The 127,231-nt window shown below is 52.2% G+C and overlaps 5 protein-coding genes across 13 annotated transcripts in view; 3 read left to right on the forward strand and 2 right to left on the reverse strand.

Annotated features, from left to right (window-relative positions):
- Positions 1–3,654, reverse strand: part of BUD23 (BUD23 rRNA methyltransferase and ribosome maturation factor) — a 14,636-nt gene extending 10,982 nt beyond the window's left edge. Inside the window, exons 1-5 of one of the 4 annotated variants that reach the window (XM_031665490.1) lie at positions 3,527–3,654; positions 3,390–3,427; positions 536–631; positions 367–449; positions 171–267 (exon numbers count right to left, since the gene is read on the reverse strand). In XM_031665490.1, the coding sequence (XP_031521350.1) occupies positions 171–267; positions 367–449; positions 536–631; positions 3,390–3,427; positions 3,527–3,574 (362 nt within the window). In that variant the 5' untranslated portion in view covers positions 3,575–3,654. Of the gene's footprint in view, positions 1–170; positions 268–366; positions 450–535; positions 632–3,199; positions 3,428–3,526 lie in introns of all 4 variants that reach the window. The other 3 variants (XM_031665491.1, XM_031665489.1, XM_031665488.1) reach the window with 3 other exon arrangements.
- A 59-nt stretch (positions 3,655–3,713) lies between these two features.
- On the forward strand, positions 3,714–4,921 carry DNAJC30 (DnaJ heat shock protein family (Hsp40) member C30). The gene has a single exon (XM_009202837.4). It carries the CDS (start codon positions 3,771–3,773, stop codon positions 4,449–4,451), a length of 681 nt encoding a protein of 226 aa, XP_009201101.1. The 5' UTR covers positions 3,714–3,770; the 3' UTR covers positions 4,452–4,921.
- A 9,451-nt stretch (positions 4,922–14,372) lies between these two features.
- VPS37D (VPS37D subunit of ESCRT-I) lies at positions 14,373–18,633 on the reverse strand. The gene is made up of 4 exons (XM_003895877.4): positions 18,379–18,633; positions 16,900–17,071; positions 16,395–16,477; positions 14,373–15,478 (listed from the first exon to the last, which is right to left on the reverse strand). Exons 1-4 carry the CDS (start codon positions 18,514–18,516, stop codon positions 15,116–15,118), a joined length of 756 nt encoding a protein of 251 aa, XP_003895926.1. The 5' UTR covers positions 18,517–18,633; the 3' UTR covers positions 14,373–15,115.
- Positions 18,634–39,589: 20,956 nt separating this feature from the next.
- MLXIPL (MLX interacting protein like) lies at positions 39,590–93,867 on the forward strand. 4 transcript variants are annotated; one of them, XM_021935740.2, is made up of 17 exons: positions 61,393–61,731; positions 69,429–69,535; positions 79,198–79,280; positions 79,449–79,538; positions 79,848–79,892; positions 80,752–80,953; positions 81,096–81,176; positions 87,236–87,405; positions 89,661–90,192; positions 90,447–90,514; positions 90,590–90,740; positions 90,901–91,016; positions 91,109–91,228; positions 91,411–91,538; positions 91,619–91,742; positions 92,669–92,798; positions 93,090–93,867. In XM_021935740.2, exons 1-17 carry the CDS (start codon positions 61,439–61,441, stop codon positions 93,206–93,208), a joined length of 2,559 nt encoding a protein of 852 aa, XP_021791432.2. In that variant the 5' UTR covers positions 61,393–61,438; the 3' UTR covers positions 93,209–93,867. The 4 variants fall into 4 exon arrangements, with proteins under 4 accessions (XP_021791434.2, XP_021791432.2, XP_021791431.2 ...); XM_021935741.2 differs by having other exon boundaries at positions 61,401–61,731; positions 90,593–90,740; XM_021935742.2 differs by lacking the exon at positions 61,393–61,731 and adding an exon at positions 39,590–39,798 and having other exon boundaries at positions 90,447–90,740.
- Positions 93,868–106,779: 12,912 nt separating this feature from the next.
- On the forward strand, positions 106,780–117,886 carry TBL2 (transducin beta like 2). 3 transcript variants are annotated; one of them, XM_009202835.2, is made up of 7 exons: positions 106,780–107,124; positions 110,561–110,691; positions 110,952–111,136; positions 111,603–111,754; positions 112,103–112,229; positions 114,046–114,198; positions 114,419–117,886. In XM_009202835.2, the coding sequence occupies exons 1-7, from the start codon at positions 106,998–107,000 to the stop codon at positions 114,882–114,884; spliced, it is 1,341 nt and encodes a 446-aa protein (XP_009201099.1). In that variant the 5' UTR covers positions 106,780–106,997; the 3' UTR covers positions 114,885–117,886. The 3 variants fall into 3 exon arrangements, with proteins under 3 accessions (XP_009201099.1, XP_031521353.1, XP_031521352.1); XM_031665493.1 differs by having other exon boundaries at positions 106,926–107,124; positions 110,952–111,113; XM_031665492.1 differs by lacking the exon at positions 106,780–107,124 and adding an exon at positions 107,151–107,543.
- The last annotated feature ends 9,345 nt before the right edge of the window (positions 117,887–127,231 follow it).

Below are 127,231 nucleotides of genomic sequence, written 5' to 3' on the forward strand. Positions count from 1 at the left end.
GCATGGGCCTGTAGTCCCAGCTACTCAGGAGGCTGAGGTGGGCAGATCACCTGAACCCAGGAGGTGGAGGCTGCAGTGTAAGCCGTAATCACAGACACTGCACTAGAGCCTAAATGACAGACTGAGACCCTGTCTCTAAATAAATAAAAGCAGGAAGTGAAAACCCTCACCTGATGCAACCGTCAAATGTGCCCGGCTTGAATGGGATGCCCTGGCCCATATCCCCCAGCAGTAGGTCTCCCTCTATCTCTCGGTCCACGGCCTCATCTACGTTAGAGAAAAGGCAATCAGAGAAAGAGACAATACCTGTGGCTTCTCCACACCCATCAGGGTAATCCACCCTGGTGCCAGACAGGACATACTTACCCAGCATGGCAGGGCTGATATCCAGGCCCACCCAATAGTGCCCTTCATCTGAGAGATAACTTCCACTCAGCCCAGTGCCACAGCTGGAAGACACGATCACAGACTCACGGTCAGTTTGCAAAAGTACTTCACCACCTTAGACATTCTGAACCAGGCCCCAGAATCTCACCCAATATCCAGCAGGTAACAGGGCTTATTCTCTGGCAGATAAAGAAGCTCCAGTGCTCGCCCAGCCATCCTGGTCTGGATATCAATCATCCGTGAGCTGGGAAGGCAGAAACACAAGTGGACATGGTAAAGGAGTTCTGGGTGAATACCTCCCCCAGACCAAATTTAAAAAAAAAAGCCAAGTTAAAAAAAAAAAGGATCGGCCGGGCGCGGTGGCTCACGCCTGTAATCCCAGCACTTTGGGAGGCCGAGGCGGGCGGATCACAAAGTCAGGAGATCGAGACCACAGTGAAACCCCGTCTCTACTAAAAATACAAAAAATTAGCCGGGCGCGGTGGTGGGCGCCTGTAGTCACAGCTACTCAGGAGGCTGAGGCAGGAGAATGGCGTGAACCCGGGAGGCGGAGCTTGCAGTGAGCCGAGATCGCGCCACTGCACTCCAGCCTGGGCGACAGCGCGAGACTCCGTCTCAACAAAAAAAAAAAAAAAAAAGGATCAATCATCCCAAGGTACTCTTTTCTGACCCCTTCTAAGTTGGGATCAACAAATTCAACTATTTAAAAGTGACCCCCAAATTCCATCTAATTCAGGACCATGTTATTTTGTGGTAACAAATTATCACTGTACCAGCTGCCAAGCAGATGTGTAAAAAGCAAATCACTTTCTTAATAATAAACAACCATTGGGATCTGCAACTCTATTAGGCTGGGCTGCTCTAGCATTTGTTGAAAACATTTTCTGCAAGAATTATCCTCCATAGTTTCTCTCATCTAGAAGGATCAATAATGCACAAAAACCTACAGAAGCACAGTCCATGAGAAACACAACATGAGCCACGTATGGCCTCCCAATAGCCAAAAAAAAACTGGTGAAAGAAACTGGAGTCATATTTTTAACCCCATACATTTGATAACGTATTTTCTTTAACCCAATATGTTCAAAGTACCACTTCAACATATAATCGACATAAAAAGTCAGCAGTAAGGACCGGGCGTGGTGGCTCACGCCTATAATCCCAGTACTTTGGCAGGTCAAGGCGGACGGATCCCGTGAGCAATTTACCAGATCCTTGGGCAACGCAGCAAAACCCCCTCTACACAAAAAAATTACACAAACTAGCCGGGCGTGAAGTGGTGCGCCTGTAGTTCCCAACTACCCGGGAGGCGAGGTTGCAGCCACTGCAGCACTTCAGCCTGGGCGACAGAATGAGACCCTGTCTCACACACACACAAAAGTATCAAGCTATTTCAGCCAGCGTGGTGACGAGTGCCTCTAGTTCCGGCTACTGGGGAGGATGGCCTGAGGCTGCAGTCGGCAGGGATCATACCATGGTACTCCTGCCTGGGCAACAGACAGACCCTGTCCGTAAAAAAAGAAACGGTATCCAATAGCTATTTATTGATTGACTGAGTCAGGGTCTCACTCTGTCGCCAAGGCTGGAGTACAGTGGTGCGATTGCAGCTCACTGCAACCTCTACCTCTCAGGTTCAAGAGATACTCCTGCCTCAGCCTCCCATAGGCTGGCTAATTTTTGTATTTTCAGTAGAGACGGGATTTCACCACGTTGGCCAGGTTGGTCTCGGAATTCCCTACCTCAGGTCATCCATCCGCCTCGGCCTCCCAAAGGGCTGGGATTACTGGCGTGAGACCCCACGCCCAGCCAATAGCCATTTACTTAAATAGGGCTAGTCTCTCAGTGAAAAAGCATGGAAAAATCACAAAATACCTTTTTTTTTTTTTTTTTTTGAGACAAAGTCTTTCTCTGTCGCCCAGGCTGGAGTGCAGTGCCGTGATGCCGGCTCACTGCAACCTCCCCGTCCCGGTTTCGAGCGAATTCTCCTGCCTCAGCCTCTCGACTAGCTGGGATTACAGAAGTCCGCCATCGCGCCCGACTAATTTTGTGTTTTTAGTAGAGCTGGGGTTTCGCCATGTTGGCCAGGCTGGTCTCGAACTCCTGACCTCAGGTGATCCGCCCGCCTCGGCCTCCCAAAGTGTTGGGATTACAGGCGTGAGCCACTGCGCCCGCCTCCGCCCCCATCTCTTTTTTTTTCTTTTTTTTTTTTTAAAGACGAGGTGCGGTGGCTCACGCCTGCAATCCCAACAGTTCAGGAGACAAAGGCGGGAGGATCACTTGAGCCCTGGGATTGGACCACGTTGGGCAACACGGCGAGACCCCGTCGCTACAAAAAATTAAAAAAATACGCCACCGCGCGCGCCTGTGGTCCCAGCTACTGGAGAGGCCGAGGGGAGCCACCACGCCCGCCTAATTTTTTTATTTCTGGGGAGAGACGGGGGCTCGCGACGTTGCCCAGGCTGGTCTCGAACTCTCAAGCTCAAGCGATCCTCCCACCTCAGCCTCCCAAAGCGCTGGGACTGCTGAGATTACAGGCGTGAGCCATCCCCACCTGGCCACAACTCTGTAGTTCGTACAAACCACCCTCTATGAAATTCAGACAATAACACACCAACGGCTGTCGCGAACATTTATTGGCAAACAAGGCGCCACGATAAGCATCCTACGGACACCAATTACTTCCTTCCCCCGACCAAGACTGACCCCTCGCCCGTACCCACCGCCCAGCGCCTCTTTTACCACATGCTTACGACAAGTTGTCACACTCGACTTTAAAAACCACCCACGGAAAAGCGAGGGCGATCACCCCTACCTCACCGCTGAGATACCGAGGCCCAGAGAGATCGGCAAAGTTGATTTACCAGAAACAGAAAAGGCACCCACCCGGGTCCTTCCCTCCCCGCACCCCCAAATTCCACGAGCTTTCCGGGCAACGCCAGCAACCGGGACAACTTGCCGCTTCCCGACCCCCGGACACCGCGCAGTACTCGGGCTCCCCTCACTTGCGAACGTATTTCCGGGCTTCTTTCTCATCATAAAACTGCAAAAAAAAAGAAAAAGAAATGGCAGGTAGTGGAGAAATTCAGACGCGGCGGCCGTAGAAGTAGGAAGAGGGGTGTCCGCGGGCCCCGGAACTTACCAGCTCCGGTGGTCCACCGTGCTCCGGACGCCGGCCGCGAGACGCCATACTCACGCCTCAGCAGCACGCCTGCGAGTGGCGGTTTCCGGAACCCGGTTTTTATGTCATCAGCCCGGCGACCGCTTGGTAATACGCATGCTCCACCCCTCCTCGCCCGCCCCCCTTACATGATTGGCTACAGAGCGACCAACCGGCGCCTCTCATTGGCCAGTTTCTCTTGCACCGCCCGCCTAATCAATTTAAGATGGCAGCCATGCGCACGGGATGGTGGTCGCGGCTGTTACCGTGGAGGTTGCTGCAAGCCCGTGGCTTTCCACTAAATTCTACACCCGGCCTGGGCCTGGGAGCGAGGACTTATTCTCAGGGCGACTGCTCGTACTCGCGCACGGCGCTCTATGATCTGCTCGGCGTCCCCTCCACAGCCACGCAGGCCCAAATCAAGGCGGCTTACTACCGTCAGTGCTTTCTCTACCACCCGGACCGCAACTCTGGGAGCGCGGAGGCTGCCGAGCGCTTCACGCGCATCTCCCAGGCCTACGTGGTGCTGGGCAGTGCCACCCTCCGTCGTAAGTATGATCGCGGCCTCCTCAGCGACGAGGACCTGCGCGGACCCGGCGTCCGGCCCTCCAGGACGCCCGCACCCGACCCCGGCTCGCCGCGTCCCCCGCCGCCCACTTCTCGGACCTACTACGGTTCTCGGGCCGCCCCCGGCGCCAACGGCACGATGTTCAACTTTGACGCCTTCTACCAGGCCCACTACGGGGAACAACTGGAGCGGGAACGGCGCCTGAGGGCCCGGCGGGAGGCCCTTCGCAAAAGGCAGGAGAATGCGTCCCTGAAAGGCCTCCGCTGGGAGGAGACCCGAGACGTGGCTGCCATTTTCCTCGTCTTCTCAATCTTCATCATCATCGGCTTTTATATTTAATCGGAGAGAGGAGGGAAGGGGAGTGTCCCCAGCCAACCCCCCAAAAACGGCCTTTTTTCCTGCCTCTGAACCCTTGGCCATTGATAGTCTAACCTCTGCTGAGATCCGAAGGAACTGTACTCCCCCTGCCCTCCCCGACCCGCCCAGCTTAGCCGATGACCTGCACATCCCTCCACTATGGTCCAGAAAAGGAGGTCTCTCGACGTTTAAGAAAAAGGCCCCACGCTGAAGTGTCCCGAAAGCCCAGGAGTTAAGGGGTTCCTGGAGTCTCTAGGGTACTTCTTCCAGAGTTTGTCTTCCTGCTTCCAGATGTAGTCAACTTCTGGAACACTCGCTGTAGCTTTATTGTAAAGCTCCGAGCAAGATTTATCTGCTCTTGCCCCGCGTGTGTACGGTGGGCCTCCTCTGTAACCTTGAAATGTGCAATGTGACCAGTTGTTGGCTGCCAAAAGAAAAGGTCCGGGGTTATACGAAACTTGTCTTTCTGTGAGTTCCCCAAGCCGCAGGTGAGACCTGGTCCAGGTTAAGAATGGGATCAGTGGAGAGCCTGCCATTCCTTCAGCTAAGGTCAGGCCCCTGGGGCACTCCCCCTTCTGTTGATAGCATGTGGGAGTGAGAAAACAAAGTCATTGAGCATAAGGAATGAGTGTTCCTGTGCCCGTATTTAATGTGTGACCTTGGAGAAGTTACTCTGTGGGCATGACAGCAGAGGAGAAAATCATTTGGCATCTTAAGGTCTGTCATGCTTTATTATCCATAGTTTTTGGGGTTTGTTTTGTTTTGTTTTGTTTCTGAGGTGGAGTCTTGCGCTCTGTTGCCTAGGCTAGAGTGAAGTGGTGCGATCTTAGCTCACTGCAACCTCCACCTCCCAGGTTCAAGCGATTGTCCTGCCTCAGCCTCCTGACTGTGTAGCTGGGATTACAGGCTCCCGCCACCACACCTGGTTAGTTTTTTGTTATTTTTAGTAGATACGGGTTTCACCATCTTGGCCAGACTGGTCTCGAACTGCTGACCTCAGGCTGTCTACCCGCCCAGCCTCCCAGGGTGCTGGGATTGCAGGCATGAGCCACCGCGCCCGGCCTATTAGCTATAGTTCTAATCCATAGGGATTACAGCATGATGCTAGCAGGGTCAGGTTCATCCTTGGGACGGTGTGGCTGTCACCTGGCTCTCCCTTTACCATTGCGCACTGTGCAGCCCCATTGCGCACTGTGCAGCCCCTCCCCTCCCAGAAACAGAGTGACAAACTCTGCACTTGAGTCCCTGTTCCTGTTTAACCTGCAATGCTTATCACAGGCCCTTTCTTAATTTTTTAGACGAGGCTGCTTGAGGCTGCAGTAAACTTTGGGGCTTTGGGAGTACACAGGACTACTGAGGGACGGGGGCTTGGTGTTTAAGGTGGAGACTTGGTTCTCAACGCAGAGCTGGCTAAAGGTGTGTTGTTTTTTCCGCTGTTTCTAATTCATGTTAAGTAGTTGGTCATCACTTGGGTCAGAGCTGCTGCTGTAGCTCTCTTAACTGTGAGTCACTGGATGTCGGCACTGAGTTGGCTGTGAGATGTAGGTGCTCAAGTGTTTATGCACCGGACTGAGTGTAAATCTGTAAAAGGGGAAAATCCTCGCAAGAGGTCTATGAGAAGGATGAGGGCCCAAGTCTAGGGTCTAAACAAAGCTAGGAGTGGTTTGGTATATTACTGAGTGCAATAATTGCATGCAATTCCTGCACTCAATATATTGTGTAAAATCCTCAGGTAGAATGGGATAAACCCACAGCTGGTCCTACTTGGCCTCTTGAAAACCATTCCATCATTGTGCCAATCTCTATCCGGAAAAGGAAAAAAAAAAAAGGAAAACCATTCGATTATCTCTTGCATTGGAGGTTGGGGTATGCTCCTAGTCAGGGCTTTGCAGCGACGATATGATGCAATAGTGAAGATCTGGGGCCTGGCACAACACTTTGGGAGGCTGAGGCGGGTGGATCGCTTGACCTCAGGAGTTGGAGACCAGCCTGGGCAGCACAGCAAAACCCCACCTCTACAAAAATCACGGAAATTAGCCGGGTGTGGCAAGTGCCTGTAGTCCCAGGTGCTCAGGGGGCTAAAGTGGGAGGGTGGCTTGAGCCTGGGAGGCTGTGGTTGCGGTGAGCTGCGATCCTGCCACTGCATTCCAGCCTGGGCGACAAAGCCAGACCCTATCTTAAAAAAAAAAAAAAAAAAAAGGTTTGAGCCCAATCTGGTTCAAACCTGTTTGGCTCAGTGAGCCTGGACTTGGGGGGAGGGGATATGTACTTTTTAAAAGAACATATATTGTTACTATGTTTCATATTTGGAAAACAGGACAGAGACTTTTTTTTGGAAAAACAAACTGCACCAAGTGGGGTTTAGCAAAATGTTCTGAAACTAGTGCTTCTCAACCAATAAAGCAGGCACAATGGAAACAGTAGGGCAGGGGCTTTTTCTTCTAGCGAAACAGGTGGCCTTGTTTTGATGTGGGTTTGTAAAGCACTAGTGGTCTAATAGCATGGGCTCCTTGAGCTCCACCTCTGAAGTTTGTTTTCTCAGTCAGGATCCTAGCCAAGAACGTTCCCTGTGAGCCCCAGAACCTAGGGTACATAGAAAGGTCCAGAAGGTTCAGACTAGGGGTGGGTCCAGACTAAGGTAAACTTCTGGGACATTCCATGAAACTCTAAGCAAAGTATTGTATAAAAACCATCATCCAACCCTAAGCCTCTCCCCTGGTCCAGAACAAGGCCCAGTCCATAATGCCCATCCCTTTACGCCTCAGGGTTTTGTAGGCCAGAGCTAACCTCTGAGGAGCCCCACTCCCTGCCTGCCCTGAAGCAGCCTGTGCTCTTCATGGAAAGGGGAATGTGTGGGAGGCTTTTTGAAGGACCCCCAAAAGGTTTCCATGGTCACATTTCTCCCCCACCCACTCGGATTGGCTTCAGTCTTTCTCTGCTGCTACCTGGCAAGCGGAGGCTGAAATCGGCCATGACCTTAGCCCCTGCCTTCTAGGGGCTATTCCGTAATTCCTGGTTGTGGAGGATGGCTCAGTCATGCCCAGTCTTAGTCCTTTTTCTTTGTTTTTCACAAACAAGCAAAACTCCCTAGAAGTTTGGACCTAGGATGCGAGAGTAGGGTAAAGGGGCCCAGCCTGGCCCAGGCTGTGCTCAGTGCGGTGGGGAGGGGGTACAAGTGTAGCACGAGGCCAAGTGAGCAGCAGGCATGGTTCCTAAATGGGGAGGCAGGCCACAAGACAGGAACCAAAGGCGCACATGTCTAGGCAATTGTGGTGTCGTCTTTGGGCTTGACTGGGACTTTATTTCTTCTGAGCCAAACTGCTCTTTCTCCTCTGTTGCCCTTTATTTATTGCTGGGTGAGATGGGCCTTTACAGATCCCAGTGTCGAGGAAGTAGGGTTTCTCCTTCTTCCTTCTGAGGTTCCGGCATTTCATTCATTGAGTGCACTTCTCTATGAGCCAAGTTGATTGGGAGTAGCTTACCTCAGGCCACAGAGCTGTCCTACTGGATCACGATTGACTCGGAGTGGCCACCAGCACTCGCTTTTTTGGAAATGGAAGAGGTCTGTGTTTCAAACAGTTGGGCTTCCTGGAAGGTCGCCAGACCCCGTGCAAACAGGCCAAGAGAGGGACGGCTGGTAAGTGGTGGTGCTACCTCCGTTCACACTCGAATTCAGTGCACTAGAAAAGCTGGCCCTGTCCTGGCCTTTGCCTCCTCTCAGTTCCTCAGCACCATGATGAAGTCACACACTGCCACCTGCCCATGGGGAAGATCATGAGGGAAAGCCAGGCACAATGGTGTGCACCTGTGGTCCCAGTTACTTGGGAGGCTGAGGCAGGAGGATCGCTTGAGTCCAGGAGTCCAAGACTGTAGTGTGTAAAGATCTCGTGTATGAATAGCTGCTGCACTCCAGCCTGGGCAACACAGCAAGACCCCATCTCTAAAAAGAAAAACAGGCCAGGCTCAGTGGCTGACCTCTGTAATCCCAGCACTTCGGGAGGCCAAGGCGGGCAGATCACCTGAGGTCAGGAGTTCGAGACCAGCCTGACTAACATGGAGAAACCCCCGTCTCTACTTTAAAAAAATACAAAATTACCCGGGCATGGTGGCGCATGCCTGTAATCCCAGCTACTCGGGAGTCTGAGGCAGGAGAATCACTTGAACCTGGGAAGCAGAAGTTACGGCGAGCCAAGATCGTGCCACTGTACTCCAGCCTGGGCAACAAGAGCGAAACTCCGCCTCAAAAAAAAAAAAAAAAAGAAAAAGAAAAACAAAATCATGGGAGAACACCCACCTTGCCTTCCCTTAGCAGCTCAGCTCTCAGGTCCAGCTTGCAGCCGTCGTGGTTTTGTGCAAAGCAGCTGAGTGTCCCTCTGTTAACGTTTGCAAACCATGGTGAGAACTGAGCCTAGATCTCAAGACCTTGCGTATGCCAGACATGCTCAGTGCATGCAGAGAGCTCATCTCTCACCATCTGTCCTGAGGTCACAGCCGCGCTACGGATCTAGCCACCTCACCAGTGCCTCTTAAGGCTAGGGTCCTGTCAGTAGTCTTGTGGTGGGTTGACTCTCGCATCCTGCCTTTGTCCCTTCAACATTCACATCCTTAGCCCTGAGAGGGGACAGCCAATTTAGACAAAAGAAGGTGTTTCAGGGTCTGGCACAGTGGCTCTTGCCTGTAATCCCAGCACGTTGGGAGGCCAAGGCAGGCAGATCACTTGAAGTCAGGAGTTCAACACCAGCTTGGCCAACATGGTGAAACCCTGTCTCTACTATAAACACACAAAAAAATAGCTGGGTGTGGTGGCTCACGCCTGTAATCCCAGCACTTTAGGAGGCCGAGGTGGGTGGATCACTTGAGGTCAGGAGTTCAAGACCAGTGTGGCCAATATGGTGAAACCCCGTCTCTATAAAAATATAAAAATTAGCCAAGCATGATGGTGGGTGCCTGTAATCCCAGCTACTCGGGAGGCTGAGGCGGGAGAATCGCTTGAACCTGGGAGGAGGAAGTCATAGTGAGCTGAGATCGCGCCACTGCACTTTAGCCTGGGGAACAGAGCAAGATTCCATCTCAAACAAAAATGTAAAACATTGGCTGGACGCAGTGGCTCACGCCAGTAATCCCAGCACTTTGGGAGGCCAAGGTGGGTGGATCACGAAGTCAAGAGATAAAGACCATCCTGGCCAACATGGTGAAACCCTGTCTCTACTAAAAATACAAAACATTAGCTGGGCATGGTGGTGTGTACCTGTAGTCTCAGCTACTCAGGAAGCTGAGGCAGGAGAATCTTTTGAACCTGGGAAATGGAGGTTGCAGTGAGCGAAGATTGCGCCACCGCACTCCAGCCTGGTGACAGAGCGAGACTCCACCTCAAAAAAAAAAAAAAATTAGGCAGGCATGGTGGCACACACCCGTAATCCTAGCTACTCAGGAGGCCAAGGTGGGAGGATAGCTTAAACCCAGGAGGCGGAGGTTGCAGTGTGCCAAGATCATGACACTGCACTCCAGCCTGGGTGACAGAGTGAGACTCCATCTCAGAAAAAAAAATGGCAGGAAAGGCCTGTTAGAGGAGTACGAAGAGCAGACTGGGATTTGGGGTTCACAGGCCACAGCCACTTTGCAGACAGTATTTGGCTGGCACAGTGTCCTAAAACAACTTTACCCAATATTCAAAACTTGGGCATAAGAACAGATTTCTTTTTTTTTCTTTCTTTTTTTTCTTTGAGGCGGAGTCTCACTCTGTCGCCCAGGCTGGAGTGCAGTGGTGCAATCTCAGCTCACTGCAACCTCCACCTCCTGGGTTCAAATGATTCTCCTGCCTCAACCTCCCAAGTAGCTGGGACTGCAGGCACGTGCCACTACGCCTGGTTAATTTTTGTATTTTTAGTAGACGGTTTCGCTGTGTTGGCCAGGTTGGTCTCGAACTCCTGACCTCAAGTGATCCACCCTCCTCAGCCTCCGAAACTGCTGGGATTATAGGCATGAGCCACCGTCCCCATAAAAACAGATTTCTAATCTCTCAAAAAATGAGAAAATCTGCCACCATGCAGTTCACATACCTGCATTAGCACTGTAGGAGAAGCTCAGTAGCATTTCCCCTTTTAGGTCAGGCACAGTGGCTCACGCCTATAATCCCAGCACTTTGGGAGGCCAAGGTGGGCGGATCCCTTGAGCCCAGGAGTTCGGGACCAGCCCGGGCAGCATGGCAAAACCCCATCTCTACAAAAAAATACAAAAATTAGCCAGGCATGGTGGCGCTCACCTATAGTCCCAGCTACTTGGGAAGCTGAGGTGGGAGGATGGCTTGAGCCTGGGAGGTCGAGATTGCAAGTAAGTTATGATCACATCACTGCACTCCAGCCTAGGTGACAGAGTAAGACCCTGTCTCAAAAGAAAGACAACAAATTTTGTCCATTTAGATGAGACATCACGCCCCAGTTTGCTGCACTTCCACCAATAGGGGTGAAGTGTAAAAGGCCTTTTATCTACAGACTTGCACCGTTTTTCCCATAGCAGAAAAACATTTCTATACCCTGCGTCCATCAAGAGGGAAAGCAAAAAAGTAAAGAGGGACCATACATTTTTCAGAAGAATAGGGGCAGGAGTGTTTCTTCCTGGAAAGGGACTGCTTTGCCCCTCTGTGTTACCTTCCTGGCCCCTGTAGGCATTTCAGTTTGCAAATTCCTGTATCATATGTTGCTGCAAAGAGCCTGCACTTTATGCAGGGAGGTTAAGTGAAATCTTATTTTCATTGTGGGACAAGGAGAATCTCTGGAGAGGTCTACAGCAATGATAAGCTTAGACATGACCAGAGGCCCTTTGGTACAGTAACACCAGTTCCCTCCGTTTTTTGTGTAAAATCCTTGTATACGCTGAGATAAACCTGCAGCAAGTCCAGCTGGGTCTCTTAGAAACCATCCGATTCTCTAGCCTGGGAGGTCAGGGGCAAGCTCTTAGCCATGGCTTTGCAGGGACTACATGATTCAGTGGTGAAGGTTTGAGCCCACACTGGTTGGAGCCTGCTTAGCTCAGTGAGCGTTGATTGGTTAGGAAAAAGGAAAAGCACATTTAATGTTACTATGTTTCATATTTGGAAAACAAGAGGGGGAAGATTAGAAAAATGCAGAAGCTAGTGATTCCCAAACAAGGAGGTATACATAATAGACTTTCCTGAGGAACAGGGAGCTCTGTTTTTATTAAAAGGGGTGGGAGTTTTATTTGGAGACGTCTTTGTTTTTGTTTTGTAAAAGCAAGGTGGTATCTAATAGGTAGGACCTTTCTCATGAGCCCCCTGATGCAGACCCTCAAGTTTGTTCTCTCTCACAGAAGATCACAGCCAGGGACATTCCTGGGACCCCCAGAATCTGGAAGCAGCAAGTTCCAGAAGGTTTTAGGCAAAAGGAAGGGCCCAGAGTGCTATACCTTCCAGAACATTCCATGTACCTTCAAGCAAAAGGGGTTGATTTTTCAAACCACCCAACTGGAAGCCTTTCCATGGCCACCCAGAACTGGGCCCACTCCACTCTCGTAGTGTCCATCCTCACCTGCCTGCGATCATTTTCAGGCTGAAGCTGAACACAGAGGGGTCTCACTGCCAGCCCCTCTAAAGCAGAATCAGCTCTGTGCAAGATGAGGTGTGTGGGAGGCCTTCTGAAGGACCCCATCTGGTTCCCATGGTAACACTTCTTCCTAGTCCCTCTCTTGTCCATGTCTCAACTTTCTCTGCTTCTTACCTGCCCTGGGGATGGGAGCCTCAACCTGGTAGCTGCTGCCTCCTAAAGGCTGCTCCCCAATTCATGATAGTGGAGAAAGGCTCAGACCTGCCCAACCTTTGCCCCTTTTTCCCTTTCAGTTGCAAACTCTACCCCATGTCCATCATGAAGGAGAGCCAAAAAAAAAAAAAAAAAGGCCGGGCACGGTGGCTCACACCTGTAATCCCAGCACTTTGGGAGGCCAAGGCAGGCCGATCACGTGAGGTCAGGAGTTCAAGACCAGCCTGACCAACATGGAGAAACCCTGTCTCTACTAAAAATACAAAATTAGCCGGGCTTGGTGACACATGCCTGTAATCCCAGCTCCTCAGGAGGCTGAGGCAAGAAAATGGCTTGAATCTGGGAGGTGGAAGTTGCGGTGAGCTGAGATCACTCCATTGCACTCCAGCCTGGGCAACAAGAGCAAAACCCCATCTCAAAAACAAAAATGAAAAAACAGCAGAGGCCCATGCATTTTCAGAAAAATGGGGCAAGAGTACTTTTTCGTGGGAATAGACTGCTTTGCACCCTGGAAGCTTGCACCAGGAACGGGAAGCCAGGGCAAAAGGGGCCCAGCCTGCCCCAGACTGTGCTGAGAAGGAGAGCACGGGGGAGAGGTCTTCCAAGGCTGCTCAGTCTTCGGTCATCTCAGCAGGAACTCAGCAGTTCTGGTGTCCCTTGGCCTCCAGCAGCGGAAGTGCCAGCAGTGAAGAGAGTAGAACCAAGACCAAGGTGGGATGGAGGTTCTGAAGTGGGTACTCTCAGTGCTTGAACTGTGCCCATACTAGCGGGCCACTGTGTCTAGGCCTGAGGTTCTAAAGCCCCCACAGCCCAATCCCTCTAGCGACAGCCAACATCTCTAAAAGGCCCATCAAGCAGTTGCTGCCCCCATGTCATCAGGGATGAGGACCATCCATCTCACAGAGCACCCCTAACTTTTTTTCTTGGTGGGGGATGGAGTTTCACTTTTGTCGCCCAGGCTGGAGTGCAGTGGCGTGATGTCGACCCACTGCAACCTCTGCCTCCCGGGTTCAAGCAATTCTCCTGCCTCAGCCTCCTGAGTAGCTGGGATTACAAGTCCCTACCACCATGCCTGGCTAAATTTTTCTATTTTTGGTAGAGATGAGTTTTCGCCATGTTGGCCAGGCTGGTCTTGAACTATTGACTTCAGGTGATCCACTCGCCTTGGCCTCCCAAAGTGCTGGGATTACAGGCATGAGCCACCGCACCTGGCCTCATCCCTAATTTAAGAGCCTCGGGCTGGGCGTGGTGGCTCACGCCTGCAATCCCAGCACTTTGGGAGGCTGAGGTGGGCGATTACAAGGTCTTGGCTTTGACCTCTGGTTCTAGGTGACCTAACCCTTTAGAGATTCAAAGGCTCAACATCACACACACACACACACTTCAAACAGATCCCTCAACTGTACCTCACTGACTGTACTTTCTCATCCTTATTTCTCCAAAGGTGCCTTTTGGGGTGGGTGGGGGGAGGGGCTCGTCTTCCAGTAAAAAACTTAAGTGAAAAGTAAAGCGACCCCAACACCTCCCTCTTTCCAGATAGTTATGTCCTTATTAACATGGACCAAGACCATATTAGCTTTGTAGGCTTCACACAACACTCTGACTGTCCCCTTTTGTTTGCAAGACTTCCACGCCTCCCTGCCAAACTGCATCTCATTGGACTTGACCTAAGCTGACTCGGGGTATATCCCATCTCCTTGTCCCACACTCATCAGCCAAACTGGCACCTAGTGTTCCCCCTGGCTGAGGACAGATGCTATCAGTCCTGCAAAATGCCCTCCATCACTCCGTGGGGACCGTCATTTGGCAGGCCAGAGAAGACCAGGTACCATCCCAATCGGGCTTACGGGCAACCAGGGAAAAGAAGGTGCATACAAGAGAGGCAATTGGAGAACCAAGATGGAGCAGTGAGCGCTTCTGACCGGAAGTGCTGGGAAGTTAAGATTTAGGAAAGGCTCTCACAGGTTGGTAATCAGAGAAGGCTTCATGGAAGAGGCAGCGGCGGTGTTGGACCTGGACAGCTGGGCTTTGCATGGGCAGAAAGGAGGGGAGAGCATCTCAAAAGTAGGAAGTGGAAGCACAGAAGCTGAGCTGTGGAGGCTGCAACAGCAGAGAGGAGTCTGGCAGCATCGTCATCCTCATCATCACATTTATTGACGGCCCCTAAGAGGCGGGGCTGGGGACAGAACGTACAAAGACAAGGACCTGCCCTCAAAAAGCTTCCATTCTAAGGAGACAGGGACAGAAAAATACAGAATGGTCTTTCCTGGGGATGGCCCACTCTCGCCTGCGCAGGTCAGAAGCCCCTGGCCTACCTTGCCCCAGGGTCTGGAGCATGTGTGGACACGTAGTAGCCCCAGGGCCACAGTGTCCCTGTCCTCACAGCCAAGGCCTGACCACTTGGCTTCTAGGCCGTGGGCCCCAGAATTTGGGGGAAAGGTAGGCTCAGGACATGATGTAAAACACTCCTGGCGGCCTTGGCGTTGTGCGAGCCCAGTGGAGTGGTGGGGTGCGACAGGTCCCCTTGGCAAGGCCCCTGGGGTACCCAGGCATCTTCCCGGGCCCCCCCGTAGGTGAGTCAAGTTCTTTCATGGGGCTGGTCCATCACCCTGGAGGCCCCGGGGCAGGGAAACAAAAAAGGCAGGGTATCTTCAGCGCCAGAGGCGTACAGCCCTGCTCACCCACCCCCAGCCCCGTCTCTGGCCTCTTCCAGGGGGCCCTCCTCCCCAGCTCAGCCTCCAGGGCCAGGGCCAGGGCCTGCCTGAGGCCAGGGGGAGGGGCCTGCCCCTCCCCCCACCCAGGCAGTGGGGGAGGAGGAGGAGCCACGCATCAAGTTTGTCTAGGCCCCCCCACTGGGGGGCCACACCCTGGATCCTACCGGTGGGGGGGCTCTGGCTGCGAGGGCCGAGGGCTCAGCAGAGGGGCCGGGCCGAGGGGGCACCCGGGGGAGCCCTTCAATGGGGGTACTGGGCGGGAGTCCAAGGGGGGCAGGCTCCGGGGTACTGCTGGTGGCCCCCGGGCGGCCCCAGTGGGCAGGACAGCTGCAGCCGGGAAGGATTTGGGGGGATCAGCAGCCGAGGTGGGGGCCGGCTGTGCAGAGCGCTCCCGACGCCGCAGCAGCTCCTGCAGCTTCTCCGCCTGCGTCCGCCTCAGGTGGGCCAGGGCGCGGCCACGCTGGAAGGCAGGCAGGAAGGCCTCCAGGCTTTGCTCCCCCAGCAGCAGCTGCTCCATCTGCTCCTGGGCCGGGAGGGAAGGGAGGACTTGGGAGGGGCACGACCACAGACTGGAGACTGGTCCTTACTCCTTCCCACCCTGAGGCCCTCTCCATGGAGACCACCCCTCAGCTGGGGGACAGGGCACCTGCGTTCTAGCCTGGGCCTGCCTCTGACCACTTGCTGAGTGAACTGCAGACAAATGTCCTCCTAACTACTTCTTTTTTTTTTTTTTTTCTGAGACAGTCTCACTGTGGCCCAGGCCGGAGTGCAGTGGTGTGATCAAGGCTCACTGCAACCTCCGCCTCCCGGGTTCAAGCAATTCTCCTGCCTCAGCCTCCTAAGTAGCTGAGATGACAGGCATGCACCACCACGCCCAGCTAATTTTTTTTGTATTTTTAGTAGAGACGGAGTTTTGCCATGTTGCTCAGGCTGGTCTCGAACTCCTGACCTTAAGTGATCCGCCTACCTCAGTCTCCCAAAGTGCTGGGATTACAGGCGTGAGCCACCGCGCCCAGCCCTAACTTCAAAAATAAGGATGCCATCACCAAACCTGGGTCAGCAATGAGGCAGGAGCAGAGGCAGGGACACATGTGAAGTATAGACTTAACATGTCCTTCGGGGGCCTGCCACCTTCAGCTCACTGAGCGGTACACTCCCAACCCAGTACAAAGTCTGCCCCAGCTCCTCTGCAGCCCCAGATCCACGCTGCCCTGGCCCAGTCACCGGGGAGCCCCAAAAATAATTCACAGGTAGGAAAGTGAGCCCTGCTGGCTGTCCAGTGCTCGCGGACAGCAATGCTAGGCTCTCCTATGGGCCAGGCATTCAGGGTGGGCTTCCCAGAGGAGGGGCTCCCCAGCCTGAGGTGTAAGAATGAGCTGGGGGGTGGCGGAGAATGGATCTCCCTCTTGGCCCCCACCCCCAGCCACCCCTCCCCTCACCTCTGCCTCCTGCTCCGCCTCTTCTAGCTCAGCCTGCAGCCAGCCCAGCGCGCAGTGGGGACTCCAGCGATGCATGCTCTCCTCTGAGGGCCACAGAGGGACAGAGTGACAGGCCAGGGCCCCAAGCTTGCACTCTCCCGTTGACCCCATGTGATTCTATATTCCCCTTTCCTCTGGTCTAGAGCCTCAGTTTCCTCATCTGTACCATGCCCATGTGACCGCTTTGTGGATACGGCCCCTACCAAAGTTCTGCCCCTCATCCTAGTGCAAAAGAGACAGGGGAGGCTTTGTCCCCTACAGCACCTCAGGGGGACCCTGGGTATTGGGTCCTCTCTCTCCCACCCAACCCTCCCAGTTTCTTCTCACTTCAACTCTATTGCCCAGGAGGCCAGGAGCAGGTCCGCCCAAGTCTCATCCATCAGAGCCTGGCACTTCCCAAGGCCAACCCACCGGATGGCCAGCTGCCCCCACCAGCCCCAGGTGGTTCTCCCAGACATGCCCTCACCCAGTCGTTGCAGCTTGTCAGCGCAGTTCTCGGCCACCTCGCGAAGCTCCTGGTATTTGATGGCCAGGGCAGCTCGGCCCATCTCCAGGCGGGGCCGCAAGGCCAGGTTCTCCTTGGCCAGTGCGTAGTTGGAGGCCAGGCAGGCCTCACGCTCCAGCTGCAGGCCCTGGAACTGCGGGCAGAGAGGAGCTAAGAGGCCTGCTCCGGGGATCTGCCCCGTCCACCCTACTGGGTGACCGTGCCTGCGGGCCAGGCCAAAGGCACCTGTCAGGCCCCAGCCTTCAGGGTGGCGAACCCAACAGGTGAAGGGACGGCGACAGGCCAGGACCAGACCTGGCTCTGCCCTGAGCTCCCTCTCTGGCCTCAGTTTCCTCTTTTACAAATCGAGTTAAAAACATCCACCTTAAGGGTTGTTGCGAGACTTAAGTGAGGAAAACTATAAAGGCCTCTACAAATGTTAGTTAATTTTTAATTTTTCAATTAATATGTCTGCTCAGGTCCCGGAGGAGTGCCCCTCCCTCCTCTGCCCCATTTTCCATGCATGGACAGCTTCCCTCTCACTCCAGGCCTTTGTCTGCTTCCTCCTCAGGTGTTTGCACCGAAAACACTCCCACCCCCTGCTCATCCTCTCCAGAGGGGTGTCTGCACCCCGTCCCCTCACAGCACCCCCTCGGGTCACCCTCTCTTCCCTTCCCACCCCCTCCTCTGCCTCCAGTGGAATCCTCACACCCCAAGGAATACACACCCCCTTTTCCTCCCTGCTCCGGGCTTACAGCAGCCCCTGGCCCTGGAGACAGCTTTTTCCTTGTCTCTAGCAGGGCCCAGCCTCCCCTCCCTGCCCCTGGAGAACGCACTCCCCTCCATCTGTCCCCTGTGGGATGCACAAGCCCCTCCTAGCCCGCCTGCTTTCAACACACACTTTCCCTTTCTGCCCCCACAGACAACCAACCCGGGCCTATTTCCCGTGAAATATACAACTTTCTCTTACGGTGGCCTATGCAATACACACGGCAGCTTCCACCACCCCTCCCCAGCGCCAGGCACAAAGCCCCCTCTTGCGCCCCCAGAATGCGTAGACCCCCCAACAGCCCCTCCAGGTATCAAACAGGCCCCTAGTTCTCCCAGTGGAAGGCGCCTTCTCTTTCTGGCCCTTACAGAACGTGGGTGTGCGAGCCAGGGCCCCCCACAACACAGCCCCCCGGAACACACCTCCCCGGAGCATCCGCTGTAGGACACGCCTCGCGGCCATCCCGGGGGTGCACAGGTGCCCCCCCCTGGTCCCCGGCGCCCCACCCGCCCCAGGCCAGCTCCAAGCGCCCCCTCCCCCGGGGGGTGGCTCCGCGGGGCCCACTCGTACGTGCCAAGCTCCGCGCCCACGGGCGGCCCCGCGGCCCGGCCCGCGCGGCCCTTCGCTCGGGCGGCAGGTCCTGCAGGCCGCTGCCCGTCCCCCGCGCCCCCCGCCTGCGCCCCCCGCGCTACCTTCCTGCTGAGCCGCACGATCCGGTCCAGCTTGGGCTCATCCTGAAGCAGGTCCCGGAGCTGCCCGGTGCTGAGGATCCCAAAGCGCCCCGGGCTGCCGGGCTCCGGCCCCGCCCGCGCCGCCCGGGCCCGGTACATGCCGCCCGCCCGCGCCCCCAGCTCGGCTGCTGGCTCGGCCCGCTCGGCCCGCTCCGCCCCGGCTCCGCTCCGCTCCGCTCCGGCTCCGGGATCCGCTCCGGCTCCGGTCGCACGCGCCGCTCCGCCGCCAGGGGGCGCCCCTCCCGCTCTTAAAGGAGCCGCGGCGCCGGGGCTGGGGGTGGGGCAGGGAGGGGGCGGGCCGCACCCCTCCCCGCCCCGGCCGCGCCACGCCGGGCCGCGTTTCCCGCACCCCAGGATCTCCCCGCAGCCGGACCTCCCCGCCCCTCCCGGAATCTGAGCCGCCCTACTCTGCGCCCCAGCACCTGGCTCTGGCTCACCACGCCCCCAGGCACGGACTCTCCCACCCCGGACGGATACAATTTGCAGATCCCGTGCACATTTTCCCCTCCGATGGCAACAACAATTTTCTGACTTTGGCCGGGCGCCAGGAGCTCCTGCCTTGCAGCCCTCCCCAAGCCTCAGTTTTCTCTTCTGTAAAGTGGGATTTTTGATGGTGAGCGCTGACTGCTGGCTGGGCGCGGTGGCTCTCTCCTGGAATTCCAGCGATTTGGGAGACCGAGAAGGGAGGATCGCTTGAGGCCACGAGTTTGAGACCAGCCTGGGCAACATAACAAGATCCCCGTCTCTATTTAAAAAAAAAAAAAAAAATTTAAAAATTGTCAAAAGAGTGAAAAGAACAGTTTTAAAAAGTACTAAAGGCCGGGCGCGGTGGCTCAAGCCTGTAATCCCAGCACTTTGGGAGGCCGAGACGAGCGGATCACGAGGTCAGGAGATCAAGACCATCCTGGCTAACACGGTGAAACCCCATCTCTACTAAAAAATACAAAAAAAACTAGCCGGGCGAGGTGGCGGGCGCCTGTAGTCCCAGCTACTCGGGAGGCTGAGGCAGGAGAATGGTGTAAACCCGGGAGGCGGAGCTTGCAGTGAGCTGAGATCCGGCCACTGCACTCCAGCCTGGGCGACAGAGCCAGACTCCCTCTCAAAAAAAAAAAAAAAAAAAAGTACTAAAATGTTTTTAAAAAGTATCCGGACATGGTGGCATGGGTCTGTAGTCCTAGCTACTTGGGAGGCAGAGGTGGGAGATTGCTTGAGCTCAGTTTTGAGACCAGCCTGGGCAAGACAGCAAGGCCCCATCTCTATAAAAATAAAATTTAAATGCTGAGGGATAGTGATATGGCTAGCAATGTTATAATGAATACACATAGTAGGTCAATAGCCACTATGCGTTATTTTAGAGATACAGAAACATCACAGATTACAGCTCACGCCTGTAATCGCAGCACTTTAGGAGTCCGAGGCGGGTGGATCATTTGAGGTCAGAAGTTTGAGACCAGCCTGACCAACAAAAATTAGCCAGGCATGGTGTCGGGCGCCTGTAATTCCAGCTACTCGGGTGGCTGAGGCAGGAGAATCGCTTGAAGGTGGGAGGCGGAGGTTGCAGTAAGCTGAGATCACACCACTGCACTCCAGCCTGGGCAACCGAGTGAGACTCCATGCTCCGTCTCAAAGAAAAAAAAGAGATGATGTCGTCTCCCCAAAGTCACATTACTGGTAAATGATACAGTCCCATTTCTTCTCATTTGTACAGTGTCCACAGAGCATACGATGCTGCTCTGCGCTGAACACTGGGCTAGGCCCTGTGGGGACATTGTCCCTGCCCTCAGGGAGTTCATGGATTAAGACAGAGTCCCATTCCCACTCAGATAACTCTAGTATAAGACAAATGGCAGGTGTCACCCCGTGATAGCTTTGTGATTCCCATGTGATCCCCGATATGTCCTGTACCTTGTCTTTACAAATAGGCTTAGCCATTGTCCCCATTTCAGGAAATAGACACTCAGAAATTAAGTCAGACAATGAGTGACCCAGTCTGGGCAACATAGTAAGACCTCGGTCTCTGCCAAAAAATAAATAAATTAGCTGGCCGTGGTGGCTCATGCCTGTAGCCCCAGCTCCTCAGGAGGCTGAGGCTGGAAGACCACTTGAGCCCAGGAGGTTGGGGCTGCAGTGACCTATGATTTTGCCACTGCACTCCAGCCTGGGAAACAGAGTGAGACTCGTCTCAAAAAACAAAAACGACAACTGAGCTTGTTCCACCTTAATACACTGCTACAGAAGTACAAAGGGCGATTAGGAAGGCTTACCAGAGGAGGTGGCATTTGAGCTGGGTTTCAGAGGTTGAATAGGAGTTCTGAAGTTGAAGGAGAAAATAATGAAAGCAAACAGAAATCCATACGCCAAGGCATAGGGGCGGGAAGAGCTGAGCAAGGACTGTCTCCATCTAGCCATAGCACGGTGGGCAGGCATGGTGCCAATGTCTGGGAAAAACGGCAGGACAGGCTTGTTGATAGACCATAAAAGTCTACATTTTTTTTTAAACATTTCTACATTTTTATGATAACTAAAATTGGTTTTCCCCTTCAAGACTCATCTGGAATATCACCACTTCCAGGAAACCCTCTCCACCTTCCCAGGCTAGGGGGTTATTTCTTTTCCTCTGGACTCACACAGTCCCTTCACTGTTTCTTTTTAGACAGTCTCCCTCTGTCACCCAGGCTGGAGTCAGTGGCGTGATCTCAGCTCACTGCAACCTCTGCCGCCCAGGTTCAAACAATTCTCCTGTCTAAGCCTCCGGAGTAGCTGGGATCACAGGCATGCACCACCATGCCTGGGTAATTTTTTTTTTTTTGAGACGGAGTCTCACTCTGTCACCCAGGCTGGAGTACAATGGCACGATCTCAGCTCACTACAAGCTCTGCCTCCCAGGTTCACGCCATTCTCCTGCCTCAGCCTCCCGAGTAGCTGGGACTACAGGCACCTGCCACCATGCCCGGCTAATTTTTCGTATTTTTAGTAGAGACAGGGTTTCACCATGTTAGCCAGGGTGGTCTCGATCTCCTGACCTCATGATCCACCCACCTCGGCCTCCCAAAGTGCTGGGATTATAGGCTTGAGCTACCGCGCGCGGCCTTTTTGTGTGTGTTTTTAGTAGAGACGGGGTTTTCACCATGATGGCCAGGTTGGTCTTGAACTCCTGACCTCAAGTGATCCACCCACCTCGGTGTCCCAAAGTGTTGGGATTACAGGCGTGAGCAACCATGCCTGGCCCCCTTCACCATTTCTTTCAGCCCTTACCTTGCCTGTGGACTTCTCTTTGGTTCCGTTATTTTCTCCTTCAATTTCAGAACTCCTATTGAACCTTTGAAGCCCAGCTCAAAAGTCACGTCCTCTGGTAAGCCTTTCTGAGCTCCCCAGTTTGCTCTGCCATCTCAGGGCCCATTGTGTTCACTAAGGGTTCAGGGGTCCCCTAGATACTCCCTCTATCCAGCCCTCCCTCGGCCCCTCCCACTTTGTGTTACAAGCCTCAGCTTCAATGGGAGGCTCCTACCTCAGCTTGCCCCCTCTTTCTCACTGATCTCCCTTTGTTCAGCCTCAATATCCCACAACAATTCCCCCTGTAAACCTTCCCCATACTCCTCAGACACCCAAGCTCACTCCTGCCCCTCAGCAGATAACTCTCCTGCCAGTTCCCGTCGCCACATCTTTGCTTTTTTTTTTTTTTTTTTTTTGAGACATAGTCTCATTGTGTTGTCCAGGCAAGAATGCAGTGGCTCATTCATAGCTCAGTGTAGCCTCGAACTCCTGGGCTCAAAGCATCCTCCCACCTCAGCCTCCCCAGTAGCTGGGACTACGGGCCTGCACCACTGTGCCCAGCTAATTTTTTTTTTTTTTTTTTTTTTTTTTTTGTAGCAATATGAACTTGCTATATTATCCAGGCTGGTCTTGAACTCCTGGACTCAAGTGATCCTCACACCATGGTCTCCCAAAGTGCTGGGATTACAGGTATGAGCCACCACGCCTAGCTGCATGTTCTTTGTCTCTGTCCAGAGCCCTTCCTTCCCTACTACCTCCAGGAAGGGCAACCTGTCTTCATGCCAAAGCCAACCCAGGTACCCTTGCTGTGGGTGTCACTTTCACCTGTCTCCTTCACTCCTTTAAGATGCCTTGGGAGGGGCACCGTGGTTCACGCCTATAATTTCAGCACTTTGGGAGGCCAAAGGGAAGCGAATCACCTGAGGTCAGGAGTTCAAGACCAGCCTGGCCAACATGGTGAAACACTGTCTCTACTAAAACTACAAAAATTAGCTGGGCGTGGTGGCTCACACCTGTAGTCCCAGCTACTTGGGAGGCTGAGGCAAGAGAATTGCTCGAACTCAGCAGGTGGAGGCTGCAGTGAGCCAAGATTGTGCCATCACATTTCAGCCTGGATGACAGAGCAAGAGTCCATCTTAAAAAAAAAAAAAAAAAAATGCCTTGTTCCACTACACTAGTAATGAATGTCTGTCTGTCTGTCTCTCTCTCTCTCTCTTTCTCTCTCTCTCTGTCTCTTTTACCAGTAATTTCTGCCTTTAGACTTCCCTTTCTCTCCCCACCCAACATTTTGAAAGTACCCTCTACACCCTGCACTTCCTCTGTCCATTTTTCTCACCACTCCCCCTTGATCTGTGGCTCAGTCTAATTTCACTCCCTCCCACCATTTCAAGTGCATCCCTCTAGCCAAGGTTACCAACCACCTTCTTACTGCTACGGCTCTGCTTTTTCACGTTCAATACCATGGGCCACCCTTCTCTTTTTGATCACATAGAATTCAGAGCTCAGACATTTCATAGCTGTTAGGTTGGCACAAATTAAAAAGTCCAGTAACATCAAATGTTGGTGAGGAAAGGGAGAACCAGGAACTCTTATGTAATGTTAGTGGAAGACAGAATTGGTTCCGTTTGGAGAACACTTTAACCAACTGGGTAATTCAAAGATGCTCATGTCACACCTACTTATTTGTTTCCCTCTGTAGTAGATCCAGTAATTCCCCCTTGTCCCAGAAGATGTCCCCATGGTAACCCTGGAACCTGTAAATATGTTACCTTACATGGCAACAGGGACTCTACAAATGCAGTTGAGTTAAGAATCTTGGCCAGGCATGGTGACTCACATCTATAATCCCAGCACTTTGGGAGGCCGAAGCGGGCGGATCACCTGAGGTTGGGAGTTTGAGACCAACCTGACCAACATGGAGAAACCTCGTCTCTACTAAAAATACAAAATTACCCAGGCGTGGTGGTGCATGCTTGTAATCCCAGCTACTTGGGAGGCTGAGGCAGGAGGCTCGCTTGAACCTGGGAGGCGGAGGTTGCAGCTAGCCGAGATCATGCCATTGCACTCCAGCTTGGGCAACAAAAGCGAAACTCCATCTCAAGAAAAAAAAAAAAAAGTGGGGGAGAAGAAAAGAAAAAAAGAATTTTGAGATGGTTGGGAGGCTGAGTCAGGAGAATCGCTTGAACCTGGGAGGCAGAGCTTCAGTGAGCCGAGATGGCACCACTCACTCCAGCCTGGGCGACAGAGCAAGTCTCCATCTCTAAAATTAAAAAAAAAAAAAGTCCTGGTCACGGTGGCTCACGCCTGTAATCCCAGCACTTTGGGAGGCCAAGGCAGGCGGATCACGAGGTCAGGAGATCGAGACCATCCTGGCTAACATGGTGAAACCCCATCTCTACTAAAAATACAAAAAAAAAAAAAATAGCTGGGCATGGTGGCAGGCGCCTGTAGTCCCAGCTACTCAGGAGGCTGAGGCAGGAGGATGGCATGAACCCAAGAGGGGGAGCTTGCAGTGAGCCGAGATCGTGCCACTGCACTCCAGCCTGGGTGACAGAGCAAGACTCCGTCTCAAAAAAAAAAAAAAAAAAAAAAGAATCTTGAGGTGGGCCAGGCTTGGTGGCTCACGCGTGTAATCCCAGCACTTTGGGAGGCTAAGGCAGAAGGATCACTTGACCCCAAGAGTTCAAGACCAGCCTGGACAACATAGTGAAACCCCCATCTCTACAAACAAAATTTTTTTTAAGTAGCCGGGTATGGTGGTGCATGCCTGTAGTCCCAGCTACTCAGGAGGCTGAGGCAGAAGGATCACTTGGTTTCAGGAGTTAGATGCTACCGTGAGCTATGATAGTACCACTGCACTCCAGCCTGGGCAACAGAGCAAGACCCTGACTCAAAAAAAAAAAACAAAAACAAAAACAAGATTCTTGAGATGCAGTGAGCATCCTAGATCACCAAGTTGGACCCAATGTAATCACAAGGGTTCTTATAAGAGGGAGGAAGGAGGGTCAGAATCCGAGAAGGAAATCTGATAGTGGAAGCAGAGGGCCAGAGTCAGAGAGAAACTGGAAGACACTACCTTGGTGGCTTTGAAGATGAAGGAAGAAGCCATAAGCCAAGGAATGCAGGCAACCTCTGGAAGCAGAAAAAGGCAAGGGAATGGACTCGGCCCTTGGGGACTCCAGGAGGACACCTTGATTTTAGCCGAATAAAGCCCATTTGGGGCAGGGCATGGTGGTTCACATCTGTAATCCCAGCACTTTGGGAGGCGGAGGCGGGCAGATCACTTGAGCTTAGGAGTTTGAGACCAGCCTGGCCAACGTGGTGAGACTCCATCTCTACTAAAAATACAAAAATTAGCTGGGTGTGGTGGCACCCACCCATAATCCCAGCTACTCAAGGCTGAGGCACAAGAATGGCTTGAACCCGGGAGGTGGAGGTTGCAGTGAGCCGAGATTGCGCCACTGCACTCCAGCCTGGGCGGCAGAGCGAGACTCTGTCTCAAAACAAATAAACAACCATTTTGGGCTCCTGACATCCAGAACTATAAGATGACACATTTGAATTGTCTAAAGCCGCTGATTTTGTGTGAATTTGTTACAGTGGCTATAGGAAATTAATATGAACTTCCACAAAATCTTTCCCTCTTGGACTAGGAGGTAGGGACAGGAAGAATAATAATAATAATTATTATTATTATTTGTCTTTTATTTTTGAGACAGAGTTTTGCTCTGTCACCCAGGCTGAGTGTGTGGTGGCACGATCTTGGCTCATTACAACCTCCACCTCCCGGGTTCAAGCGATTCTCGTGCCTCGGCCTTCTAAGTAGCTGGGATTACAGGCACCCACCACCACGCCCAGCTAATTTTTGTATTTTTAGTAGAGACAGGGTTTTCCCATGTTGGCCAGGCTGGTTTCCAACTCCTGACCTAAGGGGATCCCCTCACCTCAGCCTCCCACAGTGCTGGAATTACAGGCGTGAGCCAGCGCGCTCTGCCTGTATTATTTGTAGTAACCACAAAACCTGGAAACAATCCAAATGTCCAACCATAGGAGAATGGCAAAGGCATCAGCGTGTCTTCATACAGTGGAGTACTTCATACTACACAGCAACAAAAATGAGAAAACACATCCACGCATGTGAATTTGAATGACTCTCAAACAACACTGAGTGAAAAAGGGAAGCAGCAGAAAAATATATTCATTATACTACTGTTTACATAAAGCTTAGGAACAGGCAAAATTGGCCAGGCGTGGTGGCTCACGCCTGTAATCCCAATACTTTGGGAGGCCAAGGCGGGCAGATCACGAGGTCAAGAGTTCAAGACCAGCCTGACTAACAAGGTGAAACCCCGTTTCTACTAAAAATACAAAACATTAGCCAGGTGTGGTGGCACGTGCCCGTCATCCCAGCTACTCGGGAGGCTGAGGCAGGAGAATTGCTTGAACCCGAGAGGCGGAGGTTGCAGTGAGCCGAGATTGCGCCACTGCACTCCAGCCTGAGTGACAGAGTGTCAGACTCCATCTAAGAAGGAAAGAAAGAGAGAAAGAGAGGATGGAAGGAAGAGAGAGAGAGAGAGGGAGGGAGAGAGAGAGAGAGACAGAAAGAAAGAAAGAAAAAGAAAGAAAGAAAAAAAAAGAGGGAGAGAGAGAGGGAGGGAGGGAGGGAGAGAGGGAGAAAGAGAGAGAGAGAAGGGAGGGAGGGAGGGGAGGGGAGGAAGAGAGAGAGGGAGAAAGAAAAAGAAAGAAAGAAAGAAAAAAGAGAGAAAGAAAGAAACAGAGAAAGAGAAAGAGAGAGAGACGGGAGGGAGGAAGGAAGGAAGAAAGGAAGGAAGGAAGAAAAAGAAAGAAAGGAAGAAAGAAGGAGAAAGCAAGCAAGCCAAACTGCCCGGTCTACTGGCTCACACCTGTAATCTCAACACTTGAGAGGCTGAGGCAGGAGGATTGCTTGAGCAGGAGACATCGAGGATGCAGTGAGATGTGATCCTGCCACTGCACTCCAGCAGTGCAGTGCTGGGTGACCGAGCGAAACCCTGTCTAGAAAAGAAAAGAAACAGGCAAAACTATATTTTATGTTGCTTGGAGATACATACAGAGTGAAAGTTTGGAAACAATAAACATGAAATTCAGGAAGTGTAGCTGTCTGACGGAAGGGCTTTGGAGTTAGCAGAGAGACTCTGGGAACTTTAATGGCATTGATGGTTTGATTTTTTTCTTCTTAGAGACAAGGTCTCACTGTGTTGGCCAGGCTGGTCTCAAACTCCTGGGCTCAAGCGATCCTCCCCTCTCAACCTCCCAAAGTGCTAGGATTACAGGCATGAGCCATGGTGCCCTGTTGGCACAATCAATCGTAGAACATTCTCATCTCCCCCAAAATAAACCTCGTACCCTGGCAGCTCACAGCTGTAATCTCAGTGCTTTGGGAGGCCAAGACGAATGGATCACCTGAGGTCAGGAGTTCGAGACCAGCCTGGCCAACATGGTAAAACCCCATCTCTACTAAAAATGCAAAAATTAGCCAGGCATTGGCCGGGCACAGTGGCTCACGCCTGTAATCCCAACACTTTGGGAGGCCGAGGCGGGCGGATCACAAGGTCAGGAGATCGAGACCATACTGGTTAACACGGTGAAACCCCCTCTCTACTAAAAATACAAAAAAAAATTAGCCGGGCGTACAGGCTTGTGCCTGTAGTCCCAGCTGCTGGGGAGGCTGAGGCAGGAGAATGGCATAAACCCGGGAGGCGGAGCTTGCAGTGAGCCGAGATCACGCCACTGCATTCCAGCCTGGGTGACAGAGCAAGACTCAGTCTCAAAAAAAAAAAAAAAATTAGCTGGGCCTGGTGGTGGGCGCGTGTAATCCCAGCTACTTGTGAAGCTGAGGCAGGAGAATCGCTTGAACCTGGGAGGTGGAGGTTGCAGTGAGCTGAGATCTTAACAGTGACTCTGCATTTGCCCCCAAGCCTGCCCCACCTAGCCCTGGCAACCACAAATCTACTTTCTTTCTCTATAGATTGGCCTATCCTTCACATTTCCTATAAATGAAATCATATATGGTCTTTTGTGATTGGCTTTTTTTTTTTTTTTTTTGAGACAGAGTCTTGCTCTTGTCACCCAGGCTGGAGTGCAATGGCGCAATCTTGGCTCACTGCAACCTCTACCTCCCGGGTTCAAACAATTCTCCTGCCTCAGCCTCCCAAGTAGCTGGGATTACAGGCACCTGCCACTATACCCGGCTACTTTTTGTATTTTCAGTAGAGACGGGGTTTCTCCATGTTGGCCAGGTTGGTCTCGAACTCCTGACCTCATGATTCTCCAGCCTCGGCCCCCCAAAGTGCTGGGATTACAGGTGTGAGCCACGTGACTGGCTGCTTTTATTCAGCATAATGTTTTCAAGATTCATTCACATTGCAGCATTATCAGTACCTAATTCCTTTTGATTTTTTTTATTGTGGTAAAATATATGTAACATAAAATGTATCATTTAAACCACTTAAATGAACAGTGCAGTAGCCTTAAGTATATTCACATTGTTGTGCAACCGTCACCATCATCCACTTCCAGAATTTTCCTCACCTTCCCAAACTGAAACTCCATCCCCATGAAACGCTCACTCCTCATTCCTCTTCCCCACAGCCCCTGGCACGCACCATTCTACTTTCTGTCTCTAAGAATTTCATTACTCCAGGTACTGCATATAAATGGACTCATATAGTATTTTTTCTTTTGTGACTGGATTATTTCATTCAGTATAAATGTTTTCTCTTTTGAGATGGAGTCTCGCTCTGTCGTCCAGACTGGAGTCCAGCATCATGATCACAGCTCACAGCAATCCTCCTGCCTCAGCTTCCTGAGTCAATGGAACCACAGACATGCTACCATGCCTGGCTAATTTTTTTTTTTTTTTTTTTGAGATGGAGTCTTGCTCTGTCGCCCAGGCTGGAATGCAGTGGTGTGATCTTGGCTCGCTGCAACCTCTTGCTCCCGGGTTCAAGCGATTCTCCTGCCTCAGCCTTCTGAGTAGCTGGGATAACAGCCGGGTGCCACCAACCTGGCCAAGTTTTGGGGGGTTTTTTTGTATTTTTAGTCAAAACAGGGTTTCACCAGTTGGCCAGGCTGCTTTCGACCTCCTGACCACGTGATTCTCCCTCCTCAGCCTCCCAAAGTGCTGGGGTTACAGACATGAACCATCATGTCCGGCCCCTGGCTAATTTTTTATTTTATTTTATTTATTTATTTTGAGACAGTATTGTTTTGTTGCCCAGGCTGGAGTTCAGTGGCGTGATCTCGGCTCACTGCAACCTCCTCCTCCCTGGTTCAAGTGATTCTCCTGCCTCAGCCTCCCGAGTAGCTGGGATTACAGGCGGGCACCACCACGCCCAGCTAATTTTTGTATTTTTAGTAGAGATGGGGTTTCAAGATGTTGGTCAGGCTGGTCTCGAACTCCTGACCTCAAGTGATCCTCCTGCCTTAGCCTCCCAAAGTGCTGGGATTACAGGCCTGAACCATTGCACCTGGCCAACTTCATTCCTTTTTAAGTCTAAATAATATTTTGTGTATGTCTGTTGTGCTTTTTATGGCTGAATAATATTCTATTATAATGAATGTACCATAAGTTGTTTACCCACTCATCAGTTGGTGAACATTGGGGTTTTTCCACTTTGGGGCTATTATGCATAATGCTATGAACATTCGCATATAAATCTTTGTGTGACATATGTTTTCGTTTCTCTTGGGTATATACTGAGGAGTGAATATATGATAACTCTATGTTTAGCTTTTTGAGGAAAGGCCAGACTGCTTTCCAAAGCAGCTGTACCACTTTACATTTACACTAGCAATGCACAAGGGTTCCAATTTCTTTATTTTATTTTATTTTTATTTTATTTTATTTTATTTTTGAGACAGGGTGTCTCTCTGTCCCCCAGGCTGGGGTGTAGTGGTGTGATCGTGGCTCACTGCAGCCTCAACCTTCTGGGCTCAAGTGATCCTCCTGCCTTAGCCTTCTGAGTAGCTGGGACTACAGGTGCGCACCACCATGCCTAATTTTTTACTTTTTTTTTTTTTAGAAATGGGGTCTCACTATGTTGCCCAGGCTAGTCTCAAACTCCTGGCCTCAAGTGATCCTCCCACGTCAGCCTCCCAAAGGGCTGGGATTACAGGTTGAGCCACCACGCCCAGCCAACGGTTCCAATTTCTTTGCCAACACTTGCTTCCTGTCGTTTTTAATTATAGCCACCCTAGTGGGTGTGAAGTGGCATCTCATAATTTGATTTGTGTTTCTCTGATGACTAATGGTATCGAGCATCTTTTCTTGTATGGTACTTATTGGCCATTTGTAGATCTTCTCTGTAAAAATGTGTATTAAGACTCTGCCTCGGCTGGGCACGGTGGCTCACGCCTGTAATCCCAGCACTTTGGGAGGCTGAGGCGGGCGGATCACGAGGCCAGGAAATCGAGACCATCCTGGCTAACACAGTGAAACCCTGTCTCTACTAAAAATACAAAAAATTAGGCGGGTGTCGTGGCAGGCACCTGTGGTCCTAGCTACTCAGGAGGCTGAGGCAGGAGGATGGCATGAACCTGGGAGGTGGAGGTTGCAGTGAGCCGAGACCGCGCCACTGCTCTGCAGCCTGGGTGACAGAGCAAGACTCCATCTCAAAAAAAAAAAAAAAAGACTCTTTGCCTTTGTTTTTATTTTTCCTTTTTCAACTTTTTTTTTTTTTTGAGACAGGGTCTGGCTCTGTTACCCAGGCTGGAGTGCAGTGGCACCATCTTGGCTCACTGCAACCTCTGCCTCCCAGGTTCAAGCAATTCTCCTGCCTCAGCCTCCTGAGTAGCTGGGATTACAGGTGCCTGCCACCACACCCAGTTAATTTTTGTATTTTTACTAGAGACGGGGTCTCACCATGTGGTGGTCAGGCTGGTCTAGAACTCCTGACCACAAGTGATCCACCCACCTTGGCCTTCCAAAGTGCTGGGATTACAGGCATGAGCCACTGCGCTCGGCCTCAACTTTTCTTTTCTTTCTTTCTTTTTTTTTTTTTTTTGAGACGGAGTCTCGCTCTGTCGGCCAGGCTGGAGTGCAGTGGCCGGATCTCAGCTCACTGCAAGCTCCGCCTCCCGGGTTTACGCCATTCTCCTGCCTCAGCCTCCCGAGTAGCTGGGACTACAGGCGCCAGCCACCTCGCCCGGCTAGTTTTTTGTATTTTTAGTAGAGACGGGGTTTCACCGTATTAGCCAGGATGGTCTCGATCTCCTGACCTCGTGATCCGCCCGTCTCGGCCTCCCAAAGTGCTGGGATTACAGACTTGAGCCACCGCGCCCGGCCTTTTTTTTTTTTTTTTTTTTTGGAGATGGAGTCTCACTCTGTTACCAGGCTGGAGTGCAGTAGCACGATCTCGGCTCACTGCAACCTCTGCCTCCCGGGTTCAAGCAATTCTCCTGCCTCAGCCTCCAGAGTAGCTGGGACTACAGGTGCACACCGCCACACCCAGCTAATTGTTTTTGTTTTTGTTTTTGTTTTGAGACGGAGTCTTGCTTTGTTGCCCAGGTTGGAGTGCAGTGGCGCCATCTCGGCTCACTGCAAGCTCCGCCTCCCGAGTTCATACCATTCCCCTACCTCAGCCTCCAGAGTAGCTGGGACTAAAGATGCCCGCCACCACGCCCGGCTAATTTTTTGTATTTTTAGTAAGACAGGGTCTCACCCTGTTAGCCAGGATGGTCTTGATCTCCTGACCTCGTGATCTGCCCACCTTGGCCTCCCAAAGTGCTGGGATTACAGGCGTGAGCCACCGTGCCCGGTCTAATTTTTTTTTTTTTTTTTTTTTGTATTTTTAGTAGAGATGGGGTTTCACCATGTTTGTCAGGCTGGTCTCAAACTCCTGACCTCAAGTGATCCACCCACCCAAAAGTGCTGGGATTACAGGTGTGAGCCACCACACCCGGCCTCAACTTTTCTTTTAGAATCAGAAGGTAAATGTGCAGATTTGTTACAAGGTATATTGCATGGTGCTGAGGTTTGAAGTATGACTGAACTCAGGTACCGAGCACAGTGTCCAACAGGTAGTTTTTCTGCCCTTGTCTCCCTCTCTCTCCTCTCTATAGTCCCCAGTGTCTACTGTTACCATCTGATATGTTTTGGCTGTGTCCCCACCCAAATCTCATCTTGAATTGCCACCTGTTGTGGGAGGGACCTAGTGGGAGGTAATTGAATCATGGGGGCAGGTCTTTCTCCTGCTGTTTTTGTGATAGTGAACAAGTCCCAGGAGATCCAATGGTTTTAAAAATAGCAGTTTCCCTGAAAAGCTCTCTTTGCCTGCTGCCATCCACGTAAGACGTGACTTGCTTCTCCTTGCCTCCCGCCATGATTGTGAGGCCTCCCTAGCTACGTGGAACTGTAAGTCCATTAAACCCTTTTTCCTGTATAAATTACCCAATCTTGGGTATGTCTTTATCAGCAGTGTGAAAATGGACTAATACACCATCTTTGTGTTCATATATACCCAATGTTTAGCTCCCACTTAGTTTGCTTAGGATAATGGCCTCCAACTGCATTCATGTTGCTGCAAAGGACATGATTTTTCTTCCTCTTTATGGCTGTGTAGTATTCTATGGTGTATCCATACCACATTTTCTTTATCCAAAGCACCATTGATGGGCACCTGGGTTCATTACATGTTTTTGTTATTGTGAATAGCATTGCAATGATCATACAATTTGCCCATGTTTTAATTGGGCTACCTTTATATCGTAAGAGTTCTTTATATATCTGGGAAACTAGTCCTTTATCAGATATATGATTTGCAATTTTGTTTCCCTCTGTAGGTTGTCTTTATTCTCTTCATGATGTCTTTTGAAGCACAAAAGTTTTTTTATTCTATTTTGGTGAAGTCCTTTTTTTTGAAATAGAGTCTCGCACTGTTGCCCAGGCTGGAGTGCAGTGGCACAATCTCAGCTCACTGCAAGCTCTGCCTTCTGGGTTCACACCATTCTTCTGCCTCAGCCTCCCGAGTAGCTGGGACTACAAGTGCCCACCACCACGCCTGGCTAATTTTTTGTATTTTTTTAGTAGAGACCGGATTTCACTGTGTTAGCCAGAATGGTCGCGATCTCCTGACCTCGTGATCCACCTGCCTCGGCCTCCCAAAGTGCTGGGATTACAGGCGTGAGCCACCGTGCCCGGCCAGGGAAGTCCATTTTATCTATTTTTTCTTCTCTTGCTTGTGCTTTAGTGTCCTATCTAAAAAACCATTTTCTCAATCAAGGTCACAAAGATTTACTTTTTTTTTCTTTTCTTTGAGGCAGAGTCTTGCTCTGTCGCCCAAGCTGGAATGTAGTGGTGTGATCATGGCTCACTGCAACCTCCACCTCCCAGGTTCGAGTCATTCTCCTGCCTCAGCCTCCTGAGTAGCTGGGATTACAGGTGCCTGCCACCACGCCTGACTAATTTTTGTATTTTTAGTAGAGACAGGGCCAGGCTGGTCTTGAACTGATCTCAGGTGATCCACCCACCTCAGCCTCAAAAATGCTGGGATTACAGGTGTAAACCACTGCACCTGGCCCACAAAGATTCACTGTTTTTTTTTTGTTTTTTTTTTTTTTCAAGACAGAGTCTTGCTCTGTCACCCAGGCTGGAGTGCAGTGGTGGGATCTTGACTCACTACAACCTCCTCCTCCAGGTTTCAAGCGATCCTCATGCCTCACCCTCCCAAGTAGCTGAAACCACAGGTGTGCGCCACCATGCCTGACTGTATTTTTAGTGGAGATGGAGTCTTTTTATGTTGCCCAGGCTGCTCTCAAACTCCTGACCTCAAGTGAGGGAGGCTTGCCTTGGCCTCCCAAAGTGCTGGGATTACAATAATTTCTAATCTGCTTTGTGTCACTACAGGTTATCCTGCATTTTCTTGAATTTTATGTAAATGAATCCTATAGTATATACTTTCTGGGGGGCTTTTTAACTCAGAATTATTATTATTATTATTTCAAGACAGGGTCTCACTCTGTCACCAAGGCAGGAATGCAGTGGCACGATCACGACTCACTGCAGCCTTGACCTCCTGGACTCAAGCAATCCTCACACCTGAGCCTTCCAAGTAGCTGGGACTACTGCCATGCACCACCATGCCTGGCTAATTTATTTATTTTTATTTTTTATAGAGGTATAATCCCACTACATTGCCCAGGCTGGTCTTGAACTCCTCGGTTCAAGCTATCCTCCCATGACAGCCCACCAAAGTGCCGGGATTACAGGTGTGAGCCACTGTGGTAGGCCCATTCCCCAATCATATGCTGCATTTCCACACCTCTTCTGCCTTAGCTCAAGACGTAGCTTCACCTAGAATGCTCTTCCTCCCAGTTGGGCGGGAGAGAACCAGGAGTTTGAGACCAGCCAACATGGTGAAACTCTGTCTCTACTAAAAATACTGAAATTAGCTGGGTGGTGGTACACGCCTGTAATCCCAGCTACTCGGGAGGCGGAGGCAGGAGAATCCCTTGAAGCTGGGAGGTGGAGATTGCAGTGAGCCGAGATTGCGCCACCACACTCCAGCCTGGGTGACAGAGCAATACTCCATCTCAAAAAAAAAAAAAAAGAAGAAGAAGAAGAAAGGAATGCTATTTCTCCCAATGTCTGATCCTAAAGCTGAAGGTTGTTGAAGAACTGACTCATCCTTCCCATCCTAGCCTCTACTTCCTCTCATGTACAGACCAAATCAGTCCTTCTTTCGTGGCACACTCCCTCACAGCTCTGATGCCAGCCTGCCCTGTACTGGAGTTCTTAGGGACTAACCCGTCCCCACTGTTAGACCAGAGGTCCTCTGAGGGCAAGGACAGCATTTATGTCATTTCTTCAGTTCCAGCTTCTAGCTCAGGATCTTCACACGGCAGGTACAGAGAGCCAGGACACCGGGGCTCAAATTCCAGCTCCATCACTTACCGCCGGTAGGAACCTCAGACAAATGACCCAACCTCTCTGTGCCTCTGTCTCTTCATCTGTAAAATGGGGGGAACACACTCACTTCATCTGGTTGCGGAAGGGATTAAATGATTAACCCACATAAACGGCTTAGTAGGTGTGGGCAGGACCCTGGCAAGTAGTAAGTGGTAAACATTAGTTGGAAGTGATGCTGGGGGGCCGGGCGTGGTGGCTCACGCCTGTAATCCCAGCACTTTGGGAGGCCGAGGCGGGCAGATCACGAGGTCAGGAGATCGAGACCATCCTGGCTAACACGCTGAAACCCCGTCTCTACTGAAAATATAAAAAATTAGCCGGCCGTGGTGGCGGTGCCTGTAGTCCCAGCTACTTAGGAGGCTGAGGCAGGAGAATCGCTTGAACCCGGGAGGCAGAGCTTGCAGTGAGCTGAGATGGCACCACTGCACTCCAGCCTGGGCAACAGAGCAAGACTCTGTCTCAGAAAAAAAAGAAGAAGAAGAAGTGATACTGAGGTCAGGCGCGGTGACTCATGCCTGTAATCCCAACACTTTGGGAGGCCGAGGCACACGGATCACCTGAGGTCACGAGTTCAAGACCAGCATGGTCAACATGGAGAAACCCCGTCTCTACTAAGAATACAAAAACTAGCCAGGCGTGATGGTGGGCGCCTGTAATCCCAGCTACTTGGGAGGCTGAGGCAGGAGAATCACTTAAACCCGGGAGGCAGAGGTTGCAGTGAGCCAAGATCACTGCACTCCAGCCTGGGCAACAAAAGCGAAACTCTGTCTCAAAAAAAAAAAAAAAAAAAAAGTGATAGTAACTTGTTGGGTTGAAGAGGGACTCTGCCCTAGGTATAGAGACTCTTCATATGAAGGGGAAGATACTTTATATTGATCTTCACAGCCAGGCACAGTGGCTCACACCTGTAATCCCAGCACCTTGGGAGGCCAAGGCAGAAGGGTTGCTTGAACCCAGGAGTTCAAGGCCAGCCTGGGCAACATGGTGAGACCCTGTCTCTACAAAAACAAACAAAAATTAGCTGGGTATGTTGGAGCCTGCTAGTGATCCCAGCTACTCAAGAGGCTAAAGCAGAACGATCACGTTAGCCCAGGAGTTCAAGGTTGCAGTGAGCCATGATGGACCCACTGCGCTCTAGCCCAGGCTAAGAAGTAAAACTCTCTCTCTCAAAAAAGAAAGAAGAGACCCTCCATGCCTCTCCACCTCCATTAAGGGGAGGGAGCACTCCACCAGAGGCCCCCTAATCCACCTCCCTTCCTTTCCAGCATCAAAGTAACCATAAAAATCTTCTTCCTTCAGAAAGCCCTCTAGGATTGCACTGCCTCTAGGAACTTCTTCCTTCTGCCTCTTCTCTTTGATGCCCTGTGACCACAGCTGAGTCCTGTACCCTACTTCCCATCTTCTCCCTGCTCTCCTCTTCCTCTGCAAGGGATATAAATACCCCTGGACCACTTTCAGGTAGACCTGAAAGGTCCAGGGTGTAGCTGGAGCAAAGAGTGTTCATGAGAGAAAACGTATTTTTTATTTTTATTTTTTAGAGACAGGGTCTCACTATATTGTTGCCTAGGCTGGTCTCGAACTCCCGGCCTGAAGCGATCCTCCCACCTCAGCATCACAAAGCACTGGGGTTAAAGGCATGAACCACCATGCCCAGTTGGAGAACATCTTACTCATACCTCCCTGTCTCTCCTGTTTTACATATGGGTAGGGTCAACCCAGGATGCCCAGTTAAATTTGAGTTTTAGATAAGCATCATGAATAATCTCTTAGTATAAGTGTGCCACAAATATGGCATGAGACATACTTATACTAAAAAAAGCCATTGTGTATCTGAAATTCAAATTTAATGGGGCATCCTGGATTTGTATTTGCTAAATCCATCAACCCTATGTATGGGTAAACTGAGGCCCTGGGAGATGGAGCATCAGTATTATGTTCAGTTGCAGAGCCAGTCAGTGTGGTGGTGGCTCAAGCCCCACTCCCCTTACACACACATACACACACACACACACACACGCTGACTCTGGGTCCTGGCGCTGGCCGTGAACAGGTGTCTGTCCAACGTAGCAGACTGAAGTCCACTAGTAGGAGACCACGTGACATGAGACTCATGCAAGACAGGAAACAGTGGGCAGAGATGGCCAAATTGGCCCACCAGGACGTGTGAGGCGGGTGGAAGAAGCAGGAGATGTCTTCATCTGCTTCCTTCTCAAGATGCATCACCCACCACCACCACTGCCCACCCCCAAGCAGAATGAATTCCAAATGGGGTGTGGGGCCGGCGCAGTGGCTCACGCCCGTAATCCCAACACTTTGGGAGACTGAGACAGGCAGATCACTTGAGGCCAGGAGTTTGAGACCAGCCTGGCCAACATGGCAAAACCCCGTCTTTACTAAAAGTACAAAAAAAATGGCTGGGCGTGGTGGCACACACCTGTAGTCTCAACTACTTGGGAGGCTAAGGCAGGAGAATCTCTTGAACCCAGGAGGTGAAGGTTGCAGTGAACCAAGATCGCACCATTGCACTCCAGCCTGGGTAACAGAGCAGGACCTTGTCCCAAAACAAACAAATAAATGGTCTGTGGGCAGAATCTGATCGACACAGGGTCTCTTCTGGGCTCAGCCTCATCCTCCGGCATGTCCCCGGCCTTCCCCCTCCACCTCCTGCCATCACCACGGGACTCTGGGGGACATTATTAGCAGGATCCCTTCTGCCTCTGCTACCCCCCACTAGCTGTAGAAGGAAGGAAGCCCGTGGGGCCGGGAGGAAACTGCCTCATTGCTGAGTAGCAAGGCTGTGAAAGCCCTTTCTTCTTTCCATCCCACACTGCCCACTTCTGGCCAAGCGGTGGCCACAGGGATCCTTCCTTCCACCCCACACGGCCCCTTGAAGCTGGCAGGCAAGCTGAGGTCCTGAATGCCCCCTTCCCAGATGGCGCCTACTCCACAGGACCTCTGAGGACTTGGAGGCCACCATCCTGGACTTCGAATCTGATACCACCGCTGGCCTATCCCGCTCTCTCGCTGGGCTGCTACGCTGAGGGTGTTTAAGGATGTTTGTGGAGTAAATGTAAGAGTCCAGGCCAGGCGCGGTGGCTTGCACCTGTAATCCCAGCACTTTGGGAGGTCGAGGTGGGAGGATCGCTTAAGATCAGGAGATAGAGACCAACCTGGGCAACATAGTGAGAACCCATTGCTTGAAAAAAAAAAAAAAGAGGCCGGGCGCGGTGGCTCAAGCCTGTAATCCCAGCACTTTGGGAGGCCGAGGCGGGCGGATCACGAGGTCAGGAGATCGAGACCATCCTGGCTAACATGGTGAAACCCCGTCTCTACTAAAAATACAAAAAACTAGCCGGGCGTGGTGGCGGGCGCCTGTAGTCCCAGCTACTCGGAGGCTGAGGCAGGAGAATGGCCTGAACCTGGGAGGCGGAGCTTGCAGTGAGCCGAGATCGCGCCACTGCACTCCAGCCTGGGTGACACAGCGCGAGACTCCGTCTCAAAAAAAAAAAAAAAAAGAGTTGAGAGGACACAGCACTAAGAGCAAGAGAGGGGAAGTCAGTGGGCTCTCGGAGGCAGGAAGGGCCTCAGGGAGGGGTGAGGAATGGGGGCTCAGGGAGGGGAATGGGTTTTAGGGAGGGGATGTGACGTCAAGGGCAGGGAGGGTGGGGGCTTGAGTGGGGACTCAGAGGGAGCGTGGGATTAAGCTGGTCAAAGAGGGAATGAATGGGACTCAGTGAGACAGATGAGAGAGAGAGACAGGAGATAGAGAGAGAGACAGAGAGGCCGGGCGCGGTGGCTCAAGCCTGTAATCCCAGCACTTTGGGAGGCCGAGACGGGCGGATCACAAGGTCAGGAGATCGAGACCATCCTGGCTAACACGGCGAAACCCCGTCTCTACTAAAAACACAAAAAATTAGCCGGGCGCGAGGTGGCGGCGCCTGTAGTCCCAGAAGCTACTCGGGAGGCTGGAGGCAGGAGAATGGCGGAACCCCGAGCGGAGCCGCAAGTGAGCTGAGATCCGCCACTCCAGCCTGGGCGACAGAGCAAGACCTCGGCCCCAAAGAGAGAGAGAGACACACAAGATGGGTTGAGATGAGTATGCCATGATGCACAAGGACAAGCATATTAAGTTACATACATAGCCGACACCATCATGGTCGGCCAGAGAACGAGAAAGATGAGATGGTTATATGTTTGTTACTGTTCATATTAAAGAGGAGATGAGACATAGCATGGTTATGAAAGGAGAAAGATGATAAAGGAGAACAGAGAGAGGAGGAGAAAGAGATCCGAGCATCATATGAGATGATATGAGAAACTATCATATGGAGATGACATATATAAATGAGGAGATGAGGCAGAGCAAGGAGAGAGGAGGGGTGGAGGAGAGATGGAGAGGAGAGTGATGGTTACACATCAAGAGGACATGATCCAGACATATTATCAAGATGATGAGCGATGGGGAGAATGAGAGAAAGAGAGGGGGAGAGTGAAAAGAAGGGATAGAGAAAAGCTATATATATATATATATATATAATATGGAGAGACAGAGGAGAGAGAGAAGGAAATGGGGGGAGAGACAGGAGGGGGGAGAGAGAAAGAAAGTGAGGGAAGAGGGAGAGAGAATGAGCCCAAAGAGAGACAGAGGGAGGAAAGGGAAGGGGGGGAGAGGAGAGGCAGAGAGGAAACAGGAGAGAAGAGAGGGTGAGTGAGAGATGAGAGTGAGTGGCATGGGAGGAGGTTTGAAGGAAGCCAAGGAGGAGCCCGGGAGGTGAAATGGAAGGTAATGGGATGGAATGGACAGGAAGAGTTTGCCCGGGCCATGGCTGCCCCACAGGCCTCTGAGCGGCTGAGCGGCTGCCGCCCACGTGCTAAGGAGAGAAGGAGGCACCGGATCAAGGGGCAAAGGACACCTCGGAGCGGGGCGGGGGTGCCCACGTCCACACCCGCCGCTAAAAGCCGGGCCCGCGGCGCAGCGCACGGAGCCCTCTGCCGCCCGCACGGGGAAGGCGCCGAGCGCCGCCGGGCGGCCCAGAGCATCCCCGCAGCGCCCCCGCCGCCGGCCCCCAGCCGCCCGCCAGGACCCCCGGCACTGGCCGCGCCGCGCCCCTCTGCAGGTCGAGCGGATTCCAGGTGAGGGCGTGGAGCCCCCGCGTCATCAGGTGGGTGCAGGGGCCTTACCCAAGGGGAATTAGATCCGCTTCTGTGCTGGGCCTCCGTTTCCCCTCTGCCCATAGAGGCGCGTGTCCCTGGCTCAGCTGGGCTGAAGGGGTTCACAAGCTTATGTGGCCTCCTCGCTCAGCCTCAGCTGCCAGGAGGAAGGAGGCAAACTCGTACCCCAGGGAGGACTCCGGATCAGGAATCCAAGAGTTCATCCTGCTAGAGGGTGAAGTGCACACGGGTCCTGGAAGCCCCGTGTGTCCCACTGGCTGGACTGGGCTTCCATCGTGCCTCCCACTGGCTGGGCTGGGCTGGGCTGGGCTGAGCTTCCATCGTGGTCTGGGAAGTTCTCCCAGGAGCTGAGAGGGGGCCAAGGGAATCAGGAAGGAGGGCCTTCCTCCCTCTGGCTCCCCCTGCCCTGGGCAGGTGACATGCCAGTGGAGAAACCCTGCCCAGGTGGGCCCTGGGATCAGGAGTACCCAAGCTTCCCCTGGCTGGGACAGAAAGAAGCCAGATAGCAGGGTGGGGTATGTGGATTCTGGCCCCTAGGCTTCTAGCCAACAGGTAGGGGCCACAGAAGTGGTGGCCGGCACTCCCACTGCTCTGCCCCGGGGGGGAAAGCCAGGGCTTCCTCCCAGCCACCCTGTCCCACCTCTGGGCTGGGTTTGGGAGCTTTGGGTTCTTGTCTGCATCTGGCTGTGTGACCTTGGGCGCACGACTTTCCATCTCTGGTCCTGGCTCTCCCTCCGTGACATGGGAAGGTTTACTGTTCCTGGGCCACTCATGTGGAGATGGGGACAGAATAAAATGGTACACCAGGTTGCTTTGGAGGACAGGGTGGCCCACTCCAACCAAGTCCCTCTGGTCCTTCACAAGGGGGATGGTGTTACAGGGTCAGCTGAGTCAGGAAGTCAGGGAGACCAAGGATCTATGAGAGCTAAGCTGGTCCCCACTTTGCCCAAGAACTTATCTTATACTCAGCAACTCCCCTGCCCCATGTCCTGCCCAGGCCCTCAGATGCAGGAGACGGCCCAGAATACAGGTCTAGGAATCTCAGGTCGGCCCCAGGGAAGCTCAGCTCCTCAGCCTAGGGTAGCTCTGGGGAGAGGAGGAAGAGTCTGTAATACCAACTGTGTAAGGACACAGTCTACTGGCTGAGCCAGGCCAGGTTGCGGTTTAGAAGCGGGGTCGGGGCTCAGGCTGGGGTTGGAACTCAGTCTGGGGACGACATGGGAGGGCAGCTCAGAGCCAGGGTCCAGGAACCATCCGCCTGGGGTTTTGGAATCCTGCGATTGAAATCATCTGGCTGATAGAGGGGTGGCACTGGTGGAGGTGATGTTTGTCAGCTGAAGTGGAGGGCAGGCATGTGAGCTTCTGCAGGCTGCAGAGTGGAATGGAAGAGTGGACTGGAAGCATGGAAGTGGGAGAGGTCATGTCTCCGAGGGTCCTGCAGCCACACCTGCCCAGAGTCTCTAGCGCCTTCAGGCAATCGCCTTCCCTGGGTCCCCTCCCCGGGGCTGTCTTTGGCCCTGTTGCCAGCCCTGTGGTGGGTAAAGACAAGCTTAGGCATGTGTTGGGTTTGTCAGGGACTGGGAGAGGCCACCATTAGTGCAGTCCTCACTCCCTGATTAGGGCCAAAGAAAAAGTTTTGGCTACAGATGTGGGGCAGAGGAGGGAGGAGAGAGGGGACATGCAGGCTTAGGATTGCTGTTCAGATAGGAGAAGAGGAACTGGCGTTTGCTATGCATTTACTGCAAGCCAGGCACTGCATAAGCTTTTCTGGCACTGTTTCCTTCTTCCTGATAACCAGAGAAGGAAAGGATCTCCATTTTACAGATGAGGAAACGGGCTCAGAGAGGTCAAGGCTCTGGTTGAAGGTCACACAGCCTGGGAGCGGCAAGGCTGATATTCAAACCCAAGCATCTTGGCTCCAAAGCCCTGGTTTCTGTTCCCACTACTGGCAGCGACCTTGGCAAGCCCTGTCCTCCTCTGGGCTTCACTCTGCACATCTGTAACCTGGGGTTAAACGGGCTTGCCTGGGTTGTTGGGCAGAGCTGGGAGGAGGTCTGGAAGCAACAGGGTGGTGTATTCTCTGCGTTCAAGGAGAAACACACAAGAGGGGATTACATTGGCTGACCCCCAACCTCCCAAGTCAGCTCATGGGTGTCCATGTGTCCTGTGCCCACCTCACCCACCTCATCCCCCTCCCCACCATCTTTCCCGCTCCTGAAACTTAGGGGCAAGGTGGCTCTGTCTCTCCTCTTTGAAGTTAGCTAAGCTGACCTTGGAGAAGGGGGCCCCCAACAACGGAAGAGTGAACAGAATATTCCCAGGGTAGGTCCTGGCACTGATAAATAAGAGACAGGAAAATACCGCCCTAGGACCAGAGGCAGTGGCTCACGCCTGTAATCTCAACACTGGGAGGCCGAAGTGGGAGGATTGCTTGAGTCCAGGAGTTCAAGACCAGCCTGGGCAGCATAGAAAGATCTGTGTCTCTGCAACAAATTAAAACTTAGCCAGACATGGTGGCATAGGCATATAGTCATACTCAGGAGACTGACACAGGATGATCACCTGAGCCGAGGAGTTTGAGGCTGCAGTGAGCTATGATGGCACCACTGCACTCCAGCCTGGGCAACAGAGTGAGAACCCTTTTCTTTTTTTTTTTTTTTGAGACGGAATCTCCCTCTGTTACCCAGGTAGGGCTAGAGTGCAGTGGGCTTGATCTCAGCTCACCAAGCTCCTCAGCCCCGGTTCCCGCCATTCTCCTGCCTCAGCCTCCCGAGTAGCTGACCAGGCACCAAGCACTGCCAGCCTCAGCTAGTTTGTTTTAGGTTTCAGTAGAGACGGGTTTCACCGTGTTAGCCAGATGGTCTCGATCTCCTGACCTCAGATCCTACCCACTGGCCCCAAAGTGCTGGGATTACAGGCTTGAGCCACCACCGGCCTGTTAGCCATATTAATTTTACATAAATGGCATCACACTTCATATATTGCCCATAACTTTTTTTTTTTTTTTTTTTTTTTTTTGAGACAGTGTCTTGCTCTGTCACCCAGGCTGAAGTGCAGTGATACAAATTTGGCTCACTGTAGACTCCACCTCCTGGGCTTAAGTGATTTTCCTACCCCAGCACCTCAAGTAGCTGGGACTACAGGTGCATGCCACCACACCTGGCTCATTTTTCTATTTTTTTTTTAGAGACAGGGTTTCGCCATGTTGCCCAGGTTGGTCTTGAACTCTTGAGTTCAAGTGATCCCCCTACCTCTGCCTCCCAAAGTGCTGGGATTACAGGTGTGAGCCACCCTGCCCGGCCCATAACTTTCTTTTTAAATTAGCATTGCATCTTAGCTATCTTTTCCTATTTCTACACCTATAATGGTAATGAGAGCTAGCATTTACTATCTAAGCACTTTGCAGGTATTAATTCACTTCATTCTCATAAAAACCATGAGATTATTATCTCCATTTTTTTCAAGATAGGGTCTCACTGTGTTGCCCAGGTTGGTTTTGAACTCCTGAGTTCAGACGATCCTCCTGCCTCAGCCTCCTGAGCAGCTGGGATTACTGTTTCAAGCCACCACATCCGGCTATCTCCATTTCACAGATGAGGTTCTGTTAACACCTGCATAGTATTCCCCTGTAGGGATTTATCAAAATGTATCCGACCATGCTGCTTTTCACTATTATAAACAGGGCTGTGAGGAATATCTTTGTTCATCTTTGCACACTCCTGGAAATATTTTATAGCACAAATTCCTAGAAGTGAATTTGATGGGTCACAGAGTACCAACATTTTTTGTTTAATAGATTTTTCCAAAATACAGTCCCATGTTACCTATCAACGACAGATTAGGGAAATAGCCTGTTGGCCCCTCCGGCATTCCTGTTTCTTCCTGGCCTGGGGTGGGGTTTTAAGCCTCCCCCGGAAGCAGCCAAAGCGGTGCAGAAAGGGAAGTTTCTGGGCAAATAACATTGTGCCACCGAGTTCTTCCTCCCCTCCATCCACTTATCCTCAGCCTCACCACAGGCTGCAGCCCAGGGCACTAAGGGAAGGGCTTCCTTCTCCTCTCTATGTTGTTGTTGTTTTTTTTTTTCTGCTCTCTACTTAATTTAACCTCTAGTCAAAAAGTACTGGGTCAGGAATTAAAGCCTTAAATGAGCCCCAGCATGGTGGCTCACACCTATAATCCCAGCACTTTAGGAGGCCAAGGTGGGCGAATCACCTGAAATCAGGGGTTCGAGACCAGCCTGGACAACATGGTGAAACCCTGTCTCTACTTAAAAAATACAAAAATTAGCTGGGTGTGGTGGCGGATGCCTGTAATCCCAGCTACTAGGGAGGCTGAGGCAGGAGAATCGCTTGAACCCTGGAAGCAGAGGTTTCAGTGAGCTGAGATTGCACCTCTACACTCCAACCTATCTCAGAGACCCTATCTCAGAAAAACAAACAAACAAACAAAAGTACCGGGTTAGGAATTAAAGCCTTAGTGGAGGCCAGGTGTGGTGGCTCACACCTGTAATCCCAGCACTTTGGGAACCCGAGGTGGGCAGATCACCGGAGGTCAAGAGTTTGAGACCAGCCTGGCCAATAGGGCGAAACCTTGTCTCCACTAAAAGTACAAAAATTAGCCAGGCGTGTTGGCACATGCCTGTAGTCCCAGCCACTCAGGAGGTTGAAGCAGGAAAATCGCTTGAACCCTGGAGGCGGATGTTGCAGTGAGCTGAGATTGTGCCACTGCATTCCAGCCTGGGTGACAGAGTGAGATTCCGTCCCCAAAAAATAAAAATAAAATAAATATAAAGTGTTAGATAAATAAATATAAATATATAAATAGATGACTTGTTCTGGTACCGCAAGCACGTGACTTACTTTCTCTGAGCCTGTTCCCTCATCAATGGCATGGAGTGACCAAAATCCCTGTTCATCTAGTCTCCCCCAGGGACAGGAGGAGAAAATGGTGTCTGAGGGTGCTATGGTTCCTGCCAAGGGCCAGGCAGAGACTGGTGGTTTTGTCGGCTGAGCTTTGGGCCAGCTTTGGCTGTACAGATGGATGGGGCAAGATAAGACCCTGGCCATGAGGAGCTCAGGGCTTGGTTAATGGGGGAAGCTGAAGGAGAAGAGGTGGGAAGAACATAGAGAAGGATTGAGACAGGCTGAGCCTGGCAGTGGTGCCACTGCGTGTTCCCCAACAGAGAGCCCAGGGGACTTGCCTGTCCTTCTAGGGCCATCTTGGTAAGCCCACACTGACTAACATCAGTGCCCTTACATAAAGGGCAGGCCCTGGATCAAACCTTCCGCCCTGCCTGGTGTTCTTTCTCCAGCTACTTCTCTCTTCCTGTCCTGTGTCCTCCCTGCCCATGCCCCAGCTCAGCCTAGCCTGGAACATGAGCTCACAGGGAGCTGCTGTCTGATGGGAAACAGCTGTGGGTTCAAATCTCAGCCCTGCCATCTACCATCAGTAAGAATCTTGAGCCAGGTATCCTATACAATGGGGCAATGGGGATCGTGGTCCTTGCTTTGCCCGGCTTAGAATGAGATAATGACCATGAAGCCACATTGGCCAAGGACATATGAGTGTAAGTGTCTTGCGTATCAGTGCTTCTCAAACCATCTGAAGGGCCCCTTTTTGCTTTTTTTTTTTTTTCCAGACAGAGACTTGCTCTGTCACTCAGGCTGGAATGTGGCAGTGTGATCTTGGTTCACTGCAACCTCCACCTTCCAAGCTCAAGCAATTATCTTGCTTCAGTCTCCTGAGTAGCTGGGATTACAAGCATGTGCCACCATGCCTGCTAATTTGTATATTTAGTACGGACAGGGTTTCGCCATGTTGGCCAGGTTGGTCTTGAACTCCTGACCTCAAGTGATCCTCTCACCTCGGCCTCCCAAAGTGCTGGGATTACAGGCGTGAGCTACTGCACTGAGTCCCTTTTTGCTTTTTGCCTCAATTCATGGACTTATGGGTATGCAAATACAAATAAAACACAAAGTACCTGAAGTAAAGGAAATATGTAAATTATAAGCCCAGTTTGTTATTGTTATATTCAACAGATAGAAAATTACTCTATTAAGTTGATGTAGGTGGCCGGGTGTGGTGGCTCACACCTGTAATCCCAGTACTGAGGCTGAGGTGGCGAGTCAGAGATTCTGATTGATTGCAAAACCCCTCGTCTCTATCAGGGTCAATAAACAGGAAGGGCGCCGGTTGAGCAGGGAGAATGAACTCCAGGCAGTGAGCCGATATCAGCAGCCTGGGCAGAGACTCACTAAAACAAAACCCAAAGAGGAATTTGAGCTCAGTCCAAGACCAGGCTGGGCCACAGCAAAGATCTCATCTCTACAAATTTTTTATATCAGTCTCCCTTTGTCACCCAGGCTGGAGTGCAGTGGCATAATCTTGGCTCCTGCAACTCGCCTCCTGGGTTCGATTCTTCTGCCTCAGCCTCCTGAGTTGGTGGCTGCCCATGCCCAGCTAATTTTTGTATTTTAGTCAGAGATGGGAGCCACCATGTTGGCTAGGCTGGTCTCAAACTCCTGACCTCAGGTGATCCATACTCTGCCTCAGCCTCCCAAAGTGCTGGGATTGAGCCACAACGCCCCAGCCTAAATTTTTTTTTTTTTTTTTTTTGAGATGGAGTCCATTCTGTCGTGCCCAGGCTGGAGTGCAGTGGCGCTGGGATCTCGCCCACGCCCGCCTCCTGGTTTGCCCATTCTCCCGCCTCAGCTCTCCCCGAAGGCTGGGACTAGCCACTACCCCCGCTAATTTTTTTTTTTTTTGTATTTTTAGTAGAGACGGGTTTCACTGTGTTAGCAGATGGTCTCTGGATCTCCTGACCTGATCCGCCTGTCTCAGCTCCCAAAGTGTTGGGATTACAGGCTTGAGCCAATCACCGGCCATTTTTTTTTTTTGAGACGGAGTCTCGGCTTCTGCCCTGCTGAAGGGAGTGCAGTGGGCTGGATCTCAGCTCACTGCAGCCCCACTGGTTTACCGCATAGCTGGGACTACCACCTCGCCTCGGCTAGTTTTTGTATTTTTTTTAGTAGAGACGCGGTTTCACCAGAAAGCCAGGGATGGTCCTCGATCTCCTGACCTTGTGGATCCGCTTCCATCTCGCCTCCCAGTGTTGGGATTACAGGCCTGAGCCACTGCGCCCGGCCATTTTTTTTTAATTGATGTAAGTGCTTCTAGAAACTCTGAATTTTTGTGTTTATCTTGTTGCAAACTTATAACAGAATCCCCAGCCTGGCAGTTGTCCATGGGCTACTCTCTAAGAAGTACAGATACCTCAGTGCCCACTGGAGCCAAGCCTAGCAGTGGGGTCACAGGGTGGCTGCCTGTGCTCCAAGGGAGCCAGGGACATGGCAGCTATGTAGGCTGCTGGCACCCCAGCCAGTTGAATGACTCATTACTGTGGTTCCCCAGCCCCCGCCTTTGTTTCTCCAGCTGTTTCCTCCCAGAATACCTTCTGCACTCTCTGTGTGACTAACTCTCACTTTGACCTTCTGCCCTCTCTGTGTGATTAACTCTCACTTTGTCTTTTTTTTTTTTTTTTAGACAGAGTCTCACTCTGTTGCTCAGGCTGAAGTGCAGTGGCTCAATCTCGGCTCACCACAACCTCCGCCTCCCAGGTTCAAGCAATTCCTGTGCCTCGGCCTCCCAAGTAGCTGGGACTACAGGCGTGCACCACCACACCCTGCTAATTTTTGTATTTTTAGTAGAGATGGGGTTTCGCCATATTGGCCAGGTGAGTCTTGAACTCCTGGCCTCAAGTGATCTGCCCACATCGGCCTCCCAAAATGTTGGGGTTGCAGGCGTGAGCCATGGTGCCTGGCCCCCACTTTGTCTTTTGAGGTCCACCTCAAGCACAGTTTCTTCTAGAGAGCCTTCCCTGACCCCCAGGGCTGCAAATCAGCCCTCCCTTAACTGAACTTCCTCAGTCCCAGGAACTATTTCTGGCTCCCTCTAGTGACTGGAGGGCATGCCTCACCCTGCGTGCTGAACTGTGCAAAAGCAGGAGCCATGTTGCAAGCATCTGAGCATTCCTCCACCTCTGCCTGAACAGAGGGCCTGATATCAGCAGGCAGTTAATGTGTGTACTAGGTGGGCAGATGAGTGGGTATTTGAGCAGATGGTTGGATGAATAGAAAGTTAGGTAGGTGTATACATGGAATGATGGATGGACAGATAGCCAGATTGACTGGTAGATGAATTGATTGATGGAAGAAGAAATGGATAGAGAGGTGGATGGATGAATGGGTGGACACAGAGATAGATGGATGGATGATGGATGGATGGATGGATAGATAGAAGAGATGGATTGATGGAAAAAGAGATGGGTAGATGGAGAGAGATGGATGGATGGATAGATAGAAGAGATGGACTGATGGAAGAAGAGATGGGGCCGGGCGCGGTGGCTCAAGCCTGTAATCCCAGCACTTTGGGAGGCTGAGACGGGCGGATCACGAAGTCAGGAGATCGAGACCATCCTGGCTAACCAGGTGAAACCCTGTCTCTACTAAAAAATACAAAAAAACTAGCCGGGCGAGATGGCGGGCGCCTGTAGTCCCAGCAACTTGGGAGGCTGAGGCAGGAGAATGGCATAAACCCGGGAGGCGGAGCTTGCAGTGAGCTGAGATCCGGCCACTTCACTCTAGCTTGGGCGACTGAGCAAGACGAGACTCCATCTCAAAAAACAAAAAAAAAAAAAAAAAAAAGAAGAGATGGGTGGGTGGGTGGATGGATGGATGAATGGATGGATGCATTCATGGATGGATAGATGGATGGACGGATGGATGGAAGATAAGATGGGTGATGAAAGAAAAGATGGGTGGATAGTAAGGTGAATGGAAAGATTGTAAATGGGCAGACAGGTAGATGAACAGATAGATGGGTGGGTAGATTGACAATTAGAGTATAGATGAATTAATAGGTAAATAACTAGATGGGGCTGGGCACGGTGGCTCACGCCTGTAATCCCAGCACTTTGGGAGGCCAAGGCAGGCAGATCACGAGGTCAGGAGATCAAGACCATCCTGGCTAACACAGCGAAACTCTGTCTCTACTAAAACAATACAAAAAATTAGCCGGGCGTGGTGGCAGGCGCCTGTAGTCCCAGCTACTCAGGAGGCTGAGGCAGGAGAATGGTGTGAACCCAGGAGGCAGAGCTTGCAGTGAGCCGAGATCACGCCACTGCACTCCAACCTGGGTGACAGAGCAAGACTCCGTCTCAAAAAAATAAATAAATAAAAAATAACTAGATGAACAGGTGAATGGATGGCTGGACAGATGACTAAATACTCACTTGATCTCTACCCTGCTGTCCTTCCTCCTCTCTTCTCCTCCTCCTCTACCTCCTCCTCCACTCTCACAGCCTCAGAGCACAAAGATCAATGATTTTCAGTTGAGACCAGAGGTAATCTACACAGGACATTTTGTCCTACACAGGACTTGGTATTTGTATAATTTAGAAATGTATGAGCAATATGGCAGATATTTATAGTATCATTAAACATAAATATAAGCTGGGCACAGTGGCTTACGCCTGTAATCCTGGCACTTTGGGAAGCCAAGGTGGGTGGATCACTTGAGGTCAGGAGTTTGAGACTAGCCTGGCCAACATGGCGAAACCCAATCTCTACTAAAAATACACAACAAAATAGCTGGGCGTGGTGGTGCATGCCTGTGGTCCCAGCTACTAGGGAGGCTCAGGCAGGAAAATTGTTTGAACCCAGGAGGCGGAGGTTGCAGTGAGCCGAGATCCCACCCCTGCACTCCACCCTGGGTGACAGAATGAGATTCTGTCTCAAAATAATAATAATAATAATAATAATAAATATAGAAGCAGAAAGCCTATAAAAGCATACTTCTTGCAAAGAAAAGTGGATTTTTCATTCCTAATATGTTGAATTCATAATTTTTTAAAATTAAATTAAAATTATTGGCCGACCTCAGTGGCTCACGTTTGTAATCCCAGCACTTTGGGAGGCTGAGGCGGCAGGCAGATCACTTGAGGTCAGGAGTTTGAGACCAGCCTGGCCAATATGGTGAAACCCTGTCTCTACTAAAAATGCAAAAACTAGGCCGGGTGCGATGACTCAAGCCTGTAATCCCAGCACTTTGGGAGGCCAAGGCAGGTGAATCACGAGGTCAAGAGTTTGAGACCAGGCTGGCCAATATGGTGAAACCCTGTCTCTACTAAAAACACAAAAATAGCCGGGCATAGTGGCGGGCACCTGTAATCCCAGCTACCTGGGAGGCTGAGGCAGGAGAATTGCTTGAACCCGGGAGGCGGAGGTTGTATTGAGCCATAGATCGCGCCATTGCACTCCAACCTGGGCGACAGAGTGAGACTGCGACTCAAAAAAAAAAAAAAGTACAAAAACTAGCCAGGCATGGTGGCGTACACTGGTAGTCCCAGCTACTTGGGAGTCTGAGACAGGAGAATCACTTGAACCTGGGAGGTGGCAGTTGCAGCGAGCCGAGATCAAGCCACTGCACTCCAGCCTGGGCAGCAGAGCAAGACTCTGTCTCAAAAAAAAAAAAAAAAGTTAACAATTATTTATTTATTTTTGAGATGAGAGCTTGCTCTGTCACCCAGGCTGGTCTTGAACTCCTGGCCTCAAGTGATTCTCCCACTTCAGCCTCTCAAAGTGTTTTGGATTACAGGTGTGACCCACTGCTCCCAGCAAACTCATAATTTTTGGTAAAACAATTGGGGTACTTCCGATATGAAAACAAGTCTGGTCCAACTTCTTCACTTCGGTGTAGTCATATTCATCCAATTTTCCTTCATGGTTTGTTCACCCATTTTACAGATACAGAAACTGAGATCCAGACAGGGGAAGTGACTTCTCAACTTGCCACCAGTTAGAGACACAGTTAGAGACTCCTCTCTCACACTGTTGTCTGCTTCCCCATCCTCTTCTCACTCATTTAGCTTTGTGAGAAGCTAACTGCCAAGTTAATCTCGCCAAGCTAACCTTGTCAAGTCCTCCCATAGACCGGATACATCATCTCCCTCGTCCCCGCACCTAGATGCCAATCCACCCCTAGCCGCGGCAGTGGCTTCCTGAGTCTGTAACCTGGTAAGAGGAGCTGAGGGGTCAGTGAAAAGAGGCAGAGGCATGTTTCTCACTTTAATGTGCTCAGGCTGTTTACAGGACCATCAGATCCCAGATGGTCAGCCAGACACCGTGGCTCACGCCTGGAATCCCAGCAACTTGGGGAGGCTGAGGCGAGAGGATTGCTGGAGCCCAGGAGTTCAAAACCAGTTTGGACAATATAGCAAGATCCCATCTCTACAAAAAAATAAAAATTAGCCTGGCATGGTGGCTCCCACCCGTAATCCCAATACTTCGCGAGGTCAAGGCAAGAGGATCGCTGGAGCCCAGGTCGAAACCAGCCTGGGCAACATAACGAAACCCTCTCTCCACAAAAAAATTCAAAAATTAGCACACACCATGGCGGGAGGACTGCTTGAGCCCAAGGAGGTCAACGCTGCAGTGAGATGTGATCTGACCACTGTACCCCAGCCTGGGTGACAGAGTGAGACTTTATCTTAAAAAAAAAAAAAAAAAGGCAGGGTGGGGTGGCTCACTCCTGTAATCCCAGCACTTTGGGAGGCCGAAGCAGGCAGATCACCTGAGGTCAGGAGTTTAAGAACAGCCTGGCCAACATAGTGAAACCCCGTCTCTACCAAAAATACAAAAAATTAGCCAGGTGTGGTGGCGGGCACCTGTAATCCCAGCTACTCGCAAGGCTGAGGCAGGAGAATCGCTAGGAGACAGAGGTTGCAGTGAGCTGAGATTGCACCACTGCACTCCAGCCTGGGCAATAGAGGAAGCCTCCAAAAGAAAGAAAGAAGGAAGGAAGTTAGGAAGGAAGGAAGAGAGAGAGAGAAAGAAAGAAAAAGAAAAGAAAAGAAAAAAGAAAGAAAGAAAGCCCTCCCCAGACTGTCACACTGAGGCACACACAGGAACACAGGGCAGGTGAGGAGGGGAGCAGGGCTGGGCGCTGGATCTGCACCAGGACATCAGTGAAGATGGTCTTGGCCGAGGGAAGTAACCCATGGAACACCTCTCAAACTACTTTGTAAGGGCGAATCAGGATGTAGAATGGCTGATTTCTATGTGTACATGGGTGCAAAGTCGGTTTCTTTTTCAAATAAAACCACTAAGTCTAACATACATGTAAATGGCGCACATGTCTTAAGTATCTAACTCCATGAATTTTCACAGAGAACATCCGCATATAACCAGAATCCAGATAAGGAAACAAAATGTGGCCGGGCACAGTGGCTCATGCCTGTAATCTCAGTGCTTTGGGAAACTGAGGCAGGAGGATCACTTGAGCCCAGGAGTTCGAGACCAGCCTGGACAGCATAGTGAGACTCCACCTCTACAAAAAAAAAAAAAAAAAAAATTAGCTGAGTGTGGTGGTCCCAGCTATTTAGGAGGCTGAGGCAGGAGGATGGCTTGAGCCCAGGCATTTGAGGCTGGAGTGAGCCATGATTCTACTACTGCACTCCAGCAGCCTAGGCGACTGAGGGAGACCCTGTCTGGAAGGAAAAGAAAATAGGGGCGGGGAGGGGAGGGGAGGGAAGGAGAGGGGAGGGGAAGGGAGGGGAAGGGAAAGAAAGGAGGAGGGGAGGGGTGGGAGGGGAAAGAAAAGAAAAGACAGGAGAGGGGAGAGGAGAGGAGGGGAGGGAAGGGAAGGGAAAAGAAAAGAAAAGGAAAGAAAAGAAAAGACTGGAGTGGAGAAGGGGGGGAGTGGAGGGGAGGGGAGAAAGAGAGAGGGAGAGAGGGAGAAAGGGAGAAGGGGAGAAGGGGAGAGAGGAAGGAAGGGAAGGAGGAAGGAAAGGAAGAAAATTGGACCAGTCACAGTGACTCATGCTTGTAATCCCAGTGCTTTGAGTGGCTGAGGTGGGAGGATCACTTGAGGTTGGGAGTTTGACACCAGCCTAGGCAGTATACCAGACCCCATCTCTACCTTAAAAAAAAAAAAAAAAAAAGGTAGCAACATCCCTGATAGCTCTCTTCTTGAGCCCTTCTAGTCACCCTGAGGCTAAACACAACCCTGACTCCTAACACCATAGATGAGCCTGTTTTGGAGCTGTGTATGAATGAAATCTTACAACATATACACTTCCGTGTCAGGTTTCTTTTGTTTAATATATTATCAGTGAGATTCACCCATAGGGCTGCACTTAGCTGTAGAGTGTTCATTCTCATTGCTGCATTAATATTCCCTAGTGTGGGCCGGGCGCAGTGGCTCACGCCTGTAATCCCAGCACTTTCGGGAGGCCGAGGCGGGTGGATCACGAGGTCAGGAGATCGAGACCATCCTGGCTAACACGGTGAAACCCCGTCTCTACTAAAAAATACAAAAAATTAGCCGGGCGTGGTGACGGGTGCCTGTAGTCCCAGCTACTCGGGAGGCTGAGGCAGGAGAATGGTGTGAACCTAGGAGGCGGAGCTTGCAGTGAGCCAAGATTATGCCACTGCACTCAGCCTGGGCGACAGAGCAAGACTCCGTCTCAAAAAAAAAAAAAAAAAAAATTCCCTAGTGTGACTGTTCTGCAATGTATTTATCCACTTACCTGTTGATAGACATTTGGAGCGTCTCCAGTGTTGGGCTATTAAGATCAGTGCTGCCATGAATAGTCTTTGTGTTTTGGTGCACATATGCGCACATTACTGGGTTCTAAGGTGGGGGATGCTCAATGCTAGTAGACACTGCCAAATACTTTTCCAAAGTGATTTTGTCTCCACTGGCAGGAGCAGTACATGAGTGTCTGCTCGTACCACATCCTCCTGCACCATGGCCAACCCTTTGAGTTTGAGAACATAGGTACTTGTGGAACAGGCTGGCATTCAATTGCCTGCGTTTGAATCCCAGGTCTCTTCTTATTATGTGACCTTCAACAAAGTCTGTTTTCTTGTCTGAAAAATGGGTTGAAAATCAAAGGGTAGGCCAGGCACAGTGGCTAACGCCTGTAATCCCAGCACTTTAGGAGACCAAGGCGGGAGGATTGCTTGAGCTCCCAAGTTCAAGACCAGCCTGGGCAATATGGCAAAATCCCATCTCTACAAAAAAATACAAAAAATAACTGGATATAGTGGCACGCGCCTGTATTCCCAAGTACTTGGGAGGTTGAGGTGGGAGGATCACTTGAGCCCAGGAAGCAGAAGTTGCAGTGACCTGAGATCGCACCACTGCATTCCAGCCTAGGTGACAGAGTGAGTGAGATGACTTCTCAAAAAAAAAAAAAAGGCCGGGCGCGGTGGCTCAAGCCTGTAATCCCAGCACTTTGGGAGGCCGAGACGGGCGGATCACGAGGTCAGGAGATCGAGACCATCCTGGCTAACACGGTGAAACCCCGTCTCTACTAAAAAATACAAAAAAAAAAACTAGCCGGGCGAGGTGGCGGGCGCCTGTAGTCCCAGCTACTCGGGAGGCTGAGGCAGGAGAATGGCGGGAACCCGGGAGGCGGAGCTTGCAGTGAGCTGAGATCCGGCCACAGCACTCCAGCCTGGGCGACAGAGCAAGACTCCGTCTCAAAAAAAAAAAAAAAAAAAAAAAAAAAGATAAACCAAGGGGCTGTTGTGAAGATCCTGCGGACCCGCTAGGTGCTAAGTGCTCCATAAACGTTAGCTTTTTATAGCTAATTCTCACCACAACCCGCCAGATCACTTCACCTCTCAGAGCCTCAGTCTCCCCATCTATAAAATGTCAATGAAAATTCTAACACACCCACATATACACACAGTTGAGAGGCTCACTAGTAAATGGAATAATTTATAAAAGTGCCTTTTAATTTTCTTTTTTTTTTTTTTTTTTTTGAGACGGAGTCTCGCTGTGCTCCCAGGCTGGAGTGCAGTGGCGTGATCTCGGCTCACTGCAAGCTCCGCCTCCTGGGTTCACGCCATTCTCCTGCCTCAGCCTCCCAAGTAGCTGAGACTACAGGCGCCCGCCACCACGCCCGGCTAGTTTTTTGTATTTTTAGTAGAGACGGGGTTTCACCATGTTAGCCAGGATAGTCTCGATCTCCTGACCTCGTGATCCACCCGCCTCGGCCTCCCAAAGTGCTGGGATTACAGGCTTGAGCCACCGCGCCTGGCCTAATTTTCTTAAGAGACAGGTTCTCACTCTGTCACCCAGACTGGAGTTCAGTGACATGTTTATAACTCACTGCAGCCTCCAACTCTTGGGCTCAAGTGATCCTCTCACCTCAGCCTCCCAAGTAGCTGAAACTACAGGCCCACAAACAGCTAATTTTTTAGTTTTTTGTGGAGACAGAGTCTTGCTATGCTGCCCAGGCTGGTCTCGAACCCCTGGGCTCAAGTTATCCTCCCCTTGGTCTCCCAAAGTGCTGGGATTACTGGCATGAGCCAACACGCCCAGCAGTGATTCTTGCTCTCAAGGAATTTGCCATCTAGTGGGGAGGAAAACCATGTACATCACTCACTGTGAACGCAAAGCCGAATGAAATTAGACTTATATTAGAACAACGGTGGTAGGGCTGGGCACGGTGCCTCTCTCCTGTAATCCCAGCACTTTGGGAGGCCGAGGCGGGTGGATCATGAAGTTAGACGTTCGAGATCAGCCTGACCAACATGGTGAAACCCCATCTCTACCAAAAATATAAAAATTAGCCAGGCATGGTGACGCATGCCTGTAATCCCAGCTACTCAGGAGGCTGAGGCACGAGAATCGCTTGAATCTGGGAGGCGGAGGTTGCAGTGAGCCGAGATGGCGCCACTGCACTCCAGCCTGGATGACACTTGGTCTCAAAAAAAAAAAAAATAGAGAAGGAAGGAAGGAAGGAAGGAAGGAAGGAAGGAAGGAAGGAAAAGAAAAGAACAAGGGTGGGAACTTGGAAATAACCTGAAGAACTGGGGGAAGATGTCAGAGGTGGGACTTCAAGGACAGGTGGGCTTTCCCAACGAGGAAGGACAGTCTGGGTGAAGAGTCCTGAGGATCAAGACTGGAAGGCAGGGAGGATGTAATGTCAGGTGGGATGGCTGAGGACAGCCAGGTACTCATACCACAGTTAAGACCTTGTCTTGCATCTCCATGGACCATGAACAAGACTTGTTTGTACAGAGGCTGTAAACTGCTGGTTATAGTAACAGAGGCTAGGAGAAGCAGAAAGAGGGTGAGCCAGGTTACACGTACATGGCTGTGCTATCATCTGGGCAATGGTGCCCTGAACAGGAGGTGCATGCCTGTGGTCCCATTACAAGTGGCTCATACTTTCAATCCCAACACTTTGGGAGGCTGAAGTGGGAGGATCACTTTGGCCCAGGAGTTTGAGGCTGCAGTGAGCTATGATCGCGCCACTGCACTTCAGGCTGGGTGACAGAGCGAGACCCTGTCTCTAAAAGTAGGATAAATCAGAATCTGCGGACGTCCTTGCATTTATTGGACACTCTGGTGTTTGGATGTTTTGCATTGTGCAGGCAGGGTTTGTCTTTTCAGCAGTTAGGTTTCTAGAGGTGTTATTTTATTTATTTATTTATTTTATTTATTTATTTTTTTTTGAGACAGAGTCTCGCTCTGTCGCCCAGGCTGGAGTGCAGTGGCGCGATCTTGGCTCACTGCAAGCTCCTCCTCCCGGGTTCACGCCATTCTCCTGCCTCAGCCTCCCAAGTAGCTGGGATTACAGGTGTGCGCCACCACGCCTGGCTAATTTTTTGTATTTTTAGTAGAGATGGGGTTTCACGGTGTTAGCCAGGATGGTCTCGATTTCCTGACGTTGTGATCCACCCGCCTCGGCCTCCCAAAGTGCTGGGATTACAGGCATGAGCCACCGCGCCTGCCTAGAGGCGTTCTTAAGCCCTGGAGGAGGGCAGAAATGAGATGCAGATGCCTGTTGAGGGGGAAATTCATGGCTGGGGAAGGAGGGATGTTGGGTGAAGGAAAGAATTCACTCATAATCCTCCCACCCACTCAGATCCAGCTCAGAGGAACATCTCTGAAACCACAGGAGACAATTCTGATGTTTTCAGAGCATGGGGAGAGTACGATGGTGTGATCTGGAGACACAGCCAGCAGAGACTTGGAGCCAAGATTGCAAGATCCCCAACAAATCACTGAATTCAGGCCAGTCGCGGCGGCTCGCGCCTGTAGTCTCAGCACTTTGGGAGGCCGAGGTGGGAGGATCGCTTAAGCCCAGGTGCTCGAGACCAGCCTGGGCAATATAGTGAGACCTCATCTTTACAACAGCAAAAAGAAGAAAGAAAGAAAACACTGAGTTTGGCCTCCCCATTTTACAGGTAGTGAGACAGATCCCCAGTAAGACAGAGAGAGAGAGATTGGCCCAGGGGTATTCATGGAATTAGCAGCAGAGCAAGGATCAATTTGGGTCTTCACCTGAGCCAGGGTGCCTGGAGCCAGGAGGCCCCAGTCGAGAGGAGAGGGCCTCCAACCTATCCAACACCCCCCCTCCACAGCACCCATCCGCTCCTCTTAGCCTCATGCCCCTTTCTTCAAGCATCCACCAAGTCTCTGGGTACCTGGGGTGGGGATTCAGAGATGTCAGGACACAGTCTTGCCTCAGTGGCCTGTTGGGGGTGGGGGAGGAGACAGACAGGCACACAGGGATAAGCGATGATCCTGTCAGCCTGTGTACCAAGGGCCTCAAAAGACGGTTAACCGCCACCTGACAGCTGGCCACGGTGGCTCACGCCTATAATCCCAGCACTTTCGGAGGCTGAGGCAGGTGTATCACTTGAGGTCAGGAAATCGAGACCAGCCTGGCCAACATGCTGAAACCCCATCTCCACTAAAAATACAAAAATTAGTCGGGCATGGTGGTCCAAGCCTGTAGTCTCAGCTACTTGGGAGTCTGAGGCAAGAGAATCGCTTGAACCCAGGAGGCGGAGGTTGCTGTGAGCCGAGATCAAGCCACTTCACTCCAGCCTGGGTGACAGAGTGAGACTGGCTCAAAAACAAAGTGGGGGCCACTTGGAGATGGCTCTCTGAAGCAGCGCAGAGCCCCTCCAAAGGAGGGAGACTGGGGTGAGCATCAGAACCCCCTTTCTTAACCTGGCAGGGATGGGCAAAGAGAATGCACATCCTACAGAGGGCAGCAGGGAGGAAGGAGCAGAACGGCTGGGGCTCCTGGGAATGTGATATGACCATTTGGCAGAGACAGGAGATACCCGGCCAAGGGAAGTGGGTGGAGGGGCTGGCCTGTGAGCAGCCTCGGATAATCACTTTCCTCCCACAGCCGGTGGCTTGGGCCCTCAGGGCACTGCCATTGTGATCCTGGGTGTTGTGTGATCCTCCCGTGGGCTGGAAGAAAAGTGCTGTGTGTCAACCTTTTCCAAGGCTGCAACACGTGGGTGACCACCTCCTCTCCGCTGCCTAACATGACCACGCATAAGATACCTGTCGGAAAGCCAGCGGAGCTCAGCATCTGCCTGAAACTCTCTCTTGCCCCAACCCAGTAGGGACATCCTTGGGGAGAAGTCTGGAAATCTACTAGACTGGGCTTTGCCACTGCCCCTGAGATGCTTGGGCGTGTTTTTACTCTCCTGTGCCTCGGAACCCATCTTTGAGGCTGTTAAAGCCTCCAATGAGGTGTCCGGTGTGAATGCCTCAGTCTGGTTTCTGTCCTTAAGGTGAGAAAAGAGCCTTCAGAAGCAGAAACAGGCCATGTACAGTGGCTCACCCTTGTAATCCCAAAACTTTGGGAGGCTGAAGCAGGAGGATCACTTGAAGCCAAGAATTCGAGACCAGGTTGGGCAACAGATTTCATCTCTACAAAAAAAAGTTAGCCAGGTGTGCTGGCATGAGCCTGTAGTCCCAGCTACTGGGGAGGCTGAGGTGGGAGGATCGCTTTGGCCAAGGAGTTTGAGGCTGCAGTGAGCTATGACTGTGCCTCTGCACTCCAGCCTGGGTGACAGAGTGAGGCCCTGTCTCTAAAAATATATAAATAGGCCAGGCATGGTGGCGCATGCCTGTAATCCCAGCACTTTGAGAGTCCGAGGTGGGTGAATCACTTTAAGGTCAGGAGTTTGAGACCACCCTGGCCAGCATGGCGAAACCTCGTCTCTACTAAAAATACAAAAATTAGCTGGGCATTGGGAGGCCGAGGCAGGTGGATCACGAGGTCAGGAGATTGAGACCATCCTGGCTAACACGGTGAAACCCCGTCTCTACTAAAAATGCAAAAAAATTAGCCAGGCGTGGTGGCGAGCTCCTGTAGTCCCAGCTACTCGGGAGGCTGAGGAAGGAGAATGGTGGGAACCCACGAGGTGCAGCTTGCTGTGAGCGGAGATGTGCCGCTGCATTCCAGCCTGGGTGACAGAGCGAGACTCCATCTCAAAAGAAAAAAAAAAAGTTAGCTGGGCATGGTGGCGCGCACTTGTAATCCCAACTACTCAGGAGGCTGAGGCAGGAGAATCGCTTGAACCCGGGAGGCAGAGGTTGCAGTGAGCCAAGAACATGCCATTGCACTCCAGCCTGGGCGACAGAGCGAGCCTCCATCTCAAAATAAATAAATAAGTAAAATATATAAATAAATAAAAATACAAAGAAGCAGGAACAAAAGCTGGACTTCAGTGTCAGTGAGAGAAAGGGATCAGAGCTCCTGGGTAGATGCCAGCCTGGGGGATGTCCACCTTCCAGTGAGCCACACACCCCCACCAGTAACAGTCCCTTGAGGCTCCCCTTGGGCGTCTCTGTGCAGCTGAAGTAATGATCACAATTTTTTTTTTTTTTTTTTTGAGACGGAGTCTTGCTCTGTCACCCAGGCTGGAGTGCAGTGGCCAGATCTCAGCTCACTGCAAGCTCCTCCTCTCGGGTTCACGCCATTCTCCTGCCTCAGCCTCCCGAGTAGCTGGGACTACAGGCATCCGCCACTTTGCCCGGCTAGTTTTTTGTATTTTTTAGTAGAGACGGGGTTTCACCGTGTTAGCCAGGATGGTCTCGATCTCCTGACCTCATGATCCACCCATCTCGGCCTCCCAAAGTGCTGGGATTACAGGCTTGAGCCACCGCGCCCGGCCGCAATTTTTTAAAAATATATTTTTTTTCTTAAGTATTTTATTTATTTATTTATTTATTTATTTTTATTTTTATTTTTTTGAGACTGAGTCTCGCTCTGTAGCCCAGGCTGGAGTGCAGTGGCGGGATCTTGGCTCACTGCAAGATCCGCCTCCCGGGTTCACACCATTCTCCTGCCTCAGCCTCCCAAGTAGCTGGGATTACAGGCGCCCACCACCACGCCCGGCTAATTTTTTGTATTTTTAGTAGAGACGGGGTTTCACCGTGTTAGCCAGGATGGTCTCAATCTCCTGACCTCGTGATCCACCCACCTAGGCCTCCCAAAGTGCTGGGATTACAGACGTGAGCCACCGCACCTAGCCTATTTTATTTTTTGAAATAGGGTCTCACTCTGTCGCCCAGGCTAGAGTGCAATAGGGTGCGATCTGCAACCTCCGCCTCTCGGGCTCATGTGATTCTTCCACCAGTAGCTGGGATTACAAGCCAAGCACGAACCACCACATCCGGCTAATTTTTGTATTTTTTGCAGAGACAGGGTTTTGCCATGTTGGCTAGGTTGGTCTCGAACTCCTGGCCTCAAGTGATCCACCCACCTTGGCCTCCCAAAGTGCTGGGATTGCAGGTGAGAGCCACCGCGTCAGGCCACCATGTTAACTAGAGGTATTAACAACCTCCTGCGGGCCAGGCCCTTCAGGGGCGTTGCCTGGCGTTTACCACATCAGGCCCCTGAGAGGTGGGGGCTTCCAGCTGTATGGAGGACCCAGAGGAGCTAATATGGGGTCGGGCGGTGGAGGTGGAGGGCAGGAGTTAAGTGAGGGGGGATGGTGATCTCTGGCCTCACAAGAGGGTGCCCCTGAAAGCACAAACCCCAGGTCCTGAGGCGCTTTCAGGCTCAGTTGTGATAGGGGACCTTTTCGTTGTTGAAACAGATTCTCTGTCATCCAGGCTGGAGTGCAATGGCGCGATCTCCGCTCACTGCAGCCTCAACCTCTTGGTCTCAAGCGATCCTCCCACTTCAGCCTTCCGAGTAGCTGGGACTACAGGTGCATGCCACCATGCCTGCACCTGTTTTTTGCACCATAATTTTTGTATGTTTTGTAGAGACAGGGTTTTGCCATGTTGTCGAACTCCTGAGATCAAGGGATCCTCCCACCTTAGCCTCCCCAGTAGCTGGTATTACAGGCTCTCTCCACTATGCCCAGATAATTTTGGCATTTTTTTGGTAGAGATAGGGGGTCTTACCATATTGCTCAGGCTGGTCTCGAACTTCTGACCTCAAGCCATCCTCCCACTTTGGCCTCCTAAAGTGCTAGGATTACAGGCATGGGGCCCTGGCGCCCGGCCTGACCCTTCTTAAGATCCCTTTGGAGCAAACTAGGGGAGGCTCTGTTAGAATTCCAAGGAGAGACGGGAAGGGAGATGGGGCCGACCCGCCGGAGCTCTAGGGCACCGGGTTCTCACCTGGCGCAAGGACTATGCTAATACAAGACCCGCCCCGTCCCAGGCCCCTCCCATCCGAGCGGCCTATGGGGCGGGGGCTGGGCTATGTTAATGAGGCTGGGCTGGCCACGAGCTGTTCCCCGCGCTGCACGGAGCCAGCACCAGGCGGTGACGGCGGCGGCGACAGCCATGGCCGGGGCGCTGGCAGGTCTGGCCGCGGGCTTGCAGGTCCCGCGGGTCGGTCCCAGCCCAGACTCGGACTCGGACACAGACTCGGAGGACCCGAGTCTCCGGCGCAGCGCGGGCGGCTTGCTCCGCTCGCAGGTCATCCACAGCGGTCACTTCATGGTGTCGTCGCCGCACAGCGACTCGCTGCCCCGGCGGCGCGACCAGGAGGGGTCCGTGGGGCCCTCCGACTTCGGGCCTCGCAGTATCGACCCCACACTCACACGCCTCTTCGAGTGCTTGAGCCTGGCCTACAGGTGAGGGTGGCTCGGGGCCCCGACGGCCTCGGCCTCCAGATGGGGATTGGGGGGTCTGGGGCAGGACTGCGCGCTGGGGCACTCAACACCCCACCCGAACCCGGTCCTGCGGCTCCCGGAGGCTCTGGTCACGCCCTGAACATCCCCTTTCTCCCAGCCCCGGGGTCCTCCTATCGCCGCCCAGCCCGCTGGCCCCCGACGGACCCGCGCTTTTCTGATTCCCATTCCTCCCCCATCCCCTCTTCCCCGAGGCGCAGACCGCCTGCGCCCCGCCTCTACCTGGACCGCTGGTCCCCTTTCTCTGGTCCCGGCCCCTCCGTCCCTCCAAAAATGCCAGGAGTCCCAGGTCTCTAGGCCACCCGCGCCCATCCCCACTCTCCACTCTGGAGCCACTCCACCCGACCCCCTGCAGGCCTCGGCCTTCTCCCCAGCAGCCCCGGCCCAGGCCCGCCCTATTCCTGGACCCTGAGATACTCCCAGCTCCCCTGATTGTCTCAGTTCATAGCCAAAGTGGACTGAAACTGGCCCACTGTCTCGTCCAACTCCCCGCAATTGCTGAGACACCTCTTCTTGATCTGCTATGTCAAGGGTGGCGGGAGGAGCATGTCCCAGAAATGTCCAAGAGGCGCAGCTCGCTGAGGTTACGCCGGTGTCCGGGAGGCCTGGGTTCGCCTACCCGCGTCGCCACACTAGGCTGAGCGCCCGTCGCTGCCTGGGACCCCCGCTTAGCGCCTCAGAGAGCGCACAGGCCGCGCCCCGCTTCCGCTCCACGCCCCGCGTCCCAGAGGAGGGCGCGAACCCGAGGCCTGGCCCAGTGCCCTGGAGCAAAGTTCCCCGGAGCGGAGGGGCCAGTATAAATTATCAACCGAAAACCCGTAGGGGAGAAAGGGGGATCGGCCGGCCTTGATCTTTTCTCTGTGCAAATATTCCTCTTCCTCCGCGGCGCCTCCTCCCCTTCTGAGAACCGCTGGCTACGGATCGGCACCTGCCGCCCTGCGGGGGAGCGGGAGCTGGGGTGGGGACTGTCGGGGGAGTATTGCCTGCCCCCAACCGCGGCCGCCTAGCTGCGACCCCATTGGCTGGAGGCGGAGTAACCTTGGCCCACAAGCTCTGGCCCCGGGCCCAGGTCATGTTGCAACCCGATCGGCCAGGGCGCCGGACCCGTGTGGAAAGTTCAAATTCCCGTCCCTTCTCCCTCCCTCCCCAAATGTCACGCGACTGCCTGGGACAGGGCATCTGAGGTCCTGGTACACCGAATGCCGGCACTCCTCCTTCTGCGGGTCTCCCATTCCCCACCCACCCCCAACTTTGACTTCTTATTATATACTACACATCAGTCTACTTGGGGGGGGCCTCACTTCCAACCCCCACTCCTGACCATGTGTGACCAAAGAGGAGAGGTTCTGGGGAGCTGGCAAGGTAAGGGACAGCGCGCAGCCCAAAAAACTGCCCCCCTAAGAGGCTGACTCAAGGCTGATTTAACCCCAGTCAGGGATAGCTGGGGTAGAGAAGTCTGTGTTTTCTTCCCAAATACCCAAATATTAATATATTAACAGTAAATCTCTCTGGCTGGGCACAGTGGCTCCTGCCTGTAAGCCCAGCACTTTAGGAGGCCAAGGTTCTCATCCAAGGATTTCTTGAGCCCAGGAGTTGGAGACCAGCCTGGGCAACATACTGAGAACCCGTCTCCACCAAAAAAAAAAAAAAAAAAAAAAAAATTTTTTTTTTTTTTTTTTTTTTGAGAGGAGTCTTGCTCTTGTTGCCCAGGCTGGAATGCAGTGGTGCGATCTCAGCTCACTGCAACCTCTGCCTTCCAAGTTCAAGAGAATCTCCTGCCTCAGCCTCCTGAGTAGCTGGGATTACACGCACCCACGACATCCAGCTAATTTTTTGTATTTTTAGTAGAGATTTCACCAAGTTGGCCAGGCTGGTCTCAAACTCCTGACCTCAGGTGATCCGCCAGCCTTGCCCTCCCAAAGTGCTGAGATTACAGGCGTGAGCCACCACGCCTGGCCAAAAAAATTTTTTTGATCAGCCAGGTGTGATGGCGCATTCCTATTCCCAGCTACTGGGGAGGCTGAGGTGGGAGGATCACTTCAGCCCAGGAGGTTGAGGCTCCAGTGAGACATGATCGTGCCACTGCACTCCACTCATAGAGATAGAGTGAGACCTTGTTGGAAGGGAGGGAGGAAGGAAGGAAGGAAGGAAGGAGGGAAGGAAGGGAGGGAGGGAGGTGGAGGGAGGAAGGGAGATGGAGGAGGGAAGGAGATGGAGGGAGATGGAAGGAGATGGAGGGAGGGAGGAAGGAAGGAAGGGAGGGAGGGAGATAGAGGAGGGAGGGAGATGGAGGAGGGGGGAGATGGAGGAAGGGAGGGAGATGGAGGGAGGGAGGGAGGAAGGAAGGGAGGGAGGGAGATGGAAGGAGGGAGGGAAATAGAGGAGGGAGGAAGATGGAGGGAACGAGATGGAGGGAACGAGATGGAGGGAGGGAGGGAGATGGAGGGGGGAGGGAGATGGAGGGAAATGGAGGGAGATGGAGGGAGATGGAGGGAGATGGAGGGTTGGCTCAGTACCAGGAGAGCTTCTAGATTTCCGCATTTCGTAGAGGAAAAGCCCTAAGGCTTGAACTGGGACAGTGTTTTCATCTTCAAAGACCCCCAGTTTCAGGGGTTCCCTGGAGAGGAGCAGATTACAGAGATTGAGTGTCCCAGGGCACGGACTGTATGGGAAGAGACAGTAAGGCAGAGAGTTCAGAAGGTGGTGGGAAGAATGACCAGCTTGACCCAGGGACCCGCCTGAACCAGGGACCAGCCTGACCCAGAGACCAGCCTGCAGAGGCCTGGCAGGGTTTCACCCTCCACAGGGTAGCGTGGGCAGAGGGAGGATCGAGGAGGCCGTGTTCCGTGGCTCCATGGGTGGAAGCCCCAGGGAGGCAGTTTCTAGAAGCTTCAAGGAAGCACTTGTTCATGGTCAGAGCTGGCTAGCTTTAGGAAGAGGGGGCCTCGAGGGTGCAGGGGAGCAAACAGGACCTGGTTAGGTGGCAGTCTAAAAGGAATTCCTGAAAGGTGGGCGGTGGACAGCTGAACCTGGAGTTTTCTCCACTCTCTCTCTCTGAGTCTGAGTTGTCTTCTCCTTCTTCTTGTTTATTTATTTATTTATTTTTGGAGACGGAGTCTCACTCTGTTGCCCAGGCTGGAGTGCAGTGGCATGATCTCAGCTCACCACAACCTCCGTCTCCTGAGTTCAAGCAGTTCTCATGCCTCAGCCTCCAGAGTAGATTACAGGAATGTGCCACCATCCCCAGCTAATTTTTTTATTTTCAGTAGAGACAAGGTTTCATCATGTTGGCCAGGCTGGTCTCGAACTCCTGACCTCAAGTGATCTGCCCACCTCGGCCTCCCAAAGTGCTGGGATTACAGGTATGAGCCATTGCGTCCTACCTTTTTCTTTCTTTCTTTTTTTTTTTTTTTTTTCAAGACAGAGTCTCGCTGTGTCGCCCAGGCTGGAGTGCAGTGGTGCTATCGCGGAGCTCACTGCAACCTGCACCCCATGGGTTTAAGCAATTCTCTGCCTCAGCCTCCCGAGCAGCTGGGATTACAGGCGCCCGCCACCACGCCTGGCTATTTTTGTTTGTTTGTTTATTTGTTTGTTTTTTGGTAGAGATGGGGTTTCACCATGTTGGCCAGGCTGGTCTTGAACTCCTGACCTTGTGATCCACCCGTCTCGGCCTCCCAAAGTGCTGGGATTACAGGCATGAGCCACCGGGCCCAGCCCTTTTCTTCTTTTAATAGTCTTTTTTGCTGTTGTTGCTGTTTGTTTGTTGTTGAGACAGAGTTTCGCTGTGACGCCCAGGCTGGAGTGCAGTGGCATGATCTCAGCTCACTGCAACCTCTGCCTCCCGGGTTCAGGTGGTTCTCCTGCCTCAGCCTTCCGAGTAGTTGGGATTATAGGCACGTGCCACCATGCCCGGCTAATTTTTGTATTTTTAGTAGAGACAGGGTTTCTCCATGTTGGCCAGGCTGGTCTTGAACTCCTTACCTCAGGTGATTCGCCCTCCTCGGCCTCCCAAAGTGCCATCACACCCGCCCCTTTTAATAGTTTTAAATAGAGATGAGGTCTCACTGTGTTGCCCAGCTGGTCCTGAACTCCTGGGTTCAAGCAATCCTCTCCCCTCAGCCTCCCAAAGTGCTGAGATTACAGACCTGAGCCACTGCTCCCCATCAGACTTTTCTATTGGTCATAAGAAGTTGTTTGTTTTTTTATGAGTCGGGTTCTCACTCTGTTGCCCAGGCTGGAGTGCAGTGGCGTGATTACAGCTCACTTCAACCTTGAACTCCTGGGCTCAAGTGATCTTCCCACTGTAGCCTCCTGAGTAGCTGGGACTAGAGGTGTGCACCACCATGCCCGGCTAACTTTTTTTTTATTTTATTTTATTTTTTATTTTTGAGATGGAGACTCACTCTGTTGCCCAGGCTGGAGTTCAATGGCACCATCTTGGCTCACTGCAACCTCCACCTCCTGGGTTCAAGCAATTCTTCTTGCCTCAGCCTCCCGAGTAGCTGGGATTACAACTGCCTGCCACCACTATGCCTGGCTGATTTTTTGTATTTTTAGTAGAGATGGAGTTTCACCACGTTGGCTAGGCTGATCTCGAACTCCTGACCTCAGGTGACCCACCCACCTCGGCCTCCCAAAGTGCTGGGGGGATTATAGGCATGAGCCACTGCACCTGGCCCCAGCTAACTTTTAAACTGTAGAAACAGGCTCTCACTATGTTGCCCAGGCTGATCTCAAACTCCTGGCCTCCTACAGTCCTCCTGCCTCGGCCTTCCAAAGTGCTGGGATTACAGGTGTGAGCCATATCCAGCCAGTCGTAAAAAGTTCTTGAACCCTGCTTTAGGCTCTTGCTCCAGGCCGAGTCTCTTCTCTCATAGCCCCAACTCCTTTTCTTCCTCCTGGGCTTGGATATTGTCACTGTCACATCTCCTCTAACCCTGCCTGGGCCATGAACATCATAACCTTAGCAAGGAAGGGGGAGGGAAGGCAGGCAGGTCGAGGGTGCAACACGGGGTGATCAGAATGGGCTGGGAGGTTGCTGGGATACTGACAAGGACCACAGACTCAGGAGTCCCCCACCAGGTGCCACAGAAGAAGCTGGCCCAGGAGGTAGCAGAGTCTCCCCCCACCCCCCACCCCCATGTCTTCCTACTAAACAGATGGTGTTTATCTAATTCCCAGAGGGAGGGGGCCAGCCAGTGGCCCAGGGAGCTGGGCTGTGTATCTTATTTGGGTAATGAGGCCTGTTGTCCCTGGTGGGGAGGGGGCAGTCCCTCACCCCCACCCCAAAGCAAACACAGGAGCTTGGAGACCAGGGAGGAGAGAGGGCCCAATGACCAATGCACTCAAGGGGAAAGAGGCTGCAGAGTCAGACTGGCTCCCACCCATGTTTCACCCCCAGAATGCAGGAAAAACCGCTGGAGGAAGCAGGCATGGTTTTCTGAAAGACTAAACCTTGGGGGCCAGGCGCGGTGGCTTACGCCTGTCATCCCAGCACTTTGGGAGGCCAAGGTGGGCGGGGCACTTGAGGTCAGGAGTTCGAAACCAACCAGGCCAACATGGTGAAACCCCGTCTCTACTAAAAATAGAAAAATGAGCTGGGCATCGTGGCATATGTCTATAATCCCAGCTACTCAGGAGGCTGAGGCATTAGAATCACTTGAACCTGGGACATGGAGGTTGCAGTGAGCCAAGATCATGCCACGGCACTCCAGCCTGGGCGGCAGAATGAGGCTCCATCTCAAAAAAAAAAGGCTAAGACTTGGGGCCTCAGCCTTCTCATCTGAGCAAGGGAGAAAAAGGTGTGCTAGAGGGGACTGGTACACAGCCCTGGCTTGTGGATGGAGAGGAGAGAGGGAGGGAGAGACTGGCAGGGGGTCTAAGATCCTGAATGTCTTGGCCTCCTGGGTCAGCTTCCTGGAGGCAGCAGACTTGGCCTGTGCCTAGCAGGACCCTCACCAGTGTAAACTCTTCCATCCAGTGGATTTTTTTTTTTTCCTTCAAGACAGGATCTTGCTCTGTTGCCCAGGCTGGAGTGCAGTGGCGTGATCATAGCTCACTGTAGCCTCAAACTCCTGGGCTGAAGAGATCCTCTGACCTCTGCCTCCCTAGTAGCTAGGACTACAGGCGCATGCCGCCACCCCCGGCTAATTAAAAAAAATTTTTTAGAGATGGGGTCTTGCTATGCTGCCCAGGCTAGTCTCAAACTCCTGGGCTCAAGCAATCCTCCCGCCTTGGCCTCCCGAAGTGGTGGGATTACAGCCGTGAGCTACCGCACCCAGCCCACCCTGTGGATTTGATGGACAGCTAAGGTTAGAGTGAGGGTGCTCTGTCTCCACGGATACCATTCCTCAGTCCTGGCTGTCTTCCTTTGGGATCTGCTGGTTCATTGTCTTCTGCAGAGCCCTGAGAAGAGCACACGTTCTCGCTGAGTCCAGGTTGCCATCCTGGGAATCTGGGCATGGCAGACACCAAAAGGACCGTACGATGAAGGCAGTGACTGCCACTCTCTATAAAGAGACACCCTCGACCAGGCATGGTGGCTCACGTCTGTAATCCCAGCTCTTTGGGAGGCCAAGGTGGGCAGATCACTTGAGGTCAGGAGTTTGAGACCAGCCTGGCCAACATGGTGAAACCCCGTCTTTACTAAAAATACCAAAAAAAATTAGCCAAACATGGCGGCACACACCTGTAATCCCAGCTACTCAGGAGGCTGAGACACGAGAATTGTTTGAATCCGGGAGACGGAGGTGGCAGTGAGCTGAGATCCCACCACTGCACTCCAGCCTGGATGACAGACTGAGACTCCGTCCTAAAAACAAAACAAAACAAAACACAGAGGCTCCCTCTCTACCAGGCAAACCATGGCCATCCCCTTTGCCTCTCCTGTGCCTAAGGAGGCTTGAGTGACCTCGGACCGGCCCCTTTCCTCCCTGACTTTCAAGAAGTTCTTTTTTTTTTTTTTTTTTTTTGAGACGGAATTTCACTCTTGTTGCCCAGGCTGGAGTGTGGTGCAAACTTGGCTCACTGCAACCTCCGCCTCCCAGGCTCAAGCAATTATCCTGCCTCAGCCTCCTGAGTAGCTGGGATTACAGGTGTGCGCCACCACACCCAGCTAATTTTGTACTTTTAGTAGAGACAGGGTTTCACTATGTTAGACTAGGCTGGTCTCGAACTCCTGACCTCAGGCAATCCACCCTCCTTGGCCTCCCAAAGTTCTGGGATGACAGGCATGAGCCACCATGCCCAGCCCAGGAAGGTCATTTCTTATTCTCTTAAGTAAGAAATGGGCTTGAGCACTGTCCCCAGGCAGGCTCCAAGACACACCTGTGAGGCCACTGGACATCGCTGTTCCCAGGGCCGAGCTGATCCACAGGTTTCAGTGTGGCTTTTGTTCTGTAGTAGACTGACAAACAGGTCTCCCCAGGGAACACAGGGGCCACTGGTGGGAGTCTGGAAGGGGATTTTGAAGGTCTGACTCTCCAGGTAGGAATTTCAGGCAGGTTGGGTTGGGGGGGCCAGATTTGGAGGGTCCCCTCGAATGCCAACCATAGATGGATGCCAAGTGCATGGGGAATGTGGGGACCAGCCTCTGCGGCAGCACCGGATCTCCCTAACCTCACTCCTCTCCCCTTTGACAGTGGCAAGCTGGTGTCTCCCAAGTGGAAGAATTTCAAAGGCCTCAAGCTGCTCTGCAGGGACAAGATCCGCCTGAACAACGCCATCTGGAGGGCCTGGTATATCCAGTGTGAGTGGGCACCAGCAGCCTCCCCAGCCGGGAGGGACCGCCCCCTCCAACCCTCCTGCCAGACGGTTCTACATGGTGGCTGCCCAGGAAAACCCCCAGGGCCCTGAAGGCCAGCACTAGCAGAGTTCTGCCAACTTTTTTTTTTTTTTTTTTTTTTTTTTTGAGACATAGTCTTGCTCTGTTGCCCAAGTTGGAGTGCAGTGGTGCCATCTCGGCTCACTGCAACTTCCGCCTCCTGGGTTCAAGCCATTCTCCTGCCTCAGTCTCCCAAGTAGCTGGGACTGCAGGCACCCACCACCATGCCCAGCTAATTTTTGTATTTTTAGTAGAGACAGGGTTTCTCCATGTTGGCCAGGCTGGTCTCGAACTCCTGACCTCAAGTGATCTGCCCACCTTGGTCTCCCAAAGTGCTGGGATTACAGGCGTGAGCCACCATGCCCTACCCTGACAGCCTTTTAGGGGGAGACCAGGCCCCCAGCACCAGGACTCCTGAACAGCTCCTGACCTCCAGGGGGTCTCGGGAAATGTGTCCCAAAGGGTGCTTTCCACTGTGAAGCTGGGCACAGCAGAGGTCACCCCTCAGTAGCACTAGGGTAGGCTGAGATTTGGGGTACAGTTCAAAGCCCATTTTGCATCCCATTAGCATAGTCGAGTGCCTTGAATGCCAGGGTAAAAAGGGCCATTAGACACTAGCGGGGCCAACTGCATCACTTTGTAAATGGAGAAACTGAGGATCCCGCATGGGTCTCCACCAGCCTTTCATTGAAGTCCTTCCTGAATATCCAGTAGGTGCCCACCATGGAGAATTGGGCAGAGGGGATCCAGAGAGGCCATGCCATCTAGTGGAAGGAACTCTGGACTTAGAGTTGCCCAGAGCTAGTTCCTCCACCCCATCTCTGCCCCTTGCTGGCTGTGTGACTTCAGGCTAGTTGCCTACCCTCTCTGAACCTGCTTCCTTATCTATAAAAACGAAGCCATGGTGGCTCACACCTATAATCCCAGCACTTGGGGAGGCCAAGGTGGGCGGATCATGAGGTCAGGAGATCGAGACCATCCTGGCTAACACGGTGAAACCCCTGTGTCTACTGAAAATACAAAAAATTAGCCGAGTGTGGTGGCGGGCACCTGTAGTCCCAGCTACTAGGGAGGCTGAGGCAGGAGAATGGCGTGAACCTGGGAGGTGAAGATTGCAGTGAGCGGAGATTACACCACTGCACTCCAGCCTGGGTGACAGAGCGAGACTCTGTCTAAAAAAAAAAAATGAGGCCAATAGTCCTACCTTTCCTTTCATGGTTGGTATGGAGACAACCCCTATTCAAGGGTGTTGCCGCTAAGTTGGTGTCCAATACATGATGTACCCTTGAGGAGGTCACATTCATTTGGGAACACCCCACTCCCCATGGCAGGGCAGCAGAGGCAGAGAGGACTTGGATCCATCAGCCCTGTGTTGGGACCTTATCCAGCTCAGGTTCTGCTGCAGGATCAAAGGCTGCACTGAGCTGGGAATGCAAAGCCCTGGAGAGACCACACGCAGTAGTCTCTGTCCTCGCCCCACTGGATTTCATCCAAGCAGGGAGAGGGTGTGTTTTCTGGTTTCCATTTACCTACATGCCAGGCACTTTCGTAAATCACCTTATTTAAGGCTTCCTAGCAACCCTGGGAGATAGGTTTTATTACCACCATTTTATGGATGAGCAACTGAGGCTCAGAAGGCAAGTGACGTATTCAGGTTCACAGAGCGTAAAAGAAGCAGAGCTGCGGCTGACTGGAAGTCCACAGTTCCCCGACTCCAAATTGTGTGTGGGGGAATGTTTTGTTTTGTTTTGTTTTCTTTTCTTTTCTTTTTTTTTTGAGACGGAGTCTCACTCTGTCACCCAGGCTGGAGTGCAGTGGCCGGATCTCAGCTCACTGCAAGCTCCGCCTCCCGGGTTTACGCCATTCTCCTGCCTCAGCCTCCCGAGTAGCTGGGACTACAGGCGCCCGCCACCTCGCCCGGCTAATTTTTTTTGTATTTTAGTAGAGACGGGGTTTCACCGTGTTAGCCAGGAAGGTCTCGATCTCCTGACCTCGTGATCCGCCCATCTCGGCCTCCAAAGGTGCTGGGATTACAGGCTTGAGCCACCGCGCCCGGCGTTTGTTTTGTTTTTTAATATGAAATTTCGTTCATGTCGCCCATACTGGAGTGCAGTGGTGTGATCTTGGCTCACTGCAACCTCCATCTCCTGGGTTTAAAAGATTCTCCTGCCCAATGGCGTAAACCTGGGAGGCGGAGCTTGCAGTGAGCTGAGATCCGGCCACTGTACTCCAGCCTGGGCGACAGAGCGAGACTCCATCTCAAAAAAAAAAAAAAAAAGATTCTCCTGCCTCAGCCTCTTGCACCGCTCCTGGGGCAAGAAGGACTTTCCAATTTGTATTGTTTCGTGTTGTTTGTTTACTTCCCTTATCTGTCCCGCTAAACTGTGGGCACCAAGTAGCTGGGATTACATGCGCCTGCCAAATTTTGTATTTTTAGTGGAGACAGGGTTTCACCATGTTGGCCAGGCTGGTCTCGAACTCCTGACCTCAGGTGATCTGCCCGCCTCAGCCTCCCAAAGTGCTGGGATTATAGGCGTGAGCCACCACACCCAGCCTACAGAAGAAATTTCTGATGACAGTTGAGGCATGATGTCACCCGGGGTCCTCACCCAGACACACTGGTCTCCAGCTATTGTACAAGTTGCTGGAAGGACCTCAGGTTCGGAATCAGACAGAGTGAGGTTTCAGTCAAGCCCTAGCACGCCCTACCTGTGTGGGCTTGGCAAAGTCTCCAGCCTCCCAGAGCGTAAGCTTGCAAAGCTTGTGAAGATGGGAATGAGAGGTCCTATTTGTTTTTTCTTGGTTTTCTTTTTTTGAAACAGTCTTGCTCTGTCACCCATGCTGGAGTGCAATGGCACGATCTCAGCTCACTGCAACCTTCACCTCCCAGTTCAAGCAACTATTGTGCCTCAGCCTCCCAAGTAGCTGGGACTACGGGCGCCTGCCACCATGCCTAGCTAATTTTTGTATTTTTAGTAGAGACGGGGTTTCGCCATGTTGCCCAGGCTGGTCTTGAATTCCTGGCCGCAAGTGATCTGCCCACCTCGGCCTCCCAAAGTGCTGGGATTACAGGCACGAGCCACTGCGCCTGGCTAATAGGTCCTATTTCTGAGGTTCACTGAGTTTTCAGTGAGATCATCCGTATCTCACTGTCATAGTCATAGCAGCACGTGACACACATACAACAAATGTCAAGACCCCTCCTCCTCCCTAAACGCCAAAGGTTTGAAGGTGGGCTTCATGGGAGCGGGGAGGAGAGGGGCTGCTTGGCTCGATGTCCCTAATGTCTCACCTTAGGGCTCAAGCAAGAAGGGCCCGGCCACCCCCTGCAGGCTCCTAGCCTCTAAGATCCTTCCTTTCGTGATCCAACAGTCATTCTGCCACACTCTGAAATTGTCTTGGTTTCCTGGGAGCTCCCCGGCACTTTGCACCGCTCCTGGGGCAAGAAGGACTTTCCACTTTACATTGTCTCGTGGTGTTTGTTTACTTTCCTTATCTCTCCCACTAAGCTGTGGGCACCCTGCCTGATTCATCCATGTGTCCTGTCCCAGTATCTGTCCCAGCATAGGTGCAAAGGGTTAGGCGGCTGAATGAAGGGATGAACTTATCGGTGTTAAACAAAGCCTGCCCCAGCCCCCAGGAAGGCACAGCCTTTCCATGAGAAACAGTCCAGAGCGTGGGGTCGCTGGGCTGGGGAGGGGAGAACCACTCCGCCCTGACTCTCTGGAAGCCCTGGACAAACTTTTTTTTTCTTTTCTTTTCTTTTCTTTTTTTTTTTTTTTTTTGAGACGGAGTCTCACTCTGTTGCCCAGGCTGGAGTGCAATGGTGCGATCTTGGCTCGCTGCAACCTCCGCCTCCCGGGTTCAAGCGATTCTCCTGCCTCAGCCTCCTGAGTAGCTGGGACTACAGGTGCACGCCACCATGCCCAGCTAATTTTTTGTATTTTCAGTAGAGACAGGGTTTCTCCATGTTGGTCAGGCTGGTCTCGAGCTCCCAACCTCAGGTGATCTGCCCACCTCGGCCTCCCAAACTGCTGGGATTACGGGCGTGAGCCACCGCGCCTGGCCTAACAAACTTTTTTAATTTTATTTTTTGAGACGGGGTCTCGCTTTTTCACCCAAGCTGGAGTGCAGTGAAGCCAACATAGCTCACTGCGGCCTCCGATTCCTGGGCTCAAGCAATTCCCCCACCTCAGCCTCCCTAGTAGCTGGGACTACAGGCATGCGCCCCCACACCCAGCTATTTTTTATTTTTAATTTTTTGTAGGGGCAGGGTCTCACTAGGTTGCTCAGGCTGGTCTCAAACTCCTGGCCTCAAGCAGTCCTCTCAGTTCAGCCGCCCAAAATGTTAGGGTTACAGGCATGAGCCACTACACCGTACCAGGACAAATTTCATCTTTGCTGGTGTTTATTTCCTCATCTGGAAAGCCAGGGGCAGACACGCTTTGAGACCCTCCTTCCTTATCTAGCCCCCTGGGAGTCTATGCACCCAAGGACCCATCCCTTTGTTTTCTGTCCAAGCTGGGCTCAGAAACTAGGACAAAACCCCTCCTTCAATCCTATGAGTGTCCATTTTGGAGAATGCTTTTTTTTTTTTGAGACAGTCTCACTCTGTCACCCAGGCTGGGGTGCAGTGGTGCAGTCTTGGCTCACTGCAACCTCTGCCTCCCGTGTTCAAGCAATTCTCATGCCTCAGCCTCCCAAGTAGCTGGGATTATGGGCATGCACCACCATGCCTGGCTAATTTCTGTATTTTTAGTAGAGATGGGGGTCTCACTATGTTGCCCAGGCTGGTCTTGAACTCCTGGTTCAAGTGGTCCACCCACCTTAGCCTCCCAAAGTGCTGGGATTACAGGTGTGAGCCACCGCGCCCGGCAGATTCTGGAGAGTGTTCTTTAGGACAGAACTTTGTAAATGATGCTAAAAAGCCCTAGTACATTTCATGTTCCAGTGGTCCCCCTTCCTCTGTGTCCTCGTTTGTCCCAGAGGAAGTTGGCTGGGGCAGGAAGGGTCAGCAGCTGTTCTCTTTGTCAGAGCAGCCAGGGAAAGTCTCAGGTTGCCTCTAAGTAGACCAGCTGCGTGTCAAGCTCTGTGCCAAAGGCAGGAGCTGCTTTTATTCCCTGTCGCAAGGTGAGCATGTAAAGACCTGACAAGCCAGGGTGAAGAGGAGGTGGGCAGAGCTGTGGGCTTTGGGAGGCAGGAAGGCTTCCTGGAGGAGGTGCTATCCTGAATTATGGACAGAGGAGGGAAGGTAAGCGGGGCTTCCCTGTAGAATAAGACCAGAAGGGCTGGATGTGGCGGCTCACGCCTGTAATCCCAGCACTTTAGGAGGCCCAGGTGGGCAGATCACTTGAGGTCAGGAATTGGAGGCCAGCCTGGCCAACATGGAGAAACCCCATCTCTACTAAAAATACAAAAATTAGTGGGACGTGGTGGCACATGCCTGTAATCCCCGCTACTAGGGGAGCTGAGGCAGGAGTATTGCTTGAACCCAGAAGGCAAAGGTTGCAGTGAGCCAAGATCAGGCCACTGCACTCCAGCCTGGGTGACAGAGTGAGACTTCATTTCTTTTTTTTTTTTTTTTTTTTGAGGCGGAGTCTCGCTCTGTCGCCCAGGCTGGAGTGCAGTGGCGCGATCTCGGCTCACTGCAAGCTCCGCCTCCCAGGTTCCCGCCATTCTCCTGCCTCAGCCTCCCGAGTAGCTGGGACTACAGGCGCCGCCACCACGCCCGGCTAGTTTTTTGTATTTTTAGTAGAGACGGGGTTTCACTGTGTTAGCCAGGATGGTCTCGATCTCCTGACCTCGTGATCCGCCCGTCTCGGCCTCCCAAAGTGCTGGGATTACAGGCTTGAGCCACCGCGCCCGGCCGAGACTTCATTTCAAAAAAAAAAAAAAAAAAGGTGGGCTATGTGACTTCAAGGTGAGGTGTATAAAGGAGATAGGGAGGCCGGGTGTGGTGACTCACGCCTGTAATTCCAGCATTTTGGGAGGCCGAGGCAGGTGGATCGCCTGAGCTCAGGAGATCAAGAGCAGCCTGGGCAACATGGCGAAACCCCGTCTCTACCAAAACTACAAAAAACCAGCCGGGCATGGTGGCACATGCCTGTAGTCCCAGCTACTCGGGAGGCTGAAGTGGGAGGATCACTTGAGCCTGGGAGGTGGAGGCTGCAGTGAGCCAAGGCCGTAGCACTGTACCACTGCTCTCCAACTTGGGTGACAAGAGTGAGACCCCGTCTCAAAAAAAGGAGACGAGGAGCTGGGAGAAGCAAGTGGTGGCCCAGTCATGAGGAGGGGGAGGGGCTTGAAAGCCAAGCCAAGGAGTGTGGACTTTGTCCCAGAGGCAGTAGGGAGACATGGAGGGTTCCAGACCTGAACTGCACTTTAGAAATAATTGACCTGGCTGCAACTGGAAGATGAGCTTAGCGTGTAAAGCTGGAGTCAGGGAGGTCCCTGTGAGAAATGACACCAGGCCAGGGGGTGACACAGTGAGAGAGGATGGAGGGGAGGGGACAGTGGGAGAAATGTCACAGATCCTATGAGATTGAGACTTTTTATCTCAATCAGACCTGGAATATAATAGTCAGACCTCGAATGCTGGGAGTCAGTGGGGTTTTTGTGGCAAGTTTTGGGACATCCTAGGGAGGGTCCTCAGGCAGCTGGATATGAGGCTAGAGCAGGAAAGGGCCAGAGTGAGAGAGGCTGCGGGGTGGGCATTGCAAAGGAGTCCGTGAAAAGTGGTCAGGGGCTGGGCGTGGTGGCTCACGCCTGCAATCCCAGCACTTTGGGAGGCTGAAGCAGTCAGATCGCTTGAGCCCGGGAGTTTGAGAACAGCCTGGGCAACATGGTAAAACTATGTTGAATTTTTTAAAGAATTCACAAGTTAGCTGGGTGCAGTGACATATGCCTGTAGTCCCAGCTACCCTGGAGGCTGAGGTGGGAGGATCACTGGCACCCAGGACGTGGAGATTGAAGTGACCCAAAATCCCTGCCACTGCACTCCAGCCTGGGCAACAGATTGAGTCTTTGTCTCAAGCACACACACACACACACACACACACACACATACACACACACACCAGCCTGGGCAACAGATTGAGTCCTTGTCTCAACACCACACCACCACCACACACTCCACACACACACAAAGAGTAGCTGGACAACAGATTGAGTCCTTGCTTATCTCCAATGGCACCACCACCACCACACACACACACACACACCCCAGCCTGGGCAACAGATTGAGTCCTTGTCTCAAACACACACACACATACACACACCAGCCTGGGCAACAGATTGAGTCCTTGTCTCAAGCACACACACACACACACACACACACAAAACCAGCCTGGGCAACAGATTGAGTCCTTATCTCAAGCGCGCGGCCACACACACACACACACACCCCAGCCTGGGCAACAGATTGAGTCCTTGTCTCAAACACACACACACACACACACACACACACACACACACACACACACACCAGCCTGGGCAAAAGATTGAGTCCTTGTCTCAAGCACACACACACACACACATACACAAAGTGGCCAGGGCCTGGTGCGGTGGCTGACACCTGTAATCCCAGCACTTTGGGAGGCTGAGGTGGGAGATCATTTGAGGTCAGGAGTTTGAGACCAGCCTGACCAATATGGTGAAACCATGTCTCTATTGAAAATACAAAAATTAGCCAGGCGTAGTGACGCCTGCCTGTAATCGCAGCTACTTGGGAGGCTGAGGCAGGAGAATCGCTTGAACCCGGGAGGTGGAGGTTGCAGTGAGCTGAGATCGTGGCACTGTACTCCAGCCTGGGCAACAAGAGCAAAATGTCATCTCAAAAAAAAAAAAAAAGTGGACAGGGAAGCTAGGAGATAAAGAAAAGCCTGGTGAGCCCAGGAATTCGAGGCCAGTCCAGGCAATATAGTGTGACCCTGTCTCTACCAAAAAATTAAAAATAACAATAATAAAAAAGAAGAGGCCAGGCACAGTGGCTCATGCCTGTAATCCCAATACCTTGGGAGGCCAAGGCAAGAGGATTCCTTGAGCTCAGGAGTTCGAGACCAGCCTGGGCAACACAGGGAGACCCTGTCTCTACAGATAATTTAAAAATTAGCCAGACATGGTGGTGTACGCCAGAGGCTGAGGCAGGAGGATCGCTTGAGCCCAGGAGGTGAAGCCTTCAGTGAGCTATGATTGCACCACTGCACTCTGGCCTGGGCAACAGAGCAAGACCCTGTTTCAGAAAAAACAACAAAAACAAAAAAGAGCCTGGAATGTGTGTTGGGGCCAAGGGCAAGAGCCTGGGGAGAGGTCAGGATTGGAGACTGGGAGGGGAGGTGGAGGCCTGGAAGAGGACGCAGGTTGGTGATCAGAAGTGAACCAAGGGTGGTTCTCTGCAATGAAAGTGGGTAGTGCCAAGCCTCCTGAGGCAGAGGACCCAAGGCTCTAGGCCCCTGGCCTCCCGGTCTAACCAAGACTTTCTTTTTTTCTTTCTTTTTTTTTTTGAGATGGATTCTTCCTCTGTCACCAGACTGGAGTGCAGTGGTGTGATCTCACTGCAACCTCCACCACCCCTTGGGTTCAAGCAATTCTCCTGCCTCAGCCTCCTGAGTAGCTGGGACTACAGGCATGCGCCACCATGCCCGGCTAATTTTTTGTTGTTGTTGTTGAGACGGAGTCTCGCTCTGTCACCCAGGCTGGAGTGCAGTGGCCGGATCTCAGCTCACTGCAAGCTCCGCCTCCTGAGTTCACGCCATTCTCCTGCCTCAGCCTCCCAAGTAGCTGGGACTACAGGCGCCTGCCACCTCGCCCAGCTAGTTTTTTGTATTTTTTTTAGTAGAGACGGGGTTTCACTGTGTTAGCCAGGATGGTCTCGATCTCCTGACCTCGTGATCCGCCCGTCTTGGCCTCCCAAAGTGCTGGGATTACAGGCGTGAGCCACCGCGCCCGGCCCTAACTGGGACTTTCTGGAGGCAGCTCGCTCTCTGTGGTCTATGGTCCCACAATCCATTCAGCAGTCTTTGCCAGTGTACCTACGGGGCTCCAGAGGGACCCAGAGAAGGTGTGGGAGATTGCATTCACAGTGCCCCCTAGAAGAGGAACAGGCTGGGTGCAGTGGTTCAAGCCTGTAATCCCAGCACTTTGGAAGGCTGAGGCAGGTGGATCACCTGAGGTCAGCAGTTCAAGACCAGCCTGGCCAACATGGTGAAATCCCGTCTCTACCAAAAATACAAAAATTAGCTGGGCCTGGTGGTGGGTGCCTGTAGTCCCAGCTACTCAGGAGGCTGAGGCAGGAGAATCGCCTGAACCCGGGAGGCGGAGGTTGCAGTGAGCCGAGATCGCGCCACTGCACTCCAGCGTGGGCAACAAGAGTGAAACTCCATCTCAAAAAAAAAAAAACAAAAAAAGATCTAGGAGGTTATCGCATCCGCATCCTCCGAGAAGACTTCCTGGAGGAGGCAGCATGGGCACTTAATCTGAACGTCCAAGGCCAAGCAGGATTTCGTAGGGTGTCACTTGAGTCCCAGTCCCCTGGGATGAGGTGGGGGATGAGGAAGCTGGGTGCCCCTAACCTGGCCCCCTTCTCTCAGATGTGGAGCGGAGGAAGAGCCCCGTGTGTGGCTTCGTGACCCCCCTGCAGGGGCCTGAGGCTGATGCGCACCGGAAACCGGAGGTAGCTGGGTTCTGGACCGCCTGCCCACCTGCTCGCCTGCCCACCCACAAGACCAGCCCCTGCCTCCTGTAGCCTTGCGCTGGGCAGACAGGGATGGGGTGAAGGGTGGGAGATGGGTGTGCGGTGCTCCCCTCCCTACTGATCCCCCTCCCCCGGCCCCCACCCCAGGCCGTGGTCCTGGAGGGGAACTACTGGAAGCGGCGCATCGAGGTGGTGATGCGGGAATACCACAAGTGGCGCATCTACTACAAGAAGCGGGTCAGTGGCGGGGCCCAGGGAGGCCCCAGAGCTTTCACCTGCGGCTGCCGGCTACTGCCCGCCTCGGAAGATCCCGGGAAAGGGGATCCTGACCCCCCAGCTTGCGCCCCTCGGGCCCTCCATTCAGTCCCGAGCCGACAGCGCCACCATGTGGCCACAGGGCCTCCTAACAGCCTCCTTACCTGGGGTTCGGGGGAGCTCCTAATGGGAAATGGGGGATCTCACTGCTTGTGAGTAGGAGAGACTTTTGGGGGGAAGTGATGGAGGGTGGGCAAGGGATCCGGTGTCCAGCTCTGTGTGTCCCTGCAGCTCCGTAAGTCCAGCAGGGAAGAGGACCTCCTGGCCCCTAAGCAGGTGGGTGCTCTGTAAGTCCAGCAGGGAAGCGCATCTCTTCGCCCCCCAAGTAGGAGGCAGAGAGTTGAAAGCTTCCGCCTGCGTGGGCAGGACAGTGGCTGGGCGTGAGGGTGGGATGTGGGACGTGACTGCCGTCCTGTGGTTCATTTGTTGAGCTCTTTTCTTTTTGGGGGATGGGGGTGCGGTGGTGAGAAGACCCCAGGTCATTGAGCAAGTGGTGGGAGGTATGGGAGAACAGACGGACCAGGCCGGGAGCAGTGACTCATGTCTGTCATCTCGGCACTTTGGGAGGCCGAGGCGGGTGGATCACCTGAGGTCAGGAGTTCGAGACCAGCCTGGCCAACATGGTGAAACCCCATCTCCACTAAAAATACAAAAATTAGCCGGGCATGGTGGCGCATGCCTGCAATCTCAGCTACTCGAGAGGCTGAGGCAGGAGAATCATTTGAACCTGGGAGGTGGAGTTTGCAGTGAGCTGAGATCACGCCACTGCACACCAGCCTGGGCAACAGAGACTCCGTCTAAAAAAAAAAAAAAAAGAAAAGAAAAAGAAAAAGAAAACAAACAAAAACAAAACAGAGGGACCAAAGAACTGGGGTCCCAGACAGGAAAAAATCTAAAGGGCAGGAGGGGGACTCCTGTATCTGCATCCTGGTCTGTCTCCTGGGGGAAGTTCTTAGAGGCCAATGGAGTGATCCTGGCCTTTCAAGCAGCTAGCCAGGACCACTAGGGAAAGGTGACAGAGGTGTGCACAGACAAACCCTCTGTCCTGCTGACCACTTGACCCTGGAGAGGGGTGATATGGAAGTTCGGGACAGTGGGAGCTCTTCAGCGGCTGCTGACGGCTCTGTCTCCCTAGGCGGAAGGCGGGTGGCCGCCGCCGGAGCAATGGTGCAAACAGCTCTTCTCCAGTGTGGTCCCCGTGCTGCTGGGGGACCCAGAGGAGGAGCCGGGTGGGCGGCAGCTCCTGGACCTCAATTGCTTTTTGTCCGACATCTCGGACACTCTCTTCACCATGACTCAGTCTGGCCCTTCGTCCCTGCAGCTGCCGCCTGAGGATGGTGAGGGTCTGAGAAGGGGCAGGGGAGAGGGGTGAAGGCCTGTGAGATTCCAGGAGGCCAAGGGAGGGATGGCTGGGGATGAGGTTGGAGACCCCCACTCCTCCCTGCCTGCTACTGCTGATGTCACCACTGCTGCCTCTAGCCTACGTCGGCAATGCTGACATGATCCAGCCGGACCTGACGCCACTGCAGCCAAGCCTGGATGACTTCATGGACATCTCAGGTGGGGCGAGCCCCTCCCCAGGTGGGGTGGATGGGCAGGGTCCCTGTGAGAAAGGCCGATGAGTCTATCCCAGGCCCCTCTGGGGGAGCAGATAGTCTGGGTGATTTCTTTTTTTTTTTTTTTTTTTTGAGATGGTGTCTGACTCTATCACCCAGGTTGGAGTGCAGTGATGCTCTAACTCTTGCCTCCCCAGACTCAAGAGTAGTCCTCCCACCTCCAGCCTCCCGGTAGCTGGGACTACAGGTGTGCACCACCACACCCACGACCATTTTTTTTTTGTATTTTTGGTAGAGATGGGGTTTCACCGTGTTGCCCAGGCTGGTCCCAAACTCCGGAGTTCAAGCCATCCCCTTGCCTTGGCCTCCCAAAGTGCTGGGATTACAGGCATGAGCCACCATGCCTAGAAGGTCTGGGTGGTTTCTGAGGGGTCTTCCTGGTCTTTTGTACAGCTGGTGTGGCCTCCAGTGAGGGCAGGGCCCAAGACAGTACCTGGCCAGGGAACCAGGGGCTCCCAAGAAAGCAGTGAATGCCGGGACCCTCTCAGGGGAGAGAACTTTGAGTTATTTGGGTCTATTTATTTTTCACACAATGCATTTTAAAACTATTTGCTAGGCCGGGTGTGGTGGCTCACACCGGTAATCCCAGCACTTTTGGGAGGCCGAGTCGGGCAGATCACCTGAGGTCAGGAGTTCGAGACCAACCTGACCAACATGGTGAAACCCCGTCTCTACTAAAAATACTAAAATTAGCTGGGCGTGGTGGCAGGCGCCTGTGATCCCAGCTACTCAGGAGGCTGAGACAGGAGAATCGCTTGAACCTGGGAGGCAGAGGTTGCAGTGAGCCAAGATTGCACCACAGCACTCCAGCCTGGGCAATAGAGCAAGACTGTCTCAAAAAAAATAAAAATAAAAAAGACCGGGCATGGTGGCTCACGCCTATAATCCCAGCACTTTGGGAGGCCAAGGCGGGCAGATCACGAGGTCAGGAGATCAAGACCATCCTGGCTAACACGGTGAAACCCCGTCTCTAATAAAATACAAAAAAAATTAGCCAGGTGTGGTGGCGGGCACCTGTAGTCCCAGCTACTAGGGAGGCTAAGGCAGGAGAATGGCGTGAACCTGGGAGGTGGAGCTTGCAGTGAGCCAAGATCATGCCACTCCAGTCTGGGCAACAGAGCAAGACTCCATCTCAAAAAAACAATAAAAAATAAAAATAAAAAATAAAACTATTTACTAGAGGACATTTCAACCATGCACACACTAGTAGAGAAAGTAGTTCAGCAAAAAAACTCCCAAGTCACCATCACTGATGTCATCGACTTATCAACTCTTGGCCAGTCATCTTTTATTTTTCTCTTTTCTTTTTTTGAGAAGGAGTCTCACTCTGTTGCCCAGGCTGGAGTGCAGTGGCACAATCACAGCTCACTGCAGCCTCAACCTCCCAGGCTCAAGTGATCCTCCCACCTCAGCCTCCCGAGTAGCTGAGACCACAGGCACGCACCCCTATGCCTGGCTAATTTTTTTTTTTTGAAGAGACAGGGCCTCCCTGTATTGTCCAGGCTGGTCTAGAACTCCTGGGCTCAAGAGATCCTCCCACCTCAGCCTCCCAAAGTGCTGGGATTACAGGTGTGTGCCACCATGCCCAGTGTTATTTTAAAGAAAATCCCAGGCATCATATCTTGTAAAGCTTTTTTTTTTTTTTTTTGAGACAGAGTCTTACTCTGTCACCCAGGCTGGAGTGTAATGGCTCCATCTTGGCTCACTGCAACCTCTGCCTCCCGGGTTCAAGTGATTCTTGTGCCTCAGCCTCCCGAGTAGCTGGGATTACAGGCTCATGCCACCATGCCCAGCTAATTTTTGTATTTTTAGTAGAGAGGGGGTTTTGCCATGTTAGCCAGGCTGGTCTTGAACTCCTGACCTTAAGTGATCCTCCCATCTCAGCCTCCCAAAGTGCTGGGATTACGGGTATGAGCCACCACGCCTGGCCTAAAGCAGTTTTTCTAAGTCATGAGTGTCCCTGTCTCCCTCTCCTGACCCCAGGGCCACCAAGTTACTGATTCCTCTGTCCTCCCAGAGATGCTCCTGGCGGTGGAAGCACATGTGGACAATTGTCTTTGTTTTCACAACTGACTTTCCAAGCGGCCTTCCTCACTCAGCCGTAGGTCTTGCAGGTTATTGCCGATAGCCACACATTTAGGGGTCCCGGGAGCTATGTGCAGGCCAGGTAGAAGATCCAGGCTCAGCCCATCTCACTGAAGCCCCTGGGGACAGCAAGAGGGTCCCTGGGATAAAGGCTTCATCTTAGTGATCTCCTAATTCCTTCCCCACGGGATCCTGGGCCTGTCAATCAAGAGGTGGAGGCCTATGGGGCGGGGACTAGGGAATGAGGAACCACCCCCACCCCTGCTCCAGCCCTGGGCGGGGGTGGGGGCTGCCCGGGGGCAGAAGTGTGCATGGCAGTGCCCTGGGAGCAGGCCAGCCTGGGAGGGCAGCGGCCCTGTCTGGGCACAGAGCGCCCGGCCACAGGTAGGAGCCCAGCCACCCCGACCTGGGGTCTGGGCAAGACCAGCAGGGACTGGGGCTAGGAGGCGATTTCTGGCAGACCTGGGTGGCTGCTGGTGCGTGGGGGGACAAGTGTGGGCCACACAGAGGAGGTGGCTTGTGTGGCCCTCTCATATCAAACATCCCGTGTACCCAGAGGGCAGAGCGCAATGGTACCACCAAGACAGCAGCTCTCGTTGCCCCCAAGAGCCTCCCACTGGGGAGGCCCAGCTGGAAACCCAGGGAGGGGACCAGAACTCTATGGAGGCAGGAGGCTTGGTGAGCGGGGCTCAGGGAGGCAGCCAGAGGCAGAGGAGCTCAGGGAGGGGATGGCAGGTCAGGTCCATGGAGGGGACAGAGGCTAGGGAGGGACTTGGGCCCTGGTGAGCAGCTTGGGCTGGGAAGAATCTTCTCTCAAGGCAGGGTGGATTCTTGAGACAGGCCTGGGCAGCGATGGTAAGGGGGTGGCTGGTGACTCAGGGATGAGAGGGGCTTGCTGCGCCATGACGCCTGCCCGGGCCCCAGGGAGTGGGCTGCAGCTGTGAGCAGGGAGGAGCCCTAGGCCCTCAGCAGCCTGGGGCCAGGCAAAGCATGAGGCTGATTCTAGAGCCAAGGCCTCGGGGGCCTAGTGACAGGACCTGTGGACCTGGGAGATGGGGGAGCAGCAGTGACCACTCGCCATCTCCCACCTGTTCCCCCTTTTTTTTGAGACAGAGTCTTGCTCTGTCACCCAGGCTGGAGTGCAGTGGCATGATCTTGGCTCACTGCAACCTCCACCTCCCGGGTTCAAGCAATTCTCCTGTCTCAGCCTCCAGAGTAGCTGGGACTACAGGCGCCCACCACCACACCCGACTAATTTTTGTATTTTTCTTTTCTTTCTTTCTTTTTTTTTTTTAGTAAAAACGGGGTTTCACCACATTGGCCAGGTTGGTCTCGAACTCCTGACCTCAGGTGATCTGTCCACCTCAGCCTCCCAAAGTGCTGGGATTACAGGTGTGAGCCACCGCACCCAGCGTGGTCCCCCTTTTAAAGAAAGGCAGCAGGGGCACCTATAATCCCAGCTACTCAGGAGGCTGAGGCAAGGAGAATCGTTTGAAACTGGGAGGCAGAGGTTGCAGTGAGCCGAGATCGCGCCACTGCACCCCAGCCTGGGCTACAGGGCGAGACTCCATATCAAAAAGAAAGAAAGAAAAAAAAAGAATGAAAGAGAGAGAGCGAGAGAGAGAAAGAAACAGAGAGAGAGAAAGAAAGGCAGCAGGACAGCACGAAGACACCGTTTCACTATGGGGTTAGACGCGCGGACAGGCACCGAGCAGACGCACATGTAGCACGCTATCACGGCAAGACAGGTTCACAAGGCCTCAGACGGAGCGACAGACACCCAGGGGGCAGACAGAGGCTGCATGCAGACCCCATGCTGAGACTTGAGGGTTCAGCCACTGCAACATACAGGCCCTACACCCTCCTGCAAAGCAGAGCCACTTATGACACACAGGGCCGGGCGCGGTGACTCACTCCTGTCATCCCAGCACTTTAGGAGGCCAAGGCGGGAGGATCGCTTGAGCTCAGGAGTTTGAGACTAGTCTGGGCAACATGGCAAAATTCTGTTTTTGCTGAAAAATACAAAAATTAGCTGGGCGTGGTGGTGCACGCCTGTAATCCCAGCTACTCAGGAAGGCGAGGCATGAGAATCGTTTGAACCCAGGAGGCGGAGGTTGCAGTGAGCTGAGATCGCGCTGCTGCACTCCAGCCTGGGTGACAGCAGGGCACAGTGGCTGACCTCCTCCCCTCGCCCCGCACCCCTTTCCCACCCTGGCACTCTCTCTGGGCACCTCCTTTCTGTACCAGCGGATCGGGGAATGGGAGCCACCGGGGGTGGGGAGGGGGGTTCCTGAGCTAAGCCTGGTGCTGCGCAGGGAGGGGCTGCTTCCTGGGGTCCCTGTTCACACCCACAGTCCCCTGCCATCTCCCACACAGGCTCATTATAATCCCAGCACTTTAGGAGGCTGAGGCAGGAGGATGGCTTGAGGCCAGGAGTTTGAGACCAGCCCTGGCAACATAGCATGACCCTGTCTCTGGGGGATGGGGTTGGGGGTGAAGACACAAACACACAAACACACACACACACACACACACTTGACCCCCCAAGTGAGTTCTGGGTTTGGGGTGACATTATCTAACTGACTCCTGGTCTCCTTGGAGGTGGCTCCTGGGAGGCAGACTTGAGCAGCTCTCCTGGCAGGGGGTTGGAGGGAAAAAGCGGGGAGCTGGGGTCCACCCAGGCCTGTGGGGAGCTGTCCCAGTGGGGTCAGATCTGCCCAGACTAGGAGGCCTCGGGAGCTGGCACAGATCACAGGCTGGTCAGGGTCAGAGAAAGGTGCCCGGAAGGGAGCGGGTGGGCGGGCGGCGTCCAGGCCCGGGATGTGGTCAGGCCGTGGCCAGCTGCTTCCCAAAACCAGAATAGCCCAGGACTTACACAACCCGCACCCCAAACAATCCGCTGCTGCCTCCTCCAGCTCTCGCAGGCTTCCCAGACCCCTCGCGCCAACCCCACTCGGAGCCCACCCTTAGGCCACCCTGGTCCCCACCCCACTCGCAGCCCACCCTTAGCCCCCCACCGCCCCCACCCCACTCGGAGCCCAGCCTTAGGCCCCCCCTCACCCCCACACCACTCAGATCCCACCCTTATCCCCCTCTTGCCCACACCCCACTCAGAGCCCACCCTTAGGCCCCTCTCCCCCCCGCCTCGGAGCCCACCCTTAGGCCCCTCTCCCCCTCACCCCACTCGGAGCCCAGTCTTAGGCTCCTCTCCCCCCGACCCCACTCAGAGCCCAGCCTTAGGCCCCTCTCGCCCCTCGACTCAGAGCCCAGCCTTAGGCCCCTCTCGCCCCCCCACTCGGAGCCCAGCCTTAGGACCCTCTCGCCCCCCCACTCAGAGCCCAGCCTTAGCCCCTCCTCCCGCATTACACTCTTCACCCCACTCCTAGGCTCCACCTGCTGACCTTCCAACAAACCAAGCTCGTCCCAGAACCAATGACTTCGTGTTCCCTCTCATCTCCAACTCACCCTCTTGAACTTCTGCCACCCTGGGGCCCCTCCCATCCCAGGCCTCCTCCCCTCACACCGCACCCCTTTCCGACCCTGGCACTCTCTCTGGGCACCCCCTTTCTGTACCTCCAGCAGATCAAGGAAGGGGAGCCACCAGGGGGTGGGGAGGGGGACTTCCTGAGCTAAGCCTGGGGCTGAGGAGGGGGCTGCTTCCTGGGGTCCCCGTTCACACCCACAGTCCCCTGCTGTCTCCCACCCAGGCTCATTCCACCCAAGACGGTTGCTGCTTCCCCTGATCGAGACAGAAACCCTCCCAGTTTCACAATCTCCTGTGGAAGGGACCCCCACCCCCCACCCGCCAGCCCCCACATCCCTACCCACCAAGGCTGGGGACAGGCTACGCTCCCCCCGGCTGTTTCCCAGCCATAGCCCTGGCCCTAATTGCTGTTGCCCTGTGTGTCTGAATTACAGATTTCTTTACCAACTCCCGCCCCCCACAGCCGCCCATGCCTTCAAACTTCCCAGAGCCCCCCAGCTTCAGTCCCGTGGTTGACTCCCTCTTCAGCAGTGGGACCCTGGGCCCAGAGGTGCCCCCGGCTTCCTCGGCCATGACCCACCTCTCTGGACACAGCCGTCTGCAGGTGAGCTCACCTCACCCCGTCCAACCCTATGTAGCTCACTTGAGAGCTGGTCCTGCCCTGTTCATGTCCAGGAGGTATCAGACACTCCCTGAGTGCCCGGTTTGCTGCTTGGAGATTGGAGGGGAAGAAAGACCCCATCTCTGCCCTCTGGGAGGGACCCCATGAAGCAGAACTGGACAAAACAGTCATGGGAGAAAGCTAAGGGCGTGGAGACCCTGGAGTGGGCTCCACCAAGGGCCAGTTGCTTGTGGAAGTCTTCCTGGAGAAGGGGAGCTCCTGGGCCTCAGAGAATAGGTCAGCTTTGGACAGAAGGGACTGGCCGAGGTCAAGCCAGATGGGAGAGCAGCAGGAACAAAAGCTTCGAGGCAGAAAGCTGAGCATGGATGTTTAGGAAACTGTGAATCTACCATTTTGGTTCATGAATTCCTGAGTGCAATTCTTTTTTTTTTTTTGAGATGGAGTCTCACTCTGTCGCCTAGGCTTGAGTGCAGTGGCACGATCTCAGCTCACTGCAACCTCCACCTCCTGTGTTCAAGAGATTTCCGGGTCAGGTGCGGTGGCTCACGCCTGTAATCCCAGCACTTTGGGAGGCCAAGGGGGGTGGATCACGAGGTCAGGAGATTGAGACCAGCCTGGCTAACATGGTGAAACCACGTCTCTACTAAAAATACAAAACAAAACAAAAAAATTAGCTGGGCATGCTGGCGGGCGCCTGTAGTCCCAGCTGAGGCAGGAGAATGGCGTGAACCCGGGAGGTGGAGCTTGCAGTGAGCCGAGATTGTGCCACTGCACTCCAGCCTGGGCAACAGGGCGAGACTCCTCAAAAAAAAAAAAAAAGAGAGAGAGAGAGAGATTTCCAGGTTATTTTTGTGTTTTTAGTAGAGATGGGGTTTCACCATGTTGGCCAGGTTGGTCTCGAACTCCTGACCTCAGGAGTCTGCCCACCTTGGCCTCCCAAAGTGCTGGGATTACAGGTGTGAGTCACTGCGTCCAGTCCCCAGGTGCAATTCAGATGTTGCTTCCTGCTGCTTTGTTATAGGCCTTTTCCCTGCATCATCAGACTTTTTGGGTGCTAATTCTAGTTGGTTGTTGAGGAGTGTCTCTCCTCCACCAGAAAGTGAGCTCCTTACTAGAAGGGCTATGTTTTGCTCACCACTGCATTCTCTATACCTAATGCGCCTCAGGCACATAACAGCATTCAGTGAATGATTGTCCAATGAGTGAGTCAGTGACTGAATGAATGAGCCAGTGAGCAGATGAATGGGTGTTTTGGTGAATGGACAGAGGCACCTTATACAGCAGGGGAGGCACACATGGGTTGGTGGATATATGGGTGGGTGAGTGGTTGGTTGGATGGATGGGCTGGTGGATGGATACATAGATGAGTAGTTTAATGGGTCAGTGAATGGGCTGATGGGTGGTTAAGTGACTGGTAAATGTATAGATGGTGGATGGATGGATAAATGAATGGATGGATGGATGGATTATGGATGGGTTGGTGGATGAATGAAGGAAGTATATATGGTTGGATGGATTCATTAATGCCTTAATATCTGGTGGGCTGGTGGAGGGAGTGGTAGATGAGCTACTTCATAGATTGATAAATAAGTAGGTGAATGGATGGAAGATGGATGAATTAGTAGATGGACAATTGAATAGATGAGTGGGTTGGTTAGTGGATGGATCGGTGGGCAAGTTAGTGGATGGATGGATGGATGATGATTGGATGGGTGGGTTGGTTAGTGGATGGATTGGTGGACAAGTTAGTGGATGGATGGATGGATGATGATTGGATGGGTGGGTTGGTTGGTGGATGGATTGGTGGACAAGTTAGTGGATGGATGGATGATGAAGGGATGGGTGGGTTGGTTGGTGGATGGATTGATGGACAGTTAGTGGATGGATGAATGATGAATGGATGGGTGGGTTGGTTGGTGGATGGATTGGTGGACAAGTTAGTGGATGGATGGATAAGTTACTTGGGAGACAAATGGATGGGCAGGAAGATTGATGCTCCACTCTTCCTGCTTTTTGCGTAGATGTACGCTACTCCCTTCTCTCATTATAATTTCCCTGCTTCCCTGTGTTTGTACGTACACCTGTGTGTGCTGGAAGGCAGGGCTCATTTCTCCTATCTCTCCCCAGGGCGCAGTCCAGCACTCAGCCAGGGCAGGGGAGGGCAGGGGAAGCCCAGATGGCTGCCAGGGGCAGCTATTTTCCCTGCTGTCTGAGTGTCTGTCTGTCCCCCCAACCAGGCTCGGAACAGCTGCCCTGGTGCCTTGGACTCCAGCGCCTTCCTGAGCTCTGATTTCCTCCTTCCTGAAGACCCCAAGCTCCGGCTCCCACCCCCTTCTGTACCCCCACCTCTGCTGCATTACCCTCCCCCTGCCAAGGTGCCAGGCTTGGAGCCCTGCCCCCCACCTCCCTTCCCTCCCATGGCGCCACCCACTGCTTTGCTGCAGGAAGAGCCTCTCTTCTCTCCCAGGTTTCCCTTCCCCACTGTCCCTCCTGCCCCAGGAGTGTCTCCGCTGCCTGCTCCTGCAGCCTTCCCACCCACCCCGCAGTCTGTCCCCAGCCCAGCCCCCACCCCCTTCCCCATAGAGCTTCTACCCTCGGGGTATTCAGAGCCTGCCTTTGGGCCTTGCTTCTCCGTGCCCAGAGGCAAGCCCCCCGCCCCATCCCCTAGGGGACAGAAAGCCAGTCCCCCTACCTTAGCCCCTGCCACTGCCAGTCCCCCCACCACTGCGGGGAGCAACAACCCCTGCCTCACACAGCTGCTCACAGCAGGTGAGACAGGAGGGCCAGCAACAGGGAGAGGAAAGCCTGGGGAGGGAGGCCAGGAGGTGGGGAGGACAGGGGGTTATGGGAGCAGAAGATGACGGTGAAGGGGCAGGTCCAGTTCAAGGGACAGAGTGGTGAGGAATGAGGGACATGGGCCCTGTACCTAAAAGGGGTGTGGACTTGGGAGGGGCAGGATGGGGTCTTGAAAGATGCCGGGGGTGGACCAGCCCCAGTGGCCTCATGGTTCCGCCCGTGCACAGCCAAGCCCGAGCAAGCCCTGGAGCCACCACTTGTATCCAGCACCCTCCTCCGGTCCCCAGGGTCCCCGGTAAGATCTCAGGCACTGGGCGGTGGGGCTGTGCCCACGGCCTTCACCCCAACTCTCCGCCCTTCTCCACCCCAGCAGGAGACAGTCCCTGAATTCTCCTGCACATTCCTTCCCCCGACCCCGGCCCCTACACCGCCCCGGCCACCTCCAGGCCCGGCCACATTGGCCCCTTCCAGACCCCTGCTTGTCCCCAAAGCGGAGCGGCTCTCACCCCCAGCGCTCAGCGGTAAAGAGAGGGGTTGCGGGGATTGGGGGAATCTACGGGAGAAGGGGAAGAGGAGGAAGAAGAAGGGGACTGGGTCTGGTACCAGGATGAGAGGAAGGGGGTAATGGGGACTCTTTCCCCGGGGTCGGTCTTTCTGTGGGTCTGTCTGTTCCTACCACAGGCAGTGAGCGGCGGCTGTCAGGGGACCTCAGCTCCATGCCAGGCCCTGGGACTCTGAGCGTCCGCGTCTCTCCTCCGCAACCCATCCTCAGCAGGGGCCGTCCAGACAGCAACAAGGTGGGCACCATCCCCCCGCCCCAAGATCGGTTTGCTACCCCCAGACCCTCCCGGGCTCCTTCCTAGGCTTACCCGACTCTCTGCTCCCCGAGACCGAGAACCGGCGCATCACACACATCTCGGCGGAACAGAAGCGACGCTTTAACATCAAGCTGGGGTTTGACACCCTTCATGGGCTTGTGAGCACACTCAGTGCCCAGCCCAGCCTCAAGGTGAGCCCCGGACCCAGGCTGGCATCCCCAAAACCACGGGGCCCCTTTCTGGACACCCCCGCCCAAAACTCAATTGCAGAGGAGTGCTCCAGACACTCTTGCCTCCTCCCCTCCCAGTGCCCCAGTGGGTCCCAGGGTGCAGCCTCTAGCACCTGCCTGAGCCCCCCTGATGGCGTCTGCAGGTCAGCAAAGCTACCACACTGCAGAAGACAGCCGAGTACATCCTTATGCTACAGCAGGAGCGCGCGGGCTTGCAGGAGGAGGCCCAGCAGCTGCGGGACGAGATTGAGGAGCTCAATGCCGCCATTAAGTAGGCAGGGTCCAGGCGGGTGCTGGGACCCGGGACCATGCCGCCTGACCCCCAGCTCCTGACCCCTGCCCTGCCCTCAGCCTGTGCCAGCAGCAGCTGCCCGCTACAGGGGTACCCATCACACACCAGCGTTTTGACCAGATGCGAGATATGTTTGATGACTACGTCCGAACCCGTACGCTGCACAACTGGAAATTCTGGGTGGTATCCTCCCTTGAGCCCATGGCTGGAGGGCTGCAGGGGCTGTGGCAGGGTGAGACCAGGCTGTGCCTGAGATGGGAGGCCTATCTCTCCAGGCCAGGCAGGCTCAGAGCTGCTCCCAGGTGACAGGCTCTTGTTATGCCCCTTGCTTCCATGTCCTGGCCATCTTGGCCAGCAGAATTGCCCAGGGATGGGTGGCTGGGAGCAGAGAGGGAAACTGAGGGAGGAGTCCTTGAGGAAGGGGAGCCTTGGCCCTGACCTCAGGAAGCCCCGAGGGCAGTTTGGGAGAACCTGAACTCTGGAGTGACGCCTAAAAAAGACTTGGAATCCACTCCCTCATCTGGCTCAGGGATCAAGTTATTGACTGAGCCCAGGGAGGGAGCTCAGGGATGAGGGATGGTTCAGCCCAGAGTAAGGGCGGTGGAGGGGCAAGGAGGAGGGGACTGAGAGGCAGGGTGCTGGGAAGGTCTTGGCAGGACAGAAGTAGGGACTGCAAGCCAGAGGCAGTGGCTCACACCTGTCATCCCAGCACTTTGGGAGGCTGAGGCAGATGGATCACTTGAGGCCAGGAGTTCAAGACCAGCCTGGCCAACATGGCAAAACCCCGTGTCAACTAAAAATACAAACATTAGCCGGGCATGGTGGCATGTGCCTGTAATCCCAGCTACTCAGGAGGCTGAGGCAGGAGAACGGCTTGAACCTGGGAGGTGGAGGTTGCAGTGAGGCAAGATTGCGCCACTACACTCCAGCCTGGGCGGCAGAGTGAGACTCTGTCAAAAAAAAAAGTAGCGGCTGCAGCAGGAGTCATTGGGGTTCAAGGTTAGACACTGTCCAGGCCCTTTCTTCCCCTGATTTGAACTGGGCATCAGGGATCCACATGGGGTGGGGGTACCAACTGGACCACAGGCAGCTCCTTGACCTGGGCCCAGTTCAGCATCCTCATCCGGCCTCTGTTCGAGTCCTTCAACGGGATGGTGTCCACGGCAAGCGTGCACACCCTCCGCCAGACCTCACTGGCCTGGCTGGACCAGTACTGCTCTCTGCCCGCTCTCCGGCCAAGTATGTGCGCCATCTCCCTGCCTGCTAGAGGGTTCCAGCCTCCGGGGTGGAGGGAGTGTTCCGCCCTGCTTAGACCCCACATCCAGCTTGCCTTCAACACAGCCTAGGGTTGTGGCCACCCCCCATCCCCCAGATGGTTCTCTGGCCACCAGATGCCTGTAGACAGAGGTTCTAGGAGTGGGTGACAGTCTTGCCAACTAGTACGTCCCCCTATCCCTTTGGTTCCAGCATCCAAATGTAGGGCCCTGACCCCAGGAGGTGTCTCTCTCTCTCTCTCTGTCTCCCACCCAGCTGTCCTGAACTCCCTACGCCAGCTGGGCACATCTACCAGTATCCTGACCGACCCGGGCCGCATCCCTGAGCAAGCCACGCGGGCAGTCACAGAGGGCACCCTTGGCAAACCTTTATAGTCCTGCCCAGACCCTGCTGCTCACTCAGCTGCCCTGGGGGCCACTTTCCCTGGGCACGGGCTCCAGGGATCATCTCTGGGCACTCTTCATGCCCCAGGCCCTGGCTCTGCCCTTCCCTGAGGGGGGAGGGGTCGAGCTGGGTCCAGGTTTCACACTTCCCACCTCCTGGAGGCCAAGAGGAGCGGAGTCCCCGTCCCTGCTCTGCCACTGTGCTCCAGCACCATGATCTTGGGTGACTCGTCCCCCATCTTTGGACCTCTATGTTTCAATGTGCAAAATGGGGATGGGGAAGGTTCAATCAGCAGATGACCCCAGGCCTTGGCAGCTGTGACATTGGGGGCCCAGGCTGGCAACTCTGGGGGCTCAGTAGTGGGAAAACGAGGATGCTATTTCTCTGTCACCTGCACCTGCTCCCCCACAGGTGGGGCACAGACCTCTGTTCCTGAGCAGAGAAGCAGAAAAGGAGATTCCCTCTCTAGGCTCCTTCACTGCTAACCCAGAGGGGCTGCAGGATGGTTTCCCCTGGGAGAGGCCAGGAGGGCCTGATCCCAGGAGACACCAGGGCCAGAGTGACCGCAGCAGGGCAGGCATCGTGTGTGTGTGGATATGTGTGTGTGGGTTTTGTAAAGAATTCTTGACCAATAAAAGCAAAAACTGTCTGCCGGTTTGTTGATGTGATGGTCAGTGTGTCTCACAGTGGGATGCAGAGAAAGCCCGTTGGCAGTGGGAGGTGGCTTTGCAGAAGGCCTGGGCATTTACTCTGAGCTGGAAGCAGCTGGAGGGCTTTGAGTGGAGGTGGGACGAGATCAGTGGTGGCAAGCGCCTATAGTCCCAGCTACTCAGGAGGCTGAGGCGCAAGGATTGCTTGAGCTCAGGAGTTCGAGGCTGCAGTGAGCTGTGATAGCACAACAGAGTGAGACTCTGTCTTAAATAACAACAAAAAAGAGGCCAGGCATGGTGGCTTACATTCGGTAATTCCAGCACTTTGGGAGGCCAAGGCGGGATCATAGACCTCATCTCAATAGTGAAAAATAGAAAAATAAATAAAAGAAGATCAGATGTAACTTTTTTTTTTTTTTTTTGAGACAGGGTCTCGCTCTGTTGCCCAGGTTGGAGGCCAGTGATGCGATCTTGGCTCACTGCAAGCTCTGCCTCCAGGCTTCACACCATTCTCCTGCCTCAGCCTTCTGAGTAGCTGGGACTACAGGCGCCCGCCACCACACCCGGCTAATTTCCTTTGTATTTTTAGTAGAGACGGGGTTTCACTGTGTTAGCCAAGATGGTATCGATCTCCTGACCTCGTGATCCACCCACCTTGGCCTCCCAAAGTGCTGGGATTACAGGCATAAGCCACCGCGCCTGGCCAGATGTAACTTTAAAAACTTTTTTTTTTTTTTTTTTTTGACACACAGAGTCTCAGTCTGTTGCCCAGGCTGGAGTGCAGTGGAAGCATCTCCCGCTCACTGCAACCTCTGCCTCCCAAGTTCAAGTGATTCTCCTGCCTCAGCCTCCCAAGTAGCTGGGATTACAGGTGGGCACCTCCACACCAGTTGATATTTAGAGCTTTTTAGCAAGTAGAGACGGGTTTTCAACAGTTAGTCAGGGCTTTGGTCTCTCAACTCCTGACCTTTGTGATCCACTCCACCTATTTCCTCCCAGTGCTGGGATTATGGGTGAGCCACTGCGCCCAGCCAAAAAATTTTTTCTTTTAGAATAGAGTCAGCAGCTGGGTGTGGTGGCTCATGCCTGTAATCCCAACACTTTGGGAGGCCAAGGCAGGCGAATCATCTGAGATCAGGAGCTCGAGACCAGCCTGGCTAATATGGCAAAACCCGGTCTCTACTAAAAATACAAAAATTAGCCGGATGTGGTGACACACGCTTGTAATCCCAGCTACCAGGTGGCTAAGGCAGGAGATCGCTGAATCTGGGAGGCGGGAGGCTGCAGGAAGCTGAGATTTCCGTTACTGCACTTCCAGTTGGTGAGTGAGACTTCTGTCTCAAAAAAAAAAAACGGACTTGCCTTGCCATGTTGCTGAGGCTAGTCTTGAACTCTTGAACTTTTGGGTTCAAGCAACGCTCCCACCTTGGCCTCCCGAAGTGCTGGGATTACAGGCATGAGCCAGGTGCCCTGAATTGCATGTAATTTTTTTTTTGAGACGGAGTCTCGCTCTGTCGCCCAGGCTGGAGTGCAGTGGCCGGATCTCAGCTCACTGCAAGCTCCGCCTCCCAGGTTTATGCCATTCTCCTGCCTCAGCCTCCTGAGTAACTGGGACTACAGGCACCCGCCACCTCGCCTGGCTAGTTTTTTGTATTTTTTAGTAGAGACCGGGTTTCACCGTGTTAGCCAGGATGGTCTCGATCTCCTGACTTCGTGATCCGCCCATCTCGGCCTCCCAAAGTGCTGGGATTACAGGCTTGACCCACCGCGCCTGGCCAGATGTAACTTTTTTACAGGAATCCCCTGGGTGCTAAGTTGAGACTAGGTGGACGCAGGGAGACTAGTTAGGGGACAGTTGCAGTCATCCAGGTGAGAGGTGACAGACGTGCTTCCTGGAGCTCCTCCCTCCATGGCCAGGAGACAGTTCGGAGAGGCTCGCTGCCTTCAGAGTTGGAAGACAGCAGAGCTGGGACCAAGGAGTGGAACCGACAGGGAATCCACTGGAACCACCCAGAAGGAGAATGTGCTCCCTTGGCAGGGCAGGTAGGGAGGGTAGTGACCTCCCCGCTATGAGAGGTATGCAAGCAGAGGGTGGATGGCCACTTAGTTGAGATGTCTTAGAAAAAACTGACACCGGCCTGTGCGGTGGCTCACACCACCCAACACTTTGGGAGGCCGAGGCAGGTGGATCACCTGAGGTCAGGAGTTCCGGACCAGCCTGGCCAACATGGTGAAACCCCATCTCTACTAAAAATACAAAAAAATTAGCCAGGCATGGTGGCAGATGCCTGTAATCCCAGCTACTCAGGAGGCTGAGACAGGAGAATCCCTTGAACCTGGGGGGTGGAGGTTGCGGTGAGCAGAGATCGCACTACTGCACTCCAGCCTGGGTGACAGAGTGAGACTTCATTTCAAAAATAAAAATAAAAAATAAAAAACTGATCCTTCAGTAGAAAGCTTCAGAGGCCCCAATGCTTCGCTAATCCTTGCGTTTATCTATCTAACAAATATTTACTGAGTGCCTGCTGTGGACCAGGCCATGGTCTTGGCTTTGCAGACGCTGTTCACTACGGTATCTCTCTCTTCATGGAGCTGACACTGCAGCCTGGCATGTTGGAATCCTCTGACATTTCAGACCTTCTGGAGACATTTGCAGGATTGATTTATTCATGTTTATTTTTTGTAGAGACAGGGTCTTGCTATGTTGCCCAGGCTGGTCTCAAACTCCCGACCTCAAGTGATCATCCCACCTTGGCCTTAGGTTTCCTGAAGTGCTGGGATTACAGGTGGGAGCCACTGTGCCTGGCCGATTTGCAGGATTTCAATAGCCTAAAGAATCTTCCATGGGTTTCCCATTTCCCTCATTCATGCAGAAGAAAAAGGAGAATTGCTGCCCGCAGATCTAGTGTGGACTATGCGCCAAGCACTCTTATGAGCACTTTAGATTTTTGTTGTTGTTGTTATTTTTATTTTTAGTAGAGACAAGTTCTCACTAAGTTCCCCAGGCTGGTCTTGAACTCCCGAGCTCAAAGGATCTTCCTGCCTTGGCCTCCCAAAGTGCTGAGATTACAGGCATGAACCAGCACACCTGGCCACTTTGTAGATATTAACTCACTTAATCCTCACAACACCTACCTCGTAGGCTTGCTGTGAGAACCTAAAAGGGTAAATATACACATATAGAGATTTACAGATTTTTATATATGTCTATATATAAATCTGCAAAATAGGGATAATAATTATATATATTCTCTATATAAATATTGTGTTTATATATTTAATAACATACAATAATACACAGATTATATTTATACAATATATTTAAGGTATAATCTTTATATATTTAATTTATAGTTTATATATAATCTTTATATATTCTGTATATAAAGATTAATATATATTCTACATATAAAGATATAGATTACAAAATTTTTATATTTAGAATATATAAAGATTAATTATATGCTAATCCATATATCTATATAATCTTTATACATAATATGTAATATTACATTAATTTATATATCATAATCTGCATAATATATAATCTTTACAATATATAGTTTTATATTTATAAAAATATATGTTTTATATTTATAAATATAAAACATATATATTATAAATGTAAATATATAAAAATATAAAATATATTATATAATATAGATTATATAATATATACCAACATATACTATATTTAATTCTATGCATAATTTATGCATAACATATAAATATATATTTTAACAAATAAAGTATATATTTGTTTATAATGTACAAATATATTATAAATGTAATACAATTTATTATATATTATAATTAATATATAGTAATATAAATATATCATTATAATATAGTACATATGTATAATATATAATATATAATTGTATATTATAAATATACAATATAATTATATATAAATATTAAATACATATAAAATATACTTATATATAGTATAAATACATATAATTGTATATTATATATGTAATATATAGTTATTCAGAGTTGGAAGAAGGCAGAGCCGGAACCAAGTAGTGGAAGTGACAGAGCATTATATATATTTTATATATATTATATAATTATATACATTATATATAACATATATTATAAATATATAACACTATGTAAGAATGAGAATGAGTTGTAATAATTATCAGCATCCCCATTTTACGAGTGAAAAACGGAGACACAGACAGGTTCGGTCCCTTGCCTCAAGCTTGCTCAGCTGGTGAGCAGCCCAGCGGTGCCCACCCAACTGCCTGCGTCTTCTGTTGACCGCTTCTCTGCTGTGACGGTGGCAGGTGCACCCAGCCTTTCGCGCATGCTCTTTGCTGCCGCAGACAGGCTGGCCGTGGCTCGCTGCAAGGGAGGGTCCCGGCAGTGTGTACGCTGCTGTTTTCACTCCCACGCGGCCAGAAGTTCCCCATCAAACATCCCCCTGACCCCGTGTCCTTTCAGATGGCTTCTTCCCTTGAAAGAGTCATCTACACTTGCTCATTCTCCCTCCTCTCTTCTCTTTCCCCTCTTGGCCCCCCACCTTTGGGCTCCTCCTCCACCCTCACACCCCAGCCTCACCCCTGCGCTGACTCTGCTATCACTGAGCTCACCTCTGACTGACCCGCTCCTTGCGAAATCCAGTGCCTGCTTCACAGTGCTCTTCTGCTTTTTCTCCGGCCCTTGGGCCTCCATCTTAAACCACGCTTTCCCCGGGAGTCCAGAATTCTCGGCCAGCCTCGGTGGCTCACGCCTGTAATCCCAGCACTTTGGGAGGCCAAGGCGGGAGGATCGCTTGAGGCCAGGAGTTAGAGACCAGCCTGGGCAACATAGTGAGACCCCATATCTACAAAAAAATTAGCTAGGTGTTATGACATGGGCCTGTACCCCCAGCTACTCGGGAGGCTGAGCTCAGGAGTTCGAGGCTGCAGTGAGCTATGACTGTGCCACTGCACTCCAGCCTGGGTGACAGAGCCAGACCCTGTCTCAAAAATACAAAAAAAAAACCGGAATTTTTTTTTTTTTTTTTTTTGAAGGCAGAGTCTCGCTCTGTCGCCCAGGCTGGAGTGCAGTGGCGCGATCTCGGCTCACTGCAAGCTCCGCCTCCCAGGTTTACGCCATTCTCCTGCCTCAGCCTCCCGAGTAGCTGGGACTACAGGCGCCGCCACCACGCCCGGCTAATTTTTTGTATTTTTAGTAGAGACGGGGTTTCACTGTGTTAGCCAGGATGGTCTCGATCTCCTGACCTCGTGATCCGCCCGTCTCGGCCTCCCAAAGTGCTGGGATTACAGGCTTGAGCCACCGCGCCCGGCCTAAAAAAAACCGGAATTCTTGCCAAGCTCTCCTTCCTCCTCCCTGCCAATGCCCTCCCAGGTCCTGCTGTGGGAGCCTGTTCCTAGGCCTGTGCCTTCCTTAGCCATTCCCTTCTCGCTCTCTGGCAAGCCCCAAGCCCCGGGCCATCTCATCCCCTTCAGCCTCTCTGCAGAGGACCCCGACTCTGTATCTGCCTTGCTGTCTCCCCAGAGCTACACAACTACATGTCCGACCATCACCCCAGCTTCTCCCTCTGAGTGCTCCGCAGCTCCCTGAACACTGACGGACCCCAATACAGAACTCACCACTTCCACGATCTTACCACTCACACCTGGTCCTCCCAGTGTGCCCCAGCCCCAGGACAGGCATCACCACCCAGACACTTGTGCAAGCTGGAAACCATCATCTTCAGCTCCTCAGCACACCCTGCTAGCTGTCACTGAGGACGGAAGCCTGGCCAGTTGAACATCTACCTTCACAGCCACCGCCCTGGTCCAACAGGACATCGCCTCTTCCACACGTGCATTAGCCTCCTGTAACCCTTACAGTGAATGGCTTCTCAAACTTAAACATGCATTAATAATTGATAATGTGTGGCCGGGGGCGGTGGCTCAAGCCTGTAATCCCAGCACTTTGGGAGGCTGAGATGGGCGGATCACGAGGTCAGGAGATCGAGATCATTCTGGCTAACCCGGTGAAACCCCGTCTCTACTAAAAAATACAAAAAACTAGCCGGGCGAGGTGGCAGGCACCTGTAGTCCCTGCTACTTGGGAGGCTGAGGCAGGAGAATGGCGTAAAGCCGGGAGGCGGAGCTTGCAGTGAGCTGAGATCCGGCCACTGCACTCCAGCCTGGGCGACAGAGCGAGACTCCGTCTCAAAAAAAAATGAAATTAAAAATAAAATAAAATAATAATAATAATAATTGATAATGTGGGCTAGGCACTGTGGCTCACGCCTGTCATCCCAGCACTTTAGGAGGCCAAGGTGGGTGGATCACCTGAGGTCAGGAGTCCGAGACCAGCCTGGCCAAGATGGTGAAACCCCGTCTCTACTAAAAATACAAAAATTAGCCTGGCATGGTGGCAGGCGCCTGTAATCCCAGTTACTCAGGAGGCTGAGGCAAAAGAATTGCTTGAATCTGGGAGGCGGAGGTTGCAGTGAGCCAAGATCACGCCACTGCACTCCAGCCTGGGCCACAGAGTAAGATTCCATCTCAAAAACAAATAAAATAAAATAAATGTGGCTTTATTTATTTACTTATTTATTTGAGACAGGGTCTCAACCTGTCACCCAAACCAGAGTGCAGTGGTACAGTCACAGCTCACTGCAGCCTCAAACTCCCGGGCTCAAGTGATCCTCCCACTTCAGCCCTTGCCAAGTAGCTGAAATCACAGGCATGTGCCACCAGGCCTGGCTAATTTTCAAATTTTTCGTAGAGACTCTATAGACTTTTTTTTGTCTTGCTATATTGTCCAGGCTGGTCTCCAACATCTGGCCTCAAGTCATCCTCCCACCTCTGCCTCCCAAAGCACTGGGATTACAGATGTGAGCCACCAATGCCCAGCCAGTACGATGTTTAAACATCAGCATCTTAAAAGTGATTCCAATATGGAGCCAGGTCAAGAACCACTGTAATAGAGGCTTCGAGCTGCAAATTACATCTAGGGGCTCAAATTAGTTTCAATCAGTGCTTCTTAAACTGTACTGTGCATCAGGATTAACTAGAGGGCTTGTTAAGGATCAGCTAGAGGGCCACGCACAGTGGCTCATACCTGTAATCCCAACACTTTGGGAGGCCAAGGCAGGCGGATCACCTGAGGTCAAGGGTTCAAGACCAGCCTGGCCAACTTGACGAAAGCCTGTCTCTACTAAAAATACAAAAATTAGCCAGGTGTGGTGGTGCATGCCTGTACTCCCAGCTACTCAGGAGGCTGAGGCAGGATAATCGCTTAAACCCAGGAGGTGGAGATTGGAGTGAGCCAAGATTGCACCAATGCACTCCAGCCTGGGTGACAGAGCAAGACTCTGTCTTAAAAAACAAAAAACAAAAAAAATACAGCTCGCTGGGCCCCACCTCCAGAGTTTCTGACCGAGTAACAGGTCTGGGATGGGGTCTGAGAATCTGTATTCCTGGCTGGGTGTGGTGGCCTATAGTCCCAGCTACTCAGGAGGCTGAGGTAGGAAGATCACTTGAGCCCAGGAGTTGAAGGCTGCAGTGAGCTATGATAGCACCACTGCATTTCAGCCTGGGCCACAGGGTGAGACCCTGTCTCAAAAACAGAATTTGCATTCCTAGTGCTGCTGGTCCAGGGACCACACTTTGAGGACCACTACTTAAACAAGGCGGAAAGTTACCATTTCACCTAATGTAGAGAGGCCAGAGGTAGGGAGGACTCCAGACAATGCAAGTTGGAGCTCATGTGCTTCAGTTGTTTCTTTGGCTACTGTTTGCCTCGGACAAGGCCAGGCTTCAGAGCAGGTGTTTGAAGTGCTTTGTGATCCAACCCTGCTTTCCCTCCAGCCTCATTTCTCTCCATAGCTTCCCTCCCCTCACATCCCTGAAAGTCTTCAATCTCCAGTGGTACCTGGGACTCATCTTGCTTTGCCCTGGAAAAGTGTGATCAACCCACGAGGAAGGCAAGCCTAGGGATTTCTGTCTCCCTTTTTTTTCTTTTCGCTTTTTTTTTTTTCTTTTTTTGGAGACAGAGCCTGGCTCTGTCACCCAGGCTGGAGTGCAGTGATGCGATGTCAGCTCACTGCAACCTCCGCCTCCCGGATTCAAGTGATTCTCCTGCCTCAGCCTCCCGAGTAGCTGGGATTACCGATGTGCACCACCACGCCTGGCTAACTTTTTGTATTTTTAGTAGAGATGGTGTTTCACTATGTTGGCCAGGCTGGTCTCGAACTCCTGGCCTCAAGTGACCTGCCTGCCTTGGCCTCTCAATTTTCTTTTTTTTTTTTTTGAGACAGGTCTGTTGCCTGGCTGGAGTGCAGTGTCACGATCATAGCTTACCACATCCTTGAACTCCTGGGCTCAAGCGAACCTCCTCCTCCTGCCTTAGCCTCCTGAGTAGCTGGGACTAGAAGTCCACACCACCACGCTTGGCTAATTTTTTTTTTTAATAGAGATGGAGTCTTGCTACGTTGCCCAGGCTGGTCTCAAACTCCTGCCTCAGCCTCCCATAGGTTGCGATTATAGGCATGAGCCACTGTGCCTGGCCTCCTGCCTCCTTATTAACTTCTTCTTTTTTTTTTTTTTTTGATGGAGTCTTGCTCTGTCGCCCAGGCTGGAGTGCAGTGGTGTAATCACTGCTCACTGCAGCCTCAAACTCCTAGGCTCAAGCAATCCTCCCGTCTCAGCCTCCTGAGTAGCTGGGACTACAGGCATGCACCACCACGCCTGACAATTTTTTTTATTTTGTAGAGATGGGGTCTCACTATGTTGGCCAGGCTGGTCTCTAATTCCTGGGCTCAAGTGGTTCTCCTTCCTCAGCCTCCCAAAGTACTGGGATTATAGGAATGAGCCACAGTGCCCTGCCCGAGTACAGATCCTGAGTGTAGTAGACCTGGGTTTGACTCTGGGTTATTTCACTTGCTTCCTTGTTGACCTTGGGCATATTATTTGATGTAAGCCTAGTGTTTCTCTCCATCTGCTTAAAAATTAAAGTTATAACATGGCCTGTCTTAAAAGCCAACTGAATTCAAGGATGTGAAAGAATTTGGTAGCCTCAACTGAGCTGTACAAAGAGAGGCTACTCTTTTTCCCTCTGGCCCCACATCCACAGATGGCAGCCAGACAGGACATGTATTAGTCTCCAGGCTCACTCTCCACCCGTGTGACCTTGGGAAAGTCACTTAACTTCCTACAGCATCAGTCTCCTCATCTGTGGGAAGGGAATGTGAGCAAGGGAAATGAAATGCAAAGCTCCTGGATCAGACGGGTGCAGTGGCTCACTCCTGTAATCCCAGCAATTTGGGAGGATGAGGGCAGGAGGGTTGCTTGAGGCCAGGAGTTCTAGAGACCAGCCTGGGCAACATAGCAAGACCCTGTCTCTACAGAAAATTCAAAAATTAGCTGGGTTTGGTGGTCAGCACCTATGGTCCCAGCTACTTGGGAGGCTGTGGTGGGAGGATTATTTGAGCCCAGGAATTTCAGGCTGCAATCAGTTGTGATCGCGCCACTGCCCTCCAGCCTGGGTGACACAGTGAGATTCTCTTTATTTAAAAAATGCTCCTGGATCAATACATGTCACATGCAAAATGCTTGGTAAATGAAATTCTTCTTAAAAGTACATCTTTGGCCAGGCTTGGTGGCTCATGCCTGTAATCCCAGCACTTTGGGAGGTTGAGGTGGGAGGATCACTTGAGCTCAGGAGTTCGAGACCAGCCTGAGCAACATGGTGAAACCTTGTCCCTACAAAACACATACACAAAAATTAGCTGGGTGTGATGGTGCATGCCTGTAGTCCTAGCTACTTGGGAGGCTGAGGCAGGAAGATTGATTGAGGCAGAAGGATCATTTGAGCCTGGCAGGCGGAAGTTGCAGCGAGCCGAGATCATACCATTGCATTCCAGCCTGGGCAACACGGCAAGACTCTGTCTCAAAATAAATATATAGATAAAAATTTTTTAAAGTGTAGCTTTCTCTCGAGATGGTGGAGAAAGTCGCTTATGGCTGGGCCCACAGTCCTAAGTAGCAAGATAGGGAGGGCAAGCCTCAGGATGCTCTAGACACCCCCTCACACCCCTCCCTACCCCACTGCCCACAGCTGAGTCAATGTCAGTTTCCCGCAAAGGACAAAAGGGAAGGAAATGAGGCCGCTCCATTTGCTCTCTGACTGGATCCATTTCCTCCCCCAAGATTGTGGGTGTGTCTGTCTGTCATCCAGCCTCTGCAGCGACCGCTCTTCTCAGAGGGTCCTTCTTACTGCTGAAGGGCCTGGACTGTCAGGAAGGCAGGCTCCCAGGTGGGGATGGAAATGTTTGCAGCAGGAATCTCCAACTCTGGTACTTTGACTCACTCTGGGCTTCGGGACTAGGACACCTATGGAGCACATCTGTTCAACCCAAATTCTACCAATAAGTCTTTCAGATTGTCTCCTTGCTGGTGGAATTTGAATAAGTTCTGTAGATAGCATCAATGTCAAGTTCCTGGTTTTGATATTGCACTGCAGTTATGCAAGATGTTTCTATTGGAGGAAACAGAGAGGAAGAGTCCATGAGACCTCCCTGTTCACTTTTTCAAACCCCTGTGAATCTTCATTTTTTTTTTTTTTTTTGGGGACAGGGTCTCACTCTGTTGCTCAGGCTGCAGTGCAGTGGCACAGTCACAGCCCACTATAGCCTCGACCTCCCAGACTCAGGTGATTCTGCCACCTCAGCCTGCCAGTTAGCTGGGACTATGGGCACGTGTCACCATGTCTGGCTAATTTTTTTTTTTTTTTTTGAGACGGAATCTCACTCTGTCACCCCAGCTGGAGTGCAGTGGAGCAATCTTGGCTCACTGCAACCTCCGCCTCCCAGGTTCAAGTGATTCTCCTGCCTCAGCCTCCCGAGTAGCTAGGATTACAGGTGCGCACCACTATGCCTGGCTAATTTTTGTATTTTTAGTAGAGACGGGGTTTCACCATGTTAGGCAGGCTGGTCTCGAACTCCTGACCTCAGGTGATCTGCCCGCCTCGGCCTCCCAAAGTGCTGGGATTACAGGCGTGAGCCACCGCGCCCGGCCTTAAAAGAAGTTTCTATGAAAAAAATCTCCTGGTCTGCGCCAAGCGCGGTGGCTCACATCTGTAATCCCAACACTTTTGAGAGGCTGAGGCGGGCGGATCACAAGGTCAGGAGTTGGAGACCAGCCTGGCCAACATAGTGAAACCCCGTCTCTACTAAAAAATACAAAAAAATTAGCCAGGCATGGTGGCGGGAGCCCACAATTCCAGCTACTCAGGAGGCTGAGGCAAGAGAATCGCTTGAACCCGGGAGGCAGAGGTTGCAGTGAGCAGAGATCGCGCCACTGCACCCAGCCTGGGCGGCAGTGTGACAAGATGTCTCAAAAAAATAAGAAATAACAATAATCTCCGGGCTCGGCATGGTGGCTCATGCCTGTAATCGCAGCACTTTGGGAGGCCAAAGCAGGTGGATCACCTGAGGTCAGGAGTTCGAGATCAGCCTGGCCAACATGGCAAAACCCCCGTCTCTATAAAAAACACAAAAATTAGCAGGGCGTGGTGGCGCACTCTTGTAGTCCCAGTTACTCTGGAGGCTGAGGCAGAAGAATCTCTTGCACTCGGGAGGCGGAGGTTGCAGTGAGCCGAGACGCGTCACTGCACTCCAGCCTGAGCAACAGAATGAGACTCCGTCTCAAAAGTAAATAAATAAATAAAATGTTTTCTATTTAAAATTCTCCCTTTTAACTTTCCACTTGCCAGGCCATCTCCAAATCCAGGTCCCCGTCATCTCCCTCTCGGATCCTTGAAGTCACTGCCGGTTTTCTGTATTTGGTCTTTTCACACAAAGGTCCATCCAGGGAATCATCAGACACAGCTTTTGCCCCACCTCTCCCTGTAATGAGCAGCTTGTTGGGTGGAGTCAGCGCTCAACGTCCCCCAGACCTTTCCACCCCTCTCGCATTTCCCACATCCCAGCTTCTCAGGTCTTTGCAGAGGCTGTTCCACACCACGCACCTGGCCTACTCTTCCCCCTTCTCCACCAGCAGTAAAAGTAAAAGCGGCCGGGCGCGGTGGCTCAAGCCTGTAATCCCAGCACTTTGGGAGGCCGAGACGGGTGGATCACGAGGTCAGGAGATCGAGACCATCCTGGCTAACACGGTGAAACCCCGTCTCTACTAAGAAATACAAAAAACTAGCCGGGCGAGGTGGCAGGCGCCTATAGTCCCAGCTACTCGGGAGGCTGAGGCCGGAGAATGGCGTGAACCCGGGAGGCGGAGCTTGCAGTGAGCTGAGATCCGGCCACTGCACTCCAGCCCGGGCGACAGAGCGAGACTCCGTCTCAAAAAAAAAAAAAAAAAAAAAGGAAAAGCCCGTCTCATCTTTCGCTGATGCTGAGTTTCCTGTTCGTTAAATGGTGATGGCTGGAATAACGCCTTTAATAAACAATTATCAGTGAGTTCCTCAGGAGGAGGCGTGAACAGGGGTTGCAAATCCCGCCTTCCTCCGCCCTCCGCGGTTCTGCAACCTCAACCGCCAGGCGACCCGCCCCTCGAAACGTACCAAGTAATCGGGCCTCGCCCCTCGAGATGTTCTACCTCCAGGCCCCGCTACCTCCGGGTTCTGCCCCTTGAGACGCGCTAACAACCCAGCCCCGCCCCTCGAGACGCTCTAACTCCAGGCTCCGCCTCTCGAGGCGCTCTAATAACTAGGCTCCGCGCTTGGAGATACTCTAACTCCAGGCCCCGCCCCTGGAGACGTTCTCTAACTCCAGGCCCCGCCCCTCGAGACGCTCTAACCCAGGCTCCGCCCCTCGAGGCGCTTTAATAACCAGGTTCCTCTCCTCGAGACGTTCTAACGGCCAGGCGCCGCCTTCAAGGAGCTCTAACAATCAGGCCCCGCCCCTCGAGGCGCGCTAACAGTCAGGCCCCGCCCCTCTAGCGCCCCAACAGCTGGGCCCCACCCGTTGAGACGCTCTAACGGCCAGGCCCCGCCCTGAAGGTATTATAAAAACCAGGCTCCGCCCCCAGGCGCTCTAACGGCCAGGCCCCGCCGCTCGAGGCGCCTCAACGGCCAGGCCCCGCCCCCGCGTGCGTGCGCGACTCCGCAGAGCCGTGCGGGCGCCCGCGTACTCACTGGCTGAGGTGGCAGTGGCCCCGCCAACATGGAGCTCTCGCAGATGCCGGAGTTCATGGGGCTGTCGGTGTTGCTTGGGCTGCTGGCCCTGATGGCGACCGCGGCGGTAGCGCGGGGGTGGCTGCGCGCGGAGGAGAGGAGCGGCAGGCCCGCCTGTAAGTGGGGCCGGGTCGGGTGGGGGCGACCCGCGTGACCTCCTCGTGGTCCGACCTGTGGTTTGGGCCCGCGGCTGTTGGGGCTTGGCGACTCCATGGGCCTCAGTTTCTCCTCTGGTGACGTGAGCTTCGCTTCCAGAGACGAGGGCCCGCCTCGCCGGGCTAGGCGCACCCCCTGGGGCAGGACTGGCTCCAACCTGGGCCCCGCGCTGCGACTTTCACCGTGGCCGAGGCTAGCCCGTCCCCGGTGTGGCCAGGAGAGCACCGTAAACTCTTCAGCGATCTCAGAAAAAGCACCAATTCTGTGATGTGCAGCAGCATTTGCTGGGCATCTATGACCCTGTGATAGGCTTTGGGGTCTTTTTCTATAAGGAGTCCGGTAAAGGAGAAGTACATCTGCATGATGAACACCTAAACATGTAAGTGAAAAACAGTGAAATAAGTTTCATTGAGGCCAGGCGCGGTGGCTCACGCCTGTATTCCCAGGACTTTGGGAGGCCGAGGCAGGGAGATCGCTTGAGCCCAGGAGTTTGAGACCAGCCTGAGCAACATAGCAAGACTCCATCTCTACGAAAAATTAGCTGGGTGTGGTTGTGCACGCCCCTGTAGTCCCAGCTCCATGGGAGGCCGAGGCAGGAGGGTGGCGTGAGTCCAGGAGTTCAAGGCTGCAGTGAGCTGTGATCAATCGCGCCACTGCACTCCAGCCCAGGTGACAGCAAGAGCCTGTCTCTGAAAAGTTTCATAGAAGAGGTTAGTACTGGAAACGGGAAACACCAGAGAGGGAATGGGCAGCCCTGCTCTTTTTATGTTTGAGACAGAGTTTCGCTCTTCTTGCCCAGGCTGGAGTACAGTGGCAGGATCTTGGCTCACTGCAACCTCCGCCTCCTGGGTTCCAGCAATTCTTCTGCCTCTGCCTCCCGAGTAGCTGGGACTACAGGCACACACCACCAGGCCTGAGGAATTTTTGTATATTTAGTAGACACGGGATTTCGCCACGTTGGTCAGACTGGTCTCGAACTCCTGACCTCAGGTGATCCACTCGTCCTGGCCTCCAGAAGTGCTGGGATTACAGGTGTGAACTGCTGTGTGCCCAGCCAGCCCTGCTCCTTTTTTTTTTTTTTTTTTTTGAGACGGAGTCTTGCTCTGCCTCCCAGGCTGGAGTGCAGTGGCGCGATCTTGGCTCACTGCGAGTTCCGCCTCCCAGGCTCATGCCATTCTCCTGCCTCAGCCTCCTGAGTAGCTGGGACTACAAGCGTCCACCACCACGCCCGGCTAATTTTTTGTATTTTTTAGTAGAGACGGGGTTTCACCGTGTTAGCCAGGATGGTCTCGATCTCCTGACCTCATGATCTGCCTGCCTTGGCCTCCCAAAGTGCTGGGATTATAGGCATGAACCACTGTTCCCCGCCCAGCCCTGCTCTTTTACTGGGGAGGTGGTTGTTAGAGAAATCATTACTGAGAATAGGGGCACATGAGGTAGTGTGGGGTCTCAAAGGATGGTTCTAGAATAAGAGTTTGCCACAAAGCCAAGGAAAAAAGACATTCCTGCCAATGGCAATACCCGAGCAGGCAAGGAGTCCCCAAACAGCATTTGGTATGACTTAAGTGTGAGGAGGGGGGCTTGTTAGACAAGCCTGGAGAGAAGGAAGCAGAGGACAGATTGTGGCTCTGTTTGTATGCAGGGCTCAGGAGCTTTTTTCCTGTTGGAATTGGGGAGCATCTGCAGTCATTTAACACACGCTAGCTTTGTGACTCAGTTAAGTATCTTATGCAAAAGTGACTGGCTCCACTCTCCAGCACAGGGCTCAACAGATGTTGACTTCTCCACCCCGAGTTCTTTTGGGTGCTGGAGTGCAGTGATGCAATCTGGGCTCACTGCAACCTCCACCTCCTGGGTTCAAGCGATTCTCCTGCCTCAGCCTCCTAAGTAGCTGGGATTGCAGGCGCCTGCCACTGCGCCGGCTAATTTTTGTATGTTTAGTAGAGACGGGGTTTCACCATGTTGGCCAGGCTGGTCTGGAACTCCTGGGCATCAAGATGATCCAGCTGCCTCAGCCTCCCAAAGTGCTGGGATTACAGGTGTGAGCCACCACGCCCAGCCTCCATAAAGCCTTTAATGCTTGTGTTTGGTACTTTTGCTTGTCATTTTTTGGATATCTCATCCAATTCAATCTCCCTTATTTTTATTTATTTATATCTTTTTTGAGACAGAATCTCATTCCGTTCCCCAGGCCGGAATACAGTGGCGTGATCACTGCATTCGAACTCCTGGGCTCAAGCAATTTTCCCTCCTCAGCCTCCGAATAGCTGGGACCACAGGCGCATGCCACCATTCCCAGCTAATTAAAGTTTTCTGTAGAGACGGGGTGTCACTTTGTTAACCAGGCTGGTCTCCAACTCCTGAGCTCAAGCAATCCTCCCACCTCAGCCTCCCAAAGTGCTGGGATCACAGGCATGAGCCACCGTGCCCAGCTCTCAACCTCTCTTTAAGAAAACCAAGGTTGGGCCAGACACAGTGGCTCACACCTATAATCCCAGCACCTTGGGAGGCCAAGGCAGGCAGATCACTTGAGGTGAGGAGTTGGAGACCAGCCTTGCCATCATGGTGAAACACCATCTCTACTAAAAAAACCCAAAAAATTAGATGGGTATGGTGGTGCACGCCCATAATTCCAGCTACTTGGGAGGCTGAGGCAGGAGAATTGCTTGAACCCGGGAGGCAGAGGCTACAGTGAGCAGAGATCATGCCACTGCACTCCAGCCTGGGTGACAGAGCAAGACTCTGTCTCCAAAAAAAAGAAAGAAAAAAAAGAAGAAAAAAAAAAAAAAAAAACCAAGGTCCAGAGCAATTCACTAACTTGCCCAAAGCAGGGCCACTAGAGACAGTTGTGCACATTACTCCCTACGTAGGGATGTCTGGCCAAGGATCCACGCTCCACTGGCCGTGCTGTGTACCCACCCAGCAGCATTACCCTACCCAGAGAGTATGCCTTTTCCACTTTACATGAAGGTGCTCTATGGACTTACTGTAAACAGTCTCCTCAAAGTCAGTCAGTATTAGAGACAGAATCCAAACCCAGGTCTGATTGCAAAGCATCTGTTTTGCTTTTGTTTTCTGTTTGACAGGGTCTCACTCTGTCACTCAGGATGGAGTGCAGTAGTAGTGTTGTGATCATAGCTCACTGCAGCCTCGAACTCCTGGGCTCAAGTGATCCTCCTGCCTCAGCCTCCCAAAGCGTTGGGATTACAGGCATGAGCCACCATACCCAGCCAGCCAAGCCTCTGTTTTTGCCCATATCACACTCACTCTCCTCCTGAAGACAAGGGCCATGTCCGGTTAATCTCCTGCTGTTCCACTCAGTGCCTGGCTAATCATAGATGGGCAGCGAATGCTTATCAGTGAGTAACTGGAGAACAACATGGCCCTTCCTTATAGGCCAAAAAGCAAATGGATTTCCACCTGACAAATCCTCAGGATCCAAGAAGCAGAAACAGTATCAGCGGATTCGGAAGGAGAAGCCTCAACAACACAACTTCACCCACCGCCTCCTGGCTGCAGCTCTGAAGGTACGCGGGGTACCCAGCGCAGTGCGCACTCTAAGACTCAGACCCACAGGCTTTTCCTCTGTAGTATTCCGTGCATGTTATAGACCCTCCTGCCTCTGATCAGAATCAGCGGGGATGCTTAATTCTGTCCCCTCTCATCGCAGCCCAACCTCAGCTTGCTGTTAATCCAGGCAACGGGGCCCCATCTCCCTGGTTCCAGGTTTGGCTTCCCCATCTCCCCAAGGAGCTCCTATTCACACTTCCTGCCACCCTTTCCCTAGAGCCACAGCGGGAACATATCTTGCATGGACTTTAGCAGCAATGGCAAATACCTGGCCACCTGTGCAGATGATCGCACCATCCGCATCTGGAGCACCAAGGACTTTCTGCAGCGAGAGCACCGCAGCATGAGAGCCAACGTGGAGCTGGACCATGCCACCCTGGTGCGCTTCAGCCCTGACTGCAGGTGGGACAGGATGGAGCCTCAGGTTTGCCTGAAGAGGCCCAGTCCCAGGCATTGGCCTTCCCATATCTGCTTTGAGGTGGCGAGGAGGGACCCGGACCCAGGGCCTCCCTTGGGGTGCCAGAAAGAACATCCACATAGTTTGCACGCTGCCTGGGGCTCCCTGGAGGTCTGTGCTGCTATACAGCAAGGAAACGGGGGGAGGTCTTTTCCTACCTGGAAATAACTTGGCCTGGCTTCCAGATGAGCCTTGGTTTCTAAACCCTAGAGAGAAACTAAAGAAGTCAAAGCAATGGGAATCTTACCTTTTGAGGAGTTTTATAAGATTTGGAACCAGGGGCTTATGTTGTAAGGCTAGACTGTGGGGCATGAGGGGAGATCTTGACTTCCCCCAGAACCCAGCACAGGACCAGGAACACAGAGCCTCTTTGTCTAGTGAGAGAGTGACTTGTCTGCTACCTGTCTCTAGAGCCTTTATCGTCTGGCTGGCCAACGGGGACACCCTCCGTGTCTTCAAGATGACCAAGCGGGAGGATGGGGGCTATACCTTCACAGCCACCCCAGAGGACTTCCCTAAAAAGCACAAGGCGCCTGTCATCGATGTTGGAATTGCTAACACAGGTAAGATGCATTCAGAGGGTGGCACCTGCCCAAAGCGTGAAGGAAAGATCCAGTTCTGTTTCCTCAATCAGTTAATGCTGCCTGAAAGTTCTGCTCAACCTGAGAGGGACAGGGGGCCCTGGCTCTAAACAGCCTGACTGTGTGCTCCCCTGGAGTCCCTGGGCCACACCAGGTCCCTAGGGAAGGCGGGGGAGGGCCACAGTCTTCAGCAGAGTCCTTGTCTGTAGTGACCCTTGGCCTGGGAGGAGACATGTATACTTCAGGCAGCAGAGGCCTTGTAAGTGTCTTTGGAGAATGACAGTTGGTCAGGTCACTGCCCGTGGCCCACATCACTCCCTTCCCGCTCAGGGAAGTTTATCATGACTGCCTCCAGTGACACCACTGTCCTCATCTGGAGCCTGAAGGGTCAAGTGCTGTCTACCATCAACACCAACCAGATGAACAACACACATGCTGCTGTATCTCCCTGTGGCAGGTGGGCAAGGAGGGGCATTGGCATCTGGGACCACAAGAGGCTGGGGCTGGGGAGCAGGCCCAGAACAGAGAGTCAGCTTCATCGCTTGGGAAGAGCATACGGGGTGGGGTCAGGAGCCCGAGCTTCAAGTCTCAGTTCTCCCCGCTTGGAGTAGCGGGATTTCATGCAGGTCACCCCATGTCCTTAGTCACTATTTCTTCATCTTTAGTGTTTTTGTTTTTGAGAAAATTTGTCTCACTCTGTCACCCAGGCTGGAGCACAGTGGTGCGATCATAGCTCACTGCAGCCTCAAACTCCTGGATCGTAGTGATCCTCCCACCTCAGCCTCTTGAGTAGCTGGAACTTTAGGCACATGCCACTGTACTCAGCTAATTTTTGGTTTGTGTTTGTTTGTTTGTTGAGACAGGGTTTCACCCTCGCCCAGGCAGGAGTGCAGTGGTGCGATCACAGCTCACTGTAGCCTTGACCTCCCAGACTCAGGCCATCCTCCCACCTTATCCTCCCGAGTAGCTGGGACTACAGGCGCACACTACCACACCTGGCTAATTTTTGTATTTTTTGTTGAGGTGGGGTCTCACTATGTTGCCCAGGCTGGTCCTGAACTCCTGGCCTCAAGGGATCCTCTTGCCTCGACCTCCCAAAGTGCTAGAATTACAGGCATGAGCCACTGCACCAAGCCACTTTGTGGGGGATGTTACATGTCTTAAAACAAGGCTGGAGGATAAACCGAGGTCACATACATAAAAGAACCTTTTTTTTTTTTTTTTTTTTTTTTGAGACGGAGTCTCGCTCTGTCGCCCAGGCTGGAGTGCAGTGGCCGGATCTCAGCTCACTGCAAGGTCCGCCTTCCAGGTTCACGCCATTCTCCTGCCTCAGCCTCCCAAGTAGCTGGGATTACAGGTGCCCGCCACCTCGCCCAGCTAGTTTTTTGTATTTTTTAGTAGAGACGGGGTTTCACCGTGATAGCCAGGATGGTCTCGATCTCCTGACCTTGTGATCCGCCCGTCTCGGCCTCCCAAAGTGCTGGGATTACAGGCTTGAGCCACCGCGCCAGGCCAAAAGAACTTTTTTGTTGTTGTTGTTCGTTTGTTTTTTGAGATGGAGTTTCGCTCATGTTGCTTAGGCTGGAGTGCAATGGCACGATCTTGGCTCACCGCAACCTCCACCTCCCAGGTTCAAGCGATTCTCCTGCCTCAGCCTGCCCCAAGTAGCTGGGATTACAGGCATGCACCACTACACCCAGCTAATTTTTTATTTTTAGTAGAGGCGAGGTTTCTCCATGTTGGTCAGGCTGGTCTCAAACTCCCAACGTCAAGCGATCTGCCTGCCTGGGCCTCCCAAAGTGCTGGGATTACAGGTGTGAGCCACTGCACATGGCCTTTTTTGTTTTTTGTTTTTTTCTGAGATGGAGTCTTGCTCTGTTGCCCAGGCTGGAGTGCAGTGGTACAATCTCAGCTCACTGCAACCTCCACCTGCCAGGTTCAAGTGATTCTCCCACCTCAGCCTTCCCAGTAGGTGGGACTATAGGCACGTGCCACCACGCCTGGCCAATTTTGTATTTTTAGTAGAGATGAGGTTTCGCCACGTTGGCCAGGCTGGTCTCCGAACTCCTGACCTCAGGTGATCCACCCACCTCGGCCTCCCAAAATGCTGGGATTACAGGCATGAGCCACCATGCCCAGCCAAAATAACTCTTTAAAGGTTTGTATGATCCAGATATGAGGTTATCAACTTTCTCAGGAAAGAGATTGAGGGGGTTTACAGGAACAACATGCTCCCAAAATGAAGTTTTAAAGGCTCCTGGATTGTATGGCAGATTTGTAGCTTCGTGTGGCTTCACCCCGGATGTGAAGGTTTGGGAAGTCTGCTTTGGAAAGAAGGGGGAGTTCCAGGAGGTGGTGCGAGCCTTCGAACTCAAGGGCCACTCCGCAGCTGTGCGCTCATTTGCTTTCTCCAACGACTCACGGAGGTGAGTGAGTCTGCTCACATGTCTGTCTGACCAGTGGCTCTTGGCCTCTCTCGACAACCAGGGTCCTTCTGCCTGTTTGTGCCATGGCTCTGAAGCGGGTGGGGTGCCCGGCCCTCAGCAGGAAGCTGACTTAGCTTCCTAGCTGGAGCTGCTCAAGTTCGGCCAGTACTTACCCTGCCAGGGTGTGTTGGGGCATGAGCTGTGATTTTCTGTGCTGCAGGATGGCTTCTGTCTCCAAGGATGGTACATGGAAACTGTGGGACACAGATGTGGAATACAAGAAGCAGCAGGACCCCTACTTGCTGAGGACAGGCCGCTTTGAAGAGGCGGCGGGCGCCGCACCGTGCCGCCTGGCCCTCTCCCCCGATGCCCAGGTCTTGGCCTTGGCCAGTGGCAGCAGTATTCATCTCTACAATACCCGGCGGGGCGAGAAAGAGGAGTGCTTTGAGCGGGTCCATGGTGAGTGTATCACCGACTTGTCCTTTGACATCACTGGCCGCTTTCTGGCATCCTGTGGGGACCGGGCTGTGCGGCTCTTTCACAACACTCCTGGCCACCGGGCCATTGTGGAGGAGATGCAGGGCCACCTGAAGCGGGCCTCCACTGACAGTACCCGCCAGAGGCTGCAGCAGAAGCTGACCCAGGCCCAAGAGACCCTGAAGAGCCTGGGTGCCCTGAAGAAGTGACTCTGGGAGGGCCCAGCGCAGAGGATTGAGGAGGAGGGATCTGGCCTCCTCCCAGCGCTGCTGCCACCTTTCCTCCCAGGTGGAAGCCTTTCAGAAGCAGTCTCCTGGTTTTCTTACTGGTGGCCTCGCTTCTTCCCATTGAAACTACTCTTGTCTACTTAGATCTCTTCTTGCTGGCTGTGACTCCTCCCCGACTAGTGACCAAGGTGCTTTTCTTCCTCCCAGGCCCAGTGGGTAGAATCTATTCCCACCCGGCGCTGAGGAGAGTGGTAGAGAGAGGAGACAGAGAGAGAACATGATTTTTGGCCTTGTGGCAGCACATCCTCACACCCAAAGAAGTCTGTAAATGTTCCAGAACAACCTAGAGAACACTTGAGTACTAAGCAGCAATTTTGCAAGGATGGGAGACTGGGATAGCTTCCTATCACAGAATTGTGCTCCATCAAAAAGATACTAAGGGATTTCCTTCTGGGCCTCAGTTCTGTTTGTAAGATGGAGAATAATCCTCTCTGTGACCTCCTTGCAAAGATGATGTGAGGCTAAGAGAGTATCAAGTCCCTAGGTGTAGAAGAAAAGTGGAAAAGAGTAGTACTATTGTCCAGTGCCATTAAAGTGGTAAAAGTGGGAACCAGTGTGCTTCAAAACCAAATTTAGAAACACATTCCTTGGGAAGGCAAAGTTTTTTGGGACTTGATCATACATTTTGTATGGTTGGGAGTCCTCTCTTCGGGAGATTATATCCTGTTTAAGGAGACCTCTTTTCAGTTCATCAGATATTTGAGTGCCTACTCTGTGCCTGAATAAATACGTGCTGGAGATTAAATATGAATAAGACATGGTTTCTGCCATCAAAGATGGCTGGTGGGAGAGAGAGAGATACGCCCTTATTAAGTGCTTTGTGTAGTTTATTCATAGCTACTGTTGTATACGTCAAGGAAAGAGAGGACCAGAGCAGGACAGAGGCAATGGGTATTGAAGTTGAAGGGGTACATTCGATAAGAGATTCGGTATTGAGAAGTTTAAATTTGTGAATTTGAAGGCTGGATGTGGCAGATAAGGGAAATGAGGTATCTGGGAAGACTTGAGTGTAGGCAAAATTTATTCATCCCAAGTCAAACTCTTGGTCTCTCTCATGAAAACTACGACCTCCCCTGGTCGCCCCTGACCTCTCAACTCTCAATGTTGGAACAAGCCATAGTCTTGGAGTTATCCTTGATGACTCACCACTCATTATCCCCTCTGTCCCACCACCACTGCCGTCGTCCGTCCACCAGAACATCCTTTTGGTTACACTCCAGGTGACATCCTGAGGCTGTTGCTTCTCTCCATCTTTTCTGTTACCATCCTGGTTCTGGCCACTGTCACCTAGTGGGCCACTATAATATGGCTTCCTAATGGATCTTCCTGCTTCCTCTGTTACCTCATTACTTTTCTATATAGCAGAGTGATCTTTTGAAAATGTGAACCAGATCACATTATTCCCTAGTTAAAACCCCCCAAGGCTTCCCATCACACTTGGGATAAAATCCAAAAGAATTTTTTTTCTAAACCAAAAATAGTAAAAACAATTTTTTTTTTTTTTTTTTTGAGAGTCTCACTGTGTTGTCCATGCTGGAGTACAGTAGCACAGTCTTAGCTCACTACAGCTGCTGCCTCCCAGGTTCAAGTGATTCTCCTGCCTCAGCCTCCAGAGTAGCTGGGATTACAGGCATGCGCCACCATACCTGACTAATTTTTGTGCTTTTAGTAGAGACAGGGTTTCATGATGTTGGCCAGGCTGGTCTCGAACTCCTGACTTCAAGTAATCCACCCTCCTTGGCCTCCTCAAGTGCTGGGATTACAGGCGTGAGCCATCGTGCCCAGCCAAAAACACTTTTTTAATCCAAAACTCTTACCATGGCCTGCAAGGTCCTATGTAACCTGGCTTCGTCCCCCATCTAAATGCTATGGACGTCAGATGGGTACCGTAACTCTGTGAATGGGGTCAGTTACCTGGGTGTAGTAGAAAGTGGGGACAGAAGTGAGCTGGAGGGCTTGTGTCCTGCCCGCGGGGTGGGGGGTGGCTGCTACTTATTCAGGAATCCAGCAGAAATTATCTGCTTTACAGAAGCTAGAAGTGAGCAACTTAAATAAATAAATGAATAAACAAACACTATCTGGACCAAACAAAACACCAAGGTAGGCCTGATGCAGTCCAGCACTCTTCTTATTGGCAGCTTCTGGCTCACTGTTGAACCCACTGGAATGAGAGCACCACCGGGCAGACTCCTGGACCGTCTCACTGTCAGCTCTGTGGTCCAGGCACAGTACCTGGGACAGTGTAAGCACTCAATCAATGGGAAACTCAAGCCGGGGGCAAGCCACAGACCTCCCAGTATCTTCTCTGTGCATCTTCCCACTCGCAGTCTCCATTGTGGTTTTGTATGTTCCTAACCACAGACTGCTGGCAATGCTGTGCACATAAGGCCTGAGGAGTATTTCCTCGGCAATTGTCGGAAGAATGAGACTAAAATACTTCCTTTGCACACCTGTTCTTAGAAGCAGCTCTGGCATTACTCCCCTTGTGTATGCAGGACAGGAAGTGGTGGTAGAATGTTGTTACTGAAGTCAGATGTCTTAAGTTCCAGTTCCAGCTGGGTCACCTGTTGACTTGAGAGCAGGTAGATCTGTTGAACTCTCTGAGCTTGTTTCCTCATCTGTAAAATGAGAATGAATCCTATGCTGCCCACCTTGCCGTGTTGAATTTCAGTGAGACAAGAGAAAACACTACCAAAAAATCATTCCACAGACTTCTGAGAACAGAAAGTACCCTCACTCAAGCTTCTCTTGTAAACACAGAGAAGGTGTCTGGATATTAACATAGAGCAGAGGCTACCAATTTTTGTTTGTTTGTTTTAAATCAAAAATCCTGCATGTGAAGGCAGTATTCATGTCATAATTACAATTTCAACATCTGTGGGTGTGAAATTTTTCAAAATAAAGAGTTGGGGAAATATTTTAAATGGTGGTGTATAGCCTATTTTGGTGTTCTGTTTGTTTTAGAGATGGAGTCTCACTCCGTCATCTAGACTGGAGTGCAGTGGTGCCATCATGGCTCACTGCAGCCTCGACCTCCTGGGCTCAAGTGATCCTCTCACCTCAGCCTCCCAAGTAGCTAGGATCACAGGCGTATGCCATCACACCTGTCTGTCTTGTGTAGAGATGGGGGTCTCACTATGTTGCCCAGGCTGGGGCTTGCAGTCATTTAAACCATGCAATACACAGATTAAGATGGTGGTGCCATCTCAACAGTGGCCTGCCGCTTCCCAGGGAGTCTTCCTTCCTCAGTGCAGTCCACCCTCCTTCTGGCTACTTTCCTGGGAGTTGGATGCAAGTGGGTCTTGCACCACCTGCATCCAACACTCGGGTGCATCAGGGAAACCAACTCTCTAATTTGCTTAGCTGTGATAACTTGAAGCCCTGGATAGTGTCTTGCATACGGACATGTTTTCACAATTATTGCTACTCCAGTAAAGTCACATTTCAGAGACTGACATCTTGGGAAAGGCACAAAAAGTTTTGTTTCTGTGTTATCTGTGTTTTCTACAATTAATGTGCAATTCCTATGTAATGTTCATTGCCGCACTATTCAGAATAGCAAAGACATGGAATCAACCCAAGTGACCATCAATGATAGACTGGATAAAGAAAATGTGGTACATATATACCACGGAATACTGTGCAGCCAGAAAAAGGAACAAGATCATGTCCTTTGCAGGGACATGGAAGGAGCTGGAGGTCATTAGCCTTAGCAAACCCAAGAACAGAAAACCAAACACCGCATGTTCTCACTTATAAGTGGGAGCTGAACGATGAGAACACATGGACACAGAGAGGGGGCAACACACACTGAGGCCTGTTGGGGGTGGGGGGGAGGGAGAACATCGGGAATAATAGCTATTGTATGCTGGGCTTAATACTTAGGTGATGGGTTGATAGGTGCAGCAAGCCACCATGGCACACATTTACCTATGTAACAAACCTGCACATCCTGCAGATGTACCCTGGAACTTAAAATTCATTCATTAAATAACAGGTACTGGGAGTGGTAGCTCACACCAGTAATCCTGACACCTTGGGAGGCTGAGGCAGGGGAATTACTTGAGGCCAGGAGTTCAAGACCAGCCTGAGCAACATACTCAGACTCGCTGTCTACAAAAAAAAAAAAAGTTGGGCATGGTGATGGACACTTGTAGTCCCAGCCTCTCCGGAGGCTGCAGTGGGAGGATTGCTTGAGCCCAGGAGTTCAAAGCTGCAGTGAGCTATGATCACAGCCTGGACAACACAGCGAGACCCTGTCTCTTAGAAAAAAATCAGTAACATGATATATTGAAAGCATTAACGATAGCCTCCCGTGACACATACTCTTTCACTTTCACTTCATAGCAGCTCTTGTGAAATAGCAATTATTATCCCCATTGGAAAAACTGAGGTTTGTGGAGGTTAAGTGGCAAGCAGGAATTCAACTCTGGGTCTGAGTACAGAGCTCAAGCTGGTTCCTAGTGTGACCCCACAGAGCCTCTGACCTTGCCATCCAGAAAATAAGCTCCTTGAGGGCAGGGAGTTTACAGTGTTAGGAATCTGCCTTGTCCCTCTTTCTGTTGCACCCATGCAAGTGAGCACACAGTAGCCACTACAATTTGTTGACTAATAAGATGAACCTGTACAGTGATTGCCAAACAGAGAATGAGCTCACTTTGACCACCATTTATGCATCCACCACGCAGTTGCATTGGCAGCAGAAATCATTCTATTACTTTCCAAGGCCACTGCATCTTGTGAGTTTATACACTTCAGTGTGACTCTCCCAGGGACTAATGGTTCCAAAGTGAGGAGATGATCGAAGTTCCAAAACTGGGCTAGGCGGGGTGGCTCATGTTTATAATCCCAGGGCTTTGGGAAGCCAAGGTGAGAGGATCACTTGAGACTAGGAGTCTGAGACCAGCTCGAGTAACTCAGTGAGACCCCATCTCTACAAAAAAAATTTAAAATTAGCTGGGCATGGCATCACTCACCTGTAGTCCCAGCTGTTGGGCTACTGGAGAGACTGAGGCAGGAGGATCACTTGAGTCCAGGAGCTGGAGGCTGCAGTGAGCCACAATCATGCCACTGCACTCCAGCCTGAGCAACAGAGTGAGACTCTACCTCTTGAAAAAAATACAAATAAAAGAGTGCCAGATGGGCGTGGTGGCTCACAGCTGTAATCCTAGCACTTTTGGGAGGCTGAGGCAGGAGGGTCACTTGGGTCCAGGAGTTCAAGACCAGCTTGGGAAACACAGGGAGACCCCATCTCTACATAAATACAAAAAAGTCGGGCATATGATGGCACAGCTACTCAGGAGGCTGAGATGGGAGGATTGCTTGAGACTGGGAGGTTGAGGCTGCAGTCATTGGCCCAACTTGGCCTCCCAAAGTGCTGGGATTATAGGCATGAGCCACTGTGCCAGCCAGCTAGTAGGTTTGACAGCCCAGGTATGTTTCAGTTGCTTTGGCAGCCCAGAGGCAGGAAAAATACCAACCAAACAACAACCCCCAAAATGATAAAGTTGATGATGATGTGGAAGGTGATGATTATGATGGTAATAACTGTGTTGGTCTCTGGCCCTTGAGTCCTTATTTCACCCTAATAATGGCCTCTGCCCTGCATACTTTTAGGCTTTTGTAATCTATAACCTAGGGCATCTCTAGAATAAGAAGCAAAACAAAAAGCAAACAAAAGAACCCCGGGCAAAAGTGAATTTCTTGATGTGCTGCACCCCAAATTTCCTCAACCCCACGTTTCTTCACTGAGTGTGCCAGGACTGTGAGGGACTTGCCCACAGTGGCAAAGAGTGCTGTGTTCCCCAACTCCACTTCTTGGTTTCCTAGGTACAAAGCTGGACTACATGTCCCAGGATTCCCTGCAGTTAGGTGCGACCCTTTGATGACTTCAGGCCAATGGAATGTGTGCAGAAGTGATCCATTGAGTCTCCAGCTGCCTCTAAAAACCCTCCTGAGGGCTGCCTCTAAAAACCTCGGTGGCTCATGCCTGTAATCCCAACACTTTGGGAGGCTGAGGCGGGCAGATCACGTGAGGTCAGGAGTTTGAGACTAGCCTGGCCAACATGGCAAAACCCCATCTCTATAAAAATACGAAAATTAGCTGGGGCCGGGCGTGGTGGCTCAAGCCTGTAATCCCAGCACTTTGGGAGGCCGAGACGGACGTATCACGAGGTCAGGAGATCGAGACCATCCTGGTTAACACAGTGAAACCCCGTCTCTACTAAAAAAATACCAAAAAACCTAGCTGGGCATGGTGGTGGGTGCCTGTAGTCCCAGCTACTAAGGAGGCTGAGGCAGGAGAATGGCGTAAACCCGGGAGGTGGAGCTTGCAGTGAGCTAAGATCCGGCCACTGCATTCCAGCCTGGGTGACAGAGTAAGACTCCGTCTCAAAAAAAAAAAAAGAAAAGAAAAGAAAATTAGCTGGGCATGGAGGCACGTGCCTGTAATCCCAGCTACTTGGGAGGCTGAGGCAAAGTAATCCCTTCAACCCAGAACCTGGGAGGCAGAGATTGCGGTGAGCCAAGATCGTGCCACTGGACTCCAGCCTGGGTGGCAGAGCGAGACTCCATCTCAAAAAGTATATATAATAATAAAACAAACAAACAAACAAACAAAAACCCTCCTGAAGCTCTCCATACTCTCTTTTCTGCCAGCTGGAAACAGGATTCTGTGCAGTTTCTGAGTAATCAAAAGCACTAGATGGCTGGCCTGGAATCCCATTTATGGCTGATTCCTACAATCTCAGCACTTTGGGAGGCTAAGACAAGAGGATTGCTTGAGGCCAAGAGTTCAAGACTAGATTGGGTAACATAGTGAGACCCCCCCCCATCGCTACAAAAAAGTTAGCCAGGCATGTTAGCGCACACCTATAATTCCAGCTACTCCGGAGGCTGAGGCAGGAGGCTCACTTGAGCCCAGGAGTTCAAGGCTGCAGTGACCTATGATTCTGCTACTGCACTCCAGCCTGGGCAAGAGAGCAAGACCCCATCTCTTAAACATATATATTTGTATATATGTATATATGTATATATATATGTTTGTATGTGTGTATATATATTTACATATGTATACATATACCATATGCTTTGTTTTTCCACTGTTGTGGACAGATTTCTATGATGTGGTAACAGAATAATGATTCCGCAAAGATATCCACATCCTAATCCTTGGAACCCAGGAATTTGTTGGGTGATACCCCAACAGGGAATTACAGTAGCAGATGGAATTAAGGTTGCTAATCAACTGGCTTTTTTTTTTTTTTTTTTTTTTTTGAGACAGAGTCACTCTGTCTCCCAGGCTGGAGTGCAGTGGTGCAATCTCTGCTCACTGCAGCCTCCACCTCCCAGGTTCAAGTGATTATCCTGCCTCAGTCTCCCTAGTAGCTGGAATTACAGGCACATGCCACCACATCCAACTAATTTTTGAATTTTTTAGTAGAGATGGGGTTTCATCATGTTGGCCAGGCTGGTCTCGAACTCCTGACCTCAAATGATCCACCCCCGCCTCAGCCTCCCAAAGTGCTGGGATTACAGGTATGGGTCACCACGCCTGGCCAGAAAAATAAAAGAGGATATTAAGTGGTTTTGTTAGTCAGGATTCTCTAGAGGGACACAACTAACAGGAGAGAGAGAGAGAGAGGGGGGAGAGAGAGAGAGAGAGAGAGAGAGAGATATGTGTGTGTGTATATATGTATATGTATATATGTGTGTATATATGTATATGTATACATATGTATATGTATGTATGTAAAGGGGATTCATATGTATATGTATATATGTATATGTAAAGGGGAGTTTATTATTAATCCACACAATCACAAGGTCCCAAAATAAGCCATCTGCAAACTGAGAAGCAAGGAGAGCCAGTCCAAGTCCCCAAACCGAAGAACTTGGAGTCCAACGTTCAAGGGCAGGAAGCATCCGACACGGGAGTAAGAAGTAGGCTGGGAGGCCAGGCCAGTCTATTCACGTTTTTTCTGTGTGCTTTATATTCTAGCTGCACTGGCAGCTGATTAGATGGTACCCACCCAGATTGAGGGTGGGTCTACCTTTCCCAGCCTACTAACTCAAACGTTAATCTCCTTTGGCAATACCCTCACAGACACACCCAGGATCAATACTTTTGCATCCTTCAACCCAATCAAGTTGACACTCAGTATTAACTATCACAGTGGTGATGACTGCTCTGGAGAGAAATAAATTGGGGAAGGGGGGATATAGCTTGTGTATAGAGATGGATAGTGCAGTTTTACAGTGGCCAGAGAGGGCTGCATTGAGAAGGTAACATTTGTTATTTTGTTTCTTGAGACGCGGTCTCACTCTGTTGCCAAACCAGGCTGGAGTGCAGTGGTGCAAACTCGGCTCACTGCAACCTCCGCCTCCCGGATTCGAGCAATTCTCCTGCCTCAGCCTCCCTAGTAGCTGGGATTACAGGCACGCACCACCACACCCAGCTAATTTTTTGTGTCTTTAGTAGAGACGGGGTTTCGCCATATTGCCAGGCAGGTCTCGAACTCCTGACCTCATGATCCGACAGCCTCGGCCTCCCAAAGTACTGGGATTACAAGCAGTGTGAGCCACCACACCAGGCCTGATTTTTTTTTTTTTTTTTTTTTGATTGGGTTGAAAGATGCAAAAGTATTTTTTTTTTTTTTTAAGAAAACAGTCTCAGGCCAGGTATGGTGGCTCACGCCTGTAATCCCAGCACTTTGGGAGGCCGAGGTGGGTAGATCACCTGAGGTCGGGAGTTTGAGGCCAGCCTGACCAACATGGTGAAACTCCATCTCTACTAAAGACACAAAAAACTAGCCAGGCGTGGTGGCAGGCACCTGCAGTCCCAGCTACTCAGGAGGCCCAAGCAGGAGAATCACTGGAACCAGGAGGCAGAGGTTGCAGTGAGCTGAGATCGCACCACTGCACTCCAGCCTGGGCAACAAGAGCAAAACTCCATCTTAATTTAAAAAAAAAAAAAAAGAAGAAGAAGAAGAAGCCAGGCGCAGTGGCTCATGCCTATAATCCCAGCACTTTGGGAGGTCGAGGCAGGTGGATCACCTGAGGTCGGGAGTTCAAGACCAGCCTGACCAACATGGAGAAACCCCGTCTCTATTAAAACTACAAAATTAGCCGGGCGTGGTGGCACATGCCTGTAATCCCAGCTACTCAGGAGGCTGAGGTAGGAGAATGGCTTGAACCCGGGAGACAGAGGTTGCAGTGAGCCGAGATTGTGCTAATGCGCAAATCTCGCCAATGCGCAAAAAACTGTCTAAAAAAGAAAGCAAAAGAAAAGGATGTCGACCGGATGCAGTGGCTCACGCCTGTAATCCCAGCACTTTCGGAGGCCGAGGCAGGTGGATCACAAGGTCAGGAGATCAAGACCATCCTGGCTAACACGGTGAAACCCCATCTCTACTAAAACTACAAAAAATTAGCCGGGCGTGGTGGCGGGCACCTGTAGTCCCAGCTACTCTGGAGGCTGAGGCAGGAGAATGGCGTGGACCCGGGAGGTGGAGCTTGTAGTGAGCCGAGATGGCGCCATTGCACTCCAGCCTGGGCGACAGAGCGAGACTCCGTCTCGGGGGGGGGGGGGGGGGGAAGGTGTCAACAGAGAGCATTTGGGTAGCCTATGAGGAATAGCTGGTAGGTGCCCACTTTGATCACTCTCTTACACAGACTGAGCCCCAGTGGAAGATGAGCTGGGGAATGTAGGACCACGTGGACAAATGTAGGGAGGAAACAAGGTTGGCAAGGTCCCTGGAACTTCGCCCCAGGAAGGCGACTGGCTGGGTGAGCTGGGGGAAGACGTGTGCAGGGGACCTGTGCAGCTGGGAGGAGTGCTGGGCTGTGGAGGAGAAGGAAGCTACGGACAAGAAACCTCAGGTGGGAGGATTTGGACAAGGGTGAGAAAGACACAGGGGCTGTGTGCCTCAACCAGCGGGACCTACGGGCAGAACTGGAGAAGTCTCAAGAGCTGGCCTCTCTCTTGGCACGTGCATTCTGCCTTTCTACTGCTTTCCTCATCTTCACTTCAAGGGCAAGGGTGTGTCTTACTCAACTTCTGTCACCCGGAGTGTCCACTGTGCTAAGGCATACAGCAGGTGCTCAGACCATCTTCGGTTATTTTGGATCGACTGGGTCTGAGCAACAGATGTGCCACCTTTGATCCCGTTATTTCTAGAATCATCTTTTCACTCCACATGCTGGTTTAGCTTTTGCACTCCTCAGTCAGGCAGAAGCTATTTCTGGCCCCCTCGCCAGTAAGATGACATATGCTTGCCCTACGTTGGTTGATCATGAAAGGCTGACTCATAATCAGAGGCGGTCTCAAGTTCAGGGTTAGCTAGGCATTTCTCTGGGGCACATGGAAATTAGTTTCTCTACAGGTGAGAGCAGCCACTACCAATCTGCTTCGTGTCCCAAGCTGTGTCCTGAAACAGCTGCTACCGGACCTTCTCTGCATACTGTAAGCATGGGTGACACCTGCCTGCAATTGGGTGGGGACAAAGAGAACGGGAGCTTGCACTTTGTTCAACATTCACGCAAACATTTAGTTAGCATCTGTAGCGTCTGCGAACACTGCCCTGGGAGTAACAGCACCTACCCTATTTTTAGAGGTCAGCTTCAAGATTAGGGTTGTCATAGCACCTCTTTTTTCTTTGCTGCAGACTAGGAATAAAAGCCATAGCACCTTACACCTCCCCTCCCCTACTTAAGTTGGCATTTATCAAACAGCATTTTATTTATTTATTTATTTATTTTTTTCTGAGATGGAGTTTTATTCTTGTTGCCTGGGCTGGAGTGCAGTGATGCCATCTTGACTCATGCAACCTCCACCTCCGGGATTCAAGCGATTCTCCTGACTCAGCTTTCCAAGTAGCTAATTCTGTATTTTTAGTAGAGATGGGGTTTCGCCATGTTGGACAGGCTGGTCTCAAACTCCTGACCTCAAATGATCCACCCACCATGGCCTCCCAAAGTGCTGGGATTACAGGTGTGAGCCACCGTGCCCAGCCTAGGCTAGCATTTATCAAATAGCATTTTAAATATGATTTGGGAAGCTGGACCCAGTGACTCATGTCTGCAATCCCAGCACTGTGGGAGGCCGAGAAAGGAGGATCAGTTGAGTCCAGGAGTTCAAGACCACCAACCTGGGCAACAAAGGGAGACCCTGTCTCTACAAAAAAAAAAAAAAAAAAAAAGGCAGCCAGGCATGGTGGCCCTCACCTGTGGTCTTAGCTACACAGGAGGCTGAGGCAGAAGCATCACTTAAGCAAGGCCCTGTACCAAAAAATAAGTAAAAGTAAAAAATAAATGGTTATTTTTGTTGTTTGGTCTGAATGTTCTACTAAACTGGAAGCTCAGCTAGTCATGGTGGCTCATGCCTGTAATCCTAACACTTCGGGAGGATCCCTTGAGACCAGGAGTTTGAGACTAGCCTGGACAACATAGTGAGATCCCATCTCCACATGAATAAATAAACTGGGCCGGCTGCGGTGGCTCACGCCTGTAATCCCAGCACTTTGGGAGGCCGAGGCAGGTGGATCATGAGGTCAGGAGTTCAAGATCAGCCTAACCAACATGGTGAAACCCCATCTCTAGTAAAAATACAAAAAAATTAGCCGGGTGTGATGGCAGGCGACTATAGTCTCAGCTACTTGGGAGGCTGAGACACAGAATTGCTTGAACCCTGGAGGTAGAGGTTGTAGTGAGTCGAGATCACACCACTACACTCCAGCCTGGGCAACAGAGTGAGACTCCATCTCAGAAAAAAAAAAAAAAAAAGACAGGCGCGGTGGCTCACGCCTGTAATCTCAGCACTTTGGGAGGCCAAGGCGGGCAGATCACGAGGTCAGGAGTTCGAGACCAGCCTGACCAACATGGTAAAACCCTGTCTCTACTAAAAATACAAAAATTAGCTGGGCGTGGTGGTGCGTGCCTGTAATCCCAGCTACTCTGGAGGCTGAGGCAGGAGAATCACTTGAACCCAGGAGGCGGAGGTTGCAGTGAGCTGAGATCATGCCACTGCACTCCAGCCTGAGCCACAGAGCGAGACTCCGTCTCAATAAATAAACTGGAAGTTGTTTGAAACCAAAACCATGTTATGTCTTCAGTTTTTGGTACAGAGTCCTGCACAAAATAGGCATCTTTTATTTATTTTAGAGATGGGGTCTCCATATGTTGCCCAGGCTGGAGTGCAGTGGCTATTCACAGGTGCGATCACATCACAGCTGACTGCAGCCTCAAATTCCTGGGCTCAAGTGATCCTCCTG

The sequence above is a fragment of the Papio anubis genome, chromosome 4 (genome assembly GCF_008728515.1).
Source record: "Papio anubis isolate 15944 chromosome 4, Panubis1.0, whole genome shotgun sequence".
NCBI lineage: Eukaryota > Metazoa > Chordata > Mammalia > Primates > Cercopithecidae > Papio > Papio anubis.

Bases quoted from the DNA above. Each gene is read 5' to 3' on its own strand.
- DNAJC30 (XM_009202837.4), top strand. From the start codon at position 3,771: ATGGCAGCCATGCGCACGGGATGGTGGTCGCGGCTGTTACCGTGGAGG.
- VPS37D (XM_003895877.4), bottom strand. From the start codon at position 18,516: ATGTACCGGGCCCGGGCGGCGCGGGCGGGGCCGGAGCCCGGCAGCCCG. The intron at 17,072-18,378 runs GTAGCGCGGGGG...CTCTGCCCGCAG, and splicing joins TCGTGCGGCTCAGCAGGAAG to TTCCAGGGCCTGCAGCTGGA. The intron at 16,478-16,899 runs GTGAGGGCATGT...TGTGGCCCTCAG, and splicing joins TGACAAGCTGCAACGACTGG to AGGAGAGCATGCATCGCTGG.
- MLXIPL (XM_021935739.2), top strand. From the start codon at position 61,439: ATGGCCGGGGCGCTGGCAGGTCTGGCCGCGGGCTTGCAGGTCCCGCGG. The intron at 81,177-87,235 runs GTGGGGCGAGCC...TCTGAATTACAG, and splicing joins TGACTTCATGGACATCTCAG to ATTTCTTTACCAACTCCCGC. The intron at 90,741-90,900 runs GTAAAGAGAGGG...TTCCTACCACAG, and splicing joins CTCACCCCCAGCGCTCAGCG to GCAGTGAGCGGCGGCTGTCA.
- TBL2 (XM_009202835.2), top strand. From the start codon at position 106,998: ATGGAGCTCTCGCAGATGCCGGAGTTCATGGGGCTGTCGGTGTTGCTT. The intron at 111,137-111,602 runs GTGGGACAGGAT...ACCTGTCTCTAG, and splicing joins CGCTTCAGCCCTGACTGCAG to AGCCTTTATCGTCTGGCTGG. The intron at 111,755-112,102 runs GTAAGATGCATT...CTTCCCGCTCAG, and splicing joins TGTTGGAATTGCTAACACAG to GGAAGTTTATCATGACTGCC.